The 144,179-nt window shown below is 38.2% G+C and overlaps 3 protein-coding genes across 3 annotated transcripts; 1 reads left to right on the plus strand and 2 right to left on the minus strand.

The window, feature by feature from the left end:
- Nucleotides 1-10,018: 10,018 nt before the first annotated feature.
- On the minus strand, nucleotides 10,019-88,680 carry LOC139735163 (rabphilin-3A-like). The gene is made up of 16 exons (XM_071645924.1): nucleotides 88,348-88,680; nucleotides 71,787-72,077; nucleotides 70,325-70,468; nucleotides 29,244-29,373; nucleotides 28,456-28,542; nucleotides 26,364-26,499; nucleotides 21,828-21,908; nucleotides 20,898-21,122; nucleotides 18,423-18,854; nucleotides 16,334-16,488; nucleotides 14,998-15,107; nucleotides 14,100-14,226; nucleotides 13,025-13,179; nucleotides 12,504-12,585; nucleotides 11,725-11,821; nucleotides 10,019-10,146 (listed from the first exon to the last, which is right to left on the minus strand). Exons 2-16 carry the CDS (start codon nucleotides 71,864-71,866, stop codon nucleotides 10,019-10,021), a joined length of 2,169 nt encoding a protein of 722 aa, XP_071502025.1. The 5' UTR covers nucleotides 71,867-72,077; nucleotides 88,348-88,680.
- Nucleotides 88,681-88,834: 154 nt separating this feature from the next.
- Nucleotides 88,835-106,678, plus strand: LOC139735215 (uncharacterized). Its single transcript, XM_071645973.1, has 4 exons — nucleotides 88,835-88,858; nucleotides 97,133-101,474; nucleotides 102,483-102,642; nucleotides 106,588-106,678. Exons 2-4 carry the CDS (start codon nucleotides 97,148-97,150, stop codon nucleotides 106,676-106,678), a joined length of 4,578 nt encoding a protein of 1,525 aa, XP_071502074.1. The 5' UTR covers nucleotides 88,835-88,858; nucleotides 97,133-97,147.
- A 12,833-nt stretch (nucleotides 106,679-119,511) lies between these two features.
- LOC139735216 (alpha-(1,3)-fucosyltransferase 7-like) lies at nucleotides 119,512-120,669 on the minus strand. The gene has a single exon (XM_071645974.1). The coding sequence runs from the start codon at nucleotides 120,667-120,669 to the stop codon at nucleotides 119,512-119,514; it is 1,158 nt and encodes a 385-aa protein (XP_071502075.1).
- Nucleotides 120,670-144,179: the final 23,510 nt, after the last annotated feature.

Raw genomic sequence — 144,179 nt, forward strand, 5'->3', positions numbered from 1 at the left:
CATTCTTCTGCACGTCCTCGGAGTGGTGCGCTCGGGAGCAGGTCATTGACCTCTTGGCCGAGGGATTCACGGAGGACTTCTTGGACAAGGTCCAGCCTCCAATCTTCGTCTCCACATGGTGAGTGTTCCAGACTAATGAAAACAAGTTTACTGATTCACCCAAATGCCTAATTTGGAATGTGATAGATCCTGTGTAAAGCCTTAATTGAAGATTTCAACATTTTACATGCTGACCTTCAACACAGGTTATCCATTGGAACCCAAGAAATATAAAGGAGATGATGATGCCATGAAATTATGAAAATCTGTTTTGACATGTTAAAAGTTTGGTAACCTTTCTTGAAAGGGAATTATAAAAGAAAAATTTCATGACTTTGAAACAAAAACGACTTGCAAATTTGTTCCAAATTGTATCAAAAATCTTGTCTGGTCATCATGTAGGTACGCTGGCCAGTTTGACTGTGGCACAGAATACCAGATGTCCGCAGAGCTCTTGCGCAATCCCTCCCCAGAGGGAAATTCCCTGATTGATAGCCGTCAGTCTGGAACCCTGTCCACAAAGGCTGGAGAGTGGAGGTGGAGGCGGGTGAGTGTGCTCTGTTCTACTTGCAGTGCTGCAAGTCTCATGTTCTATCCTTAATTTTTGTTCTATTGTGAAATTAATTATATGCTCTATATCAAATCTGTGTTAAAAACTCACCTTTTTAATAATTGTTGATTACATGTTTGAATAGACAAATATGTGATAGATTTTGTTTTCATTAATTTTGTACACACATAGAGACTATCTTATGGTATTATGCATTCTAAGAACTGAATATCATTATTATCATTATTATGTTATATAAACAATTAGCAAAGTGTCACCTGTAGTTTATGGTAATTACAATGAAATTTGGCAACTGACCTCTGCAGTGCTTACTAGTTGCGAGGATGTATAGAGGTCCAACTGGCCTGTGAATGGGAAAATGATACAAGCTGGAGTGGTCAGTAGTGAGGAAATATCACATAGTTAAAAGTGCATGGAGACTATGGTGGCAATATGACCTTGGCAGACAATCTCTTTCTTTATAGCTGAGAAATTAGGTAGGGTATTGCTGATGTTGCTTGGTAAATTGTATATGCAATAGTTATATACATTATATAATATATCATGTAAATATCTGTATGAATTTTTTCATGTATGTTGATACAAAGATGAATATTATGTATACTTATACATTCAAAATACACATAGGAAGAATATGATGTGTGTAAGCCTCATTTGTACCCAACGCAGATCTTCTACTGCTTTGAGGACTACCAGCCAGGGTTACGTTTCATCCGCTTCTCCGACCGGGGCAGGGGGACTGATACTGAGGGTGGGGCGGGTCACCTCGGTGCCAAGGTTACTGGAGCAGAGGTACGCTTTGTCTCCCCCAAGACAGTCTACGAGTGTTACTCTGCGAGCCATTGACTGGCTGTGTGCCACCTGCCAAAGAATGGCTCTTAAAGTTGTTGGGATGAGTATATCTATCACATGATTGTCAAGAGTATATCACATGTGAAACATCTATCCTTTTACCCATGATGATTATGGTTCACAATTTCTGGCTCCTGTCAGTTTTGCTTTTAATTACCTTGGTATGGAGGTAACTAACAATAAATTAACGTCACCAAAGTATTTGCTGGTATTTCTGCGGTTGTGGTGCTTGCATCGTGCAAGAATTGATCCTTTCTTGATGAGTACTGGTACATAATTGACATACATGTACAACATTGTACTAGAGTCGATTGGGGCTTCATCATGGAATGTACATAATGATACGATATTCAATCAAACTCAATGGCATATAACTGCTTGACTGCATATACAACTGTGTATGTGTGTGTGGGGTTGGGCTTAACTCATCCTTATGCTATTGATAAACACAGTAAGGGTCACAGGATATATTCGATCACATTCAAACTTGCCACACTCTCACAAAGTAAAGAATGCCCAGGGGGAAAGGAAAGAACAAAAATCCACTCAGAAATGTTCAGTACATACACCTGTTTGGTTCTTTTATTATAAATATTTGAGCACAAAATGCTAACAAGAGCACAGCTATTGTCTTTGTACCTAGCTTTAATCTATGTGATTCTCATATGACATTCAGAGTTAGATTTATTTTTCCATATAGATTATTTTATATATAGTGTGGATCATATTATACAGAAGACTTCTATTTTGTATCATACAAGAGATCACATCACAAAGAGAGGAACACCACCTATGAAACGGAGTGCAAGGGTGACCAACCTGTTATCAATGGGTTAAGCACACGCCGATCATCTAAAGTGGCCTCCATTTGTTTAACCCCTCTGCTATCATACACTGCTGCACGATACATGCTAATGTGATATTTGGTGCTTTCATTCACAACAAGTAACAACTACTAACTGTGCTTGATCACATGGATAATGACTAATATTATGCAGGCAAATGAAGCTGGGGTACGTCTTACAGGCACAATAGTACAATATATCGACTATGTTACTGCTTTTACTATAACAATGCTACCATCAGGGCAATTAATCATACTAACCAGATTTTCATGTGGGTAAAAACTGCTTACACGAACAGAGAAGAGTGGCAGTACTTAACAGAATTCAGCAATATAGAAGGAAACCCGGGGCACATTTACACAACGATATCTCTACTTTCCACGACAGAAAGATGCACTCGTTGGGAAATCGTCTGGACTACACACCAACTTGGAAAGCTTCTCACTTTTTCACATGGAAATACACATTCTGTATCACGATTAGGGCGAGGTCATGCGTCACAATTCTACGACTTTCTGTGACTAAAATGTATCAGATTTCCAGTGATTAAAAAAAGACCGCAGAGCATGTTGCTGCATACTAATGTATAGTCACACTCATACTCACACAAGCACACACACACACACATACACATACATACATGATGCTGTGCACCAGATTTAGAGGGTAGCATTTTGGAGCTTTCTATTGTGAAGTTTACTACTGCCCCAGACATGAAATTATCATATGTACACAGAAAGTGCAAGTATCTAATAGCTATACATCACAGGTTGGACACCCTTGTGTGGCATCAAGGCACATGAAATGAATATTTAATATGATATATATATATTTTTTTGCTTCATTTTTTCCATTTTCCTTTCACAAAGATACAAATTCAGGTGAGAATTTCCTATAGTATATTTTGCACCTATATCTAGTTATTTACATTTTTCCCACAATATGTCACCAACAGATACTGATTTGCCACAGTGTTAGCACATAGGAATGTTAATTTTCATATAAAGTGTTTTTCTTACTACATTTCAGTCACATTGAATGCAGGTATACAATGGAAACGAGCACATATTGCATCAAAGAGATACACACATAAGTATACTGCATGTTTTGTAGAATATACAATCCACTGTTAAAATTTGCAGATGGAACAAAGTACGCAACAGACCTCTTGATTTGCGGTAGATAACATTTCAATAGTGTAGCTGCCTATAAGTAATAATAAACTGGTTTATTGTAGACTCTTTATTTCAATAGGGGAGACAGATTAACATTCTAAACTTTTAATACACTAATACGCTAAAATATGCATCATAGTGGAACTGCGTTGACACTAAAACACCATTGATACAGTTTCGACCATGCATTAAAGTAGGAGAGTGAACTAGCCTAAACAGCTCTACACTAGCATTGGAAGTCGGCTTTATTATCCCACATGAATCTGTACGTGTACACATTGACAAATGCTCACCAGTCTTTAAACAAATATAATACAAGAGTGCCAGTGTATGATTTGTATCCTTCAATCACTATGACACAATTAAGATCTGTTGGAAAATCAAAACATGTTTTCTGAAGGCTTTACAGGCCACTAACAGATATTGTTTTTGTTAGCTTTCAGAGTCTATATCAGGTGTGTATATGACTTGTATTTTCATATCACTATAATACTATCACACTTTTTTTTCTGAACCACTAAAGGTATTTTGTGAACCCAGCATATTCCACCAAAAGGTATTTCCATTTTAGTTTTCAAGTAGAATACAATTATTGAGAGAATGCCTGACAAGTAATGATTATTTGTCCATCTTCAACAAGAATGCAGGAGCAAACTAGACAAGAGAGCTTCTGAACTGTGTAGTGTAGTGTAGTGTAGTGTAGTGTAGTGTAGTGTAGTGTAGTGTAGTGTAGTGTTGTGTTGTGTAGTGTAGTGTAGTGCAGTGTAGTGTAGTGTAGTGTAGTGTAGTGTAGTGTAGTGTAGTGTAGTGTTGTGTTGTGTAGTGTAGTGTAGTGTAGTGTAGTGCAGTGTAGTGTAGTGTAGTTTAATGTAGTGCAGTGAAGTGTAGTGTAGTGTAGGGTAGGGTATAACTGCAGTGCAGGTTATTGTACTGTGTGTGTGCAATCCTACCATCATCAGCAGCAGGCTTTGTAGGAACCGAAGGCAGTGTACAACAGTTTTAGTGTTCTGTATAGTTGCATATAAAGCAGAGAGCCAAAGCTTTGTGATCAAAATTTGAATTTTACATCCTTTTTCACTTGCATCAAATGTACTTATTACAGCAATTAAGTACAAGCTCCTTGATTTGAGCTCTATAATGCTATAGTCTTATCCATCAGGATAATATATATCTTCATATTGGACAACTAGAAATCCTGCAATGCCTCTCATCACAATTTAAAAAAAAAAACAGGATTTGGAAAAAACCCAGAAGTTATCATTATTACTATTATTATTATTTAATTGGAATTTCAACTTGACTTTTGCATGTGAGCTTTTAAAACTTGATTTGTTTGGAGATGGGCTTCAAATACTGAGTATGAATATTCAACTCAACCAACTTAAATCTGCACCCTTTGCTCTTCATACACGCATGACCTGTGGGAATAAATTTATGAAAGCCTATGGTTTGTTTTGTTTTAAGCAAAAGGTTGACAAGAAGAAAACCTGTAATTTTCAGTGTTTGGCATCAGTTTCGACTACAATGCATTTCTACTGTTATTTTCTTTGATGAATTGAAAAGAAACTGAAAAGAAAATGTAAAAAGTCATCGTTACATGACATAGCACTGTATCATAGGCATTATTTGCGTATTTCCCATCTTGGATTTCCACAATCAATTAATCAAGTAGAGTATTTCCCTCCTTTAATGTGATAAATGTATAATCATTCAATCAAATATAATGATTACAATTTCTGATAAAGCACACATTCTGCTAGAAATTAATATTTGCATCTTTGTGAAATACAAACACTAAGCTTAGAGCAGCTTCATTTCTTTTCTTCATTTAAGGGCAAACTGCCTTACATAATTACAAATATTTTCTGATTACCGGTATGTGCTCAAACAAATTACACATTAATTTGGCAACATCAGCATACCGATGCCAAATGGCAGCATTTTTTTTTGTTATAGAAAATTTACACTAAAATGTTACATTTGTGTCTACATGCATGGTGTTATATACATGTGAGAGAAAGAATATGGGTACCCAGTACTCTGCAGAGACTCCAACTCTCCCGTTTTCGACGGGAGATCTCCCGCCGAAAGCCCATTTTTGCACAATCTCCCGTTCTCCCGTTTGAGATTTGATTTCTCCCGCCCTGGCTCTGTGTCTCCCGGTGGAAAGGATTTCTTACTTATTTCTATCGTATGTTGAAAAAATAAGCCTTAGATAGCACCAGAGAACATCTAGAATCCTAGGAACTTCGCGCTTCGCACACATCAACTTGGAGTCTCCCGTTTGCTAGGGGTTTCGGGCGGGAGAATCTCCAGATCAGAAGGTGGTTGGGGTTGGAGTCTCTGACTCTGTAACATCTAAACTATACACATGTGCGATATAGCCTGTGCCTCAACACCTATAAAAACCTACATTTTTAAACTACTTTTCTGTGATTGAACAACAAAAAGGGTTTCACTAATATAATTATAAACTAACTGGGTGGAACATATGCCATAAGTTATCAATAACCATACACATAGTAACTAACAACCTGCTGATATGGAAAATACCATATATCAAGTGAAGCATCACAGAGTCATGGGTTGTGGTTATGAGCTTTCTTTCTCTATTTCCAGGTGTTTTGGGAAAAAAAAAAAACCCATTAACCATACCACAGTATAACCTACAGTTTCTGAAAGAATTTCACTGTAATGTTATTGGCAATTGACTGTGAACTCTCATGCTTCTAATACAGTTTAATACTACTGTAAACAGAACTTTGTGTTTATTTCCACATTGAGACAATTGTATATTCAGGTGAAGGTTTTACCTAATCTATACTTTGGAACTCTTGAGCTGTATAACTGTATTTTTTGTATATTTTCTTGAGAAAAATGAAAATAAATTGAAATTGAAATTGAAATTCCACTGTGAAGAGCGATGCTTTATGGGTAATGGCTGTTTTGATTTCAGTCAATTTCCATCCTCTGAAAGTCAAACTTGAAAGTGCCTCTCTGTTTTGACACTTAAGGTAAGTTTCAGAGTATGACTGAACACAATAAATTAATCAAGCACATGCATCCCCTTGGCTTTTATTGAATACCTAATAAGCCATGATTATTCAGTATTGTGATGTGTAAATTTCAATCCCTTCACTTCTTTCTGCTCTGAAAATCAAATGTAAAAGTTGAAATATTGAGACAACCAGTGTGTGTGTGTGTGTAATCATGTATATAGTGCTCATGTGCCTAGGTTTAAGTTCAGAAAATCCCCAAATTTAATTGAATGTCATTTATCTAAATGCACAATGTTCATGAATAGTGCTCCTATCTCCGTCTTTGTAGTAAATTGCTAGAATTTCATATACTTATTTCCACCATATACTCACTATAATAATGCAATATACATTTTTGTCCTTCCCTAAACCAATGAAGCTGCAGAATCAAATAATGCTTCCACCACCACTTTGTGGCGGAGGCACAAAAAGTACCTGTAATGAATGAATTATTTGCTTCATTAATCACTTAATCAATTAATCAATAAGTGAAAGAATAAATGAATGAATTAACAAATAGATATACATACTCTTACTTCCACATTTCAATTGTATCAAATCAAGTCCCATATCAAAATACACTCGTATGTCTATCATAATTCAATCAACAAAATTAACTGTTTCCCTCAGGTGATTTTTCACAGCATAAATTTAGCATGTTTTCAGCAAAGCATTTGTTCAATGTACCTCCATGAAAACTTATTAATGAATCAATAAATCAAATATTGATGAATCAAATAATTATGTTTTTAAATGAAATGAATGAAATATAAGAATATAAGGGTGTATATAAGAATTATTGAGATAAAAACAGGTATAAGAAATAAATCACTCATGTTATGTAATTTACTAAACAAATTGGCACCTATCATCAAAAGATGCAAACTAATCAAGACATCAATTCAATTCAACACATTTCATGAAGTGTTTAGACTATTTTTGCCTTCTCGCATACAGTGATAATGTAAGTCAGACATGCTTGCTTACATCAGATATGGAAATTGGTGTTCTACAAAAGCATTACAAATACATATGAGAGTAAACATAAGAATATCTGGAAAATCTGTGCTCTGGTATTTTTTGTGTCAAATTTCATGCCATAGAAATTGGTATACAGATGAAAATAAAATGTTGATTGATCACACTCTCCCTTAATAAACAAAAGTCTGGACATGAGGAAATGGGACAAAACTAAATTGACCAATTAAGAATTTTTTCAAATGTTAAAAATTTCTGCATGGGATGCTATGGGAAATGGCAATTTGAATTGGTTTTAACTGAACTGAATTGCTGGACTAGTTCTCTCTTCAAAATAAATAATTCATTTGATGCATTCCTATCAATGAAAAATAAATTATATATATTACACCTTAAAAATACCATAAAATGAGAAGATAAGATTCAAAGTCTGCATCATTCCTCTTCAAATATTAAACAATTAAGTATGAGAAAGCATAGATTGTTTTTCATTACCCAGATTTAAATATATATATATATATATATATATATATATATATATATATATATATAATTAATTATATATACATGATTAATTGTATAATTAATTACATATGATATATATAATATATTAATTAACTAATTATCTCTGTCTACAAGAGAACCGAGGCTGATATCAGTCTGTACTGTAATATTACAGATATCTATGAATGTTTGTATTCATAAAGAGAACTTATGACAAACAGTATGAGAGGCATGTACATTCGTACTTGGTGACTAAAACTTCCAGGGGATTTTGGCTTTGATTTAACTCCGAACTAACTTTGCTCTGAACTGCCCTGGTTAATTAATGTCTCTGGTAATATGACTTGTCAGTGCATGTTTAGCAGTTCTGCTGCTGCAATCAGTCAAACAAACCAAATTTAACCATCTGAATTAATTGTGAGAGTTTTAACAGAAGAGCTGTCCATTGAATAGGTTTGACTGCTTTCCTTCATAACTTATGCAAAATATTACTTGTATGTCATCTCCTGTTGTCAGTTTTTTCTTCCATCATTTTCATCTAGCATTTCATGACTTCACAGTTTGGCAATGTTTTATGGAATTCCTACAGCTGAAGAAAAAACAAACAAACAAACATCACAGGACTGACAACATCCTGTGGAAAGTCTTACTGGCCACAATAGCAAAATATTACTTGTATGTCATCTCCTGTTTTCAGTTTTTTCCTTCCATCATTTTCATTTAGCATTTCATGACTTCAAAGTTTGGCAATGTTTTATGAAATTCCTACAGCTGAAGAAAAAAACCACAACATATATCACAGGACTGACAACATCCTGTGGAAAGTGTTACTGGCCACAATAGCAAAATATTACTTGTATGTCATCTCCTGTTTTCAGTTTTTTTCTTCTACCATTTTCATTTAGCATTTCATGACTTCATAGTTTGGCAATGTTTTATGGAATTCCTACAGCTGAAGAAAAAAACAAAAACATATATCACTGGACTGATAACATCCCGTGAAAAGTCTTACTGGCTACAATAGATTGCTTTCCTTACTCACCCATCCTTCATTACATACAGAAATACCATTTTATGAGGCATAGCATCATTAATTGCAACCTGAACCTAAACAAGATCGATTTGATAGCTTAATGTGCTCTTTGTGACTTTACGAGCCATCTGACCAACAAATCTTGGAAAATGATACAATGAATAATCCAATAAAAACTAAAAAAGATAAAATATGTGGTTGTTGTTTTTTTAGGAGATGAAACCAAATATAGAGAACGTTGGTTGGTGCACCAAATACCGATATCTTCAGATGTAGAACTAAGTGATCACCCTTCAAGCAATGAAACAATATTGAAAAGGGAAGATAAGTATCTGACATACTCTGGTATTGTCTGCTGGGATGTGTTGAAATTCAGCTGAGAGCAACGAGACTCATGCTGACATTGCAGACCTAATGACTGAGTCTGTACTGCAGTCATCATACTCAAAATATGTAAGTTGGCGCACTCTGGGATTTCTTGGTTTAAGAGTGGGTGCAGAGATTGTCATAATGTATTTTAAGCAGATATATCTGTAGCACAATTCGAAATGGAATGTAGACATAATGTGATGCTGAATGTGTTGATTGTTAATGCTGGCTGGAAAATGCCACAAGATAGCATGTCAAAAATTTTTACTATCTGGTACAAGTTGTAGATAGCACTATCTAGCATATTTTGATGTATCTACAGACACTTTGTATCTTATAAGATGATAACATATTTGTCCTCAAGAGTTTCACTGAAATGCCTGTGATTGTTAGATTGCACTGATATTTACCTATAGCTTGCTTTGACAAGGAGGAAATATTACACCTTCACATGAATGAAGATGCTTCTGATATAAGTATCCTATTTCATAAACATGAGTGCTTGAACATTCATATAAATATTTCACATACCAGGATTTTTCTTTAGAACATTAAATAGAGTTAACTAACACTATTTCTTTTGTTTCTCTGTGAGAAAGAAAGTTTTTTCCTCTCTAATCTTCTGAGAAGATTTCATCTGAGAGAGTGTGCCACCGTTCATACTTCTTGTCGACTCCCTTGAGGGTTTCAAACCAGTGGCGGAGTCTCTCTCCTTTGCTGTTGATTCCCAGTTGCACGCCTCCTGTGGTGATTTGAATTTAAAAAAAGAGAAACTGTTTTAAAAGGTCTTGAAACATGACAGAACTCATTAAAGTGCAGGCGTATGTCATTTACTCTTTGGTAAGCAAATGCACTTTGTATTTTCTGACTAAAGTACCCAGAAATGTTTTCAGTGTTATCCTTGCAACCAGGTGACTAGTAAAATGGTTTCCAATGGCAGCAGCTGCCTATGGTGACCCAAACCAAAGGATAAGCTTATTTTGATCTAAGGCAAAATTTAATCCTTGTTGCAAGACTTTTGCGGCTAATTATCTTCAACAAGGCCCGTTTTTTCCTTTTAATAAGTAACAATACATGGCTGTGGTACATGTATATCACTTAAAATAGTAGTTTTAAGCTCAAGCCAGGTACCATGCTTGACCCAATTTTTCCTGGGTACATCAATCAGAGCCTATACAGGGTGGCCCAAAAAGAACGGAACGCCTAAGATTTTTAATTACAGCAATATTGTTGCAAATATGTCATTATTTTGCATACTATTGGAAAGACCATTCTTTTTCTAATAGAATGGCACCAAGTTCTTTAATTTTGGTTAATGTGTTATGATGTTAGGACCACTTTTGTAAACCCTTGCAATTCTCAAAATGTGATCATTTTGCACTCTCAGAGATATTGAAACCAGCGACAATTCGGCTTGTCATAGAACCAGTAGCGTTCACAGTGTCTGGAATGTGGGGCGGACGGTGTGATTGTCATTGTCCGCCTCACATTCCACACATTGTGAACGCTACTGGTTCTATGACAAGCCGAATTGTCGCTGCTTTCGGTATCTCTGACAGTGCAAAATGATCACATTTTGAAAATTGCAAGGGTTGACAAAAATGGTCCTAAAATCATAACACATCAACCAAAATTAAATAACTTGGTGTCATTGTATTGGAAAAAGAACGACTTTTTAATAGTATGCAAAGTAATGACATATTTGCAACAATATTGCTGTAATTAAAAATCTTAGGCGTTCCCATTCTTTTTGGGCCTCCCTGTATATGCACTAAACCAATGAATTGGACTAAGACTAAGATTGTAGGCAATGTACAGAAATATGCAACCTCACCATCATCAAATCAAAGCAAGTTAGTTATTGAATTTAAGCCCTTCTTTGCCAACAATTCTGAATAAACCATTGTTAGGAAAACAAATATGATAGAACAAATGTTGAGGTACAAAGGCAATTAAGGTTTATATTGGGATAGAATTTAGCAGATAATCAGTGTTGATTTTCATTTTACTCATGAACTTTTCTAAAAACAAAATCACACACTAGCTTTGTCACACAAATCAAAGCAAAATCACAAATAGATGCATTGAAACAAATCAGAACACTTTGAAGACGCACAAAATTATCCAATCAGTGTATCAACAATGTGTGACTTTAGAGGGTGAACAACAAAAATATTTCATATTTGCTGATACAAGAGTGCATGACAGCATGGAACTTGAGCTCTCAACAAAACCAAGAGTAACACAAGACTTTGGTCTGCACACTGTTAATATTTCTTATCACTGGCAGTGTGTGCAAGTATTTCATGGTCCCACTCACCGATATAATCATTTGCCTTGCCGAGGTCTTTGTCCCACACTGTGATCTCAAGGGTCTTCTTAGCCAGTTCATTGTGTTTCACTTCATAGTAAAACTCCTGTATGTTGAATATAGTTATGTACATGTATATTGTTACAGAAAGACAAGTGAGTCCTTACTATGGCACCAACAAAAAGTAATCATGAAACAATTATCTTTATGCTTGTTTTTGTTATATATGTTTGAGTGTTTTGCACAAAAGGAAAGCATTGCACTTTTGTCCTGTGCAGTGGTCGAGCAATTTAATGTGAAAAACTATATCTGATTGCAAATACCTTTAACATATAACTTGTTTCAGACTAACTATTTTTAATGTTCGACACCTGGTACAGAAGGGATATGACTATAGAGGCTCTACAGGAGTTCTGTCTTGGGACTAGGAAATATTATATGTATGTCCTATCCATTTTCCCTCTTGCACATCGTTGAACAAGTTTTTCTTTTTCCACATAAAATCATGCCATGCATGGCAAGGTTTTGAACACTGTGGCACAGCATAATGAGCAATTATCCTGGTTTCTGGCTGACAGTAGGGCCTACCATGAAGTACTATGGGGTTCTCTCTCAACCTTATCACCAGTAGGCCTATAGTTGTAGTATCTTTATGACTCATTATCACTTCAGTGCCCTTTGCCAACTTTACAATATTTCCCTGCATTTTTGCTATTCAATATGTTCTGGTGATCCCTCTTCATTTTTTTTTTCTCTGATTACTGCCCACATAACAAAAAATATCCCACCTCATTGAACTCAGGGTTCAACGTCCTCTTCTTCACCGCCGTCTTGTGCTTGGTGCGTTTTCCTGCATCAGGTTTCAGATACCTGTCAAAAAATCAAGGTGTTGATTGAAATTTCAGTTCCTACAGCTCCATCTTTCTTAGGTACAACACCTACCATAATTATGATTAAAAGCAAAGGAAAACAATATTGTTGGTTGAGAACTACAAGGGCCTTATAGCAGTTTTTTTGTTGTTGTATTGTTTATCGGTATCATGTTGTAGAGCTCGACCTTCTCTACAATATGGTGTCAATTTCAAATTATTTTCATTTTCAGTAGAATGTAAGAAATTAAAACTACAAGGGCACTACTTTACCCTATATTTGGAACCATGCCTATAAATCTACCCACTTTTGATTGAAGAAACTTTATTTCAAGAATTGATTGTTTAAAATGCTCAATTCTTAGAACGTGGTAGCGCCCTTCTGGTTCTCAGCTGATGATATGAGAATCGGAGGACTATGTTTCAGCTCTAATACTCACACTTTGACATAGGGATCTGAGTAGCCGTTAGAGTCCATGGCAGCCAGCCCCGCCCCCCGGATGATGCTGACCACCAGTGTCTGCCGGACATTGATGTACTTCAGACCGATGAGGAGTTTGCCCCTCTCACCAGCAAGCTCATCATCCTTCTCCAGCTAGAATGAAAAACAAATCAAGAAATAGTTGTGATCATCAAAAGAGGTGTGGTCTTTTGGATTTCTGTAGCGCACTTCCAATAAGAGAATGATGATGATGATGATGATGATTGTCACTAGAAATCATTTTTTCCCCTTTTTATCATAAAGTAAATCAATATACTATCATCAACATACTGCAAAACAAACTTCAGTTTTGGCAGAAGAAAATGTTCTTCTCACAAGTTTGTTGTTGTAGCAAAATTCACCCATACAGTGAGGTGTTTTTAACCCACATGGCATTTTCACACCAAAATGAAAGTTATATCATGACTAGGAAGACATTAATGTCACCGCAGTTGAGCTCTCCATCTTTGAGCAATGTCTCATGGATATATATGACTCTATAAAGACACATCAGATATTCATTGAATTGAATTAAAATTGAGTGTTTGACTTTGTTTTATGTGGCCACTAGAAAAGTGATGAATGCTTGTACGCAAACATCCATGGGACCAATGGCTTTAGGTCACTTCCGAAGGACTATTAAAAGCAATGGGGATAAAGTGTCATGGCCTAGGGGCACAACCCCTGCAGCCAGGGGATTGAACCATGGACCTTGTGACTGATAGCTTGTGGTCTTCTCAACTGAATCACAATAGGCAGTTAATGTCATGTCACAGATTGATTTAAAACAATTAAAGAAATCAGACAAGTAGATTATTGGGTGATGGATTCTTTAGCAGATCCAAAACTTATCATCAAATAATATGTAGCTCTACCACTTTCACACTTGGCCTTTGAAATTGTTTCTTTACAAATGCATGGTACATGTAGTGAATCAACACCCAATTTAATGTGTCAAACACACAGAGTGAAGTAAAGATTGGAGGATTAATAACTCATATTATGCACACACAACCTATGACCTGCGACCTTACAGGAAGTGGTTTCTCCAGGTAGACACTGAGCGACTTGGTCTGGTATGGTGTGAGCTTCCTCAGAGGCAGCCGGTATTCCCCGATGAAGTCATTGTGTCCGAACCGATCCTCGTCCAGCACCGACAATCTTGGACACCAAAGGAAGACATGATTTACAAGTTGATTCAAAATACACTTTCCACATATCAACATGGTCTGCTAATAGCTAGATTAGTCTGCATAAAGCTCTGCATTTTGAAAAAGAAGAACACTTAAAAAAAAAAAGAAATGCAGCAATCAAATTGGCAACATTAAATATTTGGTAAAAACATCATGCAAGTGTGCAGAGAGACAGTTGGGGAAACACACAATTCGATTGCAGAAAGCAAACTCCAATACACATGTGGTGTTTCAACAGAATGCATGCCACATTAAATAAACATCCAGAACTCTTGATTTTGCTTTGATTAAGTACACTCTAAACCTGCAATTCGTGGTTTGGCACAAAGTGTAGGTAACAGCCTCGTCTAACCCACAACCAATTTTTCCCAAGGATCTGTAAAATTACTAACAAAATGATGAGTAGTAGATGAGAACTCAGGACTGTCAAACATCACTAATGATTCTGTAAAAGTGCCAATAATATGAATAAGTGTCTGTGTTCAATTCCAACAAAACCTGAATTACAAAACAGCACATTTCGGAACATTTTATGTCACCATAAAAAATAGAAAAACATTCTACATCAAACTTGCACCAGGAGCTGACATGCCTGTCTTGCAGCCTATAGGTAGATAATTTAATCTATAAAACAATCATATACACCAACAGATGTCAGAGGAATGTGTGCAATTTTAAACTAAATCAATTTTGGCTAATGTCAAAACAGGAACAACAACAACAACAACACGCAGCACACCTGAGTGTCTTTCTTGAAAGGTCATCCTCCGTGACCCCATAGTAGGTCAACGTCTCGTTGAAATCTGGATTCAGAGTCTTGGCAACGGTCTTGGTACGTAGCTTCGTGGACTGCAAGAGGGGACGTCAAGAAGGAGGCATCCAAAAGAAATTATTCATAGGTCATCATCTGCTTATATGGTACTTCATAGAAATATAGCAAATGGACCCTGGTATGCAAAACAGATTACTGGTACTTGCTTGTTAATATAGTATTTATTCCTTATTTCACTGACCTGAATTTTGATCTGATAGCTGAAGGTATTGGAGCACACAGCATCATATGGTCCACAATGATACCAACATATTCCATACTGTATCCAACATTTACTCATAGCAATGGACCTAACTATGCTTGGAATGAGTTGGTCCTGTATGAGGTCAACCGCATTCTTACAAGAAAACAAATAATATGCCTAAACTGATACTAGAGGCTGGATTGGAGGTCACTTTCTAAACAAGCAGAAAAGAAAATAGTCACCTGTGCTGTGTACCTTCGTAATGATGTCATTTCTGTATCAAACATAATGAATACATCTTATCAGTACTTACACTGTACCTCATCTCATGACCTTTGACTCTAAGTGTGAGACAACTTAAACTCAAGATTATGGCAGTAAACTGTTGTCATGCATAATAAGTTTCTCCTCATACAGAGTATGAGTAAATGTAACCAGTCCAATAAAATTTGCATTTGACCACTACCCTTGGCATTTAACCATGAAGACTTCCCAGCCTACCTTTGTGTGTTCCAATACACATTCAAGTTGTCTCTCATTACGATACTTCTTATAATGGAAAGACTGACATACATTGCAACAACACCTGAAGCATAGCTGTGAGGCAGATTCACCAAATATATTATCCCCACGATCCTACTTTCAAATGGAAACAAAATGGATAATGAAGATTAGACTCCCGAGTTAAGTGAAATGATATGTTATAGATTAATGTGTGACAAATAAACACATTGAGAGCATAGAGAGAAAATAATGTGCAGAATTTTAAAAAGATTTCAAAAGAACAAACACATTCTTAATAAATATATGGTATCCTGTAGAGATAGCTCTCTCGATATACACACTCGCCTTTCTGTTTGCCTCCAAAAAAAAAATAATAATCTGTAAAAACTGAATCTATGGGAGAAGTTCCTGGTGCCTGTTTCACTATAAAGCTGCAAGATCAAACCTACGTTCAATTCAACTGATCTTGGAGACAATTCTAAATCATTCATTCAAACATTACTTCTAGTTCTGGTTCAACAACTCTCAGTCCATCCGTAAAATGATGATGATTACCTTCGTTGCTCCCGGTAACAAGTGGAGCTTGACATAAGGGTCTGAGAGGCCGTTAGAATCCATGGCCTTCAGACCACGAGCCTTAATGACGGTGCAGTGGAGTGCATTGTTAATGCCATCATAGAGGACTGAGAACTCTAGAGTGCCCAGAGAGCCTTGGTTAGTGGGTAGAAGACAGTGATAAGGTTAGTCAAGAGCATGAACTGTTATATAGTTAGCATGTATATACAGAGAGCTTTCACACTTACCAAAGACCTCGTTTGAAACCATGTATTTCTGATGCAGATTTCAATTATTACGTTTTATTAGGTGATCCAAGTATTTTAGTTATGGAATGTTCAGGTACTGAAATGGGTCTCCGCACCAACCACTAGCTGTAAATAATGTCCCATACAACAGCTGTTTCACAAACACCCATGACTTGTCAATATAATGTGTAAATCTTGCATAGAAGGATATGGTACCCATACACATCCATTAGGGTAGATGTGATTCTCAGGTCAAGTTAGCCTCCATCTCCTTAGTCGTATCTTAGAGTTTAAACCATTCAGATTGCAAGCACACATCCAGAATCAAGCAAGACACAATTGAAAATACCTCCAGACAGGGTCTGGCCAAATTCGGTTTGAGAAACATATATGAAAGAAATGTGATACAGGTTGCAGATGCAGATCAAAAAAAATATATAAAATAACATATTTGCATGAAATCTGTTTCTAACCATATTTGTACAGTGTAAATGAGTTCCCTTGGTAAGTGTGAAAACCCTGAAAGTAAACTTCTGGACCAGCAAAGTGTTTAAATTAAGTTGACACAAAAACAAACTTCACACAAGAAAAAAAAACCCACACACACTTCTAGGCAAAACTCGGAATTTTTTTAGGTCGAACATTGAAAAATCAAAGGTTATGGTGATCTGAGAAGTTAATGATCAGTTGATGCATCGCCTTATTTAAACCACCTTGACATACTGACTGTTTTATGCTCAGATTGAGTGTGTTACTCTAATTTCATGTTGATTTATGAAAACTTTTATGTAGTATTAGTTTTAAGTTTTACTCTTTCTGTTTAATAAACTGAAACTAGTTAATTGCTCTTTTTAAGTCTACCTAAGATTTGGTAATGTGGTATAATTTCACTGTGAATTTCTGCACACAACTTGTAGCTTCAACATAAAGAACAATTAGTCATTTCTATAATGACAATGGCGTACAATAAGAAGAATACATACTGATACAAATATAAAGATTACAAAGCACAGATTAGGTGATAATTTTACCGGCATGAACAAAACTTCCCTGGGAGTGATATAAAATGAATATGATGGTTAATTTATAGTTGCATTGGTGACTTTAAGCTCACAAAGTAGGAGAAATATGATGGGGCCTACATAAAAGCAATGATGACTGTTAGAATGTTATAGTGCAAGTACAATTTTTTTTTTTTCTGCTGAAATATACAAAGGAAAGCTGAAGTATTTAAAATCCAAAACTAAATTTCATAACATATCAGAGACAGAGTTTATCAGAAAAAGATGTGAAATGGAGATGATTATTCCAGTTATGGTAATATGAACCAGGATTATCAGTAACGCCTTCGCTGCTGCATAGAGATAAAAATAGTTGCATGTTACTGGTATATAAATGAAAAGATTACAACATTATTTGTTGAGTGGATGAAATGTAACGTAAACTGTGCTGAAAGTAATGGGTAAGGTGGCGTAAAAGTTACAATCTCAGAAGGGTTTGAGTATTTGATAAAGGTTTGTATAGATACATGTAAGTTCCAAGTTTAGTTGGCAATCATTAGAAAGCAATGGTGGGGAGGGGGTGGGGAGGGGGTGGGGAGAAGGAAATGTGTGTTGTTATGGGGATCACCATCACCATATGATAATGGAGAATTAATTTCATGTATTTGCAGTCATGAAGATTTGTATTTTGATGATATGATGTAGGGGGAATCATTGCCAGTGGCCTGATTGTAGCTTTCTGGGGTACACAGTCTCCCAATCATCTTGTGAAAATACACAAGAACAGACAAACAGACAAATAGACAAACAGACAGACAGGGCATCACTTGAGATACATACTGCCCTCGTCTGGACTGCTGTCCATAGCGTCACCAACATACTCCTGTGGGTCATAGCCGTTACCATCGCTGCCACTACCAACACCACTCAGCATCATTCCCCCGGAACCCCGGCCTCCGTCTCTTCCTCCGTTGGTACCAACGCCGTATCCCGCACCACTGATGGATGCATACTGCCCACCGTACTGTCCCCCGTTGTCGTTTGCGTCGGCGCTGCTGGTCACTCCTCCGTACTGGCTGAAGGCGGAATCGACGTCGTCGTCGTCGGCATCGACCACGGAGTGCCGCTGCCCAGAGGGACCGTCATGGTGGGAGCCCCCGCCGCTGCGGTTGTGCCCCGAAGAAGTGGAAGAGGAATGGTGGTGGCCAGCTGAGGAACCACCTCCATGGGCGTGGCCACCTGTTGAGCGGGTGGAGCTCGTGCGGGAGAGCTCTGGACGGGGTGATCATTGGGGTAGGGAAAGGGGATGGAATATGGCGTGGGAGGAGGAAATGGGAGCGAGAGATGATAACCATGAACCCAGATGAAGGATAATCAATGATGAGTGATGACCAACTAAGACTAGAGATTTTTTAGATGAAAGAAATATATTGTGAAATCATGACTGAATGAACAGTCACTTTGTAAAGTTTTAAGAGCAAATACAGTACTAACTCAAGTCAACACATTGGACTGAGAATATGCATTTTCTGTCATTCTTTTTGCAAAGGCCATTACTGCACCCTCTACCTAGATAGTCGTGATTGCAGCTAGCACGTATCAAATTTTGTTCTTTTTATAATCCTTCAAGGTAACTTCATTGATAGAGACGCATGATGTAGCCGATGCCATACAGATTTGAATATCTTTGTAGAAAGATTGAAAATCTGAAAACTCCAATAACTGACACCTTTCTAACAATCCACATCATATCTAGATTTTTGTGCAGAAGTTGGAGCATATATTCTCTTTCAATTGCACAATCTTTAAGTATCTTTTTTTAGGGGGGGGGGTTGTCTCCTTTTTGTATTGGCACACCATAACAACTAAAGTCTTTTTGAAAATGAATCAACTCGTGTGTGGATGGCTGAGAGCGAATCAACTTTATTTATCTCTATTCTGTGTGAAGGGACCAAACATGTCGGGAGCAGTGATCCAGAAGGCAAAGATGGTAAATCCACAGTAAAGTGATTCAACAAAGCAATGGTGAGGGGGAAAAAAGGCAGTGTTTTTCCCAATGCAAATCCAAGACTTATTTAGGTACTGACATATTATTATTTTTTTTTTGCATATCTTTATGGCAAAGGCCGTTTCTGACGACTGGTAAGCTTGCCTGAGAATTGCACGTCGTAGCAACACAATGCATGCAAACTTTGTCTCAAATAATGACATGCTTTGAGTAGGTGCAGATGGGTGAAATTGCACATTTAATACTTACTGTAAATATAGAAAAAACAATAATGTATATGAATATAAATACATCTGATTCAGTAAACCAGCTTGCTGCAAAGCCCCAAACCAGAAAAGTGCATAAATTTAGAAAAAAAAGAAAGAAAAAACAACATACAAATGGAGTGTACTGTATGTGCTGTGAGGAGAGTGTGCAAAGATGTCCGATCTGAAATAATAGCTTGCTACACGCGGTGAGTTCAGTGGCAAAAGAACACGCTGTGAAAATGATACCATTGGGTGAAAGTGTTGAGATTTGAAGCTTTACAAGAAAAAAAATCAAACAAACTCGTGAACCTTTAATTTATCAAACTTACTGTCCTTGCCAAGGGTACCTGTCAGTTGAATAGAGAGAGCAAAATGCATTACAAGTTTCCCTGTGAATTTATTATCATTCTAAATATATGTTGGAGAAAGTGCTGGTACACAAATCAAGAATATCACACAGGTTTGATAAGGAAAAAATAATTACACTGAAAAAAAAAATCATCTAAACTTTGATTTTAACTTTTTTAAAGGATTACAATATCAATGAAGACAAGAAAAGAGCTAAGCTGGTTAAAGAACCTGCATTATTCAGTCTTATCAATTTGATGTTCACTTTTGATGGAACTGCAAGTTTAAAGTTGGAGAACCACTATAAGATTAGCTACTGCAACAGCTGGAAGTATAAACTTATTATTTTGAAGAAAAAAAATTGAATGCTTGATACTGTAAACCCAACTCCTACCCCCACAAAAAATAAAGATTCATTTTAATAGGCCCCTGCCTTAGCAGACGAGGCAGAGTGTCAAATCATATAGGAATCAGTGGCGGATCCAGAGGGGGGTGCACCGGAGCGCGCCCCCTCTTTATTTTTTTTTTTGCTGAAACAAAAGAAATAAAAAGAAAAAAATGGGGGGGGGGGGTGGTGGTGGCGCTCCCCCTCTAATTTTGTAAAGGCGCCTCCCCTTTACAGAATTCCTGGATCTGCCCCTAGGAATGGTCCATTGTGGGAGATGATGCAGTTAAAGACAGACAAACATACTACACTACACTGCCCCTTACCTCCTGGAATGCTTCGCTCGCTGTCCGAGTCATCGTGCCCCAGCTCGCCGACACTGCTCTCGTTGGCGCTGGTGCTGCCGTACCAACCCCCGCTGCCGATGCTGGTGCGGCTGCCCGCCATGTGGTTGGAGGCGTAGATGGTCCCCGCATTGCCGTTCCTCGTCCTACCCGGGAGGAGATTTGCGCTACTCAGTCCACTGCTGGAAATGCTGGTGTCATCCTGATCTGCTTGACATAAATGACAGCAGTCAAAATGAAATGAAAATATACTATCTAACAGCAGATTTACGTGAATTCATTGTATACTGTGTCATGATCAAGTCCTGTCTTCAAGCGTTTTCGTATAGCTAGTCTTGATTGTAGTAAAAAAACAAAACAACTTCACTATTCTTGGACAACAAAGGAGTAATTACTCTAGCTTTTCCAGAAGGCATGGAGAAAACTATTTTTCCTACACATATCTCAATAATGAGGAAATGCATCCTTTGCTTGATAACATATCCAAATTCCTTGCTTATATATATATTCTTAGTATCATCAAATTAATCTGACATCACAAATTATTGTAGAGTTGTAAGAACAATAATATTGATAAAAATAAATCCATTTAAACTGCAGTCTCACACAAGTTGATTCCACTTGGCTTTACACAGATATATAGATGGCAGGAAATTCAATTAATTACAAATTGCACAGAAAGGTCGGCAAGGATGTCATGTGTGATTAAAGCTGAATCAAGAGGCAAGGTGCATGAGATTGGACACCATTATCATCTATTTCTGTAGATATTTCTGGAACATGATCGAAGAAGGGCGAGGTGAATTCTGTGTTCCAAATTAGAACTTTGAAGTACAGACCTTACATAATCAAGCTTCAAAACATGACATGATCTAAGAACGGAACTGGGGGAAATATTTCAATCGAACCAACCTCCATCCCTCTTGGTTCGTCGCTTGCGACCCAGGCTGACCTCGTCATCAGAACTAGAAGCGTCTGAGCTCTCACTATCGGCTGTTTGGCAAGGAGCAAGAAGAGAACAGAAAACACAAGACGGTCAAAACCATCAAAGTGCTTGTTTGTGGTGCAAAGTCCAGCTGTGAAAAGACTTGCGAGATGCCGAGGAGCCAGTAATGGAAGGATTTTATTACAGGTGGACGCATATTGTTTCGTCAAGGACAATAATGGAAAACCTCACATAATCTCCAACAGAGAATTGTCATATGCGAGTAGAATCTCAGGTTTCAATATTGACAAGCATAATATTTGTTTTACACCACAGCTGCACTCTTTAACTCTCTATGGAGCTGTAGATGGCATCAATTTGCTCCGTTGGTAGACAAGAGTCGGTTTTGCAATTCAACACACATGATGCTTGCTGTGGCTTGCACAAAAACACAAACTGTCTACTGTCTACATGTAAATTCAAAAGACGAATAATCTATCCCAAGAGTTGTCCTGATACAGAGGATTTGGCAGGCTGAAAGTACAGGAAAGAGTGAGAGTATACATGTACTAGCCTTGATAGGCAAATTTTTAAATCATTGCTTGTAGTCAGAATGATTCAGATAGGATTTTTTTAATTCTGAAGGTTTCAAATATGACCACTCACTATAAAACTGGATGCTAACTATACAACAGTTTTGCACCATACTTTGCCCTGCACCATCAGACATAGAAGAAGGAGAAGTGCATGGCAACTACAGGAGGTTTTGGGTTGAGAGAAGGGAAGTGTACAGACATAATACATGATTGAAAATATGTGTGATTTTTAGGAACGCACATATCTAATATGAATAAATAAATAAATAAACCAACCATGGCTATTTGTCAGGAACTGCCTACTTTTCTTGTGACTTTGTAATGATGGAGTATATCTTTCCTTTTAGTAGTCATTTATGTGTGAAAGATTTCCCAGATTACATAATAAAAAGAGCTCCCCAAACACTTTTGTGTGTTCCACAGTCTCTTTGATCTGTTTTTATTGAAATTTAGTGATGTGGACTAATGAAGTGCCTTCCTAGGGAGACATCTTCACTTCTTGTCATTTATGTGTGAAAGAGTTCCCAGATTACATAATAAAAAGAGCTCCCAAAACACTTCATGTGTGTTCCACAAACTCATTGATCTGTTTTTGTTGAAATTTAGTGATGTGGACTAATACTGTAAAGTGCTTTCCCAGGGAGACATCTTTACTTCTTCCATCTGGATGTGTCTTGTGTAATCAGTGATTCTCAAACATGTACATATCAGTATGTGTATATTCAGCTCATGTTTTTTTTTGACAAGACAACAAACTTCAGTTTCATAGAAGTGTTGCTTGACATAAAAGCCACACAAACTCACTGTCATGACTGATATACGTATGCCCAGATGACTTCTAGAATAGTGACCAATATGCAGTTGTGAGCTTCAACTACAGTTTGTGGAATGGAAGAGCTTTTAAAATCCTATCATTACCACTCCTGGTAACCTGGGCCATGTCTCATAAAAAGTTGCAATCGATTCCAATCAATCATAAGTCCCTAAAATCAATCAAAACTTCGCAATTGGTTTCAAATCCATGTCATAAAATATCTTTATACTGGATTGATTGCAAATCTGTTAGATGTTGCTATTGATTCTAAATCAAACACAAGAAATAAAAAAAGGGCAAATTCTAGGTTGCCATGGACATTGCGATCAACCAGTCATTCCTGATGTCAAAAAATGAATAGGGTGTCAATACATAAAAAAAATATGTGACTCTTCATCATGCACATAATTTCAAAGTCACTGGGAATTTAGCTTTGTACTACGAAGATAGCAAAGTTTGGAGTGCTTTTTGCATCAGTGTTACAAAATAAATTCAGTTCATACAGGTCGACTGATTGCAATTTGAGTTTGATCTTTGTATACAATATGAGATGGATATTTGCAATTAACCACAAGTTGAAATCAGTTTCAAATTTTATAAGATGAGGCCCACCCCACAACAAAGTGAATGGCAGTTTGAAAAGGGGGCCCGGTCTAGGGCAGGTCAATTCAGTTGTAGGGTCTCAGCACCGGAAATTTTTTGAGCAAAGCATTCATGGCATGCATTCCCTTCGAATTGGTCTCCTCTGCACAAGCAATGAGACAACTGATGTGATTTGAAAGGATACCACTGAATATAAATAACTTGAAGCTGGAGTCAGCGGGGTGGCACAAATATATTACATCTGAATAGCAGGAATGCATAAAGCTGCTCACTGATGTGGCTTAAGTTGTCAAAACCGTGGGGGAGGTGAATTGATGACATAAGACATGGGAATAACAGCTCACAAATACCACCCCTCCTCATTTTAATGGGAAAGAGGAGGAAAGTGATTACTGAACAAAATCTCAGAGGAGTTATTTTGGGCTTTTACAGGATTAGAAATGTGGGCAAATAAATTAAATACCCCTTCCAGTTGTTTGCAACTTTAATTGTTATTTTCTTCCCAAAACCTGAGTTAATGCATTCTTGGAGCTGTAATTTTTTTTTCCACTTGCTCCACACAAACATAGAGACACACACACAGACACACAGACACACACAGACACAGACACACATACACACAAACACATGCATACACACACACGTGCACAAAAAAAATGATACTGTAAAACGAGCAATGTTGGCGTGCATGTTTGCGAGAGCCAGGATTCGCGAAATTAAAATGCACGCGAAGGCTCTTGTTTATATTATATGCATTGAATGCCTGAGGAACTTCACAAAAATGTCCTGTTGTGAAAAAGACCGTCAGCTACAATTCGCAAAAATTCATGCCACTAGAATATCATGTTTTACAGTATATAGGCCTACATGATAATATTAGGTGCATAAATTTTGTAGCTATTGTAAATAGAAGCTCTGTAACATTGCCATGGCATGAAATTGCTGTATGTAATGATGTGTGCCACAGTCAAAAATGTTTGTTTACTTTATCACACTTGTTTTGCCACAGCTAGGTCTGGTCATAGTCATGGCACGTGAATACTCCGATATAAAGAAAATATTGCAATGGATCTAGCTTTAAGAAGTGATGTGTGTCTGATACTAGAACAAGGCAGCCCTTGGATTTTAAGGTGTAATTTGCATGCAGCATGGGAATGCAAATGGAAGCCATTGCTCGATGTAGCTAAAAGTATGACCTATTGATGATTTGCGAGAAAAGGAGGAATACCAAGAATTCAATGAATGAAATATCTACACACAAAAAAATCTTAATCACACCATTCTATGAAACTGGATTTGTCTTGACAGAGGACTCACATCTTAAAGAACACAAATAAAACGATCAAATTTTGCTTGCTTCGACTCCAAAAGTTTTGCCATACTTTACATGTTTTCAATTTCATATATAACAGTATTCATGAAGCCAAAAAAAAATAGTCCTATCAATCTATATCAAAGTGATTTCACCATTCCCATTAAGAAGTCAATGTATTGAGAATCCTCGGTGCTTCAATGTGTATACTTGTATGATGTCACTAGGAGTGGCACCATGTAAGGATGAGAAATGAGAAAAAGTAGACAGTTCCAACACTAAAGATCGCCCAAAGCAGGAGGTCTTTCAAAGATACTGGACAATAATGGAGAACCTTGATGCAGCTAGGCCATGAGAAGAAAATGTTTGCATGAGGTCATGAACAGGCAGTTTGTGAAATGTCCACTAATCAAGCCATCATTTGGAGTCACAGTTTTTTCTTTTTTTTTTAAATTTCATTTTTCTAAGTTAAACTGTAACAAAAGGAAACAGTTGAAATGATAGAGACAAAAAAATCAGCTTGTGTCCTTGAGCTAACTTACAATCTGATGTGTCTTCACTACCTGTAAAATAATAAAGAAGTACAGTACGGTTCAGATAAAGTGGGATATCGTTCATGATGGACAGGGAACAAATGACCAAAAGAGCTTATGTATGTACTTGGGTATGCCTGCCTCAAAATTATTCTTCTTTTTTTCTCCTCCTCCTCATCCCCCTGTGTGAAAAAGTTGAAATCTAGCAGATGTTTGCGACAGATAATAAACACATAGACTGGAACGCCAGATTGCATAGTAAATTGAATCAGCCAAAATTAAGAAGTAACATTATTATCTACACAATGCACATCACTTAAAAGTTGATAAGATGCAAATTTATTTCTTTTAATGCCAATATGTTTGAATTTAAAAGACAAATCGAAGGAGGCATGACTTGATTTATGAATAAATCTTACATAGGGTAGTAAACCTTAATCCAAAGTGCAATAATTATTCTTTATTCAAGAGAAAATCATAGCCAGGAGCAAGTTTTAAATCGCAACGTATCTCCTGATATTACTTCTGGACTATAACTTCCGATTCATGGCACTATGAGACATCACTCCACATGAAAAAAAAAAGAAGCAAACTCACAACCTGCAATCTAAATACATATTGTGGGACATCGTGTCTATGAGTTGCCATGGCGATGCCACACCTACCTCTCCTTCTCCTCATGGGTGGGACCTCTGTCCTCCGGAAGCTGCCGGGGTATCTGTGATGCATGTCGGATTTCTTCTCGGGAATGGTGTACTTTGGTAGAGACTTGAAGAACCAAGCTCCCGATCTCTTCCATAACTACAAACAGTTACAAAAACTGATTTAGTGTTCAAAGTCCAGGGCCCCACTTCATAAAAGATGTTAGGATAGCAACTCTTCCTGGAATGGCAACATCCCATAGCAACAGCCAATCAGGAAGCTAGATTCTTTTCATTACCTTGACAATTGCCATTCCAGCAAAAGTTGCTATCATATCAACTTTTTATGAAATGGGGCCTACGTGTTATCTAAAAATATGAAAACTCTCTCCCTCTGATTCAACAACTTGCCTTTGCTGAATGTTGGCTTTTTTTTCTTCCAAAAGTGATGACCACAACATTTTACCTAACCATCTGAATTAACTACTATTCCTCTGTAGTCACTGACAAAATAAAACTGGCTCCACACTAAAAAGACAAGGAATTTATATCACTGGCCTACATGTACATCCACACTGTGTCAATATACTGCACACACACATTTTTCATTCATGTTGCCAATACTGAGGCACAACGAGATGAACCAAATGGGAATAAATTTGCACACTGAAGTAACAGGAATCTTACTCATCTCCCATACGGTACTATTAATAAATATGTACAATAACAGGAACACATGAATGTAAGAAGCATTTCCTCTCCCAAGTGCCTCCATGAAAAAAAAAAGGAGGGAGAAAAATGTGAATACTCCTACTAAAGAAGAAACATATATAATCCTCTAATGTTGCATTTCTGACAGATATGCCTATTTTCAGGGACTGAAAAATGCCCTTGCCAATGAAATAAATTTATTGGTAATCAGAATTAAGGACTTTTACTTAAATTGTCATTTCAATGTAAATTCTAACCCCAAACTGAACCTGGTTAAAAATCCATCATTGACTATTCAAAATAAAAGCATGAGAGCTGTGGTTTGGTTTTGGTTTTGGTTTTGGTTTTGGTCTCTTTTTTTTCTTTTTTTTTGTGGGGTAAAAATAAACATGGTGAGGCTTCTACAATCATGCAAAAATAAAATCCCTTGCTCCTCCTGTCAGCTTCAATAGAGAGTGCCATGTGCAAGAAAAAATAAATCACTACAAAATTCACTTGAGGTGATTCAAATTGACCCCATATCTGGAATGCACAGGAGATATGAAGCATACATGTAACTTGCTCCCTACATGTCCATGCACCCAGTACTGGACCTCCGTTAGCATGCATGTTGAATCACGTGTGCAATAGTTATGCACTCATGATTTTCATACCCCACTGCTTGACTGATTTAACCCTTTAAGTATCTACCAGCATTCAGTATTCAGTATTCTATCCAAACTTGATGAGTTATAAATTTAGCAAGCTTACACATGTGTAGCAATGTGCCTCAGTCCAAAAGAAGGTCATATGGAGACATAGGAGGGATAAGGGGATTAGTTAATCTCTATTCATTGAAAAATAATTTCAAGACACCCTTGCTAAATGGCAAAGAGAGCACTAGGCATGCATGCCAGTCAGCAAACAAAATGCAGTGTACAGGATAAACAATCTATTAAAGGTGCATGGTCCCTGTGTTTTAGTCAAATGCGTACGCGGGCGCACAGCGCAAGTTTCCTCTGGAGACCTACGCTATTGACTCCTCTTTAGCGCTTACGCTTTGGCCCACTTCCCCGAGTCCGAAGAAGTCCGATCCACTGTAGTCAGTGGTCCGTTCACAGTTCGGGTCATGATTCGGCTGAGAGGAATGACAGCTTTAGCAAACTTCTTTTGTGAAGTCATAATAAGAAGCACATATGCACGCACCCTGGCATTACTACAGACTGCGCGATGCGCAGAGAAGACAACGAAGGCAACGTTACTTAGCAACACTTACGCACTTTACTCTTGATGATAGCTCAACTTCGGTGATCTTCGTATCAATGCTAACCGTGATTGGCAGTATCATCAACAGTGCCCTCTAGACTACCGGGACTATGCCCCTTTAAAATTTCCAACCACTGAGCCTCTGTTATTGTCAACCCACCTCTCTTGTTTCGCTGCATATCTTACACAGCAGAATGGGCTGCTTGAAGCTGTTGGTTGTGTCCACGCCACACTTGGAGCACACAGCCTTCAGACAATCATAACATTGTACAGAGATGAGTGAGATATTGATATACATTGTGGCAAATCTTTTGGGTAGATGAGTAGTAGGATGGACTAATACATACATGTACAAACACACACACACATACAAATAGATGTAGATAGAGAGATAGATAGATATGGGGAGATAAATATATGGAAATATATGAATAATATTAAACAGAAATGTAAATCTATTGGGCCCTCTATTTTTTGAGCTCATGAAGCAGAAAGGATATTTGCTCACCTACTTTTGTTCAAGTGTAGATTTCCTTCCATAATCTTTACCATTAATCACCATATCATATATTTTAACTCGGATTACAAACTTATGATAAAAAAGGATGTTACAAAGGATATTTGCCATATCTTGTTCTTCTCTTCTGCTTTTACTGAAGAGTTAATATCCTTCAATGAGCTTTGCCACTACAAGTGATCAGTAAAATGCACATTGCTACCATATCATTTTTTTTCTTTCAAAATGGATTACAAACTTACAAATATGATATTTTTCTGACCACAATTTTCATTACATTACATTTCTGCCCTGTATTTATAAAAGGGAGAATTAGGGATCCTACAGATAATAAAGAAAAAAGAACATATGACAAAAAAAAAAAAATTATTGAGGTACCTTATCAAATGCATTGCACATTAATGAGGGCAGGGGAAACATAGGCATCTTACCTTGTAGCAGTCATAACAGGTCATGGGCGATGCCCCTAGCAACCCAAACTCATCACCACAAAGAATGCACTGGGTGGTGCCGTTTCCAAGGGAGTTTTTCTTCATGTTGTCTAGCTTGTCCACCAGACGTCTGTCAGAGGAATTGAGGTGAAAAAAGGAAATATTTGTTTAAAGACACATTCGAAAATCAAAGGAAATTTGAAATGTTGCCTTCACATCAGAAACATTTTTACATATTCATATCATACAACACACACACATGTAGAGTATATAGTATATCGGCACTTGACACTAACTTTTTTCTGTGGTGGCCCATTTGGGCCATTAAAATCTTTAAATCTGAACTTTTGGTGCCCCCCCCCCCAAAAAAAAAAGAAAGAAGTAGTGGCCTGAAATAAACGGAAACATAACAATCCATTATCAGGCCATTAAAAGATAGCCTTCTGGGAAGTTTGGTGGTCCAACATCAAATTTTTAGTAGCCCATGAGTCATTATAAATGTATACAGAGCTTAGCATCGAAATCATGTTTAACAATACTAAATCATATCCAACATCATTGTCATGGTGTTGCACCGGTCATACTCAGATGAACAACGACTACGATAATTCACAATTCTGTTAATCTAATTGTCGAATAAGGACATCGATGCTTTCATGGGTCTGTGCAGGGCTCATCACAGTGGCCTAAGGCTGGATGTGCATAATGTAATTATCATTGCAGGGAGACTACATCACCCTCGAGGGAGATTTCAGCCCCAACCACACTGACACTTCACGCTTCATTCAATTACCAATTAATTGGGCAAACAGCGCCTTGCGAGAATTTTTTTTTTTTTTCGATTTGTGTAAAAAGAAAGAAAGGAACAGATGCATGAATATCATCTGGCATGTAATCACCAGCATGTCTGATTTTGGCACCCAGACATACTTAAAACATGCTTCCATAGACACAGAATTGTATTACACAAAGCAAGATAGCAGACATATGGGTGTGCATGTAGCGACAGATAACTCAATATTTATCATTCTGTTTTGCTCATTTTGCTCACAAATCATATCAATTGTCTTGCCAGTTTCCTAAATATCCTGTCCCCATCACATAACAGGTTAACATATGAAATTAAACAAAATGAAAATGGCTTGATTGATTCATTGAGAGTCAAATCATGCTTGAGTTTTATTTACGAATTCATACTCATTCAACAGTTCTGTTTGAAAATATCTGTCATTTTTCTCAATGTTGAAAATAATTTCAGAGCCAGAGTACAAGTATACCTCAAGAAACTGCTAGATATCATCATCATCATCATCATCACCATCATCATCATCATCATCAATATCATCATCATCATCATCATCATCAACATCATTATCATGATATCATCAATATCATTATCATAGTTATAACCGTTATAATCCTTTTCATTATTATCCCGTGAATTCTCTCCACGGAAGACTCAGATCATTGCTTCTTTTTGCTCCACCTAGTAAAAGCTAATTAAAACGTCTCCCACTTCCCTACAATTATTGCAGATATATGTCCCTGACATTTCAGTTCAGTAACAAGTCAATGCCTTTTAACAAAAAGAAAGAGAGAAAAAAAGTATATCAGATGATCACAACTACCGGTGAACTAAAGACCAGGATAATTACACTGCACACTTTCACGGTGCTGTGTGACACACATATAAACTAAGTCATGCAAACTCAATTAAAAAATAGAATTGGTAAATCAACAGACACTCTCGAGCAGCTCTTAGATGATGAAATGAGGCTGAGTCGGTGGGTGTAAGGGCCTCCCTTGCCCTCCTTATTGGCTGACACACTTATATGTAACAACAGACAGCTGTAAAATGCACACAGGGTTTATGCAAGCATTGTGTTAGTTTCCACTAAGTCCAATACAATCAACCCAACATATCAGGTCACCCATCCCACAATATCTATATCAGTGGCGGATCCAGAGGGGGGCACAACCGGCGCACGCCTCCTTTTTTGGGGGGATAAAAACAAAAGAAATAAAAAGAATAAAAACGAAACGAAACCCGGAAGTGGCACCAGAAATGTTAGTTGTGCCCCCCTTTACAGAATTCCTGGATCTGCCCTTGTATATATATATCTATAATTGGTGGGCCTTCCTTTGGTCGAGGGTTGCCTAGTGAGCAAAATTTTCACTGGCACTCTCAAGAATATATTTTTGAATATTATTGACTGCATATTTAAAAGATGATTTGCCGAAAAACACTCAGCAGTCATTATTATCTAAAGAAAAAAAAGATATCTGATTAACACTCAAATGTTTTCTCTTTCTTGTGTTTCATACACCGTATTCTATACTGTAAAACATGATATATTCGCGGCACGAAATTTTCGCAAATTGGAGCCGATGGCCTTTTTCGTGGCAAGAAATTTTCGCAAATTGCCTCTTGCGTTCAATGCATATAGTGTAGATAAGAAAGTTTGCATGCATTTTAATTTCGCAAATCTTGGCGCTCGCGAAATTCGCAAAATTAAAATGCACGCGAACATTTCTCGTTTTACAGTATCACATGCCAGCACGGCATTATCACCATATCTCTGATTTATAGCGCCATCAACGAGGCAGCACGATCATATAGATCGCTCTTAAGTTTTCGTCTCTTTTTCTGACTTTTCGTGAGTTTCATGTCGGTAGTAGTGCATTAAATGGCAAAAGAGATTCTCTAGTACAGTTCTGTCATTTGTTGGACTGTTGAGTTGACTTCTTGGTCGCTGATTTTCGAGCCATGAAGACCCGCTGTGTGCTTCCATATTGGCAGAAACAACTATCAGAACAGCAGCACGAGACACCGGGTGACTTCCCCGTGGGGTTAAGCCCAGCTTACTCCCCTGTCTGACTCTGTCAACTTGAACTCATGCTGTATACGGTCTTCCTACTCTGGACTTTTATTGTCCAGTGCCCTTTCAAACGCGAAGCAGTGACTACAGCTCTTTGTGAAGAACTGAATGGAACGATTATGTCTTATCCTTGCGACGTTCATTCAGCTGTGTCGACCGTGAGTGGACGATCTTGTCCTACTTTACGTTACACAAAAAGACAGCTCTTTGACATTAAGCGCTCCATCAGAAATACAAGACTGAATCGCATAGACGATAGTCTTTGGCGAGACTTACTGGACATCAACATCGCTAAATGCCGCACCGCTAGAGCAGGTAAAAAGCGATCAAATAAGGCACAGACTGCTAAAGTCTATAATGTTCGTCCCCTTTTATCAGCAAATATACGAGAACCGCACATCAGCGAGAGGACCAGAAGCGAAAGCAACCTCTTAAGAGTGGATACCTCTGGAAATAAGCAAAGCGCAGTCCATTACACTCGTCTTGCTTTATGGAACGCAAGATCGTTGAAAGCCAGAGGAAGAGGCACATCTGTATGTGACTTTGTGGTAAATAACGAGATTGATATCCTGGCTCTGACTGAGACTTGGCTCACCAACACAAGTCGAGATCATCATGTGTTAGCTACAATAAGAAAGACACTTCTGAATTATGACTTCCATCAGGTTCCCCGTACATCAGGTAAAGGCGGTGGCGTTGGTGTACTGCTCCACAAGGGTTTTACCGTGGCGGCCAATGATCAACGGAACTTTTCATCTTTTGAGTACAGTGACTTGCTGATTACATCACCTACTGGCAGCATCCGTCTAGTCACTCTGTATAGACCACCTACTAGCAAGAAGAACAAGTCTACCATAAGCGCTTTCTGTGAGGAGTTCTCTTCTCTCCTTGAAGTCCTTGAAACTTCAAACCATCCACTGCTCGTTTTAGGAGATTTCAACATCCACGTGGACAACTCAGCTGATCATGGCTCAATGACATTTCTGCGCCTCTTGGACACTATGGGTTTCTGCAATCACGTCTTTTTTCCAACACACGTAAACCACCATACCCTTGATCTCATAATCACCAGGAGAGGTGATTCCATTCTGACTGATGTGCTGTCTGATCAATCGTTGCCTTCTGATCACTTCGCAGTTACCTGCAATCTACATCTCTCTAGACCGCCTCACATTCAACGGAAATTCAAGTCTAGGTCGTTGAATAGCGTAAATGTTGCGGAACTTCGGACTGATATACGGTCCTCCACAGTTGTCAACGATCCCTCAGAAGATCCGGAAGTTTTAGCTGATCAATATAACAGTGACCTCCGCTCCATTCTTGATAGGCATGCGCCGGAAGTTCAGAGAACTATTACACTTCGTCCGCAAGCACCCTGGTACAACGAACACCTTAGGAAAGCCAAGCAAGAACGCAGAAGATTAGAACGACGATTCCTGAAGCCAAATTCACTACAGATCGATAAAGAGATGTACGCAAAGCAGTGCAAGGCGTACAATTCTCTGCTGTATGAGACCAAGCAGTTATATTTTCGAGACAAGATAAAAAACTCAGATGAGAAGCAACTTTTTCGACTGATTAATGACCTAACATCACCGGAAGTAGTGTCACGCATAGCTGAGCATCATTGTCCTGAGAAACTGGCACGAGATTTCAGCGAATTCTTCACAGCGAAGATCCACCGTCTTCATAACAGCATCGGTCATGAGATGTATGATGACCTCTCAATATCTCCACAGCTAACGCAACACCAGTTCTCCAGTTTTGAGGTGGTTTCAGAAGCTCAAGTCTTGTTGATGGTAAAGTCATCGTCATCAGCGTCATGCGAACTTGACCCGCTTCCAACACTCTTGATCAGACGTTGCATTCCTGACCTGACTGCAGTCATCACCAAGTTCATCAACTGCAGCTTGCAGGCAGGTACTGTTCCGTCAGCTTTGAAGAGGTCTATAGTCACCCCTAGGCTGAAAAAACCTGAACTCTCTGTAAACGATCTTGGAAACTTTAGACCTATCTCCAACATCCCTTACCTTTCTAAGATCTTGGAACGGGCCGCACTGGAGCAACTTCAGGAGTACCTAGACGAATGCAATCTACTATCTCCTACCCAGTCTGCATATCGCCGGCATTACAGTGTAGAAACCGCCCTTGTACGAGTGCAGAATGATTGCTTGCGAGCCCTGGACAATCATCAAGAGGTCGTCATAGTGCTTCTTGATTTTTCAGCAGCCTTTGACACGGTTGACCACCAGATACTCCTTGATCGAATGTCACGTGAATTCGGCATATCAGGCAGTGCGCTTGAGTGGATGAGATCATATCTCGAGGGCAGGAGCCATGTTGTCAAGGTAAAAGAGAGTGCATCACCTCGGGTTCAGGACTCCTGTGGCGTTCCGCAAGGATCGGTTCTCGGACCCCTTCTCTTCTCGCTTTATACGACACCAATCTATGACATCATCTCCACTCATGGTCTGCAATCAATGATCTATGCAGATGACGTCCAAGTGTACACGTCATTTTCACCATCGGAACGGGAATCGGCACTACAAAAGATCCACGACTGCATTGCTGACATTCGGTCCTGGTCGATGCGAAACAAACTAGTCATCAATGATGATAAGACAGAACTTCTGCATCTATCATCTAAGTTCCTCGAAAGGCCCCCAGGAGTCGAACTGACCGTAGGCGACACAGTCATTGAGGAGAAATGTGAGGTTAGGAACCTGGGAGTCTCCATTGATAACACCTTATCACGAGAATCACAGATGAACAGTACTTGCCGATCCGCCATGGCAGCTATCAGGAAGATCTCTCCAATACGCACTGTCCTAGATCGTGGCACCACCCTCAGACTTATTCATGCTTTTGTCACGTCAAGACTGGACGCATGTAATGCACTTCTCGGTAACGCACATGCAAAAACCATCACTAAGCTCCAACGGGTACAAAACATAGCAGCAAGAATCACAGAAAGGGCGACCACACACACCAGTACCAAACTTCTCCTCAGAAACCTCCACTGGCTCCCTGTCTGCAAGCGTGTAGAATACAAAATACTTCTTCTCACATACAAAGCACTCACTGGTGAAGCTCCATCCTACATTTCTGACCTCATCCACGTCTACACACCTCCTCGTGCTCTCCGGTCACAACACCAACTACTTCTTCAAGTCCCCCGCTTCAACACTCAATACTATGGCTCAAGTTCCTTTTCTGTCATGGCACCCACCCTATGGAACACCTTACCCAACTCTGTTCGCACCGCACCAACACAAGAGACTTTCAAAACTAAACTAAAGACGTATTTATTTAATCAATACTTTGATCATTTTTCTTAATCTCTTTATTGTTGTTGTAGTCAGTTGTATTGTATTACATAATATGTATTTTCTAATTGTATTGTTATTATAGAAAATTTTGTAAAGCGAATAGAGACTTCAGTGTAACATGCGCTATATAAGCAGAATGTATTATTATTCACCAAAAATCACAGTGCATGTTGTTGATAGAACATGTGCATGTCAAGCTCACAGGAAATGCCAGAATCACATAGCTCTTCAGTATAGGCTCATTCACCAATAGGGTGCAAAATTAAATCGTTCAACTATCAAATGTCAAACATCTTTACAGCATGCCTTTAAGGGCATATTATACCATTTGAAGATGAAACAAAAACCCAGCACTACTGCTTCAAAATAGTTCTAAAATGTGAGCTTGGGATAGATACAACCAATGTAAAAATTTGAACCAGTTAAATTGCTGGTAATTATAATATTGTTAAATATACAAAATGTGATCAATAGTTATAATAAAATATTCCCAGACAAAACTGTCTACAGTTATGGTTTAATGAGAAAAATAGTGAAATCTCCTCATCCAATTTCAGTCTTTGCAAAAAAAATCATATGGTAGGTTGATTTGTGATACAACTGACATATACTATATGCATCAAAAGTGATATCTTGAACATTTTTCAAATCACTGCTCCCAAAGGTAAACAGGACCTTTAAGAAAAAAGATGTGACAAAAAAGAAAAGTGGAACGCCAACAGAGTAAACATGTTTGTTCACGAGGGGTGGATAAAACATCTCTTCTTGATGTGCAGCCTAGAGTAAAGAGTTTGTTTGACGTCTGGCCATGCAAGAAGACTTAACTGGTCGTCCCCTCATATTCTGGGATCAGACTGACGTCACTTGATACCCACACAGATCTGTTCCAAATTTGGCCACGAGTTGCATGTCATCTCCTCAAAATTCTGGGATCAAACTGACGTCAGTGCATCCATGGATGAATTCAAAATTTCCGAGTTTGGCTACAAATTTGCATATATATATATATCATCGTGCGATTTGCGTAAATATTGCCTACAGGTGCAAACAGCTATATCCTGTTTTTGACGGAGTGAAAATGTTTACCTATTCACATCTTTCATGGAGCACTTTCAGTCATGGATGAATGTGAATTTTATGGAATACAAAACATTTGTCCAATCTTGAAAGAGAGTGCAAAGTGTTTGTAATATCTTCAACAGGTCTAAGAAATATGACATCCATATTCCATGGAACACTTTTCTGCACATTAGCATCTACTGGTCAATTTTCTGACATGATCTGTTTTTACATTTGGTTGTGTGAGTGAGGGTGTGTGTGTTATGGAGTATGTGCATGTGTGTGTGTGTGTGTGTGTGCAAGCACATGTTTGTGTTTGTTTGTTTCTTTGTTTGTTTGTTTGTTTGGTTTTTTTTTTTGGGGGGGGGGGGTTAGAGGGATAAGTACAGTAGAGCTTCAAATGTCACAAGATCTTAACTTGACAGTAATGGCTGTTACCCCACCCCTTCACCCTTTTAATTCTGTAGGTTTCTTTCTTTTTTTTCAAGAGGAGCTGTGAAGAGTCCATTAAAAACATATCACATGGTCAGCTGGAACAAGAACAAATCTGCCCCTTAACACACAATGTGTTTCTGCATTGGTTCTACTGTGATATTTGGTTTTTTTTTTAATGTAATGAAAATAAAAACGAATAAAATTACAAGGAAAATCATGGCGAGTTAGCAAAACTCAAACTACAGACAAAAGGGCTCAAGGAAAGGCAGTGCATTATGGTTAGCAGGCATTGTATCATGCAGATGTACTGCACTATATCCATCATGGCTGCTGTATAAAGTCTGGAGTCTGGATTTTGTAGCATCAGCCAATCTCAAAGTCTTGTACGGTGTACGATATTTTGCAACGTCGGCCAAGAAAGCGAGGAGAGGACTACGTGATGTGGTTGATCATGAGGATTATTTCTCCAGGCTGCCTGTAATTTCAGAGCTGTCATGAGTGACTCCTCAGACAAATCTACCACATCAGGCCACACCTCCCACTCCACAGCACTCCTCCTCCCCTCCCCAAAGATATGACATTATGGACTTGGAGGGTTGCCATGGTAACCAATCATGTGGGATTAAGACCAAGTGAAGCATGATGAGAGAGACAAAAGCTATTAAAAATAAAAGGTCACATCAATCGAGTGATGGGAAGCTTACTGGGGTTATATCAATATACAACAATAAAGTCTATGTGTCCCTTTTCAGGGCATAGATATGATTGTGCCATAGCAAGAATATCCTGTGAAGATGGCACCATTATTTTCAATTACAGAAATAGTGGAAAAAGAATGAAAAAATAATGCACAATTTTGCAACATCCAGAGAAGGACTGAAGACAGAGTTAGGGCAATAAAACTGTTTCCCATGAAGACACAATCATCCTTATTGAAAGTCAGACTGCCATAAAAACACAATGATCTCAATTCTACATCAAAATGATTTAAATTGGATTCGAAGAAATGATCAAGATCTACTACACTATGAACAAAAGGAGGTCAAAAGATGGAAAAAAGCACAAAAAAGTTTGAACATGGTCATTTACTCTAGCTTGAATACTTTGCAGTAACACAGGAATATTGAAAATAAGTTGTTATTATTTTAAACCAATTTATAACATGTATGGACATTTGTCATACTTAACTCTGAGAGTTACGAAATAATACAACCTGTAATATCTTTTGAAGGTGTGAACTCAGTCACTATAGCCATTTACTCCCAATGAAATGCTTTGCAATAATGAAGCGATAAAAAAATAAGTTGCAACTATTTAAAACCAATATATAACATTGTATGGACATTTGCCAAACTTATAGGGATAGTACAGCAGGGTGGTCCACGAGGGGTTTTAGCATGTCGCTGCAACATGCTAAAATTCTTGTGCAACATCCTAAAAAGCCAGCAACATGCTATGCAACATCCTCAAGAATTTGCAACAAGCTCAAAGTAAAAGTATTCAAAAATGTGCAAAACATGTGCATAACATAAGAAACATCAAACTACCAGGTACTTCAGATATTTGTGTGCAAAACATGAGAGAGAACAATGAATGTAAGCAGCACAAATAGAGATAAGCAGCAAAATATTGCGTACTATGTACTCTTCGTGTGCGCTCCGCGCATATTCAATTTCTGCAATATTCTCAGATTCTGAGCTTGCAACATGCTAAAATTTCAAGTTGTGGACCACCCTGGTACAGTATTGGTGGAGATGAGAATTGGGCTTTTAACTTTTTGCGAGATACCAAGAAAACACTTATGAAATAGTACAGAGCATACCATTTTAAGAGGAATTCAAAGTTTATTTGTTGAAAATCGGGTTGGGAATGACTGAAACATACAAAAAACAAAGTAAAACAAAGCAATCGTAATAAAAGTGTGGGTCCCACACTTTATTAGAATCGCTCTGTTTCAACATCTCAGCCATTTCAAAACCAATTTTTATCAATTAAACATTGAATTCCTCACAGAATCACATGCTCTGTCATATTTCATAAGAGGTTTCTTATTATCTCACCAAAAAATGTCAGAAACCTGAAATTAGGTCTCAACCAAAACTATACAATCCCTCTAACTCTTGAGAGTTACAAAATGATATAACCTGTGACATCTTCTGAAGATGCAAACTGAGTCATCTCCTCTTTTTATCACTTGCCAGCAGGTATGTTTAAAGGAATGATATAGTTTTGGTTGAGACAGGACTTCAGGCTTCCAACCTTTTTTGCAAGATTATGACAAATCTCAATATGAAAGAGCACACAATTCTAAGAGGAATTCAAATTCATTTTACATAAATTGGTTCTGAAATGGCTGAAATATCCGAAAAGCAAAGAGGTCCATTTATTTGGACCACTTTCTTATACTTTGTTTTTGGATATCTCGGCCATTTCAAAAGCAATTTTCATAAAATAAATCTTGAGTTCCTTTTTTCGGGCCACCAAAATTTCAAATTCACAGATTTAAACAAGAGAAAAAAGTTAGTGTCGAGCCCTGTTGCGCACTTGGCTCTCCACAATTTGAACCCATTGAATGGACAGTGTATGCTCTATAATATTTCATAATTGGTTTGTAATTATGTTTCAAAAAGTTAAAGTCTGAATCTCCATCTCAATCAAAACTATAGGGCCTATACCATCCTTTTAAAGAAGTACAGGGGAAGGAAGCCAGGAGGACAGAGATCACACAAGAAAACATAGATGTTGCTGGGAGGTTCAAGAAATTGAAAAATCACACAAGAAAAAAAAAAGTGGAAATGTCAAAAGGAGAAAAAGAGTGAATCTAACAAAGACACAAAGATTCAAAGAGGACAGTGTATTGGAAGAAAGAGAGCAGGGAGAAATATGTAGAGAAAACCCCTACTTGAATTGTCTGTAAGAATTAAGATGATAAGAAATATAAAAGCAGTATTTAGAAATATATACATGTATAAACCATGAGAGAAATTTGAGAGAATTGTCAAGGGGGAGAGAAAAAAGAAAGACAGATTGCTTGAAGCGTGATATTTTGAATAATGCAGAGAAAGAAATTGAGAAATGGTCAGGAGAGAAGAAAAGATAACAAAAGCAGAAAAAGACAGATGGAATATATAAGAAGGAAGGATACAATAAGGATGGATAGGTAAGGATAAGAAGGAGAATGATAGAGAGAGGGAGTTAGAGAGTGTATCCTTTATAGTTGAAAGCCACAAAGCAGATGAGCCCCAGACACTCAAAAATGAAACCAGATAATACAGGAATCACCTTAATGCGTCTCGGTCTGAGGAGAGACATTTAATCAATTCATGTGATAGGGATTCAAAGGATGCTATAGTGTACAAAGTCTTGAGTCCTAGATGTGTTCAGCTGTACCCATTTCTTCCATCACTCTATCAATCCCAGAGTGCCTGGGTAATATTCCTGATTTTTGTTCTCTTTCTCTCTTTCTTCATCACTACTATGAAAACCTGGATGGGAACATTGCCTGGATCAACTTGCAAGACATTTTGCACTTTGTCTAAGCAGAATACGACCGTGTCTTTGAGCAATATATTCGAAAATACATGCACTATCGGCTGCTCACAGTGTGTAGTGCTCATAGACCACACACTGCCTAGATAAAAGTGCAAAATGTCTTGCAATTTGATCCAAGCGATGATGATTTCTTCAAATGTCTCTAATTCCTCACCCTTTTTTTGATACAGATTATAACCATCCAATGTACAGTTAAGTGTTGACTAATTGCCACATAACCAATGGCTGTTCTAAGGTTTGTGAGATCAGGGCCCCGTTGCAAGAAACTTTGCGTTTAAACGCAACTTGCAACTGATTGTCACTGGCCAATCAAAATCATTGTTGCATGCATGTCTTCTTAATAGGGCAGACCCTGAGCCAATCAGAATGATTGTTTCAAAATAAGCAATTATTTGCAATTGATTGCAACTTTCTTGCAACGGGGCCCAGGTCGAAAGGAACTTGATATCTTCCATCATTTGGCTAGAGAGTTGAAAACATTGTATTTCATAACAAGCCAGGGGAACTGAAATTAAACATATTAAATGCAACTTCATGGAAGAGTGCCACAATAATGTAATGTTACCTTTGTTGTTTGCTTGTTTGATTACCTATAAGAAGATTAATGAAGTTTGAAACTGGATGCAATCGTAGCTGAATAGGCAATCCACCAGCTCAAGGAAATATTGAAGTAGCATCAAGTATTATCATCATCATCACAATCATACATGTTGTATTTATGACACAGTTCTGGCCTGGCAAACTTGCCATCATCAACAGGAAAATATGACCAGTGCAACAATCAAACTTAATCAACGTCATTATTTTCATCTACCGTACCAGTGACGTCCAGCAGATTCGGCTAAGTGCAATGTTATTGTCTTCGAAGCTTCATTACAGATATTTGCATACTGTATTGTTTTAAATTTATTTAGTATTAAAAGAAAAAAAAAGATATGCTCAAGGCTTCCATTGTGGCTTGAAGCCTCCATTTAAAAATGCATGAAATTACTATGACTCATATTTCAGATTTGCAGTACTTTTCCCCCATCCATGGAAAGGGAATGAGAAAAGTTTATGCATTGCCTTGAAATGAAAAGCAATATTCTGCTCCTTAGGCTGACAGATGACTTACTTTTGTTGTTGTTGTTGCTGTTGTTGTTTATGTATATATATATATATATATATATATATATATATATATATATATATATATATGTGTGTGTGTGTGTGTGTGTGTGTCTGTTAGGGTGTGTGTGTTTTATTTATGACAGACCATACTGAGGGCTGGTGAATCTGTTCCCTGTGTACGTGCACACACACCACAAACACACACACACACACACACACACACACACACATCATACACAAACATATCATTATATTCGTATGTATATTAAGCCCTCAGATGTCTCACCAGGGAGGACATCTTAAGTCCTCCAAGCAGCAAAGGAGGGGAGGGAGAGGTGAAGCATTAAGCTAAATGCTCTCCAGGGGCCCGTTGCATAAAACTTACCATTGAATTTCAATGGTAACTACCGTCAAAATTAGGCGTCACAGCCAATCAGCATCAAGGATTATAAAATTTACCGCTAATTTGAAGACTTACCGCTAGAAAGGAGCGGTAAGTCCAGCGGTAAGGGTTTTATGCAACAAGGCCCAGGAATGACATCTTTTTCTCTGCATCCTCAGGGGGAGGGGAGGAGGGGGGCAGGTGAGGGATGAGATTGCATCTTCTGGGCAAGGAGGAGGAGGAGGAAGAGAAGGAGGAGGAAGAGGAGGAGGAGGAGGAGGAGGAGGAGGAGGAGGAAAAGGATGAAAACAAGGGCTTTGAGATGATGTTTCATTTATCTCCCTGGCAGCACTTTAAAGATTACCCTGTCATCTCAGTGCTGGCTGACAGGAGCAAAGGAAAAGGCTGGGTTGAAATACACTGAGTTCAAGAGCTGTGTGGGTGATAAAATGTAATGATGGTTTTATAATGAAAAGCACTCTATTATCATAAGCCATCACTCTAGTGTACTCTTCTCAGTTATGCAGGGATGCATTCTGAGATAAGCTACTGTTGTATGGCATGCACGTTCGTGGAATCCGTATCACTTTGCTTCTCGCATTGTTACATTCAGGATCTGATTTTCTTGGCTGTGAGCAAAGGAAGGTCCCATGATCCTGTCCCACAAGACTGTATTACCATGACTGCATAATCAAATGCTCTGCTCCAGCGCATACATCGATATCACAACAGATAACACGTTAACAAAGACGCGGTTCCACTTGTTTTTCCCTAACGTAGGCAAAACTAAGCTTTACCTAACCTGATTCTGTCCATTAGCATCTAAATAGCCCGCTATAGAAAGACAGCACAAGGGGGGCTGTTCACTTTCTTTAAATGTCACTCCAAATATCAAAGTTACATTGTTCTGAAGAGACGAAGGGAATGACCTTTAAAGTGGGAGGGGAGAAGGAGGGGGAAACTCAGATGGTTGGCTGGCAAACAGGTAAAAACAGGGCCATGATATGGAGCTGAGATTTATCGGAGGGTCCTTGCCCATGCAACAACTAACATCTTCCATAACTTTTTCTGCAGCATAAAAGATGGAAATATAATGACACAGGCATACATGGCAATGTACACAGTAATCAACAAAGTAGGAAAATAAATGCCATTTTGAAGACAAATATCAAAGCATAAATCCAAGACAGGGGAAAAACAACAACAACACTACTACTGTGTCAACTGCTGGGAATTCATGATCATAATGTATTATAGAAGAGTTAACTGATCATCGTACTAGACAACAAGCCCTTAGAGATAGGAAAAGAACTCATTTGCAAATGTGTTTTTTTTTAATGTTTTTTGTTAATTTTTGCTGAATTCCATAATGAGCATATTTGCAATCTCAATATTTTGCAGTCTGAATATCACCTGGTCTGAACTTCTATCCGCTCTCCATTCTCTTTAACAAACACTGATTATTTGGGGCTGACAGTCAAATACGCTTGCATTCATGTAGGTCCTGTCATACTGTTCCTTGTACAACCCAACCTCAATTTCGACCAGCAATCATTAAAATCAGTGTGTACATTATGTATGCATATTTTTTGTTTGTTTGTAAATTATTGACAAAGTACAATGACTTGTGCTATTACTCTTGATGTAATGATACATGAGAAGCATAAAATAAATTGAAATTTCAAATTTGAAACTTGAGCTCTTAGTAACAATAATGTACAAAACTATGGGTCAGCTTGAGGATAATAGAAGAAATTAACTGGAAAATTAGCATCGTCAGAGGTAGTCATACAGCCTAAGTCATTCATTGTATGATTAAGCAGTGGTCCAAAGAAGATGAGGAACATTTTAATTCATGACCAGCCTATTTTCTCTAGTCTTGGAAAAAACAACAACAACAAAACACAGACTGCAGTGTACAGGCAAGAGGAAGACACAAAACTGAGATTCTGCTGCAACATGTTTTTATTTACACTTTACATGAAGAAACATCAATCAGAACCACGCCTCATTTCCTGTAAGAATCATTTACCACTCCAAAAGAGTCTGCTCACATTGGTCAATGCTGCTGGGATAGTAAAAAGACAAAAAAAAAACCCAACAACAAACAAAATTTCACTGTACTTCAATCTAGCTACCAGCATGAACAGGTCAAATTGCATCCTGCCTCCACAGGACAATAGTAAAGCGTGATATATGTGGAAATGAAAATGTGATACCCATCGGCCAGCAAAGATTTGACAAGTCTGGTTTAGAGTCATTATGCATTTGGCTTTGAAAGAAATGTGAGAACTCATGTAGATCAGGTTACAAGGTAGGAAATCTTTTAGTGTGGGATGATACCCACATCATATTTGCCTTTGTTGGAGAAGTATGAGGCTTAATGATAAAGACAACACTAATGATCATTCAGCTCAGAAAATCTTTGTGAAGCCTTTGTACTCAGTTTTAGGTTCAAAATTTGGTGTGCTTTTTTGTCACAGTTTTTTTTTCTCATTTTTTGTTTTTTATTTTGTTTTTGCTGTCTGTAATTTGTGCAGCAAACATCAAAGCGGATACATTGTAGCTGTTTACTGGGACATTTTGTGCGTGCATAGCGAGGACGAGTTCACAAAAAATGGGCATCATTTTCAAAGAAATCACAAATATATGCCAGTCCCTCTCACTGTAGATTTGCTGACAAGTTCTGCAGTATTTATAGTCTGATATTGTGAACTATGCGAAAGTAAGGCTGGAGAATTAGCCTTTTAAAGAATCCTTGGATGCAAATTCTGTAAAAACCAGAAATGTTTATTCACATTTTTTCACAAAATTCACGAGAGCCAAGGTTTGCGAAATTAAAATGCATGCGAAAGTTCGCGTTTACACTATAGACATTGAATGCCAGTGGCAATTTGCGAAAATTTCACGCCGCAAAAAAGGCCGTCGACTCCACCTCAGGAAAATTTCACGCTGCGAAAAAGGTTGTTGGCTCCAATTTGAAAAAAAAATTCATGCTACCAACATTTCTTGCTTTACAGTAAAGCTTTCTTTAGACAGAGGAAAACTTAGCATATTGATTCTTCATCTCTCTCTTTCCAACAACAGGGACTACACCATATAAACAGATCACATGAAAAAGAACAAGAGAGTGATGATGAGAGAGAGAGATCGAGAAGAAGAGGAAGAAGAAGGAGAACAATTTCTGTCAAAATGTTGGTACTAGACTCAGCTGACTTGAGTGATATTGCTTGTTTTGCTGGCAAGAAGGTTCATCTACCCCATGATGGATGCTTTGCTTGTCTTCTCCCGACACATCAGAATGCCACGAGGTTGGAGAGGCAGACAGTACTTTTTTTTCCGAGTCAACGTCCAAGTTATTCCTCTCCCAGATAATTGCATCTCACTTTATATTACCCTTGATTTATGGACAGGAGAGCCCATCCAATAAAGTAGTTGGTTGTATGTTACATGGACATTGATGAAGGAGTAGGACGGCTCATGTTTATACTATACTAACAGGCTTTTAATTAGTTGTTGATACCTTTGACTGAGATACAATTATAATGATAATGACAGTAATAATATGAAGCATTTATATAGCATCCATGTCAAAAAGTTTGTAAGTACTTTAAATATAGAATATAACACCGATGAACATCGACAACTAACAAAAGAAACAAATATATAAATCAACTGTGAGTACATATAATCCATGAACTACATAATCATTGGTATTGTTCTTCAAATAAGTGACTCTCGAGTTCTTTTTGAAAACAGTGATGGAGGTAGAGCATTGCACATGAGTATAGGGAAAAATATCATTAGTTTAAATTCCATATTTCCCTGTGTTTTTATCCATCACCATCTCAACTGAATTTTATACTCCATTATTTTTTTTTCTTTTGACAAACTGCACATGCCTCAGAGTGTTGATGAATCTCAGAATAGGCACCAATAGTGTTGGGTACACTGTGGGCATCTCTTCCCTCAGTGCTTGATAGAAAGGCTCACTGTAAGCCCAGGGAGGTGGAAAGGAGATGCCATGGATCATGAAATATGCCTCGGCCCATGTGTGCTGGGGATAAGATGACCTTCAGTGTTGCATAACCTTCACTTGAAATACTTTGCAACCGCCTGCAACTGTCTGCCTTCCAAACTTGCATGCACCCTCTCTTAGCAGCTGACAAAATAAGGGGGAAGTCTTTTCTTTTCAATATTTTTGGTAATTGAATATAGTAAGATGCACTCTGCCTTCCTTTATCAACATGAACGAACAATGATAAAATAAAACAAAATGATGACAATAAACCAACTATACCTATACCTGCAGAGAAAAACAAAAGGAGGTTCTTTGAATTTACTAATTAAAAACTCTAATGTTCCTTACAGCTAGAGCAGTGAGTGTGTTTAGCCAGCATAATATGCATATTATGCAGACCCAATTAGCATTGTCTGTGTTTGCCCATTAGAGGCCTTTTAGGGAGCATGAAAGAACAGTGTCAACATCATGATTGAATGAGTCAACATATTGCCATGAGTAAAGTTCTTCCCTTCCTCTTTTATATCCCTATCAGTGACACACACGACATTACCTTAATCCTAATGGAGAAACTTTCATTTCTGCTCAATGGTGACCAGAATGTGTTTATTCAACAGATAGTGTTGTCTTTATTCCAGGCTTTATTTTTGGAGATGTAACTTCTACTAGCACTTCACAAGCATTTTAGTAAGATAAATTATTTCACATATTGACAAAACTAGAAAGTAACATCAGTATTGAGAGATAAACACTTAAGACTATGTAGTGAGATCAACACATTGATTACTATTTCAAAATAATTGATGCAGACTAATTACAGTTATATCTGATGCTTTATCAATTGATACTGAAATCTAGCACACTCCCAACTCATCCTAGCACGACATAAAACATAAGAAAAACAAAAATCACAAATTTAATGATCATCATGATTACCAACTTATTGTCAATAAAATTTCACAAATTTAGAAAAATACTAAAACACAATTAACCTTGCATTTTAAGCAAGACTTTAATAGAACACATGCACCATTTGCTTAGTTGTGAAAGTTTTTTGTTGTTGAAAGTAGTCACTGTAAATGCTTCGAATCAATTGAATTCAACTTGAATGTTAATACACTCCATGATGTCAATGCATGTTTTCTTGATCCTTGTGCATAGCACTAAATACAAGTTTACTCACGTTGCAACATGTGAGCAAATTTAAGTTACACGGAAATTCATCAAGACATTACAAAAATTCCTACCACTGCTTGAAGACATGTGAATCCTCACCCCAGATTCTTATCACCAAACAATTGTCTTTTTCTTAGAAATGGTAATCAGATTGCACCATCAATGCCTGGTCTAGCCAGGGAAAGTTGATTAAAAGTTAAAGGGACATTCCAGACGATTTTCATAATTTCACATCATGTAGTACATACACTTTAAATCGACAACTCCATGTATAGATTTGTGGAATTTATTGTGATTCTTGAGCAGAGAAACAATACTTTGAAAAACCTTAAACAAATTATACTGAACAAGGATGATGACATAGGAGGTTCACATATTACAGAAATGTAGCAGTGTCATTTCATTACAATACTGCTTGCTTGCGAGTTCACCTGTGTATAATCTATGCAAGCCTTCTTCTTTTATTCTGCTTCCACGAGCCCCTACTCATGCATTCTTATGGTGACTCTGCCATGTCATCATCCTTGTTCACTGCAATTTGTTCTAAATTTTGAAAATATTCTTATTCTTCATCCCAATTATCACAAATTCTGAAACTCTGTCCTCATTATAACTAATTTATAGTTGTTCAAAAAATCTGAAAATCATCCGGAGGTCTCCTTTAAGAATCCTCTGATTGTGGATGAAAAGTAAGGTGCACTAATGAATGACCATCATGAATGAACTGTGAAGCATTGCATTGTTTGTGGGTTTCTTTTGATTGATCTAATATGGCCTCTACTAAAGGAGGTACTTAACTGCTCATACAAGCAAGACACCACTGGACTGAGACAGCTTTGATTAAATCCCATTCAAAGCACTTGGTAATGAGGATAGAGTACCTTATTTGCAGGCATAATCCTCGCTGCCTGTAAAGCCAGAGACCTAAAAATTTGGGGACTGTGGTATTCATATGGATGAGCCATGAGGCATCAATAGCTTCTCCTAAAGGTACAATTGTAAATGGCCACTTGGTTTGATCCCACTTTGTCTTTATGCCGGCTTGGGCCCATTCAAAATAGTCTAATCCTGTGTAGATCAAACATGTTTATCTGCATTGGTGTTACACGATCTAAGAATCAGACTAACTGATATTAGACCAATCGACTACAAATCCTTTTAAATATGTGTGTGTGTTGGGCGTGCAGTCACAACCTACAAAAACACACATTCGCCAAAAGCAAAACAGAGTACTCACACCAAAACACACATAATTTTCTCATCATAATACAAAGAAAGACATGAATCATATGACAAATACTTGTACATGCCTTAAACACATACAACTAGATATTCAACCCCAAACAGTGGCAGATCCAGGAGGGGTGCACTGGGTGCATGCCCCTCTTATTTTTTTCTTAAAACAAAAGAGATAAACGGAAAAAGATAATGGAGGGGCGCGTGCACCCCCCTTTAATTCTGTAAAGCCCCCCCCCCCACCCCCTTTTTGGAATTCCCGATCCGCCCCTGCCAAAGATACACTGCTGATACAGAAAGAGAAAGAATAGCAGACACATAAGTAGACAAACTCTTACTGACACTTGCTATACCCATATCCTGAAACATACAGACAGAACAAGCTGCTGGGTGTGCATTTTGTGACTCTCACAATAGATTGAGGCATTGTAGGATAAAAGAGTACCAGAACACAAAAGGCAATTACACATGTCTGCATCCTTGATGAATGTAGCAAGAGGAGGATGAGTTTCTATGGCAACTGCATTGGAAGAGACGACCATCACCCTATAGATTTAGAAATTTAGAGGTGCATGAAAAGTGTATTATATTCTTTAAGTCTGCCTTTGATTTCTTGACTAATTCAAACAGAGCATTATGTGTTACCAGGTCCAATCTATCAGGTATCTGTAAGATAGAATAGATCTCATTACAAAAAAAAAAAAAAAAAATCCTTGTAGGAGTCTGAAGAGAGACTGGAGGTCTACTATGGCCATGCATGACTGATAACACATTAAGTAAACACATCACATTAACTATACATGCACAGTCAGAGATTGGTATCTATATAAAACATTAGACTCCCCTAGCTCACAGATTTTGGAAGGTAATGAAAGCATTCGAAAGACATTTAAAGGAATGATCAATGATTTTGTCTTTTTATGGCCTTTCCAGATCTATGCACTTGTACCTTACTTAGATGTGATTATAAACTCAGACATTTGACTTTAAAGGAGGGATTAAAATCAATGGAATACAAAGAGAAGAGGACTTGAAAAGACCTTTGACTTAGGTGATTATTTGACTTATGCGAGGTCGACTTAAGTAATGTTGACTGCATACAATGTCTGACCTTGCAAACTGAGCTGGCCATGTAAAAGCATTCACATCAAGAGTGGATTGGGGTTTTTAAACATAGCTTCAATACCCAAGGAATGAGACTACAGGCCACATAGATGTCTCGTCATTTTTAATCAGATTTAAAACCATTTACATCGCAAAAGAGGCAGTGAAGTGATATGTATCTAAATGTCTCTGTGCAGTGAGGGAATCAGCGTGGTATTTAATGCAGAAAGGGCTGAAAAGGACAAACAAAGATTGAAGGGAGGAGTATGGAAAAAGACAGAGATAGGAATCGACAGGAAATGGAGTGATGGTTGGGTTAATGGGAGAATTTTTTAATTGTCACTCCGAAATTTTACCTGTACACTACGAAGTATAATCTGAGGTTTCATGGCAAATGGGGCATACTTTGTGACATGACTTAGCTCCAGACAGTGGACAAATATTAGAAAATCTGTAACCTTCTATGTCATTCAATCATCAACTATAAAAGAAAATTACTATTTTATTCTACTCACCCTGGATACAGTTTTGTAGAAGGCATACCATAATTCTTGCATGCTCTCTACTAGTTTTCTCCTATCCCAAACACACAAATACACAATACTTTGGTGACATCTCAAATGGATGAAGATAACTCTTGGTCTTCCATTAAACTAACTGCTTTTGCTGACACATTCTCCAATGAACTGATGACGACTAACTTCACATCTTGGAAAGATCAGCCTAATCATGAAAATTCAAATCAAAATAACAAATTTTTAATATGCATGCACCAAAGGGAGCTGCAATAACTCAATGGAAAATGGAACAGCCACACCTTGCCATGGTGTGACCTTTTCCTCGATTCCCCATAGAGAGAAGAGAGTTAGAGAAAGAGAGGGAGAGAGAGGGAGAGAGAGAGTATGAGGATTAAGCAGTCTTAACTCTTCTGTATGACTGCTACTGAGAGACCAAAACAAACCCATTATTGCTGTCCCTAGAAAATGATTATGATATGAATTGTGATGAAAAAAGGTACTATGAACTGATGCAGTACTGCAGATATTCCCACATCAAAATCAGCGAGATGAAATCAAGCAAAATTGAAAATTGAAGACGTACTGTACATAATAGGATGAGATTGTAAACACAACCTTTCTGTCAGTATGTTTATACAGGGGGAATGGAGAACTTGAGAAAAGCCTGTGAAGCCTTGTACAGTAAATCCCCTTGAGCATAGAAAAAAGAAAGGCAGGCAAGGAACTGTGGCAAGATTGTATGAAATGGGCCAACAAGGTGCCTCTCATCGACATTAACTTATAAAATCACCAAGAAACTTTTGCAAAGTGCCACTGGCATTCAGTGTATTGTCTCTAGACAAAACCTTTTATGTGCATTTTACTTTCACAAATCTTGGCTCCTCATGCAATTTATGAAAGTTTCGTGCACACAAAAATGTCTGGTTTTACAGAATACATTTTTTGCAAACAAGGAGATTTGTGCCTATTCAGAGAAAAGCAAAAGAATGCAGACAGGTTAAAGGGATGGCACAGTATTGGTAGAGATGAGAATTGGGCTTTTAACTTTTTGCGAGATACCAAGAAAGCACTTATGATATAGTACAGAGCATACCATTTTAAGAGGAATTCAAAGTTTATTTGATGAAAATCGGGTTTGGAATGACTGAATCATCCAAAAACAAAGGAAAACAAAGTGATCGTAATAAAGTGTGGGTCCCACACTTTATTAGAATCGCTCTTTTTTGGATATCTCAGCCATTTCAAAACCAATTTTCATCAAATAAACATTAAATTCCTCATAGAATTACATGCTCTTTCATATTTCATAAGAGGTTTCTCATTATCTCACCAAAAAATGTTAGAAACCCGAAATTAGGTCTCAACCAAAACTGTACGCTCCCTTTAATCCCTTGGTGCTTTTAGGAGGAAAATGTTCAATGAATCACACATTGCTAAATAAATTTTGCAAAAGAGAACTGGAGAATGGCCATGCCAGTTATTCATTACCAAAGAAAAAGGAGTACCACCCTTCATTTATCCATCAATGCAATAAGACATATATACATTATTTTACGTCATTTTATCAAACTGCAGGCTTTCATCAATGTGTGATATCTTGTTTACTCCTTTATGGTCTCTTTAACTTTTTTTTTTTCAATTGTCATTACATAAAGCTTACTTGACTTGTACACCTACACATCTTTTATGACGTATATGGCATCAAGAGGAAGATTAATGTGGTACATTCCAAACAAAGTGAGAAACACAGGCCAGACAAAAAACAAGTAAAGTTTGTCCACAAACGCTCAGATGAATTGCCATCTTGTCTTCATCATAGAAATGAAAACATTCTAAGTATAGGTTCTCATATTTTCATCAATGTGAAAAGACATTTTGTAGTCATAAATAAAACCTACAAATATCTTACATTTCCTATAAAAAGAAGACACTGATATCTCCTCCTCAATAAGATTATTAAAGAAGCATTATTTGCAGCTAAAATGAGCAAAGCCAGCCTATGCAAACCCCTTCCTTCCCCCACCCCAACCCCTTCCCATTACAGTATCAAGCATGCAATCAATTCCTGCACGAGGACAAATTGAAGTACAAAACGAGTCTCTTGACACTGGGCGGATAGATTGTTGATAATTGGAGAAACCTTACCTTGAGCTATCTCTCTGGCTGGCTCCTCTCTTTTTTTTCTCTCTCTGTCCTCTCTACCTCTCTTAGTATCTTTCTATTCTCTGTCTCGGTCTCTCTCTATTGATCTATCTCTATTTCCGTACAACCCCTTTTCGCTCTTTCCCCTTCATTTTCTTTTATATAAATCTCCAAACTTAAACAACTCTTTCACTTCTTGCACTTAAAATGGTTTGGGATGAACTGTTATCATGCAGTTAGAAAGTAATATATATATGTATGTATATATATATATATATATATATATATATATATATATATATATATGTATGTAAACATAAATGTATGCAGAGAGAGGGAGAGACTATAGCAATAAATTCCATGCTGCTGGCTTATCATTTCTTCTAACATACCTCATGGACTTTCTCAAGTGCTTTAGGCTCCACCGACCCATTAATGTTAATGAATATTGAATTCCTGCCGTCATCTTCTCGAAGGAGGAAACCATTTCCCCTCTCTTTAAGTCTAAGTGATTGATTCATTGCATACACCTTCCATGGCATATGCCTACACTAAAAATCAATATTATATAATTCAATTTACAAAACAGAGGGGCATACTTATATAAAAACAACAACAACAAAATGGTTTTGAATATATAAAGATATGTTTCAATCTATTAAATATGAAAAAAATATGTGAATGCTTTTCATTTATGTTTTATTACTTCTTATACTTATTCATTTATGTAAAGAACCAAGAATATCATGAAGTTAATACTGAATCTTCGGCTGGAAACCTCTTGTATCCCCCCCCCCCCAAAAAAAAAAAAATGACACAGACTTGCAAAAGTGTAGAATAATAATGTACCCAATGGAACAAATCCCTTTGTTATGCATAGGAATCACATTCATAAACCTGCACTTCTTAGAAATATACAGACATCATCTGGGGGAGTCTTTAAAACATTTTGCACGGATTCAGATTGTTTGTATTCAGCTCTCAATCAAGGCAGAAAATATCAAACTAGAGCCAGACAGGTGCTTGAATGAATGATTTGACATGGAGACGCAAACATCTCATTTGCATTGGGACTAGAAATCTTGGTGACACTGCAGGTCTGTTCAACAAGAGGATCCAGCAGACCAAACATACACAAAACTCTTCTTTGTAGTGGGACTAGAAATATCGGTGAGAAGTCAGGTCTGGTCAAAAAGAAGATCCACATAGACCTCACATTGTGCATGAAGAGTACCAGATGGGATGGAAACGCTATGCACAACCCCCCCCAAAAAAAAACAAACAAACAAACAAACAAACAAACAAACAAACAAATCACACACACATTATTCTAAGCACAATGCAATGCTTTATTCCTTGTGCAAACATTATACATACAAATAATAACTGATCTTGCCCTTCACTCTACCACTCATCTCTCTCTATTCCATTCTCTCTCTCTCTCTCTCTCCATCTGATTCTGATTTTCCTCACCTGACAACAAACTAAAAAAGTAGGGTACACAATATGCAGCTTTTGAAGCACGGCATGCATTCTAAGCACATCATGCAAAGTACGCTAAATTCCTACTTCATGAAATTCATTCATAAATGATTTTCAAATGATATGAAACATAAGAACCTATGTCTACATCATATCACCATTGTGTATTGGTCAGGCCAAAAAAAAAAAAAAGGTTGTATTGGTGTAACATGAGATTTTCAAATAGGGTCGGTCGGGCGGATTTTTTTTTTTTTTTTTTGCTACCTGCATTTTACATGTAAAACTCGTGCTCAGTAAACAGTTACAACTGCTGCACCGTATGTGCTGTGTTCATCTATTCTACAAATCATTTATGAGGCCGATATTACTTGAATTATACCCCTTCACAGAATTTAAAGATGTTGAAATCCCTATCCTGAATGTTTTCACTTCATATTTCACTATTTTGACTCAGATAAGATAGATGCAAATTGACCCATATGTACGATCTTTTCACCGCACACGGCAATCTCTATTACAGTCCCACATATACAGATTCGTGTAAGTTCTCCACACAAGAAATCTATGGCAAAACTGTGCACAATACATTGCAGTCTGAATGCTAAGTATACACTGTATAAATCTTGATAGAGTACGCGTCCGTGTTGGAAACAGATGACGTACTGATCAAGCGAGGCTATGCGAGGCCCTAGCGAGATCTCTCCGGAGCTCCCTCGTACATCTGATATCCCCAGAGCCGTTTCCACTTCTGGGTTTTTTGCGATCGTAATCGCAGTCAACAAGATACTTGATATCGATATAAAAAAAAATAATAAAAAAACATAGGGTCGGCGGAATTTTTAGGGTCAGGCGGGTTACGCCAATACAACAATTTCTTTTTTTTTTGGCCTCATTAATCTGGGAAAAGAAACCCCAGAAAGCATGTTGTGCATAGCCTCACAGAGAAAAATAACATGATTTGTGCCTCTATGCATTATTGGCAACATGAATGCTCTGCAAAAATGGCTTAATGTTGTAATAGGAAAATTTGATCATTGAAGCTTTACTTGCAAGTTTGCCATATATTGAGCAACTGTTAGACCACATAAATACACAACAAGGACATGACGCTGAGAAAACCACAAATACAACCTGATAAAGTCTGATAACAAAATCAATTCATGAAGAAAGAAAAAAAAAGAGTAGAAAGGTTGGTGCATTAATATGCCATTTAAAGCTTAGGATTGCTATTTCTGTTTTCATGAACATAATCCATGCATAATTGTGTGACTAGTATGTGAAGAATAATACTTAGAAAAAAGGCTAAAGTACCATCAAGAATGTGTAAAATATTATTGATTTGTGAGCCTGAGAAAAAAACAACAAGAAGGTAATAGTTGCAATGGGCAAAGATGCTGTAAAAAGGGGACATGTATCTTCCCCAAAGACCGTGGGAAAGTCACCTGTGATGTGTCAAGGCAATTTCTTCATTTTGTAGTAGCATTAGACAAGAAATGACGGTGCCTTTGGAAAGTACTGACTGATGACCAAACCAACTTGTTTTAGGGGGTGGGGAGGGACTATATTTTCTGGCATGAAAGTACTAATAATTTTGCTATCATAATACATGGCTCTCAACCAGAGATGAGAATAGATGTCATCAAACCTGGAAAATTCTGTGAGGAAGCTATGTGTAATTGTCAGTGTGCAGACATCCCTGTAATAAGATCTAGGAGCACACCTTTTAGTTCAGAATCAAAAGGGGGTTACTATCAAATTCATGAAAGAGCTATGAACCAAGTACACTTTTGCTCCCACACACTCACCATATCCATAGCACTGTACATTGCATGCTGCTTGCTAGTATGTAGAATAAACTATGTATGATACAGTACTCTCCGCGTAATCGGGTATCGCTTAAACGGGTACTCCGTTTAATTGGGTTCCAATGCACAGTAAAATTACCTGATAATCGGGTTGCCTCTCCGCATAGATGGGTAAATGATTTTCTTCTAAATCTAATTTCTACCAACATTTTATCGCAGATATAACACTTTAAGAAATCATACATGTCAAATTTTCCACGGCTAATCGCATTCTCTGTTTAATTTGCAAACAAGACCGATCATTTTGGGAGTGATTAAAAATAAAAACACATGTACATGTACCGACTTGCGACACGAAAACGAACATTACGCATGTAGCTGGCACTCACAATTGCATAGACAGACAGGAGTTGAACACACTTGCGCTCCTCCCTTGCTCCACAACAACATTCACAATACAAGAAGTTTGCAACGAAAATCAGGCCATGCACCAGCTCCATAATTTTGCTTTTCTCCAGTCATTTCTCAAAAAGTAACTCAACGTTCTACGTGATTAGTGCACGCAAAGAGACGTGTTCATTTCGGAAAACGCCTGCGTGTTAGTGAGGAGTCTATAGTCAAACGACAAAGTTTTCTGAAGACATATTTGTCCATAAAAAGAGTGTAAATTATTGCTCGTGACTGAGCAAGTGTAAGGTATGTATAATGTGCTGTGCAAGCATGCGTGTTAAGCATACAGTGTAGGTATTTGGTGCAGTGTACAATGCATGTAAATACACATTGTGTGTGTCAATTGTGAATGAGACGTGTTCTTCTGTTAATCGGGTACTCCGCTTAATCGGGTAAGAAATGCTCTGCCCGAGCCTACTCGATTATGCGGAGAGTACTGTACATGTGATCACCATGCATTATATGAAAAATCATTGCAGACATTGTATGTATATTGTGCATTTACTGATACACATATCCACCTGCTGGAAACAAGACTACACTGTATAATGCATTTTTTTTTCTGACTGTGATGTAATCTACAGAAGATGTGAAAATGTTCCCTAAGTCTCTTCTCTTCTACTTGCTCTCCCATTTATTGTCTGGCATGGCCTCCCATTTATTGTCTGACCTGGTAAGTTCATGCATAATGAAATGGGTCTGTCTTTATCACATAAAAACCAATCTGCCTAGCCATCTGAGCTTAAAGTAATTTATAATATATTTCTTTCAAAAGATTGCATTTACTTCTGAACAAGCCATGATTATTGCACGATATCTTCAGCACAAATAAATTGATGCACCATCAAACGAGATACCACAGCAGGATATTAGTACAGCATTGTGTTATGATACTATATGGCTAGAAAAACATACCTTACACTGTGAGAGCTACAACTGTACATATACATGTAACAAGGAATGTAACTACCCTTTATACAACATGAGATGTACCTTTAATTACACTAAAGATATGTTACTTCACTTAATGAAGAACAAATTGGTAAGATAATTCACATATCATATTGAAAATGTTTATACCTAAAATATGTCTTTTATCAAAAATGCACATTTTCATATTTTGAATAAGAAAAGCACATAATTGGTATCATAAAATGATACCTATTTGACATTGTCATGACTGCTATGTTCAACATACTCATTTGTACTGTCAGGAAGCATTTGCATAGAAGAAGCTTTGCATTCTAAGAAAAATAGAGATATTTAGAATGCAAAACTTTCTAAATGTATAAAAATGCACAGGTATTCTTATACTAAATAAACAAAGGCAGCCATTTTTTTCTCTTTTCTCTCATCTATTCATCTACAAGGCCAGACCAACAGTGCCACACTGTAGGTCTGTCCTTGTAGATGAGTTGTGGGATACCATATTAACCTTTCCAAAAAATTAAGCAATGGTGTCTGATGTGACCAATGATAGAAAAAAAATTTGTAAAATAGTAGGAATAGGGATAATAATGAAACAATGATTGTAAGAAAAATTATCAGGGTAATATCATCTCAATGTAAGTATATCATCATTGTGATAAAACATGAAAATTATTATGATAGTCATTATCGTAGAAATTATAATTATAAGAATGAGTGAGTACTATTTCCACACTCGGTGCTCTAGATTTCCAGATTTAGCTGGATGACAGTGGCAACAGTGGGTCCTATGAGGCCTCAGCAACAGTCATTAGGGATCAATCAGGGGTAATCAATGTACCAATTTGTGAGCCAAGCTTGGGGCACAGACCACTAGATGGGGAGTGAGAAACAGAAATCACTACCGCACACAAGCATGAGAACACGAGAAAGCCGTAAGTGGTGGTGGTAGTGTGTGTGTGTGTGTGTGTGTGTGTGTGAGCAAGTCTGCAAGCATTCACTTTTGTATTACATGTGTGTGTGTGTGTGTGTGTGTGTGTGTGTGCTAGCACTTGCGGATTTCTTCACGCATGAATACTCCCAGGAATACACACCTGCTAGTCATGGGGGAATCAATGTACCAATTTGTGAGCCAAGCTTGGGGCACAAAATTGGGAGTGAGAAAGAGAAATCACTACCGCAGACTAGCAAGTGAATGTGAACACAAAAAACTGAAGTTGTGGTGGTTTCTGTCTGTGTGTGAGCAAGGAGGTTCGAGAGATGGAGTTACAACTGACTATAATTATTCAATCAACTGTCAGTTTTCTATGGATGGACAAAAGAATTCCACAGGTGCATTTGTGCCTTTGATGTTCGATGCTTGAAGCCGCTATCTTTCTGAGCAATCTGAAGATTCATTTTTAACGCTAACATAATATCGGGTATATGCTGCTCATTTATATATCAAATGCAATGAAATTTCACCTAATGATAAAGCATATAAAACAAAAGTCAATTCTGTTCGAAAATATGTGCAAAAGTGTAAATCTGAGCTGTATTTTGTCAAAGTGTTTGAAATTTTACCCTCATGGAAAGCTGGTTTTATCACTTTTCTCCTTATTTCCGCCAAATGAAACTAATGTGGTATCATCTTCAAGTATAGTTTTTTATAAATTAATATGTCAGATTAGCATACAGACACGTACAGTCGAGTAATTTTGATATCTATTTCAGCAATATTTAAGCAATTTCTATTCGCGCACCCCCGTGCCTTTACCATTGTCTACCGTCCATCGTTTGTAAGTAGGGACAGCAAAAAGTAATCACCTTTACAAAGACATATCTTCCTTGGAAAGTGGCTGGTGATTATGCAATGAGACACGAGTTAATTGTCTTCGCATCTGAGCGGCAGATCCAGTTTGACACATACTTCAAATATTTTTGAGTGGCGGCTGTGAGCATGGGATCAAAGTGAATAAAACTGTTGTGACTCCATTTCTCGAACCTCCTTGGTGTGCGCAAGTCTGCAAGCATTCACTTGTGTGTGTGTGCATGTGTGTGTGTGTGTGTGCTAGTATATGTGGTTTTCTTCAAGAATGAATGCTCCCAGGAAAACACACCTGGTAGTCATGGCAATCAATCAGGAGGGATCAATGTAAAAAAATTGTGAGCCAAACTTGGGGTACAAAATTGGGAATGAGAAACAGAAATCATTACCACAGACTAGCAAGTAAGCATGAGACAGCATTTTAAAGTGGTGTGTGTGTGCATGCATGTTTGTATGTGTGTTTGTGTGTGTGTGTTTGTGTGTGCATGTGTGTGCATGTGTGTGCATGCCTGTGTTTGTCTTATTAACATTTTTGGATTTCTTCATGCATGAACACTCCCAGGAATACACACCTGCTGGTCATGGGGATCAATCAGGGGGAATCAATGTACACTGTACCAATTGGTGACCAAGTAGGAGGTACAAGATGGTGGAGAAGAGAACATACATGTAAATTTCCTACGGCCCAGTACAGTGTAGCAAGTGAACATGAGAAAGTCTGATGTGTCAGTATATGTGTGCGTGTGCACATGTATTTATTTGTTTAAGTGTTCGTTTGTGTGTGTACTTCCGTTTGTAGAATTTTTCACACGTGAATGCTTCCAGGAATACACACCTGCTAGCCATGGAGACCAATCAGGGGTAATCAATGTACCGATTTGTGAGCCAAGCTGGGGGTACATGCGCAATGGGGGAGAATAGAAATGTCTGTGGCCTAAATGAACATGAGAAAGTCTTAAATGTTAGCCTGTGTTCCTATGTATGTTTATGCACTTGCAAAATCCTCCACAAATAAATCCTTCCTGGAAGCCACACCTGCTAATCATGGACACAAACCTTAATGGATGCCATTGATGGTTTAATGGGTGCCCTTGATGACTTAATGGGCGAAATAGACCTCAGGATACACATTAAGGATTCTAAAAAAAAGAAAAAAAAAACTGAGATGGGTCTTTATTTGAATGGGTAAAGGAAGATGCAGAGTTTGAATGTATAAGTGTCTTGAAAATGTTTACTTGTATCTGTCGTTATTCGAGTTCAAAGAGAAAGAGCTCTGCAATAGATGGTAATGACAGAAACCATTATCATCACCACCATCATAACAATACAGTCATCTTGTTATCATCATCATTTGGTAATTTTTCTCCAGTTTTCAAAAAAAAAAAGAAGAAGAAGAAGAAAAAGAAAATCCAAGCTGGCAACAGGAAACAGAAATGACCTTTTACAGGCCCACTGAACAACAAGCAACTGTTCGAATCTAGTAGATATGGCTGCTGGTTACATCACACAACTGCAACCTTCATTAACCCCTCTGCATCTCCCACATTAGGAAACAGATGGAATGAGAGAGAGAGAAGAAAAATCACACAAAAGGTCGGTTCTCTGCAAGAGTAATTTCATACCTATCACCAAACATCTGCTCTAAAGGTCAGTGAAGCACTTCCATATTATCTAAAATACCAGCCGAACTGGTTGCATGAACAAGAAAAGTGCACATTCATAAGCTACATTTTATTTCAAAGTAGAGTACAATATTTGATGCAAGCGAGCTCCATTTATGATGAATTTCTGGTGGATGAATAATACAAGGACTGAAAAGAGCCCAAATTTGTTTCTATTTGAGTGGATATTCACATAGTTTCTGCCAATTTGATGGATGTCATATGTAAATATGTTTGCCCTTTTCTTTCAAATTAACGTTTTGTTTGAATGCCAAATGTTAAAGGTTTTCTTTTACGTCTCTATGTTTGTCTGTCTGTCTGTTTATTTGTGTTAACCAGACTTGAAAGAGCATTGTCACATTGTTTGCTACACAGTGTCATCACAAGGAGTTATCATCAGAAGAAAAAATGATTTAAATATAGATGACTTTCCACAATGACATACTGTAATGTAAAACTGAAGTGACAGTGATCTGAAATTTCATACCAAGGGTAATGTCTAGGACCCATGATCTATGAATCCGCTTTCTCCTGGGAACCTCCTCAATAATTAGAATCTGACTCCCAGGGTGAATTCAGGACACGATCAAGCCATTTTGAGGTTTGGCTGTTTTCTTCAAACATGTGCATTTTATTGTCAGGCTCATGTATCAGCCTATATTCCTGATACTGAGAAAAAGAAAAAAAATGTTGTAAGGTATGAGTTTTCTTCAATTTGTCTCCCTGGGAGACAAATTGAACAAAACTCAGATGAAGATAATTAAAGAAAACTCATACCCCATATCTTTACCCCTGTGCTATTCTAATAATCTCTTGCTTTCAAGAAAAATGTTATTGTTCCTTTAGATGTGATAGCACACCACACATTCCTTGAGTGACGTCCACCTCTTAACCCGTTGAGGACGAGTCCCGAGTATACTTGGGCAAGTGTCTATGGGAAATGCGTGTTGTAGCAAAATCAAACAATCCTCAACGGGTTAAAGGGGATGGCTAGTAACTGATCAATGGGAATGAGTGGAAATGCTGGGGGATTATTGTTCCAATTCTTGTGGGATTCATTTAAGAGTACATAATATGTCTATTGTTGTGTGAACATTATTTGCTTCAGAACGGTCTCATATTCAAGTAATGTGCAGTTTAATGCCCCATCACTGTACAGGCATGCTAGCCTGGAAACATTAAACTGCACATTACTTGAATATGAGACCATTCTGAAGCAAATAATTTTCACACAACAATAGATATATAATGTACTCTTAAATGAATCCCACAAGAATTGGAACAATCATCCCCAAGCATTCCCATTGATTCTCACTGATCAGTTACTAGCCATCCCCTTTAACTCTTCATGTGCCATGGTGGAAACCCCCTTTGTGCCACATTATTCTGAGACACTAACGGTTTCATGCCTTGAGAAAGCATTCTGTTTTTCAAGTCTATGTAACTTCTTTTGATTTCTGTTGAGCTGGGGCAAATAATGATTAAGTTGTAGAGAAAATGTAAAGCTTTGCTTTGATGTATTATTGTATGACAAATCTATCATTGTTTTTCTTTCAAAATGACCAGTAATCACATAACTGCAAAGGCTTGACTTTTGCACACAAAACAATGACAGACACTTAGAAATTACTCTCAAATCCAGTAGAAAACACCTGTTGATAGTCAATCACTACAAGAGATGCAAGCTATATGTGAGAGGAACGGAAGCTTGAGAAACGATTTCATTGTACCGCCGCAGTTGGTGGTTTATCGATTGAATTAGGCGGATTAGTGCGTTTGAGCAGAATATGTGATGTTGGCACGCCGTCGACTGAGTCGAATGTGCGAACGTGGCACATAAAGAGTGAAGGGAATTCTAAACCTTTTTCTATCAAGTTTCTAAAAATCTTCATAGACTTCATGTGAGGCCCAACGATTTCTCTGGATAAATTTAAATTGATAAAACTAGAACTAGAACTATGACTGAAATATTTATGTTTCCTACATTCACAGGTAAACAAATCAAAGCTTCCATTGAAATACATACTACCATGCATGTATACCATATGTAAAAAAAAAAAATACAACAGGACCCTCCGCAATGATAAATGTTATAATAGTGAATCAATCCAAATACAATTTCAGGATATGAAACTATAACTTATTGCTCACATCTTACAGAAAACCCCATTCGATTTGCTTCAGTGGTCAGGGAGAAATGAGGATCATTGTAAAGCATGTCAGGAATCCCTTCCCTCCGAGTTCTGTCCATTGTGTTCACACATTATGCATTTCCAAGAGCATCCAAGTGCTAAACTTGGAAGAATCAGACCCATGACATGCACTACAATTATCCACATTTCTCTGTGACCACTTAACCAAATTGAATGGGGTTTTCTGCAGAATATAGCTAAGATGTTATATTTTAAGACCCTGAAGTAGCATTTAGACAGTTTAATCATATTGGAAGTTATCAATGTGAAAATCTGATTGTATTTTTTTTTTTTTTTTTTTTTGGGGGGGGGGGGAACATACTGTATAATCTGTTTCACCAGCAGTTGGAATCTGTGTCTAGTGTTCGCAACCCACAAATGAGATGAACCTGTCACTAAATTGCCACAGTCTCAAGATATACATGTGATTATACTTCTACAACTGATATGAGTGGGTGATAAGGATGTGTGTTGCATCAGAAACTCTATATGTTGCATCCCTTGCAGCAGTATAATAAAGATCAAGAATTTAATCTATCCATTCTGAGAGTGCTCTCCCATATTCAGAACTCTAAGTGTACTCTCCATGGGTTTTAATGATCAAGTTGCTAGTGAGAAACAACTTCACAATTATAGGTAATCAACAAATGCCTTGAAAATGAACCCCACTAGTTGTTGAAGATGGTATACTATCAGGCTCAGCACATGCTCGACAAACTCTATCCTAATTGTTAGCACACTCATACCATTTGCAATGATCTCACTGAATGTGAATCAGGGAAGGAATCATATTCATATTTAATATTTCATTATACTTACATAAAACTTGGATCCTACTCTTTGTACTTTAAAGTCTTTGTAAATATCTTTTTTTTCCATCTAGCATTTTAAAAAGTTACTAAATGAAATTGATTAGTACAAACTGTTATTGACACACCAACATATTGTGTGATTTAAAAAAACAAGATACATTGAATAGCACAAGCCATAGAAAAAAATCTTCAATTTTCATTATAACTTTAGAACATCTAAACATCTAACTCATAACCCTTTGATTGTAATCTTTTTAAAATGGTCTATACAATGTCAGTTGAAAACCAGGTTATTGATGCTGTAGTGAGCCGATGGGCTAAAGCCCTTTTATTTCAAAGTTTATGACAGCAATAGGGCTTGTACAAAATAAAATATTTTTGTCTTTTGAATTTGTTTCATATGAAGACCAGAATATTGCGACTATATTTTATCAAAACAAAACAATGATGAGGCTTCCCTACTTGATTAGAGGTGTTACTTTCCTGGCATAAATAGCTAAATGTTCAAACTTAGATACCAATCCCTAATTTTAACAAGAAGCAATAATGAGGCTATCCAAATCATGGCAAGATAACATGCAATCTACCATTACCTCAGCTTGATTATCATGCACAGAACCGAAATGGATCACTAGACCAGTGTACTACAGTGTCAGATATCTGACGACTGCTCCCAAACATATGGCTGACACAAATTTGGCATTGTTAATATAGCTGAAGTCATATTTCTGTGGTCTCATTAAAATGATTACTGAACACCTGACTGAAAATGGGCATGACACTATCATCTGCTGTTCTGTACTGGAAGCATTAATGAGAACTTTCAGGATGACATGGGAAACAATCTTCAGGGTCATATTTCTTCTTTTTCTTTGCTAATACTTACAGAGTCTTTTATCTAAAGAATAGCACATTCTCTCCTCCCATTCATTTCTATCCTTTTAAATAGGTCTCATGACTTTGCATCATACACATAATTTCCTTTCTTAGCTCTCTTTACCACTTCATACTTTCTATATAATATCTTTTCTCCATCTGTTGTCTATGTCCTTAAATGTCTTTACTGTGTGCCTGGAATCCTTTAAGCTGAAGCCTTGTAGAGGGCCAAGGATATGACACATGCAAACACAAGACCACAGCCTAAAAGGCATATCAGATGATGGCCTTAACTTTCTAGAGCCCACCCCCCCCCCCCCCCCCGCCTTTATCATGAATTTAATAGCTCGTTCTGACCCCAGAGAAGTAAAGCAAGATCATCATCATTTCGTCAGGAGAATATCAAGATGAAGATGATTTCAGGGCCCCTCATCTTTCCCGCCAAGGTGAATCTACTCCAGTGCAGTGATTGAGTTAGCGATAAGTCTGTAATATCCTGTCGTGCCTTACGAGGAGGCGGTAGAGGAAGAGGGATTTCTCATCTAAAGGATGAGCACGACTCCGTCTCCCGCATCCAATTTCTCCCACAGAGATAATCCCAAGGGACTTGGGATAAGGCTCACATCTCAAAAAGCTCATCCTCCAAGTGTACAGAGGCTTTTGAGAGCACGTTTACCCACATGCCACCGTGAAGATACTCTACGATAATAAGCCATATGGCAATATGTGCACTCTTATGAAAGCCCTTATCTGACTGCATGCATTTGATAAAGTTACAGGCAAGATGCATTTCTACATGGGAAGAAGAGAGGGGAAACCCGAGTAGAATCGAGATGTACATGGGCGCGGCATGCTCCATAATAGGTGCAAAACAAGAGAAGAGAATCCTGCTGGAGATTGCCGTTTCTCTTATCACATTCATGTTATCTTCCCTGCATTGGTAACACTTCAGCCTAGGACATTCACTGATATCGAGGCATTTGCTTTCGGGCCACTGCTAGCATGTTTGAATTATGCAACAGCCATACATGCAATTGCTATATGGCTGAGATTTGTGCAAATTTACACCCATTGCATTTCTGTAAATCGAGGGCATTCCGCTCCTCTCTCCACTCCTGAAAACTAAACATGCCTCAACATCTCAAACTTTGCTTCAAAGAAGGTCTAAGATGTAGGCTGTACTCCACACCTTGTGCTGTGCACAGCGGCAGGGGCAGTTGAAATCAAAGAAATCTTCTCAGAAAACTTTTTCTGGGACAAAGCCTGGAATACTTGCAGGAGAAGAATTTAAATGAGAGAAATAAAAATTCTGCATTCTACATTATAAACACTGTCATATCTTGAGGGAAGACACTTTTAACTGCAAGAATTACAGCACGAAGTTTATGTGGAGAACATTTGCCCAGCTGCAGAAAATTATCTTTACAAGACCAATCTCTAAATCATAATTGAAGAAAAATACAAAAATACAAAATACAAGGAAATCCAACAATAATGTTAACACAACCCCTAAAGGCACTTAAATTACAATTCTTTATATTTCTCTCAACCTGTTGAAGATGGACTGATTTTCCTTTGAGTTGCATTTCCCATCTACCCCAGCCCAAGAATACTTGAGGCTAGTCTTCAACATGTTAACTGTTAATTGCATTTTCAGTAGCAATGATGCCAAACTTATGAAATTTCACATAAATCTAACATCATGATCATGTCAATCATTGCCAACATGCTCTATAATTAACAAAGTGTTGTTTCAAACAGTAAGTGCCCCTACTTCTCTTTTACAGACCCCCTGAAGTGGCCCACAAAATTGCCAATATGGCTCTTGAGTTCAAAATTAGCTACCAAAATATCCTAATCTTCACCTTGATAGGCTATTCTCTAAAAAAAAAAATGAATAAAATGCCCTTTACCATAAGGCCCCTGGTCATTAGGAAGTGTTATTTGTCATTGTAAGGACAAATATAAACAGCCTTATGGACAAGAATTGGAGCTGTCAGTACACCGTCATAAGAACTGACGTCATTGCAACTCAATGTATCGTAAGACGTTGCTCTAAAAAAAAAAAAATCAACACACACATTCTCTGGTTGAGATACCTATCTCGACACAGTGTATTTATAGACCAGTCCTCATCCTGTTGAATGGTAAAATGGACACCAGGGGGCATGTCAACTCGAAATGAGTACATTTTCTTTTTTAGGATACGCTAAATGGAAACACGGATATTGTTTTTGAGTGATCATTCCGTGCTTCACTATCACATCCTGTTATCAAGGGATGCAAACATGTTCTTGTTGTTGTTGTTATACTGTACATATTCACTTCTGGCAGAGTATTTTCAAGTCACATCTAAACCATACAAATAGTATTTTTGAATTAAAGATTTCATGTTAAAAGGAGGGGCCACCACTCCATCATTTTCTTTTAAGAAGTAATTCTGTTATCATTGTCGATATTTTATGAACATCATCATTATTATCAGGTATATCACCATAACTACTCTTCCAATGTATGTGGTAACATCAAAGAGGTACTAGGCGAGCTTGCCTAGTACCTCCTTGGTAACACTGCATCACAAACCAACGTGACTGTTCATCACTCTAATCCCTTCTGCACGAAGTATTTCTATACCTGCACACACCATGGAAAACACAATGTACTACTGTAGTCTTGAGCTAAGGCTGTTTACTTATTTTACCTATTCTAACTTGAATATGTTTCATGTGATGAGTACAATCTCTGAAAAATTCATCATAATAACCTACAGTACATTGTATTTGGAAAGCTGCTGCATATATTCATGGTTTCTTGGCTTTTGATCAGAGGAATAGATTAACTTGGAGTGATCAGACAGCTTTTGGATAAGTAAGTCAGTTCACCAACATATTCAAATTCATGGGTATATTTCCCAAAAAGGATCGACCTCATCACCAGCTTTTCCATCCATCCATCCATCCATACATAGTCAGAGTATTTCGATACTTGCAGTGCAGTTTGCATGTATTGGTTGTTGCTATGCCAGACAGGCAACAGAAATTCCTCTTAGTTACAAAAAGGGTGTGCATCAGGTCTGGTGAGCAAACTGGTTTATTCAATTCAGCCTCAAAGGCCCCTCACAGTGTGCAAGTACAGTACAGAGGGAAAAAAGTTTAGTTAGCCAGACTAGCATTGCCCCACCCCATTTTTTTCCCTCTTCCCTTCTGTGCTGTCAGGTGTGTGCTGCTTATTACCGCACCTGCCCAGCAGAGAGGTGAAAACTCCTCTCTATCTCTTCCGTCTCCTCTTATTGCACACAAGATTGAGCCATCATTTCATTATGCACTGGGCAATCAAATATTCCGACAAAGTCGTTCAAGAGAGAGAGAGAGAGAGAGGGGGAACACAGATAATCAATAGGACGATTACCAGAATATTAGAGGATAATTTTTCCTCAGATTACCCGACATGAAATTATTCTGTTCGTTTGCTTGCATAAATTAGTTTTTGCTCTGTCAGGCAAGCCTAGAAAGAGCTTTTTCACCTGTCAGGAACAACCTTGGATATCAAACTTTGCATGAGATTTGAATAAGTTAATATGTTAGCGAACCAGTTCATTCACTGTGTACAGAACATACATATTCCTGTTTCAACAGAAGTCATACCAAGTATAATTGATTCTATGTCTAATTTGCATTTGCACTGTATGTTCATTTATATATCTTGTCCTGGGCAATACAGTGCTGTAACAGAGACTCCAACTCTCCCGTTTTCGACGGGAGATCTCCCGCCGAAAACCCATTTTTGCAAAATCTCCCGTTCTCCCGCTTGTGATTTAATTTCTCCCACCCTGGCTCTGTGTCTCCCGTTCGAAAGGATTTCTTACTTATTGCTATTGTATGTTGAAAAAATAAGCCTTAGATAGCACCAGAGAGCATCTAGAACCCTAGGAACTTGGCACTTCGCACACATCAACTTGGAGTCTCCCGTTTGCTAGGGGTTTCAGGCAGGAGAATCTCAAGATCAGAAGGTGCTTTGGGTTGGAGTCTCTGCTGTAATAATATTGATATCTCTCTTGTGTTGTCACGTCTTTCGATGTTATCCTTGGCTATTTGATATACTTCAATAAAGTGATGATGTACACACACCCTTGAGATTCGCATGTACAAAATTTCTCTCCGGAGGCAGATTTGAGATGAGTGTCCTCAGTGTGAACGCACCTTGACAGCAGTGCATGGCTGGGAAGTGAGAGAGCTCAAAAAGTATGATCTTAGAAGGCACTGATTGAAAGCAAAAGCACACACTTGCAACCACTCTAATGCCTTTATCAACTCATACGCTGACTTCATGAATAAACCTGCACCCCTTGAAAATTCTTCCTATCGTCCACAGCTTTGCAATCTCTTCGGAAGATGTGGAGGGACGGGGAGGGAATACAGGATACCGGCTGATGGATGGTTGTAATCTCTCGACTGTGATGCGGACACCACTTTGGCAAAACAAGGAGATAGGGAAAGAGGGGTAATGAAGTCTGCACACTCAGTTATGTATGGAAAGAGAATCCTTTCGATTCACCTGGACCATGCCCATGCTATCACGTAAGAACCAAAAGAAGGCCAGTGTTCTGTATAAAATGAATAACATCGTAGGCTTTTGCTCTCAAATTTATACCGTTTGAGTGAAAACTAGGTTGTGGCATTCTTTGTGACTGCCACTAAACTACCCTTTGAATGAATTAAAATTCTGTATGTTATTTTTGTTTTAAAATGTTCATGCCGGTAGACACAATGTGAAGGCATGGATTGTGGAATGACAAGAAACAAGTTTCAATTCTGTTGAACAGGATTAGAACTGTATTTCACTCATCTGTAAATTTTACGACTCCATTATAATTTGCATGTCCCTAAATATCTAGTTAAATTAATCTTTGTCCGTCCATCAAGCTATTCACCTTTTTCATCTGAGCTATCTATCAAGCTCCCTATCTATCTATTACCTCTTTTCCTCATCAGGCCATCCATCTATAATTACTTCTGGTCTTCAGACTACCTTTATCTTGCTCTTAAATGTCAGAGTAACCTGAATTTCTAAAGGTCCCTTCATCCTCTCTCCCTTGAAAGATTATGATATCCCAAGTTCCATGAAATATCACATATCGAGCACCCCAGCTGGCATGAGGCTCGCAAACCCCCGCAAAATGGGTCTTGTGCGCCAGTTGATTTGAACTCAAACTTTCTGTGCCATGGTGGAGATGAATAATGGAAGGAGGTTGCACCTAGATGTTAAGCTGCTCATCATCCCATGCAAATGAGCGTTTCCATGGGAACGGACACCAGATGCAGATGGATGCTCCTCCTGAAATGGGGTCGACAGAGTGTGCCTTTCTCCTACACCAGCTCAATCAAGATCTCTTAGAAAGACTTCTCTTCTGTTCTTAAAGGCACCAGCAACCTGTACAGTTTGCAACCCTCTTTCTAAAGCCCTTTAAATTTCCAGCAATTTCATATGTTCTTGTCTACAGATATGCATTGAATGCCAATGGCAATTCATGAAAATTTCATGCCACGAAAAGGGCCGTTGGCTCAAATTCACAAAAATTTCATGACACAAATATTCTAGTGTTACAGTATTTGCCTTCACAACACCTCACACTGATTCTTGAATTTAGTACGGAAATGGCAACCACCTTTTTTTGTGAAAGGCGAATGGGTGGCACAGAAAAATCAGTTATATGCAAAAAAAAATGATCAGCTGCAGTTGTTGACAGTAAAATGAGTGACTACGCACTTATAACTTTTTCAGTGCACGTGGCAAAGGTATGTTCATTGTGATGTCAGATGTGTGCAATGGTGCAAATACTACTAGTATGGCCCGAATTCATGAAGGTGGTACAATTGAAACCATGGTTTCAATTGTACCACCTTCGTGAATTCGGGCCTATGAGTTTATAATGAGCTTATCAAACATGGGAGTCAACGTAAATAGGTGACATCAGCTTTTGCTCAAACAAAATTTCACGGCTCAACAGCGACAGCATGCAATGGTACCTTTAGTTGAGTGATGAGCAATCAACCAATCATATAGCTAGAATCCTTTTCAGTGTTGTATAATATACTAGTAAGATTTTAAGACTGCATTGTGACCTACCCTATCCTCTCTTGTTCCGAGACTTCCAGCTTCTCAGCTTTCTCGATGACCTTGAGGATGGTGTCCTGCTCATCGCGGTTCAGGCCCTCGCTCTTCTGGAACTTCTTGGAAGAGTTGGTGTGAAACGACCAGCCTGTCCCAAGTCTGACAGATGAATTAAATGAAGGTGATATTCAATGACGAATAGATATGGGCCATGATGCAAGAATAGGGCCCCTATGGCATAAAATACTGAAAATGAGTTTTCATCGCCACATTGTAGAATGAACTCTGGCATATGCGAACCGTTTTCTGAAATTCAACTCCTAAATGTCCCAATTATGACATTTATAAAACCATGTTTTCTCCAAATCCTGCCACTTTTCGATGCGTCAAGGCATGAGTGTGCAGCTACCTAGCTGACCTTTTTTTGCAAGTATTGTTTGTCAAACATCTATGTCGTTCTCTAATGTTTGTGTGTGACAGCACTAAGGGCCCTTTTCTCGCATTACGGCCCATATACAAAGCATAATAAAACACTTAGTATGCTGTACATCCAATAAAATATTCTATCCAACAAATAATTCATACCAATATAAAAAAAAATCATCATAAGGAGATGTACTGTAGATCGAAAATTTTTCAGAGGCATGACATTTCCTGATCGGGAATGCGAACATTGTACTAATTGAATGCATTCATCACATAGGCATATGCACATGCAAATACAATATTGTAGTAGACCAAGCATCTGTGTGTAACTGCTGCCTGACCATGTTGCATGTATGCACGTCCGTCTCATACTTAGTAGGCCTACTCATATAACCAGAGGGGATACTATGGTGGGTTTGTTGAATTCACGACCCCCACCCCAAGAAAAAAAAATATACAGCATCTACTGTATTTGATCAAAGGAGTCAGTCATCCAATCACCTTCCTCTTTCTCCCACCCTAGCAAACTGCCCCCCGCCCCAATAAAAAGAGTAGAAGATTCATGGTAGTCGATATGTTTATCTTAAAAGTTTTCCAAGAAAACATCATTCAGATTAACTGGCGTGTGTACAATTCACATATCCATATTTCCATATTTTACCACCACATGAATGCCTGCAAACACACAAACGTAAAAATTTAGTTTTTAATTTTTTTTTTCGTTGCTATTGATCAGTATTTTTTTTTTTCGTTGCTATTGATCAGTATTTTTTTTTTTCGTTGCTATTGATCAGTATTTTTTTTTTTTTGCACTCAAATGGGTAGGATGAATTTTGTGTGTGTTTAATTCCACAGAATCAAAATATGAAATAGTATTACAGACAATGACCAAAATATTCACATGATTTTTAATTTCACACTAGTTTCATGTCATGTGAAATGCGTGAAAATTTCCACATCATCAAAATTTCCACTTTTACGGTAATAGCACAATATATATTACAGAAATACATATCTATGGCTTACAAAAAGTCATCCATGGGGTACTCACTTTGCCCTAAGCGCAAGTTGTCTGTCGTTGGGGCAGGTCCACCGGTCCACCGAATTGCCCCCTCCAAACTCACCCATCATGAAGAGGAACTAAATTATGTCACGCTGAGAAGGCCGGGATCTCTGGACGGAATCCTTTAGCTTGCTCCAATAGTGCAAGGACCAACGGCAGCAAAGGACCAAGGGCCAGTGAGGGTGGGGTACCCGGGCCCTGGAGTCAAGGTGATACAGTGAGGGGTGTTCCTTTGTTGGGGCCCCACTCAGTCCTCAGAAAGGGCACTCCTTCAAACATCTGCAGAAATGCAAGGAAAACAATGTCATACACGCAATTCATCAGATACTAATGAGAACAACAACAAAAAGTAGCTCATGAAAAAAAATTCATCGGAAACTTACTGATGAAAACCTCCTCAAGAAGCCTGCTCCTTTGCTAATAAATCTCAGGAGAAATTATGAAATCATGTCAAACCTGAAGAGTAGTGAGGTAAAACAATATCTACATCATAACAGGATGTGAGAATATATGTCACTAGTCATCCCTCAGCAAGCAAAACTGGGTTCATACAGCCCCCTGGGAATAAGCGAAGCATGGCTGTTCATGGGTTTCTGCACTTTAGATGCAAAGAGCCAAGACAGGGCCACTGGATGCTGTATTTTACATTGAAAAAATGCATCTTGTGCCATCAAATAACCCATTAGAGCCTTGCTGTCTGAAGCAAATATATGTATACAGTCCCTCAAAAAAAAAGATGCTCAAAGGCATCAACTTTAAAGCTGGTGGTGGGGTCTTTCTATCATTGTTGTATCTTTGAATTTGCTAGTTTATCTATTTCTAGTCTTTTGAAAGCCTTACTTATCATGGGGAAAATTAATTCCTCCACTGATAACATATCTTAGTTTTTTGACTCTACTGAAGTAAAAGTCTGTGAGAATAAATCATGAGGAATAACCTGAAATAGCAGATTCAACCTGTGAGAATTTCTTCAAAACAGAAGAAGATAATTTTGCTTCCAAGAAAAAAATATGAAAACTACCAGTCCACTATCTGATGTCACTATGGTTACGATGTGTGTATGAGCCAATGTGCTTTGGAATGGTATGAATGTGTGTAAGCAGCTGTAAGTGTGCGTGCACACTGGGTATTAAAAAGAGAACAGAACACAAGGGTTGGTATGTGTTTATGCAACATGAATCACATAGTATAGGGTGTGATTAGGTGTCTGCATCTAGATTTCACTAAAATGTGACCAATCATTGCACACCTCAGCACAAATATGAGAAGGGTATTTTATCTCAATCATTACAAATGTAGTTTTGCTTAAACACACTGTACTGCGACTAAACACACTCCACTTGTAAATTATATGTTTGCCAGCAGACAGATAAAAAGGATACATGCCTTGGTTGGTAGGAAACCAGCATGCTCTCTGTACATCAGGTGAGCACAGTTGCGCACACACACACACATACACACACAGACATATTATATACACACAGGTAATTTGCCAGGGGCAGGACTGTCAATATTTGCTATCTTCTTCGACTTTCCGAATACAAGCAGCAAACTCTGTGGAAAATGAACATGTGGCAGTTTTCCCCTCCTCAAGCAGGGGGTCACTGCACTTTGGAACAAATTGTCATGTGAACAAATCAAAAGTCATGTGATACCCCCTGGCTAGAAAAATGATAATCACGAATCATAAATTCCTCTCTAGTACAATGACCATCTGTTCTGTTCAATAGCACTAGCTAACATGATACTACAAAGAGTGTAACCAGCTTTAATGAATTAATATATCATGATACATATGATAACATCTGCTGTAATATGCGTGCATAGGTAAACATGAACAGCTGATATACAACTCAATTCTCAATATTTCATGGGAACAAAATCAATGTTTCATAAGATTCTCACTTTGTGGAATCCTCATTTCTCTGTATAGCCAATAATGCAACATAATTTATGCACTGCTTATTGTTATCTGATTTAAGAAATACTGGTACTGCAAACACAGAAAAATAGAAATGTTATAATTCCTGTTTATCATACAAGGATGTGTATGAAATACAAAACAAATCACCAAAGATTTTGATAACATATTCTATAAGATCCATATGTTGCCTGGCTGACTGACTGAAACAGTGTTTTGCAAATATGCCTTCTGGAACAAATTGTCTTATTTTCACCTTCATTTTTTAATTCTGATTTAATATTTCCTTTTGCGCAAGCCATAATACTGATGTTAGGTCTACTACTCGTATCTTTAAGGAAAGTCTCAGGCAAGCTATCTCATTGGAAAAAAAATGGTGTAAATATATGCATTACATTGGATCATGATAGTGTATTTGTAGTCTATTGTATCTTAATGGGATATTACTGTTGTTGTTGCTTTTGTCAGTACTGTTATGATTTTACGTAATGTATGCCGCCATCAGCATGAAATGAATTCTACAGAATGTGAACACTATGTACCTATTTTGTCCCACTGTGCACTGCAGAGCAGGAGGCTTGTCGATAAAGTTTGATTGCATTCCCTGTGCCCGACTATATACCCGCCATGGAGAGTAGATCAAATGCGTACATGTATCAAACATTACTGTAGTATGCCTCTGGCAAATAGGAAAAAAAAAGAGAGATTGAGGGACATGAATAATGTGGTCTCTTGTCACTTTCAGTCGCCTCCTACCAAGAACAGATTCAACGGTACAATCAGGAGGGCAGGCCTGTGATGCGTTACCGCGAATATATTGGATAGCCAACATTCACATCTTAAATCAAAATCAAGATGGGTTCCAAAGAATTATCACGGAGATACTTGCATATTTCATGCACTTGAATGTGTAGTGAAATTTCTTAAATCACGGAAAATTTGTTGTTGTTGTTGTTGTAGTAAGAACATGTAGAAATAATTGCAGTTTTTAGGAAGTCTTCTGAGCCTCTATCTCCATGACTACCATTACAAAAAACGTGAACTCCACATATGAAATATCAGCCATTCACAAGCATCAGCAGTAAGCAGACTGCAAGTTTTTTTTGTTTTTTTTTTTGTTTTGATACATCGGTTACAGAAGTTAGCCGGTAAATTCTATCCATCTACAAGAAATCTTGTCTGCTTACGGATAGACAGGCTTTGTCCAATTAAAGTTGATGAAACGAGATGTGCAGAACTTGCAGACGTCACAGCTACCTGTGGTCTGGCTACAACTTTATCTGCATAACATGCATTCCATGTTCTGGGAATGCTTCAGCTGTAATATGTGATCCAGACTGCCGCTACTAAGTATCGGGGGTTGATTTATGGGATCTCATCTGGCAATGGCTCCACGCGTATCATCTGCCACCGACAGATCTAATTTTCCATTATCTCAATTTACGGACACCGCACTCAGGCCCAATCCATTACCAACAGCGCTGATTTCCGGTGTTCACCCATATACACTGGGGGCTTTAATTTGTCCATCTTAATGCCTGCTTTAACATTTTTACAGTATTTTCTCTTGAGTGTTATGGCAAAGGAGATAATGGTTTTCATCCTATCCAGAAGATTGACACATATCCACGGACTGATTTTTCCCCCTTGCAAATTTGATATGCAGCATGTAATTCTAAGACAAAGAGGTGCATACTTGATATATGGAGTAGCAGAAATGTACTGTGACTGCTTTCATACTAAAGCAAAAGAGTTCTGTAGTTTTGGAGAAGAAAAAAAATGTACATTGTATTCATATAGGAAAAATGTGATGTTGGATAAATTCTTACTCTGCTAACATAACATGATTTATACATGAAGCCTGATATATCTATAGGCCTTACACGAATTTGAATCAGAATATTACATCACATACACAGAAAAAGTGGAGTATATATACTTGGACGAATGACATCTTTTCTTTACGAAACAAACAAACAGTAATTGAAATCAGCTTCATTTTTTGTTGAATGATTTGAGAAGGCTAAGAAATTGTGCTGACCAGTTTTGAGGAAAAAAAGTACAGATTACATGGGCTTGAAAGTCTGAATTTATTGGTATGTAATCATGTTTACTACATTATTGTACCATGTCCTGCACAGAGAGAGTGATAAGAAAAGCTGTGCATCAACATTAAGAGCACATCATTGTTGGGATTAAAATTAGATACCTTCAACTCTCTCCCTACATTTTTTTTTAGAGATTACCCATATAACTATGTAGCAGGGAGAAACCTCTGCGTGCCATTATTTTCCTCTTCTTTTCCTAGCTATCCTTTTCAAGATAGCCTGTTTACTGATTGCACATTAGATAAACAGATGGTACGGTATCTACACGAGTTGTTTATCAGTACAGACACAATGTACACTTCGGGCCATGCAGAACAATGTGAAAAGCAACACTGGCTCTAATTGCCCTTGGCCAATCATCGCATGCAGTGGACATGTCATGGTCAAGTACACACGGTGTTTGCAAGTGTGTGTGAGTGTGTGTGTGTGTGTGTGTAATGTGACAGATGGGTCTTTTCATTGAAAGTCATTCAAATTTAATTGATTTTAGCCAAAGCCTACTCACCTAAACCATGGCTTATGGAATATGAGTATGCCCTGTATAAATTCCACAGGGAACTACTCTTTCACAAAGGATACAGATTAACTTGGTGCATAGGCCTAAAGATCTCCTTTGGTGAAGAATACACAGCAATTTCAACATCTAAGGTACCATATATATGAATTATGATTCTGCCAGCTTCCACTCCACAAATTGATAATAAAAGACTGTATGTATTTGAGAAGACATTAAGTTAATTTTTGCAGACAGGTGCATAATTGCATAATCAATTAAGAATGACCCAATGTGCAATATTTAGTAAATGGAGCACAGCAGCAGCCAATTTAATCTTACCCACAAATTGAGAGAAGACCCTACTCTAGCCTAGACAGGTGTTTCAAGTAATTAACCCTTTTAGAATCACCAGGCTTGAATCCTTGTGACTTTACAAGTGTATGTAATTATGTTGTCACTGAGACTGAAAGAGTTTACAAAACTGTACTTCCTGCAATTGCTGTATAAAGACAAACTCTGATGCACAACATCTATGCAAATTATCCTTGCCATATGCATTACCCACATGACAATTGATGTACACTACAATCACAGCACCCTATACACTGCATGCGGAGCCCACTCAAAAAATTATAGACTTGCAAGGAGATTTTAAGCAAGCCACCTGCATATAAATTGCCACATTTGTGTGACTCCTATTAATTACAATGTAAATGACAAGTCTATTGGATGACACATGATGATGATAATATGATGATATTATGATGAAGTAGAACAAACAGAAGAAGAAGATGAAGATGAAGAAAAAGAAGCAAAAGAAAAAGAAGGAGGAGGAGGAGGAGGAGGAGGAGGAGGAGGAGGAGAGAAGAAGAAGAAGAAGAAGAAGAAGAAGAAGAAGAAGAAGAAGAACAACAACAACAACAACAACAGCAAGAAAGAGAAGAAGGAAGGTTTTGGACACTTAGGGCACCACAGGTTTTATGCCACTGGTATTGTAATTGCAGCCGAGAGAAACTCATTGAATATTCACGAGGCCTGGTGGAACGCCATGTTTGACTCCTTCGCTTCATTCATACCAGAAGGCCTGCCCCACGTGACCTAACACCCATCGCTAATTTGCCCCAATCGATAATACAAACCTTGCCACTTTATGTAATCTCAATCACATAATTGGGAGGCAGGCTTCGATCAATAAAAGCTGCATACAATGTACATTGTGTCATGAACAATTTTCTTGTCTTTACATGCTATGCAATAAATACATGTTCATGGAACCATGCATTGCTGTAATGTCCCGAAGTGCAAATATTTTATCATTATGATTTACTAAGTCGATAAAAATAAACAAACAAACAAATAAACATATGAAATAGAACAATACATATAAATGACATAATTAGCAGAACACAGAAAAAGCTTGTTATTTTTCTGTTACATGAAATGTGTGTATTAAACTTCAATAAAATGAATATTTTGAAAGGTATCTCTTTTCTTGACAAATGGAAAACATGGGTGTATGATGCAACACTCGGTACCTGCAAAAGCTCTTCATGGAAATCATATCGGATTGGACATAGAAAGTCATGTTACCATAACGACAGAAATTTGAGTCTATATCTAGGAGGTTGTCATGGCTACTAATGGCTTTCTGTAACAATTATTGGCCTTCCTTACCCATCAAAAACATTTTGCAAGAGTGCAGCAGTTATTTCAGTTCAATAAAAGTATGAGAATACAAAACATTGAGAGGCGCTCTTCAATAAACATCTAGATAGAGAATACAAATGTGCCTTTGTATGTCATGCCATAGAAAGCCTCGCAGAAACTATTCACAAGAATACAGGATGTGGAATTGGATATTATTAATTCTTCTCAACACACACACAGAAATGGAAAAAAAAAAGATTTAAAGTATTAAAGCAATACGTGCATCTCTTGCATAAAGTCATGCATAGAAATACACAGGGGTGGCATAATTGATATTATCCTGATCTAATTCTGATGAGATATTGATAAAGTTATAGAGAATTTTCACACAGCAAAAACATAGGTGTTGGGGAAAAAAAGTGACTCAATCAAGTAGTATTTGTGCTACCTATAAGAAAAGACAAGCTTCCTCACTGAGCTGACACAGAATAAATCTTGACATTCAACCACAATTGAAAGTCATCTTCATCAGATTACATTTTTTGCCTTTGTTTCATTAAGCCTAGAGATGGCGCAAAGGGGCAGAAATTCATGGAAGGGTGACTCTGCATGGTCTAATGACCAATGCAGAATCGCAGCACTCTCGATGTTAATCTCATCGAAAAGCGAGGTAACAGGAGCTAAAAACCGCAGCATGCTGGTATATGTGAGTCCCGAGCTTTCAACCAGCTGTGTTATACACTTTCCTGATTTCACCTTGCCCATAGAGTGGCATGAAATCTCGTCAAAGTGTAAAGCGATATCGTCCCAATCCTCCTCATCTCGGCAAAGGACTGGTTCCACACGCATGCACACAGTGTACAACAAGATTTAGCAATTGCCTTCCTACAGCAAACCACTGGCGATTTCTGTTACACACCAACGATATTATAGGGCTGTGACTATTTAATATGCATCATAATATTCCCCATTCTGTATTATTTCTTTTAATCATCAGTACACAGGCTTAGACACTTTTTGAAGTCCGTGGAGTTAAGGCTTTTCAGCTTTTCAATGAACAATACAATGGCTTTATAATATGATGAAGATGCAAATCATTACCTCCACACTCTTATAAAGCACCTGCATAATGTGACTAATTCCTTTGAACACATCTGCACATAATCACAGCAGTCAACTGACAGTCATTTTCACTTCACACATTTCAAGCCAAAGTACACTCTGCAGGCATGACAACACATACTCTAAAAGTGGAAATTTTAGTGGAGTGGAAATTTTCATGCACTTCACGCAGCCAGAAATCAACATGAAATCAACATGAAAATGAAAACAAATGTTTTCGCACATCCTACGTTCCACTTTAATACATGTCTTGATTCTGCCGAATTAAAAACACGTGAAATTCAATTTACCCAGCAGAGTGCAAAAAAATTACCTGTATGAAAATAACCACTTTTACAGTTATCATGGGGGTGGGGTAAACCATTGACCCTTGGACACACCACCACAAACACACACACACACACACAAACACTAACAACATCCTGCATTTCCTAAAATGCACTGATGCAATACACTCATAAAGTACATAAACTTTCAGGTTGGTTTTTCATTTTTCCTTTAAAATTTCTCAGACACCACACATACCAACAAGTGGGCACACATCATCAACCAAAACAATGTACTTCACTGCTTTTACATAATGACTATCTGATTACACCATATAATCTGTGTAATCTGGTATGCATGGCTGGATTTTTACATGTACCACAGTGTATTTTATCGTATATTTTTTGTTTCAAAAATTGTAGTCAGTTCTAAAGATTTACTAAGACATAAAAGGGTTGTAGAACTGCAAGCTTTTCAATGAAAAACATGATTTTTTTAATGATATTCTTAATGCCTTACCAAAAGGGAAAATTGTGAGTTGCTGACATCATCACTGCTCATTTGCATACATACTTGTGGTTTTAACTACCAGTATTACTGTGAAACTTCACTATCCATAACTCCCTTATGCCCAGTTCAATAACAATTTTCAGGAAACTACATGCTCCCATTCTGGTCATTCCATTCTTATTTTACTGTACTCATTAAAGGCAATTTGAAGAAGGTGTGGAATTCCACTTTGTGATGAAGCACTGCATGAAATTACTGAAAATAGTATGGTTTCTCTCTTGATCAAAAATATTTTCAGCCGAGAAAAAAAAATTAATCCCTGTGAAAACAGTCAAGCTACACCCTCACAAATATGCAATTATTTTTGCTTTCTTTGGCATTACTGCAGACTTAAAGTCATACATCAGCCAACCAGATTGGCATTTTCAAATGAATTCCTACTCTGCAGTAGGCCCTATTCATTACTCATAATCAGAATGGAAGATACAATGTGATTATATACAAATTAACAGAATATAGGATACTACTACCACTTTTGTGAGTGCATGGGAATACAAAAAGGGATTGAATTCCTTGTATCAAGTTTATACCCAGATTCATACACAAATTATCAAGCACGAAACAGCAAACTGTGACACAGGAATATCACGAACATACATAAATTATGAACAAAGCACCCTATGAATAGCCTGATTTCTTCTAAAGATATGAACACATATTTTTTTTTTTTGCTATACCAATATTCAAAACTATTGGGGACAGCTGACACAATGAATTCATTTCAGAAGGTAAACTATTCCATGTTTATCACGACCTTAAAAGTATAAATACATTCTGGTTATAAAAGGATGCATAAACTGGAAAGTGGCTCTATTTTTGGCAGTCAGAAATTGAGACTGCCTTTAAAGAAAAACTATTATGCAAATCACACGCTGAAACTGCAATATCTACATTGAACCTCATTTGGGGAAAAGGAAATTGTCTAATTTGGGGAGGAAATGCCTGTAAGCTATTGATTTATCATATTTTGCGCATGTTTGCACAGAACTTACCTACAGAATTTTCTTTAAAAAGTTTTAGTGTGACACCAGATTGAAAATAAAGGAAACCTCAGTGACTCCCTTTCACTGTCAAGTTTTTGGTACAGGGTAGCTCTATCACAGCTCCAGGTAATTTAGACTGCAGAGTATGAGACTCTGAGCAAGCTTTCACTGAGTATTACAAAGAAATATCAAGTTTTGTCTGTTAACTCTCATATAATGTAAGGTGTGTGCCATCATACCCAACCTTACACTCCAAAAAAGTGATAAGAATTATTGGTGAAGTATGAGAAATGATGAAGTACCGGCACATTATCATGTGAGCACACATGCTTACATCTACTGTACATATTGGACTTACCAAACAGATTCAATTTCACCCAAGCAACGAAATCTATCGGCTGCTGATGGTCAGTCTCTTACATCAGTTGCTAGTGCCAAGGGAGAAAGTGCTATCCTCCAGACCCTCTTGTCAAAAACAGTCACACACACCAGAAAAGGAGAACGGTGATACCCTACGAAAAATGTAGATCAGACAGTAGCCGCACTGCCTTGAAATGAGAACGGAGGCGAACTCGATGTTCAATGCCGAGGTGACAGAGCTAAAACAAGCGTGCATCCACAGCGGCCTACAGCCAGCTAAAGGGTGTATCTGGGCATGCTCCGCAGATCGAGCTGGTCATGTACATGTAAGCGCGGCGCGGGGAGAGCGAGCAGCAGATGATGAGAAAGGGAGAAAGGGAGAGAGCGAGAGCGGCGCACACACGAGCTGACGAGGATAGGGTAATCATATGCGCAGGTTTAATTGCTTCTGGCTGCAGCATGAGTGAGCATGTAGCCGCTCTCATGAGGGAAGAAGAAAAAAAATTGACATAGTGTGTGTGAAAGGTACAGTAGGCAAAGAGAAAGTGTATTTATTATGCAAAAAAAAAAAAAGACACAAGGTCTATTGCTCTCTTTCCCTCCCTCTCTATCTATCTACATATCTATCTGTCTGTCTGTCTATTTTTATCTCTATCTCTATGTATACCAATGTCCATTTGTCCATCTATCTATCTATCCCTCTATGCACTCACTTCTCTCTTTCTCTCCCTCTCTCTTATGTAATATCTTATACATCACATCTATTTTGACATTAATTGTCTATTCATCTATTACCTCTCAGGCCTCTCCTCCCCCTTTCTAACTTCTTTCATTCTCTCACTATGATTTCTAGAATGTTTTGTGCTCATGTTTTACCTTTGTTGTTTTTCCATCCCTCTCTCTCACTGTTTGTATTCATGTCTATAAATCTATGACTCTTCTTCTCTTTATTTCTGATTTTTTTCTTTTTCTAGATCTTGTACAATATGTTTGACATTTTGTAAATTTATATAATTACTATGAAGGGAAGGCCTTAGAAGCAGTTTTTTTTCATCAGAATAATCAGGATAATGCTTCTGAAAATATTTCAGGGTGCACAATTTCATCTTTCACATCTATCTTTTTTGTCTGTTTTGAATTCATTTCTAAATGTAGTCAGACTTGACACTTATTCAGTGTATTTCTCTCATTCCGAAGTGATTACATTTCTCCACAAAAATCACAACAGCAAGTGAGAGAGTCATTTTGTATATAGTGATATCTTCAAGGTCATAAGCTCGGCTCTAAAAGCTATTGACAAATAAACTTACTTTCTGAAATACAAAACACAACAAAGCAAAAAAAAAAAATGCATAGGGATAAATTAGGAGAACATATTGCCTTTCCTTTCTCTTTCTCAAGGCTCCAGTATCAGGTGTTATCTTCTTCTGCTTGTTTTCCTAAGAAAATATACTTACCAAGACTTTTACCCTTCTGCAGTAATTTTCCCTTCTTAAAAGTGAGTGAATGTCTACTTTTTCTCAAAATGACACCATTTTACACAGCAGTATTAGAAATCATACAATTATACAGCAGCACAATCAAAATAATTCTCTTGAAAATAATGCTGCCAGTTTTTAAAAAAGAATTGGTGACGACAATCATGACTTCATGACTTTTGTGAAGAACGGTTCTTAGTTTGTATGTATACACCACAAGCGTAAGGCTCAATATGACTGCTTATTGTGCATGAAGTGACATAAAAAGGTGTCCAAATAAAATGCACATAGCTATGAAAACAGGCTTTTATGCACAGTCATCACTCCTTTCTTATTCTCAATATGATTCTCTGAAATTCTTTTCTCTAAGGGTGCGTTTATAAGATTTTGCGGGCCTAGAATCACTGTTTTGAAACACTGATTTGAAACACTGTTTCAAATCACACTTTCGTCAGGAGAGCGTTTATAAGATTTTTTCTCCGAGCATGTTGGGGCTCTCGCTCAGACTGTGCCATTGCGCAACTCACTCTGCGCAGTTTTTCCTCGGCAAAAGGTCAAACAGGGTGCGCGCAAGGCATTGTGACGTCATTATAAACAGTGTTTGCGATCGCCGTTGCGTTTATTAGATTTTTGAAACACTGATTCTACAGAAACACTGTTTTGAAACGCACTATTTTGTGCGATTTGAATCAGTGTTTCAAAACACTGTTTCAAATCACGGCTAGCGTTTATAAGATTTTTTTCGAGCTAGAATCACTGTTTGGCAAGAAACAGTGTTTCAAAACACTGTTTCTGGCCAAAAGAAAAATCTTATAAACGCACCCTCAGACTCATGACTATATGGTTGTAGCCATGACAGTACATTAAAGTACCAATCCAGTTGTACTGCTCAGTTTTCTTGTTTGAATGACAATCTATGAGGTGTACAAAGTCCACTGTATCCAGTAAATCCAATGACAGAACGTGCAGAGTCTGAGAATGCTGAGAGCAATTAAAATCCCAAAGGACCAAACATGGAATGCATAATGAAGGAATCAAAAGCTCATTGGAGATTCTCTGGACGATTACACAGTGTGTACAGTATCAAGGGCTGCAAGATTTGGGACGGGGATGTAAAAGCTCTAACAACAACTGCAACTGGCTGACAGAATGCAGTATGGGAAGTACATTTAAAGGTGAGGAGCAAATAAGATAAAGAGCACAATATGCTTAATTCAGGTAATTAAACATAAATGCCGTTATAAATATTAAACAGCCCATGTAGGATATCCGTGACAGTAGCAAGGTCTTAATACGTGAATAGAATCTCTATGATGTGTTTGACCTTGAAAGAGTGCAGATAATTCGTAAACAAGTGTAGGATGTTCTTGAGTCTTGGAGTATGAATCTCTGTTCCAGAAATATATCCACATCTACACAAGATGTCCTGCAGGGAAAATGGAACCTACTAAATGTGATTTGGTGTTTATGTGCATTTCATCTTCCAGCTGTGCATTTTTCTTACTCTGGCAAATTATTCATATGGAGACAGGCAAAGGAAGTATCAACACTGTTAATACAGAATCAGTGATTTGCAAGTGGGTGTGATCATTTGCGTCATTTGACACCTCCTGGGAAATTTCAGTAAACATAAAAAAGCAAAGCGCATACTACATTGTGTCTTAGCAATGAAAAAAAAGTATTTTTTTCACACCTGAGCAATAATAAACTTAGCTAAATATTCAATATCTCTGTCGTTTTATAATGAGATGTTTTGGATAGAATATAAGATGCATAATCACAGGAAGAATCATAACCTCACCAACATTGAAGCATATACTTACATATTTCACAAGGAAAGGCAGTTTGTGTTTAGAAAAAAAAAAATCATTCTTGATTCAAGGTCTATCATTTTTTCTTTCTGCTGTATATGAATATTTCATATTTCATAAATTCTTTATTATACAGAAGTACTTGTAACTAGTTCTGATCTGTATTCAAACTGATAAATACTTCCCAAGTGACCTCTGCCTTTAATAGTGAAACTGTAAAAGTACAGAATGGAATGCTCTTGTCACATTACTTTTGCCTACTTTATATGACCTTCCACTATCTACCATAATCACAGAGTGTAATGGTTTCACAATCAGTCTCATCTTGATTAACTATAAAGTACACCTATTTCAAGTGCACCTATTTGAGTCTATCTCCAAACCATATCACATAAACAACTGTGTAAACATGATGCAATGCAACTTCTGCTGTGGAAGTACAAGGTAATATAAAGAAAAAAAGCACATGCTCGTTATAAGTGGAGACATGCATGGCATGGGGGAAGTTATTGATCCCTCGAGTTCATGCAAATCTTCTCTAAATATTACGTGCGTGCACAGCCTAGATCGTCTACTGACAGCATGTGAGCCAGCTAGGTATTCCCGTGACCTTTCGAGGGGGGAAATGTCAATAAAGACTCACAAACCCTTCCCTTGTTGACAAAAGGAGGCATGGCATAATTGGAAAGTGAATCTAATGAGATTAATGATGCCAATGATGCCTGATATGATTATAAACTAAACACATTGCTCCCTAATTTAATGCTTTAATAGGTAAACTGACATCGTCTCGCTACTACATTTCAGATGCAGTAAAAATCAGGGCCAGGAAAGGTTTCTGATCAAGCATCAGTTAAGCAGTCATATCAGAACCAAATGAGATTGTCTATAAATATGTAGGTTATGTCACATTTAAAAATAATGCTAAAAACTTACAACTTACCAATCTTTTTTTTTAATTGGTTAACAAAAGTATACAGGTATCAAAACAAGGAATTCATAATGATCTATAGATGATATTGTGAGGAAGATTTCATGACAGCCATAAAGCTATAATGGATTCAGTAATTACTTTGTCTTTTTAAACTTATTAATGACTACATGATAATGCCTCTGTTTTCCATAAAAATGTATGTACAATACATCACATGTAAAATGAAGCTCAATAATTCTTGATCACTAATACAATAATTTCTTAGCCATTCTCATAAATCACTATTTCACAGCATACCTCAATGAAAAGAAGCCCTAATTACTTACAATTAGCACTGAATATAAAAAATGCAATTTTTAATCATTATCATATACTGTGTAAATCATATCATATTGCAATAACTCTGGAGTACTGATCACCATATCAAAAAGTATGTATTGTCAATGTGCAGTTATCTCTAGTGTATATTGGATATTTCTTCATTGACAACCCTTTGGTCTCGGTTATCTAGCTGTTGCCAGCAGCAAATTGCCTCATTAACACATAACAACATGTTTTATGTGAAATTAGGACACTTTACAAGATTACAAAAGCAACTGAGGAAATAAAAGTATAACTTTCCCACAACTACTTGGCTGCAGATACAATTATAGTTGATTTCACCAGGAATGCGACATTGTCTACTCCCACCAAGTTTACCTCTTTATATGGTCTATCTGGTCACTGCATGGCATCTTAACCAACTAATCTCCCCTATTTTCCTTTTATTTTGAAACATGAGTAATATTCTTCATGGAATTATATACATGTCCCAATATCAATATACAGGGGATGCCAACATTTTAACATGTTAAATTACATATTTGTTACCTATTGACCGTTATGTGCCCAAGCCATGGTCCAGGCACACAATGAAATATCATGTTGTCATCAAATATTAAACCAAGTCTTAATGATTTAAGCCTAGACATGTTTTGAATATTTACTCTTATAATACATTCTACTTCCTATACGCACAAACACAACTTGTGTGGAAATATAAAAAGTAAAATAGAATTTCCCAAAAACATAATTTAGGAGATGGATCGTATCACTAGATGCTTTTTTTTTTTTGCTCTGAATTCTGTACTCAGCTCAGGATGAAATTTTGGCCAAAAAGTAACACTAGTTATTCAACAAAGTCCTGAAAATTATAAATTTTGCAAAAATTATGTAAATTATTCACTCTGATTTTTTTTCTGAAATAGACTTCAAGTTAGCCCCTCTTGTAAATGTTGTCTTCTAGCATGGTGGAAAATTGCATTATAAAATATTTCCATACATGATTTTCGCAACAGAATAATCAATGATTCATCGTACACAATTGTACCAAGCAGACAACAAAGAGAAAATAAAAAAATGAGGCTAAAATTTCATATTGTACGGTAAAAGTTCTAACATGACGATCATTTCAAACCATTTACGCGATAAAATCTTGGAACAATTCAACATCTTCCTCTAAATCTGAGGTGAAATTTGAATTTCTTAGCATTTCTTCATTTTTGTGTCACATTTTTGGCAATTTCAGCCCATACAATGCTCTGTAAGGCTACTCTACGATGTCCCAGGCTTATTGAATGCCATTATTATATCGCAGAGATATTATTAGCATAATTATTATATCGCAGAGATGTCCAGAGTAACCATGCTGTCTGGTAGGCCTAGTTATTATGTGTATATGATTTATACTTGAAGAATGACATGTACACAGAGATTAAGGTTTTTTCTTTAAATATTCATGCAAAGGAGAAATTTCTGGACCGACGAAACAGAGTTTCATAAAAAAGAATTACTGAAATGTTAGGAAGTAATCCTACACACGGCATCATGTTACAGGGCCTACCTGAATCCCAATTGCTGCCATGGTTCTGTGAAATATACAATATCAATATCTGGTAGAAACCATTGTTTCAACTCATGCATTACTTCCAAAAATGGAGGAACAGAAACAGGAATAATTCATTACTATTAATGAACCATTTTTTCATTCCTTATATCTCCCATATAGGCCTATTCTTTTAAAGGGATGGTTCATTTTCGGTTGGGACGGGACTTCAGGTTTCCAGCTTATTTTGAAGATAATTTTTAGAGAGAATGAAAATCCTTAATTATAAGATATGATAGAGGATATAATTCTAAGAGGAATTTCTAGTTTATTTGATGAAAACTGCTTTTAGAAAAGCCGAGATATCCAAAACAAAGCAATCCTTGGAAAAGGTGGGACCTGTCTTTTACTAGAATCGTGATTAAATTTTATTTATTTTTGGATATCTCAGCCACTTCAAAACCAATTTTCACAAAGGGAACTTTGAATTCCTCTTAAATTGTATGCTCTTTAACATTTTATAAAATGGTTTCTAGGAATCTTGCAAAAAGATAAAGGCTGAATCCTCGATCACCTTAACCAAAATATAGCCTACCATCCCTCAGATAAGAGAGAGGAGATGGAAGGGGAGAGAGAGGGAGATGAAAATTGTTAAGGTTTATTTTATTTATCTTCCTAAAGGCTCTCTTTACATCTCTCCTTCATTTCTCAGACATTATAATGCATGTAAAAAAGTGCCATACAACTTCTTATTGTGATAACAGTAACATCCCCCCCCCCCAAAAAAAATGCTATGATTCAATGTCATTTTTTCCATATTTGGTCACTGACTCATCAATTGACAGTACATTTGTACTGCTCGCTTAAAGTATTGCACGACGGCAAAACAGGGCTTAGAAAGAATGAAAATATTTCACGTTAGAACTGAACCTACATGGTAAGCACCAAATTATACATTACTTCGAGCTGAGCGGGAGTTAAAACTTACCAAATTGTCAAGTGCTGCTTGATCGTGACCACCTGCCTCGTACTAGAGGCGAGCTCCAATGCCTTTCGATGCAGGCAAGAATGACACCTTGGCTGCCGACACATTTAAGTTTCCAGATGGGGAGATCAACGCAGTTTTTCTCTCTCGTTCATCATACTGGTGAACGATAAATGGGAGCTGAATGAGCACGGGTAGATGGACGAGTAGAGTTGGGGCAGTTCAAGTGGCATACATACGATTGATTGACCTGCTGGCGTGCTTGTCGAAAATCCACCGAGGAGATCTCAATGCTGTCTGCTACATCTCTATTGCTGTTTGTGCATGTGGAGCGTACCCGTCACGGTACCCTTGCTATGCTAGCCCCCAGCCGCCGCGCCTCGGCTCGGCCGGCTATCTTCGAAGCTTCGAAAAGCAAGTACAAGTGGAGACGCACGCGCATCATTTCTGTACCCCGCCCGTGTTGTAATAATACACACCTTCCCGCAAGGACCTCGCTGCACGTCGTACAGAAGTAAGTTAGAACGGCATGCATTAAAACTAAGATACAAAGTTTTCAGGAAGAAAAGATGACCTGTGTTTTGAATGACCAATTTGTGTCCAATCTGCACTGAGAATTTCAGAGTTGATGGATCTTCCTACAATGCTACATTGCCTACAATATTAGTAATCTTCTTTCGTTAGTTCTGCATATTCGGTACAGTCCGACTAATAGCAAATTATGTCGGTATGCAATGATGCAGTCAAACGCAAATGTATGCCGCCTTTTAATTTATTTCTCAAGCGTATTTTACGCGTAATGACTTGTAATTCAAGCCCGGGTTGTTCCCTTGTACAGTTTGGGCAGGTCGTAGTTATTCTAGATCTTGACTCTAGATATAGAATAGACTGTGGGGCCTACATGTCATTGACAGACATTGTATTTGCGAACCTTTTTGTTTGTTTGTTTGTTTTTGTTTTTTGCGGGTGCCTTCACCTTCAGTCACCACGTTACCCACCCAGATTGGCAAATCCATGATGATAGTAGTAGGTGTGAGAAAGAAGCTTTGTTCGTAGAGGTCTATGTATTTCCTAATGATACTAATCAACACTAAACCTTAACCCTAAAACACAGCCTATCTCACCCTCTCGTTCACACCAAGTTTCGATAAAAAATGCAGAATATAGTATAAATTTTAATTTAGATTCTAGATATATTTTTATTCTTGTCCTGTCTTGCCGAAGATGCCCACAATCAATTAGGTTGATTATAATGGCACTGGGGATGCAGACCAAGCCGGATCTGTCCTGTGTTGACCTTCGAAGCTGCTATTTACACTCTGTATAAATTCTTCACTTTTCTTTTTTTTTTCTTCTCTTATTTAATTCAAGATTGTCTTGTTCTACAACTAGTCTAGTCCACATCGGTCACTGACCTAATTTACCTATGGATACCTAAGGACGATCTTGAGCATAGGCTTTAGCCTCTATCTATATTCAGATCCAGCTTTGGTCCTTCATGAAGTATGCTGGGTCATGGCTCGGTGGAGTGGCGTTAAACTTAAACTTGATGCGTTTGTCGTTCCAAACCTGATCTATAAAGAATTTCAAAGCTATAGACACCTGATGCATCTATGAAGGTTTTTGCTATACCCATAAACTATTCCAGGCTTTCCTAATACGTATAAAGAACGAGTTTCTTCTTGTAGTGGTACATGTATGTGATCTAAAAATGCACAATTTTTTACCAGATCCTCTTACATGTGCACTTTGTTATCAGACCTAACAAAAAAGTCAGGCACTACCTTTTCATCATGATTTCTCTCCCTTGGCCTTGGTTTTGTGAACTTCCCTTCTTTACTTTCCTTTCTCCATGATTTTCCAACCTTCAACTTCTCCCCCCTCCCTCCTTTCTGTTTCATCTTTCTCCTCCCAACAATTTCTAAACCTTTTTACCTGATTTCTCTATTCTTCCTCCTGACTCTTTCTGTCCCCCCTTTTCCCCATATCCACTCGTGCAACTTCCACTTCCAGCTCACTGCTGCCCCCACTTGTCACTATTTGGCTTCCTCACATTCTCCCTATGTTGCTTCCCTCCTCAAATCTCCTCTTTCCAAATTCCAGGCTCTTCTTCCGCCATGCAATGTTCCCTGCTAGGACGACATACACATGGTGTTACTGCAAACCTTTCTCCCTTTGATAAAAATAATTTGATTTCTAGAGCTTAATTTCATGTCAAAATACCAGCACATACGAGATTCTCAATGCAAACCTTTACAGCCCAAAGGCTTTGCGTCAGCGTTGGTCGCAGTTCAAAAACACCCTGGTATCTTTAAATATTTTGGTATCACACTGCATGCATTCAAAATTTATGATTTTGTAAAGTTTCAGTGCCACCATTGCTGGATGAGAAGACTAGGCCTACTACAGTTTGCGATGAGGACGATATAAAGAAAATATGAAATTCCCCCCAAATGTCATTTTTGTGATGAAATGTACACATCCATATGTTAATACTGACAATGTTAAGGGTAATATTATTTCCCCTACCTTCTGAAGGAAGCAAGTCAAGTGCTCTTTTATTATGCTAGGATTAGAAAAGTGAAAAACATGTTGAATGTTGAGGAAGAAAGATTTGCGGTGACACCATGTGTATGTAGTCCTTAATCGGATCGCTGTTTGGCAGAAGAGCCTAGAAAGAGGAGAAACGAAGAGGGAAGTGACATATGGGGGTTGTGAGGAGGGCAGAAAGTGAAGAGTGGGAGACAGTAATGGGCTAGAGGTTGAAGTTGCACTAGTGGAGACGGTAGAGAAAGGAACACAGAGAGTGGTAAGGAAGAATAGTGTGAGAATCAAGTAGGATGTTCGGACATCGTTAGAGGGGGAAAGATGAAATAGAAGGGAAGAGGAAGAGGAAGAGGAAGGAGTTGAATGTTGGAGAATCATGGAGATAGGGGAGAGCAGTAAAGATTCATGAAACCAAGAGAAGAAAAACGAAGTCGGCGAACTGTGTGGCTATGGAATGCAGGATACTGGACTCCACATCAACAACATCTGGCTCCCTCTCATCAACAAACCATCGAACACCAACAATGACAACAACAACAACACATTCTCTCCACAGCACATTCCCCCCTCTACTTCTTCCTCTCATATCTCTTCCCCCACCTCTTCACAACAGCGCCCACGACGTCAACCGCACCTCCGACTCACGACCACTCCTATCGCTGGTTCGAGAAGACGTCCTCACCGACACAAGTCATCCACACCACCGGCGTCCACCCCAACCACTAACCCAGAGTCCAATCTCCGGCCACGACCTACTAACAGCCAAGTTAGCTCTCACAGATATACTCCGCCATCAACACACTCCGAGAACAATAGAACGCATCAACGACCGCAACACTCAACCAACAGCCGACGCTCAGCTCGCCTGCGAGCCCGCCTCAACCGACCACTTCCATCTAGGTCCGCATTCTCCATATATAGCCCGCCTCTTCTCAGATCACGCTTCACTTCTGACGAAGGACAGTCAACCTGCCCGAAACGTCAAGTTCCTCGGTTCTCCTAGTTATTCTTATAACTAGATTTCTTGCGCTACTTTCACTAGCACCTTCACTCAGTGTTTCATTTCTCTTTCCTCTCTCTCTCTCTCTCTTATACTTTTGTCTGTTTCTACACTACTTATCTTTTCTTTTCTTTTCTGTTCTCTTCTCTTCTTTCTTCTTTTTTGTTTTATTTCTTCCTTCCATACAACCCAACGGTCCTTTTCAGGACCAATAGTATTAATTTACACATTTCTCCACAGGTTATTTCTCTTGTCTTCTCTCCTCAGGTCTACACTTTAACCTCATTTTGATTTCTTATTTTTGCTTTTCTCCCACAGGAACCTTTTCAGGACTTAACTGTCATCAATTTTCCTTTCCAATTTTTTTTTTTCCTTCTCAGCAGCATTTCATTTTAGGATCCATACTAGCTCCCTCTGATTTACGTCTTGAATTTCAATTTGTTCTTTTCTACTTCTTTTCTTTGTCCCCCCCCCCCCGCCTCTCTCTCTCTCTCCCTCTCCCTCCTATCAACATATTCTCATCTCTCCTCTACTTACCCTTCCTTCGAGGGATTATTCGTCCTTTCTCCATTGATTCCGCATTCCATAGCCACACAGTTCGCCGACTTCGTTTTTCTTCTCTTGGTTTCATGAATCTTTACTGCTCTCCCCTATCTCCATGATTCTCCAACATTCAACTCCTTCCTCTTCCTCTTCCCTTCTATTTCATCTTTCCCCCTCTAACGATGTCCGAACATCCTACTTGATTCTCACACTATTCTTCCTTACCACTCTCTGTGTTCCTTTCTCTACCGTCTCCACTAGTGCAACTTCAACCTCTAGCCCATTACTGTCTCCCACTCTTCACTTTCTGCCCTCCTCACAACCCCCATATGTCGCTTCCCTCTTCGTTTCTCCTCTTTCTAGGCTCTTCTGCCAAACAGCGATCCGATTAAGGACTACATACACATGGTGTCACCGCAAATCTTTCTTCCTCATTTACTTCACCATGCAAACCTTCAAACAACACATATGTTGAATGTTCTTCTTTATATTGTTCCTCATACAAACTGTAGTAGTCTTCTCATCTGGCAATGGTTGCACAAAAGCTTTAAAAATTCATAACTTTTGATGGATTGTCCAATTTTACTCAAATTTTTGCCATGATTTATTCTGCATTTACTCAATCCACAGTTATGTTTGGGTGAACTGGTCTTTTAAACGACCAAAGTGCTATTAATGACATACCACCATAAATAGTAGAACCAGCTAAAATTTGAGAAGAAATGATGACAGGAGAGTCATCCCCCTCCATTGTATGACTTTGCATACATGCAATTTCTTGCAGAAAACATTGATTGATTGGAATAATTCATCGATAGACATTAAAAACCAAATATCTGCCTAGATATTTCAGATACTGTAAAAGTGGATATTTTTATGCCTCCGCCACGAAGTGGTGCCGGAGGCATTATGTTTTCGGGTTGTCCGTCCGTCCGTCCGTCCGTCCGTACGTCCGTACGTCCGTACGTCCGTACGTCCGTACGTCTGTGCGTACGTCCGTCCGCTTTCGTTTACGCGATAACTTGAGTAATAATTACTGGAATTTTACCAAAGTTGGTCCAAGTATGAAGTATGATGGGGCAATTATTTGATAAGATTTTGGGTGAAATCGGCTAAAGGTCAAAGGTCAAAGGTCAAGGTCAAATCATGAAATTGTATCCGTTTACGCGATAACTCAAGACTGGATGGAGCAAATTTCACCAAACTTTGTTGGAAGATGATGTATGATGGGACAATTACTTGATAAGTTTTTCAGTGAAATCGGACAGAGGTCAAAGGTCAAAGATCAAGGTCAAATCCTAAAATTTATCTGTTTACGTGATAACTCAAAACTGGATGAAGCAGCTTTCACCAAACTTGGTCCAAGGATGATGTATGATGGAACAATTAGTTGAGTAGATTTTAGTGACATTGGCAAAAGGTCAAAGGTCAAAAGGTCAAGGTCAAATGCTACAAATGTTGCAATTTCCCCCCATATCTATGCAACGCCCGAAGGTATTTTCTTGAAACTTGGTGTGAACATGTACTACTGCGTAAAGATTCTCCAGAGAGAGTTTCATGTCATAAGGTCAAAGGTCAAAAGGTCAAAGGTTAGGTGAAAATGTTGCAATATCACTTTTCTCGCAAATGGTTCAATGTATCTTCGTGGAACTTGGTACGTACGCACGTACTGTCTGGCAGGGATTATCTAGGGAATTTAGGGGTCATGGGTCAATAGTCAGGGGTCAAAGGTCAAGGTCAAGTTCTCAAAATTTTACTATTTCCCTCATATACTAGTATATGCAATGCTTGCATTATCAGTTTCAAAACTTAATACATGCATTACCTAATGGAGATTCTCCGGGAAATTTCCAGCCAAAAGGTCAAAGGTTAAGGGTCAAAGGCCAGGTTTCAATGCCCCCCCCCCAAAAAAAAAAAAAAAGATATCTATTTTGTACCGTCATCACACTCTTTCGTCATACCTTGGAAATTATTAAATGCATAAACTTCCCCAAAAGTCCCCAAATATGTGTACCTGCACTCTTAGAAGATTATAGCAAACCCAGTTCAAGACATTTCTGACAAACCTGTCATTTCAATATTTTGCCAGTTATGTGAAACTGTCATGGATCACACATTGTGAAGACATTGTACTGTACGCCTATTGGGAGAATCATGCAATATGGCGGAGGCATCAGTCGCCATAGCGACATTTCTAGTTTCATTATATGACTAATTTCTTGTGCTTGGTTGGGCTACAAGAGTTTCTTTCAAGAAGAGCTAAATTCCGCACAATCAAGACATCAACAACTGGAACATATATGGCAAGCAATAATATTTGTGTGCTTGTATTTTTCGCACTGGTTTCTGGTTGCCAAATTCTCGAAAACGTCAACACCGCAAAAATTTCCACTTTTACAGTGGCACTTATTAGTAAGCGTGTGCAAACATGTCGCACAGAAGCAGTACTGCCTCTGGATGACAATGCTGCACTGCGGTGTCCAGATGTAATTCTATATAGTAAATCCTGAGTGGTTGATGAGTCGAGTCCGGATGGCAGCTAGCTAACACCAATGATATGTTTCTGCATGTTACAGTGCACATGTCTAGACAGACCCTTAAATTTTCCCACATTGTCGGTACGTCACTTTATGAAATATGTTTTTAACAATGCCATGAATTTTAAGTTCATATTTTGATGTTCTTGAAAAGCAGAATGGTAATAATGCCAATTATACAGGTAAAGCTGTCCTTTTTGTACTTATACATACAGTGTAAGTTACACAGTGTATGTCCACAATTCTACCAGACTCAATTTGTTTGCTGAAGTAAACGCTTCCTTTCCGTTTTTTATTAAATCATAGTGATTGTTTGTTTTCATCTAAAATTATACAATTTATGACACATTCAACACATCAGGAGTAAAGTGTAACATTGTAAGGTGCTTTCCTTCCAGATAATCCCCCAGTAAAAAAAAACAACAACAACACACCTTTCTAACATATCAGTAAATACAGTAGAATGAGGCCATTTACTTTGTCTATTCTCATCAATATTTCTTTTAGATAATGATTTCAAGAAGTTTTGATTCCTCTGGTGTGTCAGTCTTTAAGACCAAGAAAAGTTGATTGCCAGTAATGCTTCAGTGCATCCGACTGTAGTTCATATTTTGCAACAAAAGGGCTTTGCTTTGACAGATCATATCATATTTATGGTGATTATGCATGGCAAAGCTTATATTTCCTTTAGCATAACATTTCCCTTTGATTTTTAGCTCACCTGAGCCAAAGGCTCAAGTGAGCTATTGCGATCGCCCTTCGTCCGGCGTCCGTCGTGCGTCGTGCGTCGTGCGTCGTGCGTCGTGCGTCGTCCGTCGTCCGTCGTGCGTCGTCCGTCGTCCGTCGTGCGTCGTGCGTAAACTTTTTACATTTTCATCTTCTTCTTGAAAACCCCATGACCGATTTTCATCAAACTTGGCAGGTAGCATCCCTAGGGGGTTAGGAACTCAATTTGTTAAAATGGGCACCATGCCCCACCCAGGGGGCCCCCAGGGGGGCCCAAACCCCCCAAAATTAAGGAATCTGTAAAAATCTTCTTCTCTAGAACCAGAAGTGATAGAGCGAAGTTAATACTATGAGTTAGTACATTGATGACTGTAGTTTCAAGTTTGTTCATGGCAGAATCAGGGGTGCCCCCCTTGGGACCCAGGGGAGGGGGGTGGGGAAGGGTTCTAATGGGGCCTAAATTGTACATTTTCATCTTCTTCTTGAGAACTCCATGACCCATTTTCACCAAACTTGGCAGGTAGCATCCCTAGGGGGTTAGGAACTCCATTTGTTAAAATGGGCACCATGACCCACCCAGGGGGCCCCCAGGGGGCCCAAACCCCCCAAAATTAAGGAATCCGCAAAAACCTTCTTCTCTAGAACCAGAAGTGATAGAGCTAGGTTAATACTATGAGTTAGCACATTGATGACTGTAGTTTCAAGTTTGTTCATGGCAGAATCAGGGGTGCCCCCCTTGGGACCCAGGGGGGGGGGGGTGGGGGTGAGGAGGGGTCCTAATGGGGCCTAAATTGTACATTTTTATCTTCTTCTTGAGAACCCCATGACCCATTTTCACCAAACTTGGCAGGTAGCATTCCTAGGGGGTTAGGATCTCAATTTGTTAAAATGGGCACCATGCCCCGCCCAGGGGGCCCCCAGGGGGCCCAAACCCCCCAAATGAAGGAATCTTTAAAAATCTTCTCTAGAATCAGAAGTTATAGAGCTGAGATAATACTATGAGTGAGTACATTAATGACTGTAGTTTCAAGTTTGTTCATAGGAGATCCAGGGGTGCCCGTCTTGGGGGTAGGGGGGAGGGGGGTGGTTGGAAGGGTCCAAATGGGGGCCTGAATTGTACATTTTCATCTTCTTCCTGAAAACCTCATGATGGATTTTTGTCAAACTTGGCAGGTAGCATCCCTAGGTGGTCAGGATCTCAATTTATCAAACTGGGCACCATGCCCCACCCAGAGGGCCCCAGGGGGCCCCAATTCCCCCAAATTAAGGAATCTTGAAAAAATTGGGCCCTTATTGTACATTTTCATCTTCCACTTGAGAATGCCTCGTCAAATTTTGGTAGAGCTGTGAATAATTTAGATTAGTGACTGCGTGAAAGGTGAACGTGCGATACTCAGGTGAGCGCTAGACCCGCGGGTCTCTTGTTGTATTATAGGATGGGACAATCACCATGAAGACAAAACGTCAACCCCTCATCTGCATGATGTCCCCTCTGTCCCAGACAAAATCCCAGAAGAAAATTGTGAGACGTCAGCCCATCGAGGGAAAGCGGCGGAAGAAATTATTCTCTCAGCCTAGGTCACCTGTGACAGATTTAGCACATGAGTCCAGCAGGGTATTGCAGTCTGAGCAACCATTGCAACAGCAGCAGACGGTATCAGTGAAGAAGAAAAGGAAAACGAAAAATCCTATCAACAGTGAGAATGAAGGTCACAGCGATTCCCTGCCAAAGGGCAGAGTGAAAAAGGTTTCAAAGGTGAAGTCTAAGAAACCGTCAAAAAAGATGCCTTCAAGGAAGAGACAGAAATCGTTTGGAGAGGAGTCACCTGTGACATCGCCCATAAGATTGTCAGCTTCAGCCACCCTTTGCCATTCTACCAAACGCAAAAGGCAGAAGATGTCCATAGCGGCAAAAGATAAAAGGAAACTATCACCAGCTATGGACAGTGGCTGTGTTAGGAAACACCAAGGCAAGAATCTTCCTGGTAATGGTACAGATCGCAGAGGAGAAGCATGGGAGAGCAACGAGGAGAGATTTGTCAACAGGTTCATGAAGTCAAAGAGGCTGGAACAGCTGCTGAACGGCGGCAGTAGGAATGGTTCCAGAAAGACATCGGACACATCGGGAGACAGTCAAGACCTCCATTCTGTGAAATGCAATGGAACTGGAGCCAAACACAAAAACAGATCTCCAAAACCACGGCTTCAGCAAACTGTGCAGCAGGCAAGCAACCCACATTCTGGAGAGGTTGACAAAAGCAGTGACTGTGAAAGGGAGGCATCATCTCATACCTCTCAGCCTATCACGACAAGAGATCAGAATGAAGAGGAGAATAATTCTTACCAATATGATGGTATTGTGGAAGAGACACAAAAGGTGGACTCCTTGGAAAGCGTTCATGCAGTGGAAGGGGACGGACTTGCAAAAAGCCAGAATTCTTGCCAATATGACAGCTCTTGTCAGACTCCTGACAAAGAGTCAGAGTCACCTTCAAAGGATGGACTGCCTGCATCGTCCCAGACACAAAGGTTTCCAAATGCCATCTCACAGAGAAGTCCCCAGCCTGCGACTGAGAGAACGGCCGATGAGAAAACTGCTGATCCTTATTCCTCGTCTCAGTCCCTATTCTCAGATCTTGAATCTGGGAATGAAGCAGATGCACAGGATGTCATCAGAAACAAAGTGAATGACTATCTCTGCTCTTCGGGAGACTTTGCTTCTGACACTGATGATATCACTGCTGATGATTCAGCTTCACAAATATCTCAAACCAATTCAAAATACACAGGCAACAGTGATGTATGTCCTGATCAAGAGCATGCCTTTCAAGAAAGTCATCAGAAAAGTGAAATATCCCTGGAGGGTGGAGATAAACAGACAATCAGAGGAGCCACCAGTACTAGTGAAAATATGTATGAAATGCAAACCAGATCATGTCCAATCTCTGCCCAGGAAATGGTTAATGTAGCTTTTGGTCCTTTCAAGGTTGAAGAATCACTGAATGGAGAGAGTAGCCAAACAGTGGGTGAAGACAAGCAAAATGAACAAAGTAGCATTACGGAAGATGATGAAGCAAGTGATTTGTCTTCTTTTCTTTTTACTGGAAGTCCAAGAGAACGAGAAACAGGTGCTGCAGTGAGGTTTGATGATCAGACTCCCACTATTAGAGAGACTGAACAGATCCAAAACGGTGAAACAGGACCATCATTAACTCCCAATGTGTCTGGAGTGGAGAGCTCTTTCACTGCTATGGAAAGTTCTTGTGCATCATGTCATCTAACACCGGGACAAAGAAAGACAGAAGGGACAGAGAGTGAGGACTCTGATTGTAGGGAATGTGAGGAAATTGAAGCCGGGCAAAGCCATCTGGACCCAATAGATGAAGCTGCGGCTGTGCACCTGGAGAGTTTGGATATGGCAGAAGAAAAATGGGTTTGTTTTGAAGATGGAAAGCATGGAAATGATCAGCGGTGCTCTCTGAACCAGAACCAGAAGGATGGACAGGAGATATGTAAAGACACATCAGGTTTCCTAAACTGTGAAACTTCTCCAGCAGTGCAAGAAAGGTCATCTAGTAAGGGGCAGAGTTCTGATCAAGACCATGGCAGTGTTTGCAGGAGAGTGAGTAAGGACAGATTTTTGTTTGAGTGTTATTGCCATGAGGACTTTGCATTCCAGATTGTGGAAGCCTTGCAGTCATGCCCAAAGGTAGATCATAGCTCTCTTCTCACAAAGTGCGATCAGAGTGTTGTCCAAATCAGGGGAAAGTTCAATGGAAATGGGGGGCAGTGTGAGGTAGGTACACCATTCCAAACTGTGACCATCAAAACCGAAGAGGACAGCGACAGGGAACAAATTCCTGTTTGTGACAGTGGGAGTGATACGCTGTGGGGAAGCAAAGATAGAGAAACTCATGTTGGTATTAGCAGTGGTGTGTATGGCAAAGAGACAGAACAATGTATATCACAGGACAGCAAGGATGGATGGATAGCTATCCCACCTGATGAGGGTCATTGTCCAAATGATACCAATTCAAGCGAAAGTGATGAGGGAGCATCTAGCCAGTCTCCAGAGGGTGCGAGGCGTGTGCCTCTGCTTGTTCCTGATGGTAGGGGTGCTGGAGGCGACACCATGACACTCTTCATCTCTGAGTCTGACCTCAGCATCATCAATCAACAGTTAGATAAAGTGGACATGTTCATGTATGGGCTGAACAAAGTGGACAGCTTCAGTTCAGGTATGCTCGCTCCCACTGCAAAGAGGAAAAACACTGAGCCTTGCATATCAAATGATTTGCATCATCTTAAGGAAGGGGGGAAAAAGCTGAAGAAGAAAGAGAGATCTGCGAGAAAGATAAAGAAGGGAAAGAAGAAAGGGGCAGATGTAATCAGTGGAACTTCAAGACGAAGACTTACAGATGATCAGACCAGCTTCTCCACAGGAAGTTCTGTGGTGCACCCAGAAGAATGGGATCCTAATCAAACAATAACTGAAAGCGACATTGAGCATAATATGGTGGAGATTGATGTGAACAAAAAGAAGAAGAAAAGGAAATCAAAGAAAGACCCTTCAGATGCCTGTAATACCTGTTTGAAGGTGAAGAAAAGGAAGAAGGTATCAACCGAATCCACAAAAAAGAAGATCAAACTCAAGATGCAGAAAAGCACATCTTTGGGAGACACTTCATGCAAAGTGAGCAAGAATAAATCTAAAGAAAGGAAGCAGAAAGAGCCAACTCAAACTCTATCAAACAAAAGTAGGACAGACTCCAGTACTTTGTTGAAGAAAAAGAAAAAGCGAACAAAATCTGGAGACAGCAAAAAAATTCTTCCAAAAAGATTTTCCGCAGATAGAGCTGGATGTGCAATAAGAAGTAACAATGAAGCAACGTATTGTGAAAGTATTAGTAATAGTGATGTCCAGAAGTCACCAAACTCTTCAAAAAGCAAGACAAAACAGAAGAAGGAGAAGACCAAAGACTCAAAGAGTATATGTCCTGTCTTGTCAGACAGTAATAAAGACAAGAAAACCAAGACTGTTATCAGAACCATGGCTACAGAAAAAATCAAATCAAAGAAAAGGAAGATCACAGCTGAGTGCAAGGACTCGCAGGTTGCAGATAGATGTAGCAATGAAAGTGGGGAAAGTGTGCTCAAAGAGCCAAAATCTGGTGTTGAGGGGAAATTTGGCAGAAATGAAGACTGTGGTAAAGGAGACCAACTGATTATTTCTGATACTCTGTTCAAAAGGAGAAGCAGCAATACAGTATCCAATGATGGGAGGAAATCTTCTGGAAATGTTGGCATTGACATGATGTCTGATGATGTTGAGCAATCCGAGGGGGATGGTACAGCAGAAATAAATGGAGAGAGGATTGGACAAAAGGCTGGTCTCTCATGCATGCAGCAGACTGGGAAGGTGGGGAAGGATTCAAAAGAGAGTGAAGAATGTGGGAAAAAAAGCAAGAAGAGACTGAAGAAAGACAGTTATGTGGATCCTATCATGGGAGACTTGAGTGAGTGGGTGGAGAGATGGCTTCCTTCACCAGTGAGCTGCAAGGGTAGTCTGGGCGGGAAGTGCAAAAAGGCAAAAGATCGTAGGGCGCACAGGAAAATGGGTGAGGCAGGTGGCTCGAAGGGGAATACTCCAGATGTTAGTGCCAATGCCAGCCAGCACACTGCAGTGCCGCGTGAGAGTGTAGACAAGAAAAAGAAGAAAGAGAAGAAGTTGGAAGTGCGTCGTGGATCTCTACGAGGAACAGAGAGAAAGAGCAATGGTTAGTCAGATTTGTTTAGTGAAGCAATATGGTTTGCTTTTTATTGTCTTTGTGTGGTATTTATAACAAAAATACATTGAGTTCAGTTTAGATGCCTGATTAGATAGGTGAAATTAAATGCAAATGTATAGAATACAAATTTCATTGTGCAGTGACTTAATGTGCGTGCACGCAAAATTCACTGTTCTCGCTCATGTTGACTTCGTGTACATAATTGCAAAATATTATGCAATATGATAGAGTATAAACTATTACAATTTGTAGTGTGCTCGTAACAATGGTTCCCTCCCTTTGTAAGATATTTGTGTTTAAAAACTACATGACCATGTACCATGGCAAATGTTGGTGATGTCAAATTGGCCAATCAAAATTCATATCATAAATACACTCTTCACCATATTCTTTTGATAGAAATTATCATATCTAGCAAGCAAAATAGATGCGTTGCTTGAAAAAAATCTACTTCTAAAATAAGTGTCATGCTGACTGCACTGCCGATTATCATTGCTCAGAAATATTGTTGTGTTCGCAGATGTGTCATCATTTGTAGTCAGAAATGTGCTTCAGGCAATGCTGCACACTGGCACTGATCTTACGGTCCAGGACCAATAAATATCGATTTCAGACCAGTAATTTGTTACTTATTTTTTGTGTGTATAATCACTAACAATGTCAGGAGCTCTGTTACATCACAGCGCAGTAGAATATATTTACATAGTAGCTGCGCTATACAAATTTGTCTAATTATTATTATTAGTAGTAGTAGTAGTAACTTTTTTCAGGAATGGACTGATAGAAAATGGAAAAACTGGGTACCTCCTGGTCTGACAAACATGTTGGATCAGTAGAAAAAATGGGTTAGTGTGCAGCCCTGCTTTAGGTTTGTGACATGCCAGGAAGAACATTAGAGCAACTGATTTAATGCAGATGAAATGACAGACTGACATGAACAGAATTGGGATATAAATTTGTATCTGTTTTTCATTTGTTCATTTTCCTTCTAAAAAGAGAGAAAATGGCAAGAGCTGAGTCATGACCGGGAGAAGGTAGCAGCCGAAAAGATGTCTTCGCCCAAGTCCACCAGTAATGCAGTGACGTGCCACACATTCAAGTCAGTCATTGATAATCATCTGAAGCAGCTGAAAAGAGGGAGCAACGGGCAGAAAGGGTGAGTTTTCTGATTCTTATTGATACCTTAGCAGTGTCGAGTAAGTAATATCATGTCTTGCTGCTTCGTGAGCATATTCACAGCAGCTGGTATTTATCTCTCTAGCTTGCTTGCACTGCTCAGATTTAGCCCCCATAAAAATCACCCTTGGCTACCTGTTATTGTGTTAATGTGTGCATTGTTACCTGATTTACTTCATTGCCCAAAAAGTTTGAATCATATTGACGGTCACTGTGAGCCTAACAACATAACAATGTGGTAACTCCTGAATGAAGACTACCGCATTGATCATTCAGATTTTTTTTTTGTTTTTAAACAAGATACTACTTATGAAATGGAAGCGAACAAAAATAGATACCCACAGGTTCCATATTTAATGTTTTTCTTAAAGTCACTTATTGTTAGAATACAAAAATCAATGGAAAACTGAAATTTCTAAGAATTGTTTGATGTTGATTACGTGACTGTGATGAATAGGAATAAATGGGGAGTCAGTTCTGTAAACACAATTTGTTACATGTCAACAGTGCTCCTTCAGGAAATTAGGCACACCTAGTTTTTAAGCAGGGCAACTCCTCAACTAAATGCCTTTGTTGTGCACAAAATACATTTACCACCAGAACCATCTAATAAATGGCAACAAGGAAAAGTTATACAACTTTGAAGGTCACTCTTCTTATATTGGTCAAGGTTTGGTAAACACGGTAGAAATGTTTGCACTATTTGAGTAAATATGCAATTTGACTGCTAGTGTTGATGATATCCATTGTTATCACATTTCATTGTGTGTAGTGTCTGTATCTGAGCACCATAAAATAGAATATTTTCTGCATTTAAAAGTAATGCCGGCATGGAAATAATGATAAATCAGAGAGGGTTCCATATCCTTAGAGGATTTCCCATGTCCATGTGTGAAAGATTACAAGAGGTGCATGCGTGTATTTTGCCAGTTGATTGGAGATTCAGTGCTTATGTTCTTAGATATTAAAGTGAATCTAGTTGTTCTACAGTGATCCTGATATTTGTGTGGGGAGCAATTTTTTTCTCAAACTCTGCTCACAGACCTTTTTAAAGATGGACTTCAGACTAAATCACTCAAAGATGGCATGTGTTTCACACTAAAACTAGGTTTTTCCCTTAACCCATTGAGGACGAGCTGATTTTGCTATAACATGTATTTCCCATTGACACCTGACTGAGATTACTCGGGACTAGTCTTCAACGGGTTAAAATGAAGAAAAGTATGACAAGCCTCCAAAGGATGTTCAGTTGTATGAATTTATTTATGTGTCTGTGTTGTAGATTCTTTCACTTTATCCTATATCCCTATTATTCAACAAAAGCAGTACAGTTTCCTCCTGCCTCTCTTCATGACTTACTTCATGCCAGTCACTTCAAACCTGATTTAATTTCTTTGCTAAATTTGTCTGTATTATATCTATTTAGTTCAGCTTATCTCGCATTAGTGTTATACACATTTTTTTTTTCACATATTATATATTTTTATATATTTTATAATGAGACAGGTGGGTCCCACCTTTTATTAGGACCACTTTGTTTACCTCCTTTTTTTTATATCTCAGCCATTGTAATACAGATTTTCATCAAATTAACTTTGAATTGCTCTAGAAATTGTATGACCTTAAATAATTCATACAAGTGGTTCCTAATTATGTCACAAATAGTCAAAACCTCATTCCTCATCTCAGCTAGAACTATATCATTCTTTTAAGCGTGCCAGGTGAATGACTCTGTTGCTACAAAATGTGTGACCCCCTCTAAAAATAACTCACGAGGTACGCTTTCTCCACAGAGCGCTTGAACGCTTCAAATCTGGCACAGCGTGGTGCGGTACACTTTGGTTCACTTTTGAGCACTTGAATGCTCTCTTACACTTCTTTTGTGGGTGTTTAGGTGATGGGAGAATTTTAAGATAAAGCTTGTGATTAATAATGAGTTTCATTCTGTGTGGCTGAGGTAGTCTGCATTTTCACCACAAACTGTAGTAGTCTACATCCAGCGATGGCAGCACTGAAACTTAAAAAAAATAAAAAACTTTTCAATGAATTGTCTAATCACCCTCAAACTCTGCTGATGTGTTCTATCAATACTGCTGCATCCACTCTATCCACATGTATGGTTAGGTTTCATTCCCCATTTAAGTCATCCAGCACAGGATCAGAGACTATGCATGAACCAAGTGCAAACTGACACAAAATTTGCACACGATTTACACAGAATTTGGTATCTTAAAACAACTTTAGCTTTTGATGAACATAGGTTTGGTGTTAGACTGATGTGAAGTGGCCAAGGTGTTAACACTAGCGTGTATTTATCTTTGAGCCTTTGTCATTTGTTTCTGAAGAAAGACCTTTCAGAATGGTGTGAGAGGAAAGTTCGTCCGTGAGTCATGTAGGGAAGTAAGTGCAGGCCCACATCTACAATCAGCTGTGTTTACACTTTGTCTTAACATCATGAGCAGAACATGAAGTCAAATCTCTTCAACAAGAAACTCTCGCCTGGTCAGTTCTTCTCTTGTTGTCATAAAGTATCAGATCACTGTTGCTTGTGTTGACAAACGCTAAAAGAGTAAGAGCAGTGCTTGAAATACCCACCGGCCATCATGCCGCCATGCCCCTCCCACTGGCCAAAATGCCCCTTCCAATATCAAATCGTTCACAGCCACAACACTTGATTACTCACTTGTGCCCTTTTCAGTGGATTTGTGCCCCCTCAAAAAAGTTGTCTTGACCAAAATTTGATGAAATTCGAGGCCTGTAAGAGGAATTTGGCAGAATTGTGCATATTTTTGTTGGCATATATGTTATCAGTTTGAAAGCAAAGGTATCTCGACTTATGCGAGACGGACAAAATATGATTTCCTCAGTGGGGATTATTAAATCATGTCAACATAGGTAGATTTGTTGACTTTTAGATTTTGAGGTACACAAAGAATTTAATGTACAGTAACAAAGAAGAAAAGACAGGACCTCATGACTCTTAGGCAAGGTTTATTTGAACAAGGTTTCACTTTCCATGGAAGGTTTTGCTGCTTATACTGTATGTGTGTCAAAGAAAGTGCAGCTTGTGATTCCTAGTTTGTAGAGTTATGTAAATGAAATTATCAGATATTGGGATGCATTCTTTCTGTAATACTGATACCCCAGGAGGCAGCAAAGTTTTAAATGTAGTGTAACCTTTAGTTCCAAAAGAAAAAGCAACAACAACAACACCAACCATCAACTCTGAACATTTTGTCCCAAGTGTTATAGACCAGGTCTGAAAGAAGCTACTTAATCCTCCTTTGTACAGGAGAAAAGCTGTATCCATAGACTCTGGAAAAAAAAAAACCAAACAAACAAACAAACAAAAACAAAAACAAAAACTCTAACAAGACATCTTTCCAGATTTGATCCTCGTGAATCAACTGTGACAATAGTAGAACTTTTTAGTTAACATGGGGTATTTTCTCTACTTTATGAACTACATCTTCAATAATGAGCACTGAACCTTATGGGAAAGGGTATCATTGAACATGTGAATGTATGTATGTGTGCACAGCTATGTTTGTATGAATTAAGAATATCAAGCACCCAGTGGTTAGGGAGATACTGTGAGGATATCTCTTTTAAGTCCAGTATACTGAAAAACGAAAAACATTTGCAGTATGAAGCTTTCGCAACTTGCCAACCATGAAAAATTATGAGTATACCATCATAATTATGTACTGAAATGTGTAGACAGAAACTTTTGTGTTCCTTTTACTTTTATGAATCATTGCTCCTTGCGAAAGTCACAAAAGTTTTATGCATGAGAAAAATTCTGGTTTTACAGTAGTCACAGAGTATCACTGTGTATGATATGACTCCTGTAACTTCACAAGCAGTGTACGTTGTGACTGACTGACTTAGGCTTTGACTGATTTGCTTTCGTTTTAACTCACAGGTCACTCCTCCTTGATGATGACATGGACTCGGACTCCAGCTCGGATTCATTCATCGACTTCATCTCCTTCCCCGATGTCTTCCCTGCCTAGGAGAGTGAGGGGCCCCTCTTTTAGAGAGCCCTGCCATCCAAAGCTAGAAAGTATCAGGCTTCTTTAACCAGACACTAAAGAATAGAATGGGTTTGTTTTTTCCATTCATTCCCCCGCTTTTTCACTCTTTCTTTTTTTTTTCTTTTTTTTTGAGACAGTTGAGTCTCCATTTCTGCAAAGTTCCAGCTGACTGAAATCAGATTGTCGCACATCTGAGGAGCAATGTGTGATCACATACTTGTCTCTGTTTTAAAGACAATGGAGGGTCAACTCCTACAAAGTTACATTCCAGCACAAAGAGTGGAGACATAGTGACTATTGGACTCCACTAGGAAGCTGTCCTTTTCTTCTCCTCTCAAGACACGATTGGGATCCGCCTCTTGGAAAGTGCCACCGTACAAAGTCTAGCTCTGGCGCTTTAAAATAATACTGAGAACTGGTCTATGGGGCTGTTCTCTTCTCTTCCCAGATCACCTCCTTATCTATTGCTGTTATTCTATGCATTGCATCCGCTGCCTGACTATTGGTTTACCCTAGTGCCTATCCACTTTATTTGCAATCCATCCATGTCTATGCAGAGATGTTTACTGAACTTTTTGCGATATATTTTCCTTTTTTTAAAATCAAAAATACATCAGTTATCATAGAAAATGCTGTTTTTCCTATTTGTCTATTGCAGGAACATTAAGGTACTGCCTTTCCACCAAAAATATGCCTTTTTTAGCCCTCAGAATGCTGCAATGCTGTTAACAAGGTTATCACCCCAGCCAGTGTGATATTACTGCAAAAAAGAAGAAAAAGAAAAAGAAAAAGGAAGATTAAAGACATTTTTAACCATTTGCAGAAGACACAAAAACCCAGATTTAGTGCTTCAAAATAGTTCTGAAATGTGAGTTAGGGATAGAAACGACCAATGTAAAAATTTAATCAGTATAAGTGATGTTTAATTATTGTTAAATATGCAAAATGGGACCAGTAGTTATAAAAACGTTTCCAGACTAAACCGTCCACAGTTATGGTTTACGTTAAAAAAATAGTGATATCTCCTTATATTTCAGGCGTTATTGCAAAATGTTTACATGGTAGGATGTTTTGTGATGCAACTGACCTACACATATGCATCAAATGTAATATCTTGAACATTTTTTGTACATCACTGCTCCCAATGGTAAACATTACCTTTAATGTGTTCTGCTTAATTTTATTCTGTACAACTCTGTGTCAACCTACTCTTCAATTTAGAAGAAAAAAAAAATAATGTAATGTTCTGTCCATTTTTTTTTAAATGCTATCCTGCTATATGTTTTTAATGCAGGATACATTCTTCTTCTTGTTTTTCCACTCCCAAGATTGGGCATGGGTATGCAGACACTGGTGATGTGCAAATGTAAATTTGACATTTGTACAACCTGGTTTGTTTTCATACTTCAGTGCAAAGAAAACTTGATATGAAAATGTACTCACTTTTTTTTTTGTAGAACAAGGTCAAACTGCAAAAGAGGATTATAAGGTGCTTGTTCCCACAGACCATTAATGACAGATTCTCCTTTCACTAATACATGATTCTTTTTTTTTTCTTCTAGCCGTCTTCGTCGTCCTTCACTGTTGGGTTTACTCCTTTCGTACACATGTAGTAAATTGTCAACGTTGTAATTTGTAGGAGAATGAAACCCAATGGCATATATATATGTGGATTGAGGAAATGCAGCAATATTAGTAGAACATGTGAGTGAAATCTGAGGAAAATTGGACAATTCATTTAAAAGTTATTGATTATTAAACTTTCAGTGCCGCCATCATTGGATGAATAAACTTCAACATTTGATCAAATTTACACATAGACATTGATGTAAAAAAAGTTATGAAGAAAATTGCACATTTCTAGCATAGTGATAGAACACTTGACTGACCTCTTTCAGAAAGCGGGGTAATGATATTACCCATATTAGTTCTTCACATGTGTAAATATCAAAAAAGAAGAAGAAGAAGAAAATACATGTATATTGAATTCCCTTTATACATGTACAGTTTGTTTACAGCATTGAAACTTTAATGATTTATGAATTTTCATCAGATCTTTTAATTTTAATCAAATTTCGCTGATGTGTGTTCTTATATTGCTGCGTTGGCTCACTCCACACGTTTAATTTAGTTTCATTCCCCTGCAACATAAAGATACTGCCAATGACATCATGTTTATATGATACAGAGGGGCAATTCCGCGGTTAGTAACGTTACATTTAAAGAAATTTAGATATTTATTTTTACTACTAAATCACCATTTATTCATTTCAAGTCAAAATCATCGTAAACCATGTTCGTCCTTCCCAGGTCTATGATATAGAAAAGAATGAGTACAACCCAATAAATATTAGAATTGCTATGGCAACTAAAAGGGCTGGTTAGTAACGTTACGAAAAAAGGACATGACAAAAAAATCAATGTCTTGTAACAAAAAGTGTGCAAAATTTAAAGTTACTTCAAACAAAATATTGCATTAATTTCAATTATTGCATCATGACAAATGTTCACGCAAATATTTTTAGCAGTTCGACCGATAATTTATTAGCTAGACCCCCAAATGCATAGTTAGTAACGTTACGGTTAGTAACGTTACATTTGTCCGGAGTAATTCCGCTGGTCATTTCACCCTTTTGTAAATGACAAAATGTCACATGACTTCTGGAGCATTTAAGTATATTCATCTTTTACCTTTTAGCAAAAATTTCGGGAAAAAATTTCAAAGCAACCCACTGTAATTGGCATTTAAGTGAATTTCAGCATCCCCAGTCCCACATGTACATTTTAAATGATGGTTTTAGATCTCGCAAAATCAATAAATATGAAAAATAAAATCTACTGAATTTGAAAGACCTTAATGATTGGTGAACATCCATGGCATTAGTTGATACCTAAATTAAAGAGTAAGATAAAGAGGCACATTTCTTTTATCCATGTCATGTCCACCTAACTGCGGAATTGCCCAGAGCGTAATTTTGCCTGTGCCCATAGGAAGGCTTGCCATGTGATTTAACATAAATGTACTAGTCGGGGTACGTAAAGGTTTTCAGCCTGATTGCTATCTATATCTGGTGGTGTAATTCTTTTTTCTTTTTTTTTGTGTTGTATAAAATGCACTTTTCTCAAAGCTACATGCATATACATGTACTTGTTTGCAGGCAGCATGATCTACAGACAAAGCTTTGGCATTTTTTTTACCACTTCTGTTGCTAATCATTATGACAAAGTAGGAGTAAAAAAATCATTTGTGTGTAGGTGTTTCTTTTGCTTGTTTTTCTTTTAGCTTGAGTGTTAAGATTTTTCTTCATCAGAAACATTATTATTATTTTTTTTTACTATACAATGTATGCTGTAATATGATTTATAGAAATGTTTCTGATGCAGAGCTGTCTTATCACTCCAGCTAAAAAAAAAAGGATTAAAAAGGAAATTCTTACTCATACTTTGCAACACTAAGTATAAAATACCATAGTTTACCAGCCTCATGATCCATTGTATTGTTATGGACCAAGAGGCAAGCTTATTCTGATACTTTCTTCGTGACTGCATAGATTTAAAAGAGGATTTGCAAGTATAAAATACCATCACTGCATTACGACTGTAAGAGGTTCTTGCATTGACAGATATATAGATTGTTGTGGTTGTAGTTGTTGTTCACAAGGAGTTGCAGGCTATTCAATTATTTAAGTTGCTCCTCTCCATTTGAATTGATGGACATTTGTATGAGTACTTGAAACCCACTGAGCGTGCTATTTGTTGCTGGCTGTGACTAATCCTCTGGCAAACTCTTTTGTTAGGCAAGAGTAGCTTTTGTTACCGAGGTGTACATAGAATCTTAAAGATGTACAGAGACTGCATGGTCTGCTGCAATAAACTTGTGGGAATTTCGTTCAATTTGATTGTCTGTGACAGTGTGAAGAGTAATTTTTGCTGCAAAGGAATGCAAAGAATCTTAAAGATGTACACAGACTGCATGGTCTGCCCCAATAACTTGTGGGAATTTCCTCAGTTCAATTGTATGAAGTGTCTGTCACAACAATGAAGGCATTTTAATATGAACACAATTACAGTACTCTATCTATAATAAAGAGGAAAAATAGTTTTGACTCCTGCTCAATGCAAACCTCAGTCAGTGGCCTTTTAACAACTCCAACCACTTTAAAGTAAGAGATCTGTCGCCAGCTGACTTTGCGCACCTCACTGAGTCCATACAGGTGTCTCGAAAATGACGATTGTATAATCAGGCATCATCACTGACAAAGGAACCGTTTCCCTATTCTAAATTCTGGTCTTATTTAGCTGATGCGCCTTTTCAGGCGGAAACGTCTTTGAATAAACTCCAGTGATGAGAAGCAGACAACCCTGCTTAATAGTGCGACATACGTATCCAATTCATTTACTGTCTCTTTTTACTCTGGAAAAATGTGCAGAAAAGATGGAAAATGAGATGACAAATCATAGTCAATTAGCTAAAAAAAAAAAACTTCTTCTTTAAAAGCATCTGCATTTTGGTAATGAAGATATCTGAGATGTGATATACTGATACATACCACAACAGAACATCAATTTTTCTTGATTTGAGACAGTCATTATCTTCTGTGTATTTGGTTTATAGGGTTTTCAAAGTTGTGTTGTATTTCGCTCTGTCTTGCGGGTAGTGGAGATCATCAAAGATCAAAGCAGGGAAGAATGTCTACAATGTTTTTGTGACACTTTTGACATAGACAGAGGCATGCATTAACAAATTGATGAATGTCCATGCGTAGCAAGTCCATGGACAGACTACTGTATACGCTGTTATTTTTCGCGTGCAGATATTTTCACGAATGATGAGGTCATAGACATCTTCGCGAGATGTTGTTTTCACGAATCGACGCTGACCTTTACGTTAGAACTCTATTAACAAAGCACATGTACCAGTAGACATTTTTTCTCATGTTGTTAAATTCGCGATCCAACTGTGATATGCAAAATTCGATTGCAAAATTCGTGAAAATTAAACCCTCGCAAAAATAGCAGCTTATACAGTAATTGATCCAAAGTTCCTGCCCCTAAATCAGGAGCAGACAGATTTGAAGTTGATGTCGAGGGACAGACAGTGTCCGTTGTCTGATGGATTTGTCAAATTTGCTTGTTTATTTTCTCTATTTGTGTTTTGTTTAAATTTGTTGCCATGTTTTTGCTGTATGGATAAGGAGGAGAGATATAATGAAATAAAACAATTTATATGCATATATCTAAATATATACATATGTATATTGTACATTATTGTACCATGTTTTCTTTGTACCAAGAGGGTCACTTGTCAATCCTCAGTATCAAGTGAATTTACTGTACTACAGTTAATGTCATCCGAGTTTGAATGAAGAGCAATAGTGTACATAAACTCTTTTGTTATTGAACAAATAGCATGATTATTATGTAAAAGAAAAAGAAAACAGTGATGAACATTCTCAAAACCAAACAAAAGAAGGAGTGATCACTAACTGTATGCAGAGAAAATGAGTCATTGCATTTCCACCAAAATACTGTTTTTTTTTTTTCATTGTGTGCATAAGTCATATTGTTAAGGAAATAGATAGTTGTGCATATACACTATGAACGAGTAACGATAAAGGAACAACTACTTGTACATACTTTAGTTTGCTGGCAAGCTCCACGAATCTGTCTTTTGCAAGAAAATGGGAGGCATATAGCTCCTCTTTCACTATACAACCAATCAGTATGTGCATTGGACTGTATAAGGCCTACACAATTGTAACAAGTTTGTGTTGTTTTTTTTTTTTTTGGGGGGGGGGGTGTAAAGAAAGATTCAGTTTAGGAAAGACCCTGATTGTCAGCTGAGCGTACACTTATTTTTTTTTTTTAATGCAAAAGTGGCTTTCAGCCAATCAAGGAGGAAAAAATAAGAGGAAAAAGTCTGAATTGAGGGGCCAAACGAGGGGCAAAATGTTTTATTTATGCGTACAACCGTCACGTGTTGTAGTCACTGTACGACGTATTCTGTCAGGGGTAAAAATCTGTAAAATCAGTTCCAGGATCAAGAACAACAACAACAATAAATGCCATTTTACTCATTGTGGATTCGCCCTCTCCTCCAAATAATGAGAAAAGGCGTACAACTGGTACTTTTAACTCGAAGTGAGGGGCACATACATTAAATTTGCTCATTTCACCTCATCACCTCATATTCAGTATCGAAGTACTGTATACATGCCTCCATCTAAAAGGAATAGGAAAATGAATCTTGTATCAATGTACATTTCAAGAATTCTCAAAGCCAATGCTTTCAAGAATTCAGTGTTGCTTCCTTATAGGTTTGTGAATTGCAGATAATAACTGAAGATTTGAACTATCTCTTGCAATTTTGCCAGCCCATTTCCGGCATGATAGGCCAGTGCGTGTAATTTGTGTGTGTGTGTCTATGTAGGTGTGTGTGTATGTGTAGGTGTGTGTGTGTGTGTTTCATCACACTAAATCTTGGGGGGGGGGGGGCAGTTCTCATCAGCTACATATACATGTATATATATATATATATATATATATATATATATATACATATAATATTAATCAAAATATGAAAGTTCTGCGTCGGTGTGTAGTAAATAGATATCAAGTGTAAAGACAGTCGTATAAACACCGCAGGAGCCAAAAAAATTTTTGGCTGCTGCGGTGTTTATACGACTGTCTTTACATTATATATATATATATATATATACATATATATATATATATATATATATATATATATATATATATATATTCGTTAAAGGGGTATTATAGTCTTGGTTGAGACCTAACTTTATGTTTTTAACATTTTTTGTCGCGAAAGAGCATGTCATAACAAGAGGAATTTAATGTTTATTTGAAGAAAATTGGTTTTGAAATGGCTGAGATATCTAAAACAGAGCGATCCTAAAAACAGATGGGACCCATCTTTTATTACGATTGCTATGTTTTACTTTGTTTTTGGATATCTCAGCCATTTCAAAACCGATTTTCATCAAATACATTTTGAATACCTCTTAGAGTGGCGATCTGTATTATTTTATAAATGGTTTCTTGGTATACCTCACAAAAAATTAAAAGCCCAATCCTCATTTCCAACAATACTAATAATACCTCTCCTTTAAATTGACACTAGATTCTGGCGTTGCTGATGAATTCTCTAACTTGAAACACATTTCTACCCCCTTTCCTATGATACAACAATAGTGATTAAAATATGTTAAGTGTATCAAGTGTAAATACACTGTAATTTTCTTTTCCTACAGTCCAGTCAAAGACAGATACATGATGTGTAGTTATTAGGTATGACCAGTATATCCCAAACATAACGAAGTCCTCGGGACTGGCAATTTTCTTTTATTATACACATGTATCGGAGTTTCGTTATAACCGAACAAAAGGACGAACGATAAAAATGAATAGAGTGGATAATGTTGCGGCCTGAATTTTTACTTCGTTCATTTGTCGTTGTAACCTGAATTTCGTTATGACTACATGCGCGTGTTCGTTCTAACGGGAGTGCTCCGTACGCGAATGTAGTATTGTTTCCTTTATCCATGCCGTCTGCTCAAGAATCAAGCAAGCTGGATCATCATTCGTATATACATGTAAATTATGCTTTCTGCGAAATCAGAACGGTATGCAGATGGAACTGTTATTTCTATCTTCTATTTCCCATTTTTCGTACATGAATCGGTAAACACAATGCAAGACCTATACATCGTGCAAATACATAGAACCCTCCTAACATTGCCTAATCAAGAAAGAGCTTTCACTGCCCCCCCTTTTTTTTTGGGGGGGGGGGAATCTCAAGGAACGTGCCATTTTCTTAATTGTAATCCAATCTTTAATCTTTAAGTAGATAGGCTGTTTCAGTTATATCACATATGACATTGCTGTCCTGAAAACAGAAAAGCGATGTATGTACTCAAAGCAAATTGCCGATTAACATCAAGTACAATTTATCGAACAATTAAAAGTGTTAATATATGTATATGTATGTATATATATATATATATATATATATATATATATATAACATACATATAGATAGATAGATATATATAGATATAGATATAGATTATGTATAAAAGGATCGGTGCAATAGTCAGGGGGAAGTTACATAAAGGAAATATCAACATAAAATGAACGCAGAGATACGAAATATATTCCACCCTGTCAAGCTCTTAAATCTATTCTCTATACCGATTGCCATTAAATGATACTACATCATAATTTACTGTCAACATGCAAGGAAAAGGAAAAACAAACAATTCCCTCCCAAATCGGCTGAAAAAAACCCAACAGAAATTGCCAATTCTCTATTACATTTTCACTTGGCAGCCAAGGGAGGTTAAGCCTACTCCCCCCCCCCCCCCCTCCCCCATTGTAGATTCGCCACTTCTTTCATCTGAGTAGATATCGAATCACTCAATTTACTTTAATCCTTATTAGTTTCAACCAGACCTCATCAAAGCGCAGTTTGTGTGACAACGGCTGTTATTCTGAAAGAAATTCATTAGTGTTGATATCTATCATCTCAATAGACTGAAATAATGTGTTGCGTAATTGGTGTAGGTTCAACAATTCCGACTCTTCAGCATTCAGGAGATTTACTGTTTGAATCTACTTTAATCAAGACATAAGTTTAGTTCCGCTCTGCGGAAACTACGAAACGTATCAGTCATATCCCCGTTGTTTGAATCGATTTCTATACATGTATTTCGATAAAGGGGAGAGACAGAGAGGGAACACTTATCCAGCCGTGACTCGAGGCCATTGTACGAACAGCATAATGAGTAAAGGTTTCATGATCTTTACCTGCTTATCAACTGTGTGTGTTTGAAGGCAAAAATTCATCGCAAGGTAATCGTGTAACTTTTGATCTGGCAACTTTCAAGACACAGTCTAGGATTCAGTAGACTTTTGTTGGGTTTCATATTTCAATATCGCTCTGTTCGGGCAAATCGTATAAGATCATGGCCGACGCCACGTTTTCAAAAATGGGAACACTCTTCAGGGTTTCATGAGCTGACAAGCAAAGAAAGGAAAAGCAAAACCAAGTTCAGCGCAACTTCTGGTGCCACTTCCGGGTTTCTTCAGCTGACAGTTGTTCTTGTTGTTTGTTTGCTTGCTTGGGTTTTTGTTTGTTTGTTTGTTTGTTTTAACCGGGAAAACAAAGGCTTTACTGCGCTCAAAGGCTTCATTCTATTCCTTTAGTGCCAATTCCGGGGGGAAATGGGGGGGGGGGGGAGGGGTAAAGTGATGACATACTTATGTATTCCTATGTAGGCCTACGGGTGCAAAAAAAGTGCCCCCTCCCTAACCCGGTTCCGCCAGCCCTGAAGATGAAGCAATGAACCCTACACTGTATGTTGGTGTCAAAGCAATAGCCTCGAAGAGCCCCACCCAGAATGGGAATACAAAATATTCTGACGATGTAGTCCAATACTAGTATTCTTTTTAAATGTCTCACATTATGTCTCATATTATCCTGGGTCACCGAAGTCAGCAACTTCAGACAGTATAGCCTATATAGTGGTAAAAAGAAGTAGGTACTGTGTACTGGGTACTTGTACAATTTTCTTCATGTCTTTTCAGTGATTTAAGTTTTATATACTCCTCAACCCTGAAAACTACGAACTCGCTGCACCAAAAAAAAAAAATGTCTTTGTCAATATGAATGTCTTTCATCCTGAAAATGATTGTACGTGTAATGTAAATTATTGTTTTTGTGTTTGGTATATTCTTCGCGCATGGCTGCTAACATTCACACATAAAAATAAAAGACATTCCAGGAAATTTTCAGAAAGATAATACTAGTACAGCAGTACATGCGTGCTATGGGTATCGCCAATTGGCAGAAATCATTCTCAAAGCACAGATTTTTTTTTTCTCTATTCATTCATTTTGTCAAGACACGAAGAGATATCTTATTTTTCAGGTAATTCTCCTTCATGCAGAATCGCAGAGAAACGTGGCTGCTGGAGTATCAATGCTTGTTTCCGATTTTCTCCAGAATTCTAGCGCAGCTGAAAGTTAGTCTGAAAAGGAGAAGCATAATTTACTCAGCACTGAAAGCAACGAAAATTTGATCAAAATCGGACGAAAAATGACATTTTGAAATTTCGCAAATTTTTCAGGTAACCGCTCTTGAACAGTCAACGTGAATATGCAAATGATGTATAAAGTAATGGTGTTATCCCCTCGCAACTTGTCATAATGATATAGGTTGTACATTGTGAAATTTCCAGTTTGTCATTCAAACACACCTAGTCTCAAGTCCTGACACACTGCACAATATGTAACTGATCATTATTCTAAAGTTATTCGACTATGGAAATAACAGCATGTTTTACACTTTTATAGCAAAAACATTGAATTTTCATCATCTTTTTTTTTCATACGATCAATAGAAAGTTGTGAGGTAATGACACCATCAGCTTGGACAGTCCATACATCTGCAGCAGCTGGCAACGTTATTAGGATTTGTGAAATCTTCCTGCACTGTTATTATATGACCCCTTCGGTCGAGTAAAAATACAAACTTTTACATGTGCTGGAGTTTACCAATAAGTGTTCTAGTTCCTATACCATAGTACCAGGTACTGTACCAAAAAAAAAAAAAAAAAAAAAAAATACACACACACACAACGTCACCCTCGGCAATGATATATTGTAAAATCAAAGTGAATCAATCCAAATAAAGTTGCAGGGCATGAAACTATAACCAATAACATATTGCCCACATCTTACAGAAAACCCTATTCGATTTGCTCCTAGTGGTCAAAGAGAAATGGGTAATTTTGTAGGGCATGTCGGGAATCTCTTCCCTCCAAGTTCTGTCTATTGTGTTTACACATTGATATGCAATTCCAACAGCATCCAAGTGCTAAACTTGGAAGAATCAGACTCATGACATGCTTTACAACAATCCACATTTCTCTGTGAAACTGACCGCTTAATCAGATTGAATGGGATTTTCTTCAAAATAGAGCTAAGTTGTTATGTTTTAAGACCCTGAAGTAGCATTTGGACAGTTTTATCATATCTGGTGTTATCAATGCGAAAATCCGATTTTTTATTTATTTATTATTATTATTTATTTATTTATTTATTTTTTTTTTTTGGGGGGGACATACTGTATAGTCTTCGTTCTTAATACTGTGAGTCATTCGTCACTGTAAATTGTGTGTTATGGACCCCGACTGTCCAAAAAGTAATCAAATTCTACTCCACTAAAAAACGAACAAACAAAACAATCAAATATTATCTGCTATATACTGTATGATATCCGCGGTCTCCTATAGACGGTGATTAAGATTGCATATATTATAGTATGGTATTCTTAAATGTATGCTTTCCCAAGATCATTCAAACATGAAGTTACAGAAATTGTGTAACAGTCGATTACACTCAAATGTTATACGGTTGTAGGGATGAGAATGCGAGACGAGTTTCCCAGTAATTAATGATTAGTTTATTATCCAGCATACTTCAATATGTATTATTTCACCATGGACATGACGTCACATGACTTACACTAAGACAATATAATTTCACATCTTGGTAACCATCTTGCAGCCATTTGGAAAACCAGAAATATCAATCGAAGCCTCTTTGGTATAATCATATTATATGATATATCTCTTTAATATCGACCTCTTTAGTATACGTGTGACAATATCCTTTGAGACATCATTCACATATCTTATGTTTAGATTGACACTGTGACAATTGTGAATACAATAAACTTTTCATAATCAATTCCAAAACTCACTTTAGAGCATTTTTTTCTTGAAATAATTCATCAAGAAATATACAAAAGCTTCAGCTAATTGGTATCAATCTAAGTATGGAACATCGGAAAGCTTAACAGGTTACTGTGTGAATGACAACGTGATATTAGCTGTTATTTTCCTATAGAGTCATCGTTTCGATAAAAAACACATATTCATCAGAATATAATTACAGAATGTAGTTAGAATATTGGTTAAAAAGCATTATTATACGCACTGATGCTCAGGTAAGGAAGATTTTATAAAATTACCAATATGCGGTTATGATCTAAATATTCATAAGATGCTTTCAAGGTACATGTATATATTGCAAGATACAACATAAACAAAGATAGTGGTCTTGGCCTAAAGGGGTATGAAACCCAAATATAAATCTGCATTGAATAAATGGAACAATAAAAGTCATTCAGTAGACAGGACTTAAGTACAAGTTTGACGAAGATTGGACAATCCGTCGAAAAATTATACGGGGCAGCCATCTCTGGAGAAAAAGACTGCTGCAATTCCTTGACATCACGTATGGAGATATTTAAAGAAACTATCAAAAAGAATCCCACAAAATATTGTTTTAAATGACAAGTACACATTCTATTGACTTGCTTCCACAAACTTTATTCCCCCTATTTTCTAAAAGAGGTGTATCAAGTGCTCAAAATTCTGCTATAAGAGTTAAACATTTTTTAATGTTCTTCATATCGTTGTCACATAATGTTGTAGTTTTTAATCAAGCAATGGCGGCACCAGAACTTTGAAGAATAAAAAAAAAACACACATTTTTAAAAGATTGCCCGATTTTGCTCAAACTTTCACTGATAATATTCTACTTAGTTGTTGCAAATACTCAATCCATATTGGGGTTAATTCTGCTCTGATAAAGTAAATGTTCCATTCATGCCTAAAACCAAGACGGGGAAATCCGTGCCAATTTGAGTGCTTGTTTGTTTTTTCAAGCGCTCGTTTAGAGTAATGTCATTGTTCATAGTCTTTTTTTTAACATCATAGTCATCACCCGGCTGAACATGATCCAAAGAGCCACTCAGTCCAAACAGGCATTTCTGGTCTTTTATACAATCCAACACTCGCCCTCATTTCGTCAATGTGCATCCGTTCGAATATTTGGCACATGTTTTCCGGCGCTAGCAAAACCTCCTCTTCAACAGTGACGACCGAACCCAGTTTCTTCCACTCGAAATATCGGTTGTACATATTGTCATTTTTATTCAAGAGATCGATGTGGTATGCAAGCGCTTGTACTGAGGGAAAATCATCTATGTGTATAAACGAGTCTGGCGGGGCGACGCGCTCGTAGTCAATGCGAGGCGGTCCGCTCACGATGGGGACGACCCCAATCGACAAGCTGTAAAAGAAATCTTGCGTTATGAAATCACGACAGCGACTATTTTCCAACGATAAGTAGAATTTGTAAGTCTTCAACTTGGCTTCGCATGATGATCCTGTCGGACATGATTCTTTGTCGCCGCAATCTCCAAAAGTATCGACAGAGATGATCGACTGCAGCTGCTTCACAAAGTCTGTTCGCTTCCACGACGTGGACCGGCAGTCCGTCTCGATCCAGACCACCAAACCACTTCTATTATCAGCCCAGTTTCGGCTATCACTCTCCATGACTTCGGGTTTAGTCTCGTCGTAGATCCCGTACTCCGCAGAGAAGTCCGATCCTTTCCGAAATGACATTATGTAATCGTACGAAGTGTCGCGATATTCCTCCGGCGGAATGATACGCATCTCCGTTCGCGCGGGGTTGTCACGCCCGTAAAATATCCATTTCTGACCTCGAGGGCGCGCGCGGTGCATGTCTTTCCACGACCAAATCGTTTTCGGGTGAAGGAGCACGGCATCGCTCACTCTCGTGGTCGATATGTTGTTGTTGGCGACGATCATGGAGTCACATGGCACGCTTGCACATCGGACTACATGTGGTTTCGATGAATAGTCGCCGATGCGTTTATCCGTCCATATCTGAAGCTGCCTTGTGCACTTCGCGTTGGAGTGTTGCCCAGGCGACAGAACGCTCCTGGTAAGAGCCAGAAGTCCCTTGTTTTGGTTTTGTTCCTCTTCAGCTGGCTTGTTTGTGAGCCATAGAACGATGCAGCCTATGGTCGATAAACAGATGATTGACAAAGGAATGGCATTCCTCGACATCATAATAACCATTTTCAGAGAGCCTCCTTTGGCGAAATATTTCTCAGGACGCGAACAAAGATTTAGTCGCTTGCCGTATCCATGTATCGCCAACTGCCAGAAACAAAGAAAAAAGAATTGAGACATTTGAAATACACACCACACTAAAATGATTATAATAGCACTTAATAGAGAGAACTTCTCTTCAGGGCTATCGATACAATTTGCACTGATGGCATTCGGCACGTTTGCAATTGCCTGATATTCATCATGATGAGCGGCACAGGTTGGCCTTGAAAACCGTAAACACTGTTTTCCACTTCAAGCTATCAGAATGTTATCATAATCATCTCATAGACAGTGATCAAGTACACTTCGTCTGTTAGTATAGCTGTGTAGCCTTTCATTATCTTCCAACGCCTCATGCAAGTCATAAGGTAACAAGTCACACCATGAAGTAACAAGAGACACATACATCCCACTGTATTGCCCCCTGTAACAAATAATTAATCAATTATTTAAAGACCAACATGAACAATGAAGGCATGTTTCTTGTCTAAAAGTTGTCAATTTCTTCACTGAAAATGCGAAATTTTCGCCCCTAACGGGCGAAAATTATAATACATGAAAAATATACATTATTACATCTACACACTAATATTATCAACTTATGAGTAAATTTAGTGTATTTTGTACATGGTAGCCTCGCGTCCTCGAAACATACCCCTAGTAAACCTTACATTTTTCCTTTTCTTCTCTGCTTTCTAGCAGTATAAGAATATTTCTTTTATTGCTCGAACAATGCGTTCACGTTTAAGCTTTTAATGAATACATTTCAGACGAATGGCAAAGTGAAAGTGGCTCCCTCGCTCTGCCCGTACTTATAGTAAAATGAATAGTTTTCATAAGTTATGATCATAGTCCTTCGCAGTGATTTCTGTTATTACGTTTAAGTCCCTAGAAATTGAATTTAAAATGCTCTATAAAGCGACTTGTATACTCTGTTTTTACATAAAGTCCCTATATACCGTTGGAGGGGGTATCCCCCTCCAAAACCCTCCCTCGCTGAGGATCTCACACCGACACAATATGTACGCCCGTATGTTCTAATCAATCCTTCGCACTGATTTTTTCCCCTATGTTTCATTCCCTAGAAATTTGCTTTTAAATGCTCTATAAACGCGACTTTAAACTCTGGTTTTTTTTAAAGTCCCTACCGTAGGAGGGGGTATCCCCCTCCCACACCCTCCCCCGCTCGGTCTCTTCGCTACCTCGCCGAAGATCTCACACCGTCACAATTGGTCATTTCGTCGACAAAATGACCGTTTCGTTAACGAAATTATCATTTCGTGGACGAAATGTTCATTTAGTTACAAAATGTTGTCATTTCGTTACAAAATAACGAAATGACTGAATTCGTAATGAAATATTCCATGCGACACTTGGCGCTCCATGGTTTTTGTCCATGGTTTAAACCATGGTTTCATTTGTACCACCTTCGTGAATTCGGGCTATAGTGTATAGGGCCTACCCCCCGTATGTTATGATCGTAGTCCCTCCAACTGATTTTTTCAATTTGTTAATTCCCAAGAAATTTGCCTTTAAATGCTCTATAAACGCGACTTTTGTACTCTGTTTTACAAAAGGTCCCTACCGTGCAATTGTGTGTGTGTGTGTGTGGGGGGGGGGGGGGGTATCACCCTTCCACACCCCCCCCCCACCGCTCCACTTCGCTCCCTCGCTGAGGATCTCACATCGTCACATGTGCCCCCTTCCAGATTCCCCCCAAAAAACAAACAAACAAACAAACAAACAAAAAAACAAAAACAAAAACAAAAACAAAAACAAAAACAAAAACAAAACAGAAGTGTTCCGGCACGCTTGCCTACAGAACATTCCAAAAATGGAAAAAAAAAAATCGGATGGGTATGGAAGATAATTTAGTATGGCATTTTGTAATTTCACATTACTTCCGAGAACATTTCTTGGCCAGTTCTTATATATTCAGATGAGCGAGTTGATGATGTCATGCCCACACATTTTTTTTCCCGTATACAGTATATCTTTACACTGTCCAAGTGCCAATCAGACGAAGTGGTCATAGACAAAGTGGATATTAGACGACTTTGAAATCATAGACGAACAGATTAATGATTAGACAATGTGGTATATAGACCAAATATATAATGACAGTAGACCAAAATGGGTATTAGACGAAATGGGCATAGCCCATCTGGTAAGTAGACGAACTGGTCATTTGGCTTAGTGGTAATTGGACTACTCATAGTAAATGGTTTATTATAGACGAACTGGTTGCAGACGAAACATGATTAGACCATAATGATGTATTGACGGGGTGGGAATAATAGACCAAGGGTTAGTGATGGATCACCTTTCCAAATACGTTACTAGGCTAGCAGCGAAGTCGGTGATGGGGTTGCAGCACAGGAGAATTAGCAATGTGGAAACCTTATAAACGCGTTTGTTTGTTTGTTTGTTCGTGTATTTGTTTTCTTCTCCTGGTCTTTAAACTTATTATCATGAGTCGTTTGACTATATCGCCTCAGTCGCAGAGAACGGATGAGGAATGATGAAGAATTCTAGTGAAAGAGAGAGAGACAAAAGGATAAAAGGGCCAAGGAATGCATGGGGAAGGTATTTTTCTGGGGGTATAGAATGAGAAATTGTATTGTGAGAGTTCAGAGTATAGCTCTGTTGGTCTTTTTGGGAGAAGAGAGTGACAGAATACAATACCCTCCGTGCAAGGAGTGGTCACTCGCAGATTTTTGACGCGCTGTGGACCTCGTACGGGGATGGCTAGTACCTGATCAGTGGGAATCAGGGGGAATGCTGAGGGATGATTGTTCCAATCCTTGTGGGATTTATTTAAGAGTACATTACATATCTATTGTTGTGTGAAAATTATTTGCTTCAGAATGGTCTCATATTCAAGTAATGTGCAGTTTAATGTTTCCAGGTTAGCATACCTGTACAGTGACAGGGGGGGGGGGGCGTTAACGATCGCCCCAACACTTTACAGGCATGCTAACCAGGTAACATTGAACTGCACATTACTTGAATATGAGACCATTCTGAAGGAAATAATTTTCACACAACAATAGATATATAATGTACTCTCAAAGGATTGGAACAATCATCCCCCAGCATTCCCACTGATTCCCACTGATCAGTTACTAGCCATCCCCTCTGAAGGCAATCCCAGTCTCCCTCCGATCTGCCTATTATGCTCTTAATTTACCCCTCCCCTATAGTTGAGGTACTGCTTTAACTTACAGATGTAATGCTAAGTTTAGAACATTGAATCTTTTAAATGTCAAGATTTGTAGTCTGCCGTTACTGAATGTGATATTAACGGTGTGCGTATTATGTACGGTGTATTCAGCAACACTCACGCGATTACAATCACATCTCTCAGAATTATCCAATTATGACAGAAATACACTCTCTTTAACTGGCTGCTGTGAGCTTTTGAAACTAACGCTATAATGATGAAACACAGATTGCCAAGTGGCATTGAGAGGGAGACCTATATACGCATTTAGTGCATTTTTAACCTCCAAAAAACCCACATGTTTGAGAGGAAACTATGGTAATACACAAAGTCGCAAATAATAGTCTTGATCAGGAGCAGGACATTTTTGTTCGTAGAACTCATGAACCGGTGCCTGTGGTAATTAGGTTCTTCTGATGGACAGATTTCTCTCTTTTTAGACAATGAGAAAATTGAATCCTGTTTGCGTTTTGCTCACTACATATTATCTTAAAACTCACTCGAACTGAACTGACCTGTTGTTTTTTTTATCAAAAAGAAAGAGAAAATGCAGAAGCACTATATCACACCAGGGAGGTGAGAGGAAACCTCCCTGATCACACGCATACATCATTTTAGTCTAGCTTCTGGACTCTTTTTACTCGTAGCCGTGATTGTACGCGACAAGCCGTATGAGGGCGTGACACCCGAGGATAGCGATACGCCGAGAACTGCGATACCCGAGAGCGCGCAGTCTCTCGATTATCGCAATAAGAAAATTTGCGCCCTCTCTTGGTCGCACCAAGGAAAAGGGGACGGAGCCCAGACTAACATCATTTAGGCCTAGTTGCAGACCCGCCCTGTATCGCTGTCTGCCCCCCCCCCCCCCAACCCCTCGCATCGCTCGCAGGTCTCGTTTTGTGTGGATGTCGGCAAACCCTGCCTTCAAAGGACAATAATTATGTAACATTACCCCGAGAGCAACTGAAACACATAATTGGTCCAGCGAGTGGGAAGCCTCGGAAATGTGAAGCCCTCCCAACAACAACAGAAACACACACAAAGAAAAAAGACAAATATATTTGTACATTATTTAAAGAGGGTCTAATTAAGATGTAAATACACTGTTCTTGGCAAAGACTCACACTGTTACGTACTCCTACATGTATAATACGACGCATATATACATAACTTTCTTATTCAATGGGTCATACAGTGTATACGAAAAACGACCCTTATAGGCCTATAATACTGTATACCGAAAGCGCGTAACTGCGATGCTGGCGAACACTTTGCGAAAACAGAATGGTCCAGAAGTGACTTATCAAACTTTACAAGCACAAACTCCAACCCTCTCGCTTCGAGGCCACTTCCCCATTTTCACTCTCCCGCTTCAGTTTGCGTGTCTCCCAATGTATGGCTGTTTCTTATCATCATCATCATCATCATCATCATCATCATCATCATCATCATCTGTACGGGAGATGCAGATGTCTCGAAAAAACTAAACTTTAACATTGTGTACAGCGTGCGTGGATGTCAGACAAATCGAAATGCTTATTTGCCCAAAATTTGTCGAGACCATTTTTGAAGATATTCAAACTTGAAGCAGTAACCAATTGTTCTGGCAAACTATTCCAAGCATTGATAGTACGCAGGGTGGTCCATGAGGGGTTTTAGCATGTCGCTGCAACATGCTAAAATTCTTGTGCAACATCCTAAAAAGCCAGCAACATGCTATGCAACATCCTCAAGAATTTGCAACAAGCTCAAAGTAAAAGTATTCAAAAATGTGCAAAACATGTGCATGACATAAGAAACATCAAACTACCAGGTACTTTAGATATTTGTGTGCAAAACATGAGAGAGAACATTGAATGTAAGCGGCACAAAGAGAGATAAGCAGCAAAATATTGCGTACTACGTACTCATCGTGTGCGCTCCGCGCATATTCAATTTCTGCAATATTCTCAGATTCTGAGCTTGCAACATGCTAAAATTTCAAGTTGTGGACCACCCTGGTACGTTTGCTGAAAAAAAAATCTGCTTCTAAGATTAAGTCTGCAAAGAGTGCTGAAGAGTTTCATAGAGTGACCACGGGTATGCTGATATACGGCTCTCTTGAAAAAAATGTTCAGGATTTGATCTATCCATGCCATGGAGAATCTTATAAACTTGGATCATGTCACCCCTCTCTCGACGATAGCGGAGGGAAAACGAGATGTCAGTAGTATGATCATGTACCCGGCGACACCCCAAATCCTGCCGTTAACACGGGAGTCTATGGCAGGATTCAGGATCGTGACGTCATCAGTCCTGCGTTTAACACGCGAGTCTATGGCAGGATCATGACGTCATCAAGATGGCGATTGCGCAATGCCATCATCGATGGTGCAATAAAGTTTTTTGTTCGATATTGTTTATAGAGGTTCGAATCGCGGAACATGACGGATAAGCCTCATAGACAACAATGGGAGGAGGAAATGTTGAGGATCAGTCGTGGAAATTAATCAATACAAGAACAATATAGAGAGAAAAAGCAAAAATATGTAGCAGACTCATAGAACTCTACATAATCGGTAAGCCCCCCTTCTGAATTGTCTATGCAGTGGATGGTTGCCGATATTTTCATCGACAAGAGCAGTGTGATTAGGTGCATTGTTGCCATTTTGTGCTACCTTCGTGTTAGTTGGTTGCAGATATACATATTATTATGTCTGTATATTGCCCGTGTTAGGTTCGTCAACTGAATGAGTTACGGGGAATGTCTCTCTTTTCCAATATAAACATGTGGGTGGTTTTAGTCTTGGAAATATGGGTTTATTGCTTTATCTTAGGGCTCTATATAGAATTACATGTTGCTTCTTGGGAGTCTTGGTCGGTAATGTGATCTCTGTTGCTTCGTTGCTATTATGACGTTATATCGTTTTAGTTTTTGCCAAATAAATGAATGAGGGAATTTTTCTGCTTTCTTCCGTTTATTGCAAGTTATTTTTTTTTTGTTTATTGGCCGTATGATAATTTGACGCGATAGTAAAACCACTTCCATATTGACAGCCAAAACTCCCACAGATACCAAACGATGCGTCATTCAACGAAAATATTGGTCCTATATAGTGTGGGCTGTTTATTTCTCTGATAAGATTCCTATTGTCGCATGATGCGTTTGCTTAAAGCAATTATACGCTCTTAATTTGAAAATAGTAAAACGGGCTAGTTAATCCCCATCCCCCGTTGTTGTTTTTCACGTGCTAAGATTTAGCTCTCATTGACATGCTCTTTCATATTTTATGAGAGGTTTCTCATTATGTCACTTAGGAATGTTACAAACCTGAACCCCCACCTCAACCAGTACTGTACAGTCCCTTTAGACTCTGTTGAGGCACGCACGTCTACACAAGCAGCCACCGATTCTCTGTGATTGTCTACAACTTGAGCGTTACGTAGGACTATACTCTGTTGGTATTATATCTCGCATATTATAGTTACCTAAATCAAGATTGTTATTGATAGTAACCGCTATATACTCATATTCCCAGCTGTACCTGCTGCTATGTCTTTAGATTGATCCGATTACACAGTTTGAATTTATGTTCAAGTGCACAGGTCGTGCTGCGTCTGATGTCCATGGTTTCATGGGAGAAAGATCATTCTATGAGGGATTCACAACTTCTGTGAAAAAGGATTTTGCGAATGGTGTTGGTGAACATTGACACCTACACATCAGCTAACTACTTATCACGTATTAAAGCCTACTTCTTAAACATTTCCTCTGAAGATAATCTTCTACAGCGGTAGATCAAGTTCTGCGTTAAATAGTGTGGTTCTATGGCGTGTTTTCTTTTTGTCATACGCGAGCGTGTGTCCCTGTTGTACACTGTAAACATGGTATTGTTTTCGATGTATATTGCCCCGTGACAAAGATTTTCCCCACAAAGACAGCTAAACGCGACAGAAACAACGATGAAAGGGGATGTCATTAGCTCCATCAGTCCTAACAGGGCGATCAGAAAACGTCACAATACAGTTGAGTAGTTTTTATACCTCTCAAACGTTGATATTACTTCCTAACTGTGTAAAAATCATGCTCGTTTGACGTAACAACCGACCCCCATCATTAATGTTGAGTCGTGTTTTTGAGGTGCAGAAGGCAACATGCGTGATTTCGAATAGACATTTCCTCGTGAAAAACGAATTAAATCTCAGGTTTTGTCTTCTTAGACAACAGTTACATAATTGCTTTGTTCTTTTCTATCATAATTAAGTTCATGTTATGTCCATTAAGAAATATATGTATATATATATATATATATATATATATATATATAATATGTACGATATCAACCTCCGTCCACAGAGACTTATCTGCGATTCCAGTAATGTATGAATATATACTAGTAGTACATTGAATATATAGTATATTTATGTAACTGTATGACGCAAGAAAAAAAAAAATGATAATGTATTGGAATTTCGCATGACATCATTAAAAAGTGTCACGATATTGATGTTCAGAAAACAAGAAACCAACGACAGAAGAAGCGTTGAGTTACCCAGATTAATCACGTTCATGTTGGAAGTGATATTATCGTTGTAACGCCAGTGTGTCGTTAGTACAAGATGGCGACCTGATTTTGTTCACTAATATACGTAGATTCAACGCATGGAGCGAGAAAATCTTGTCAGTCACACTCAGGTTATCACGCTAATTTCATGGTTTGCGTATACGAGATATGATTGTATGAACTATCTGTACATACACATGTATGCATGGTATTCACGATACCAATCCTCGTTTCTCCCAACTACACACACTCTGCGATAGCCGCTGTTTTACCGACATTCTGTCACGTTTAGTGTACTCTGGAACTCTCCCACATCTATTTGTCGCGTTCACTTTCTACTTCGACTTTCTTCAACGCTTTACCGTTACAGTTCAAGCACACACACAAACACACCCCACCATGACAGCAGCATGATCACGTGGACGACACCCCCGAAATGACGAAATTCACACAAAGTTTATTTGTTTGTTTCTCTGTTTGTACTTTATTCAACTTTCAGGCATTGACATAAAATGCGACAAATATATTTGTATAATAACCATAAATATTGGAAGAAAACAGGTTAGAGCTTACAACTCGTTCGGAAATGTGGTGCACGTATATGTATACTAGGCTTGATTTTCAATCAGTCAGGGAGGTGGTTGCTTGTACCTCCTTGGTCGGACTTTGATAGAAATAACTCATTGGATATGTTTGGTTATATCGTTAGTAACCTTCACATATCCTCAGTGAATCAGATATGATCACAATGTCATGTATAACGATTTTATAATCACATATGCAACATAAATTCTCAGTCTTGACAGAAGTCGTTATAGACTGTATTGATTTACTTTGCTTTATATAATTTTCCTGCAGGATTTTGACACCTGCAATAAGCAAAGATTGTATAATGAATGGCATACCGTAAGGTGTCATTCTTCACATATTTATTTACATGTATGTACATTAAAAAAATGAAAATCATGCAATGATTATATGATAAGTAATTCACGGATGAAATCATGAGGAAAATGAATGGATATCGCGCGCTTACTTCATCTTAAATAACTCCCACTGTCAACTTATTTCCTTTGTTCACAGAAAGTAGTACTAAGAAGATGGACAGTGGTTGAGGATAACTTGGTCACGTTGATCATTTATTAATCCCATGTATGATATGTATTAGGCACGACACACTTAACTCCACGCAGTTTGTTTCGTGAAAGTTATAACTATCTTTCCGACACACTTAGATATCCAGGTAGGTCGTGGAAACATTATCTTCGAGCACCTTTTGTTTCGGGTAGAAATAGGAGAAGGCATTTCTGGCCTGGGAGTAGGTGGAGATGCCATTGTCAACGACACGAAAACCGGTATTCACACCACCAGATGCTCTTCTAGATCTCAGAACCTCCAGGTACACATCTTTGGTAATAACATTCTGTTTCTTACTGACTCCCTTGCAGCTGAATTTATCAGTTGCACCGAAGCAGTAGTAGGTCTTACTACAAAGTGCCACGATTCCATCACCCTCCCACTCGACTTTGAATAACCCAGGAGTACGCTTGTCATGCCTGGTTACTTCTGGTGTGTCGTTTCTCGGGAACCAATTGCATTTGTCAGCTTCATATTCCTGTCGCATGTGTGGTTTGACAATGTCGTCTATGGAGTCGCCAGAAATAGCCATATAAGCTGAATCGGTATCCATCTCACACAGCTGGAAGTCCGATGTGTCAATGTATTTTAGAAGAAAGTCATAGTAGAATTGGAGCATGCGTAGTTTTGCCAACTGGTACACAGCGTGGCCAATTTGCACGGGAAGATCTAGTTTTATTTTCTGTTTTGCTAAGTCGACTTCGTAACAGTCTTCCCCTATCGGATTCAAGTCTCGATAAAGAATGTTGTTAATGTACCTCTCAGCTTTGTTTTCATCGCAGATTTTGACGTTTCGATGCTTCAGTTTGTTTGTAATTGTCTTGCCATACGATGAGTTTCCGATCAATTTCATCGTATCCGCGATGATTTTCTTTGAAGGATCTAGGTCTCCAGCTCGCCGTGCGTCAGATACTTTCTCACCAAAATCTCTAAAACACGCCTTGGGTTCAAACTCGACAAACTGATAGATTTTCGTAACCACCAAACCATGACTGAGATACCATCGCAGCAGAGGGGTGTACAACAGTATGCTTTCACCAAACATACTCCCGATTAGACTGCGACGAGGAGTATTCATGATTCCGTGCTCGTCAGCGTACGATTGCATGAGGTCTCCAATGTCCTCTCTGCAAATATTGACATTCTTGAAGATAGGACACATCTCTGAAAAGTACTGCTTGAGCTTTTCAGGGACATGGATATCGCACTGTACAAAGCCAAAGAGTGTTCCGTTAGTAATGGCGGTTAACATTTGATCTTGAGTCATTCCACGACGGAACTTGGGAGAGGGGAAGTTTTCGGAGAGGAACGCACTGAGTTCAGGATCAATTTTGCGCCTATCTCGATACTCACACTCCCAGATGGAGACGCATTCATAACCTAGACTTTCGATATATCTCCGTTTTTCTTCAGTTTTCTTTAACAAATCTTTCATTGATTTCCCCAATTTCTGGTTTTGTGTTTGACCCTTTGTCAGATGACAGGGATGACCGTGAAAGTAACATCCGTTAAATTCGAAGACTTGTTTAGTTTCGGAGCAGAATCCATCTACTGGCAATTGGAGGGGGCCAAGTCTCTTCTCTGTGTTGTTCCCGGCATGGCGTATGTGAATGCCTCGGCGATGCGCTTCGTACTGCAACCACTCTTGGGCAATGGGATGTTTGGATTCTGGCTTAAAATTGTTCTCCAGTCTTCGTCTACAATATTGTCCCGTCGGCATATGTTGCATTATCGCCCAAAGATAAAGAGCATTGGCATCGAAACCAATCACTTTTTGACAAAACTTACCTCCACGAATTTGGGTTACACCACGTTCGTGGTAACGGTGAAATATGATGGAGGGTCCTCCAACTAGATTATCTCGAAAGGTATAGTAGAGGTCTTTGTCTTTGTCAGAAATGAGACTGAAATGGGCATCTGGGCTACACTTCATAAGATATTTCATGGTAAGACCAGGAACCGAAATGCCATCTTTAAATAAGTCGATTGTCAGACCTCGATAGAAGGCACGCATTTTCTCGATCGCTTCGATAAAAGGTGTAACATCTAAATTATTATACCATATAAGGTAGTCCTTGAGACACGTCATGTTATTGTTCTTCCAAACACTCTGGCAGTGCAAGTACTGTTCGTAGGAAAACTGTTTACCGTTAAGATTATCTTGGAAGGCCTCTATTGGTGGTAGCTGACGTTCTTCTAGTTTGTCGAGTGAATCAACCCAACCGTGAGGAAAGTAACCCTTACTCTCCTCACAGTCATAGGCTTTGAGAAATGCGGCGTACGAGAAGCCCGGAGCGAGAAAATTTGTAATATCAAGAAATTGGAGATTGTCAGTCTTAAGAGCCATGTGGTTATGATTCCTTTTGATGACATAATTGACCGGGTCTTTTTGCAAGAGAGCGGGGTAGAGATACTGTTTAATCGCGTTGATATCGTATCTACCGGAATTGAAGCCAACCACGGGTAGTTCGGACAAATAGTTTTCAAATTTCTCTTTCAGTTTGTTGAGATGTGTAGGTTTTTTAGCTTTTTGGTCACCCGTCTCACTCTCAAGTTGTTTTGTTAGTTTCGTCGTCTTTTCTTCCAACATCTCGATGATGTCTGCGTAATTAGACTTCAGTTGAGATAGTGAGCTTTGACTTACTTCTAATAGATACGTGACCATATCATCGATCAATTTTTGTGGATCTCCGTCAGACACAAGACAAAAAGGCTCTTCATATCCGGGCACGTTTGAATTTACACTGACGCTCATGGGGATATGCCTGCTAGTGTATTGGAGTTTACCAGTCGGTATGTCTGGTTTGCTCTCCACTCTTTCAAGATAACATTCCATATCGAATGTCGCGAAGAAAGGGAAAAATCTCCTACTTTCATCGGTGACGATTCCCTCATCCGCCAATTCCTCCCAGATGGTTGGAGGATTGTGAAACGTAGACATACCTTTGGGAAAGACGAACGAAGTTCCCGAAGCATTGCAAGTTGTTTCGTGGCGGAGCAAACTTTTCCTTGTTTTCCACAGTTTGCTACATTTTCGACACTGGTAACTCTGACAGTAGCGCTCAATATCTGCAATATAACTGAAATGGTTGCCATAGAGATTTACAAACATGGTATTGTCATATTTGTCCATACTACGTCGAACAAGCGTCGCCGTGACCTGATCTGTTTCTCTATCATCCTCATCACATTCTTCAGTGGAATGTACAGGGTGTAATTCATAAACAACGACATTGACCTGAAATAATTCCTCGATTTTGTGGAGCTCGCTCAACTTGACCCCCTTAAATTCCTGCACTGCAGTATCTGGACAATACCGGACGAACAATGCCTTGCTCATCTTCTCTAGTGACTTACCATCACACCCTTTTGCCAGTGCGATACATCTAAAAAGACACAAGTTATCGTCGTAGGAATGCCCACTATGTTGATTTTTTGACAGTGAAACGATGGCTTGGTTTTGACTTATATACGAGGGGAGATCTACACTCTTTCCAATCGGATGATCTGTAAGGCGCGAGATGTAAAACGTTACATTGGTGATATGCTGAACCACCCATTTAGAATCTGGGCGAAGGGAACGCGCATATTCCAATGCATCTTCACCCAAGAAAACATCCGTGAATTTCCGAAACGAGGTTGTATCTCTAACGAGGAAAGGTTCGTCAAACAATTTTGTGTTTCTACTGGCATAATAATGCCTACATTCGTTCGTTTCATTATTGAATAAAACAAATCCATAGGATGCGTTGATTTTGAAGGCTGTAGATTGAAGGTTGAACACTGCCACGGCTTTCTCTCTCAGCACGTCATTGTTTAGAGCAGGCAGATGAAAATTGTACCAGCGGTAGACTCTTCCAACGGACTGTCTGTCTTTGATGTGGCACCAGTGCTCCTTGTAGATTCTTCCAAGACATCCGTCTGGATCGATATGTTGGGGAAGTTCGCAGGGTCCAACACTCCCTAAGCAATTCCCTAATCAATAAGATATACCAAAAACAAATAATAATGAAATTAATAATACGAATATTATCATCATACAATTATATTAGATCTCTCAAATATCTGTACATGTATATCAAACAATTGAAAATAAATAATCAAAATGCTCCCTCAAAACATGTTTCCAGAGATAAAAAGTGGCATAATAATTGACACTCAATAATATTAATAGGCTAAACAAAATCATTGCATACTCTGTGTATACTATATGCAAAACAAAACTGCAGTAAAGTAACGAAGTTAACTTAAACATACTTATTATACTCCTACTTGAAAAATACATATGGAAAGGGACAATAACATATCGTCCTCTTGTTATAAATCATATTTTTACATATTTTTTTATATATTTTTATATATTTTTTTTAATGCATGTACTTTTTTTTGTCGATGGTTTTCTTGGTAATCTCTGGGTCTGGGGTCCAAGGTCAAGGATTTGAGACCGGGTTGAAATATGAAGGTTTCGTCTGTTTGTACAGGCCCTGAACAGTGTTTCCATTATATTCATTCAGTATCCATTTTGATACCCAATTTCAACTACTAATTATATATATATATATATATATATATATACATATTACCATATATATATCTATCTATATATTACAATGTCATATATGTATTTTAATCGTAAAATGAACAATTTCAGCTATTGAGCTGCATGTTCCTTTTGTTGTCAATAAACCTATATTGAATTGAATTGAATTCATCATTATATTATCATAATTATATTATTACAATTATTACATATTGTTCTCTTGTTATGTTATTGTCTTGTTATATCGATATAACAAGAGAATAATATGCGCATGGCAATGCACATAAAACCAATGTAGATTCGCACGATGTATACGTACATACAGACCACTCTTAAAATCCCTAAATGGCGCTGATATACATTTCTACTTTTTAATTTTACGGAAAGGGTATCATACTTAGTGCAGTATGAGGACATTATCAGGGTGAAAAATTACGAAATTGTTCGTCTCATGACATTATCAAGAGTACTGTATCATCTGTCATTATCATTTTCAGAATTACCACTGATATTCTTTTATTCATTCACTGTCACCTTACATATAGCACAATCACGCAATCGATTCGGTTTCTGAAAGTACATGATTATATCATTGCTTAAATCACCCTATTATTTTTCTTTTCCTTCATAACTAACATGAATGATAACACATTTCCAGTACTTACCCTTTTTAAGGGGGTCGTCTCTCTTGACACATTTTGTCGATGTTGATATGTTTACCCGATGATGTTTGATGTGTCTCATAAAGGGCTTCTTCCGGTCGAACACTTGTCCGCAAATGTGACAACAGTATGTATCCGAAGAACGATGCATCCTCTTGATGTGTTCGTTTAAATGCTTTTTCGTCACGAATCTTGCCGTACAATGGGAGCAGTCGAATCTTTGTTCATCCTCTCCTCGAGTAGTTATGGCATGCATCTTCTTCTCGTGATGTCTCAGATTATCCATCCGAGTGAAAGTGGTCCCACATGTGTTGCACACGTACAATATCCGTTGACCGTGGAACGTACGTTTATGACGTAACATATTTGATTTTGTGGTGAATACAGCTTCACAAACATCACAATCAAACGTTGTGTCCAGCTCCATTGGCTCCATACTTTCCATGGTAACAGAAGAAATCCAAGATGTACTGTTACCGCTGATAATCTTTCTACAGGGAGCTAGGGGAATGTACAGTATAGAGCGTCGGTCAAATGAAGAACCACTGAAGAAGACTTCGTTGTATCGATGTTCACGGGACGACGGTTGATCAGCAAATGAGCTCCGATCAAGTTCTACCTCGTATTTAAATCCACCGCCGGTAACTATGAACGAAATTTCACTGTTTTCATAGTCTCCATGGCAACAACAAACATCCAAGACAAACTGTCGCCAAGCAATACGCTTTCTACGAGAAGGGTGATGTGCCGTAGACGATTCGCCAAGTGCCACTGAAGGAGAGTTCGTTTTGTCGATGTTCACGGGATGACGGTTGATCAGCAAATGAACTTCGATCAAGTTCTACCTCGTATTTAAATCCACCGCCGTTAACTATGAACGAAATTTCATTGTTTTCATAGTCTCCATGGCAACAACAAACATCCAAGACAAACTGTCGCCACGCAATAGTACTCTCTAAAAAAGAAAGAGTGAATTTTCACTCGATTTTCACTCCCCTTGGTAGTGACGTCAAGGATCACTAGAAGTGGAGTGAATTTCGAGTGAACAGAAATTTCACTCCAAAAGAGAGTGAAAAAAGACGGAAATGTTTTTGGTGGGATGTTCACTCCTTTCTCACTCTAAATTCACTCCTGACGTATTTCACTCTTTTGTCAGTCGTTTTTCACTCCTTTCTCACTCTCAATTCACTCCTATTTATTTCACTCTTCTTTAACTCCGGCGGTTTTTCACTCCTTTTTCAATCTTTTTTCAATCCTTTTTCAATCTTTTTTCAATCCCAAACGGAATTACACTCTACATGAGCACACATCTCTATCACAGCACTCAGTGCACTAGTTATTCAACCCTGGAAGAAAAAGTGACAATGGTGATGAATTTGGGAATAATCTAGGTGGTCTGGAGCCATTTCTGGAATAATGAATACTAATCAAACTAATACAAACAAAAACAGCAAGCAACGTTCATAATATAGATATTTGTTAATATTAATGCATGTATTTTGAAGCCAACGATCCACCACTGGTAGCCCAGTGCATTGCCAACTTTGTGTTCCAGTTTTGAAAGTCATTTATACCCGAGCTGGATCAATACATGAAACTGAATAAATATAAGCTAGTAATCCAATTGGCTGTTGTTTCATTCTTTCTTATTAATTTATTCTTTCTTTAAGTAGCATTGAGGGGGATATAAGAAGATAATGTACTAAATGCTACGCATGATATGTTTTTTTTTTTTAATGAGCTGATTCTCTATATTAAATAAATGTGTGATGTCCACTGGATCACCTGAAATAAAACAAAAAGGAATATACCTCTTTAAATATCTAAACTTCAACTACATAGCAGTAGACCATTACAAACAGTCTTCATGTGCTGAGTATCTGGTTTTCCATGAATTATGTGGCCAATAATAATTATACATATTTTTATCATTTAAGAACAACTGTCACCATAATCATCACAAGGTCCTTGTAAATATGCCATTCTAGCTGTCATTCCCAAAGCTCTACAAATGAAGAGTTTGTTCGCAAAAATTGATAAGTCCATATGTGCCAAATGGAGATATTTGCGATTAAAGGTCAAGAAAAATACAGAGAATAATAAGAAAATGTTTGCTTCTTTTGATCATAACTTCAAAAATGTACCTTTATATGTAGTGACCAATATATAATTCAAAAGGCATTATTTTGTACTTTATGACAGAGACGGTGCTTCAAAATCTTCAAAAATGGACATATCGGTTTTTGCGAACAAACTCTTCAAATATTAGCATCACACATTTCCCCGAAAATATGCCAAATTTATAAAGTTTGTGCAAAAGTGAAAAATTTACAAGTACCCTTCCTGAACATGTTTATTTTTCGACTACAAGTGAATATAATTATTGCATGTTCAATGATAAGCTACAAAAGACTTGCAAAGTATAGTCACCATTATCTATATCATAATACAAAAACAATTACACATGTACCAGGAATTGTGATTGCTTTGAAAAATTGACAAAAATACAGAAATTTTCAATACTGCATGGTTAATCAAGTTTGGATCCTCTGTCATGTAACACAGTGATGCTCTACAAGTACATTGCACAAATACCTAAACATACTCGATCACAGAAGCATGGTCTTGACTTTAAGTAGGCTTTAGGTGGGGTATTTATGTAGATGATAGAGCCAGAGGGGGGCCTCCCTGAAACCCCCCAGACCTCGGCCATCAACCGTGTGATCATTACAAAATCCACACACAAATTGCCTGTGACATAATCTATAACACGGTAATGTTGATTTTCAACAACAAAAAAAGTCACTTGGCTAAATTATGCTAATTTGAGCATGAAATCAGACCATTTGCCATAACTAAAGTTCCAAAAAGGCACATTTTTTGTTTTTTGTGTAAATATTCTTTCTAGCGTCCATAGCAAATGAAAGAGAAAAAAACTGTGCCATCAAAAAATTCTGAAGTATCTATTTTTTTTTCTATTTACTCATGTATTTCTTTGTTTCTTACTTTTTGTTTTTCATTGCCTTTTCAATGAAATTTGTCAGCGACACGTCCAGCATGAAAATATTTATGTTATTGATTACAATCAATAACCCCCCAAGATAATCATGCCTTCATGAAATTTGGCATGGAATGTCAAAGGGGAGGAGGGCTCGCAGCCCCCCCCCCCCCCCCCCCCCCCCCCCAACCGGGCCTACTATTTATGGAAAAAGAATTGCAATCAATACAGTTGACACAACATGTATCATATCATTGATCTTCTTCACCTAAATAAGGCATCATTGTACAATATTGAACACTTGGAATCCTTCCGAGTTTTGCCAGATGTAGCAACAACTAATGCATGCAAACTGAATTTCTTATAGAGTGATTTCATGCTTGTGACATCATGTCGGCCACCATAATGGAGGCTTCCATAGCAAAGGCGATCAATATTCATTCATGCATGCCTCTCTAACAAAGGTGTTCTTTTGCCTTAGGTTTCCCTGAAGTAAACATTGCTGCAGCTTTTGTATGCAGTCCTTGATTTCTAGTCAGTTTAGGCAATTGACTTCATTAGGCTGCGTTCACATAGAAGTACAGTGTATACGGTATACGGTATTTGCTATTCGCTATTCGCTATTCGGGCACCCAGTACACCATCACCCTCACCGTCAACTTGCCATCCCATGCAGTGAGGATTTCTTCCTCCTACATCCCAGCAAATCTTATTAACAATGTCTAAACTGCATCAGAATGTCAGTCTACATGCTTATTTTTGCTAAAGGGCAAATCCAGACCAAAATTGTCATTATTTCATAAACGTGAGACGGTATACGCTGCAGGAAAATCGAAAAAGCTCGATTCCCACTTTGCTACACTATTCTATGCTATTCGGTACATTCAAATAGTGCCCTCTTATGTAAACCGGTGTTAGGAAATCCTATCGTTCGATTCAAGCTATTTGCGTGCCCTCGAAAACGAGCCCCGAATACCCAAATAGTATACTTCTATGTGAACGCAGCCTTACGGTGGGCAATTGTGACATCGCTGCTAACACTCTATAACAAAATATGATTGTCAGTTGCAGGTTATCTTAATAATTTGTTATGAGGTCAAGGGAAGAATTATCCATAAGTTTGACTTGGCACATTAGTGAACTAATCTATTTGGCTCCATTTTCTCTAATGCCGTGGATTTATCAATGATGGGCTGCAGATGTTTCGTGGAAAAAGAAGTTGAACCAATTGAGCTTCTACCCACAAGTTTTTCAAAGTACAGTACATCAATTACCTAAAGGTGAAAATGTACAAAATAACTCTGGGTCCCGTAACCCTAGGGATCAATGATTCCCATCAATTTTGTTTTATTTTTTTAAAGATTTTTCCCTCTACTCCAAAGAAGATGGATGCAATAAATTTGAGCACATGCATATTGTACTGCATCACTGTTAATCAAAGGGGTGACAAATGTATGTGTTAACTTAATCACAACATGGAGACATGATCTTCATCCCAAGAGCATGGATGACCATTGGAAGATTCTACTATTTAGCAGCTATTTGTAGCATTCCCCCCCCCCCCAAAAAAAAAAAAAAAAGAAATGAGGGAAAGAAAAACAATGCATACGAGTGTCTGTCAACAGTTTTCTCTCTTGAATATTAGACCATAAAAAGGTTTTATTAAAGAATTGCCTGGAGAGAAGGGGGTGCTTAATCATGAGCGCAGCCAGATTCGTATCATGCGGAATGCCAAGCTGTGTGGCCAAACATTCTTTCATATGCTTGGAACACCTTACAGATGAATGTATTGATTAACATGTGGCCATAAAGAGGAGATTTTTTCTTGACTATATAAGTCAAAACTATTTTCAGTTACTAGTATATACAACAATCAACAATTTAAAGCATTAACAATCACACATTCTATGCAACAAACTCTTTTCATCGGCGAGCCCTGGTCTACTTTTAATGTTGAAGTGCTGCAGTACATCCTGGTAACAGCTTCATGCTAAACTACCGCTGAGCCTGATGAGGCTGACTCTTCGACAAGAATGTAAGTTCCAACGTCAGAGGAGCATATACTGTATCTCAAAAGAGGAAAAAGCAAGGGTATTTAGACCTATACACCGATGGTAGCTGTCTCTTCCCATTCGGCTTCTAATCTAACGATGGAATGGTGCTCGGTCAGGGGCTTGGTGGGAGCTGCAACTACTCTCTCTCTCTCTGCCTGAGGTGATGAGTGGTGTCATAGCTCCTCAAGGTCTTCAAACGATACTCAATGAATCCATGATCCTTGCCATACAGGTATACTCCTGAAATATAAGAATGCATTGTAAGTCAAAGCTTTTTCTTGAGTCTCAACAAATTTGACTTTAACACAGAGTTGACTATAACTGATGAAGATCTGATAGCAGTAGAAATACATGTAGTGGCATTCTTATGGAAGAAAACGAGAATAGGTTTATTATAAATGAACGGCGCAACTGGCATGTTGGAACTTAAGTTACATTACGTTACGTTGAAGTTAACGTTTATCGAACCTAAGTCATGGAATCAGGCCAATCTGCACACAACTTTATTAGACATCTATGAGAAGGTACATCAAAGATTATAAAAAGTCCCCACATTGCCTGTATATTTGCACCATGAGTTAATTAAGAAATAGATGCAATTTCCCTGTAAAGGCCATTTTTTTTTTTTTTTTTTTTTTTTGGGGGGGGGGGGGGGGGGGAGGGGTCATGCCCATAACCTGAAAAACTTTGGGTCCTTGCCCCCTAACTAAACAAGGATGATCAACTCCTTGTTTGGTTGCTTAATTCTGTCCACTAGCTCTTGAGAAAAGTTGAAAATGTTGAAGTTTTTGCAAGCTAGAATAAGATACCATGTTACAAGGTATGTCACTTAAGCTTTCTGCTAAAGAGGGCTAAAAAAAGTTGTAGATCACATAAACTTACGAGTATAAACTTACATGTCCTTTTGCACCTTGTGTGGTGTCTCACAAAGTGGGGTACTGCATCGCAACAGCCTTGGCTACAACATCCTTTGCTCACTACTTGGTATCTGAATTTAAAAAGAAAGCAAGAAGAATGTTAATCATATTCTAGGACGCAAATATATAACATCAAAAATTTGGCCCTCATTTTAATCTTTTAAGGGGCTGAACTATTTTTTTTTCTTGGCATTAATTTCTATTGCTATTCAGTACCACTGTTTCAAGTACATTTATTGCTATTGAGCCAGATATCAGTTAATACATATATGAAAATTTCATGCAGATAGGTTAAGTGTGAATGTGCACAGTTAGTAGAAAAATTTATACAAGATGTGATTATCCATTGAACTTCATGGCACATCAACTCCCACTTTTTTATTAATCACTGCGATGATTAAATCATAAGTATTAGGACTATTATCAAATCAATATACATGTGGCCCGATGGGGCTACCAAGAAAATAAGTCAGCGTGGAGTCTTGTAAACTGCATACACTCTGTTTACATGTCTCATACAAGTATACCAGTCTTTATTTTTAAATCTGTAACCATCACTTCATTAACAATGTTATACTTACCGGTCCCTTCTACTTTCTTTCTTCTTCTTTTTTTTGTTTTGTTTTGTTTGTTTGTTTTTTTTTGGGGGGGGGGGCAAATTTTAGTCTGCTTTTCTCTATACTTGAGAAAAAAAAAATGAACAGGCAAATTACATGGTTATATATTGGATGGAAATGTAGTACAAGACATGACAATGGGAAACTGGTATTCCAGACCAATTTTCAATAATTATGATGATATAATATATGAATAATAATAATATTTTAAATAATTGAACTTACGCTGTACAGTTTTCTGCTTCCATTTGCAACAACAAATATGCTGCAATGATCTGGGTGTGCAGATGTCTCCTCAGAACAGTCAGAACTCCTTCCCTCAGCTTTTGAAGTATCTCTTCCCCCTTGAAGTGATGTGTGTGTTGAATTCCTGGGCAAATAAGTAAAATTTAATGGTTTTATGAATAATACAAATGGCATGAGGATAATAGGTTCCTCCAGTTTACATTATAAACTTGAAGAGCAAAATCATTTAACATACATATTTGACATAAGCTCTACTTATACAACTCAAGACTGACCATAACATGGTTTTCACTTCTGTCGATACGGCAAGTACACGGTACCGTACACATTTTTCTTAAATACAAGTACTAACCTGTCAAGACATTCATTTTCAGAGGGAAGGACAGCTCCAAAACTGCTCCATGAAGTATCCTGAAAATCATTTCTTCAAACAAAATAAAACCAACCAAGCATTCAGTCTCTTAATGTAGCCTCTTATGTAATTACTAAGACTCTAGAATGTAAAATAAATATAAATCAATTTCAAACTAGTCTCCCTTCATTAATCATAGTGGAAAACAACAGAATAGCTTACAGCAGGGTTAATGCAATGGAAGTCCATATCTCGGAGTCTCCTTCGCTGATGTTGGCCCGGTGTTTCCAGCATTCGTCAACCCTGAATTCAATGGCTAGTCGTTGACCACATCTGGTACTTTGCAATCTGGTGATCTGCACCCTCTTTGTGTGACAGAGACTGTACAGCTATCAATATCTGTCTTTGTTCTCCAAATGATGACCCCTACACTGAGTTCCTTTAAATCACCATCACTCCCAAAGAGCTGTCATGTCTACGTCTTTATCTGGAGGAAAGTATGAAAATACAAGGTTCAGAAATGGATTTAGAACTCATTTCCACAAGACAATACTTATGCAGTTGTTTTGTCCACACAAATACTATAAGTGAGCACCAATACAAAAGCTAGTAGGCCTAATTACTTTTTTAGCTACATCAGCATATTTAATGTTAGAATTAAAGACCCAAAGATGATCTCTGCCAAATTTCAATACCGGTACCTAAGGTCACCTGTAACTTTCATAAATAAACAATGTTGAAAATAGTACCAGTCATCGTCTGCTACAAGGGGGATCGATCTCCATGATGTGTGAGCACGCTGATCTTCAGCTAGAAGTGTGATGTCACAGTGGACCAACACTTAACACAAACAGTACACGCATCATACTTCGCATCATACTTCTTACCTAGTAGACATCTACATTGTACAGTAGTAGATGATCACGACACATGACGTGCAAGCTAGTGTACGTGGTATTCTCCCAGCTGTTTGGATGCTCGTATGTAGCGGCAAATAAAAGTCCTTTTTACTACATACGGTACAGTGTAAATAATGAACAATAATCATAAATCACCAAATTTCGCCATTCTTTATTACCGTACTGGTCGAGATCACCATCTCATCTGGCAACACAGACCAGTGTCAGTGATTCGGCTAGCGCTGTCAACTCAACAATAGCAATGTAGAGTACGTGTCTGGCGCTAGGCGCCTTCTTGCTTTAATTAGCACAGCTTAGTAACAGTTAAAGTTCGAAGCACAGCTTAGTAACAGTTAAAGTTCGATCTCTACACTCGACCACAGTAATCTCTGTGTGATGATTAACACAGCCCAGTCACTGAGCGGCTGTACATTAAGACGTACCTACGTACAGCGACTGGGCTGTGTATAGTTATGTGTGATGATATTATGCTTACGAATGTCAATTCAATGGCTAACGACCAACGTTTCATTCATCACTCATTTTTTTTTTGAATAGTTCAAGCCCTAGATCCCAACGTGTACAATTAAACTAAAGTCTAAAGACTCAACGTATTATTAGATCCCAACACCTAGTGTGTACCAGTTGAGTTTCGGCCTCGGATTCTAGCTGTTCGTAAGGTGTTCTATGGTATGACCAGCCCCATTTAGCTAACTGTGCCACGGGCGGCCCGGGGTTATTCGTATAGAACCCTAAAGGTAACTTACTTATGATCGTTTACTGAGAGGTATAACGTTAGACTAGCCCGTAATGCTGAAAAAACTCAACAAGTTATAATTAGATCGATCTGGTTTGCTTACCTTCAAAAATGTGAATAATATCTCCGCCCCACTCAATTTGAAGACAGACATTTTCTCACGTCCATCACGACATCCAGGCTCAGATTCTCACGATTGCACTTACACGCACGTAAATCTGTGATCCTATGCATAATGCACGCACAGCTAGCCCATAGCACACAGCACGCAATTTGCACACAGTCCACGCACAGGCGACGCGTCGCTGTTCAGGTAAACCTGCCCGCGCCCAAGCCAGGGGAAATTGCGGCTGGTGATTGGCTTAGAGTAAACACATGACAGGGGAATTTTCAATTTCTATTGGCCTAGCCAAATGCGTTTAATTGTGTATTCACTCGGAATTCACTCGGCGTAATTTTCACTCGGAATTCACTCGGCGAATGGTTTTCACACAAATTTCACTCGTTACAAGAGTG

This window comes from Diadema antillarum, unplaced genomic scaffold, assembly GCF_040938485.1.
Source record: "Diadema antillarum isolate AM-2024a unplaced genomic scaffold, OU_Dant_1.0 seq00000565_RagTag, whole genome shotgun sequence".
Lineage (NCBI taxonomy): Eukaryota > Metazoa > Echinodermata > Echinoidea > Diadematoida > Diadematidae > Diadema > Diadema antillarum.

What these genes read in the sequence shown, in the direction of transcription:
- LOC139735163 (XM_071645924.1), bottom strand. Translation starts at nt 71,866, where the DNA reads ATGATGGGTGAGTTTGGAGGGGGCAATTCGGTGGACCGGTGGACCTGC. An exon ending in ACCCATGAGGAGAAGGAGAG is followed by an intron (nt 21,909 to 26,363) that starts GTAGGTGTGGCA and finishes CTTGCCAAACAG; the next exon opens with CCGATAGTGAGAGCTCAGAC. An exon ending in ACGAACCAAGAGGGATGGAG is followed by an intron (nt 21,123 to 21,827) that starts GTTGGTTCGATT and finishes TATGTCAAGCAG; the next exon opens with ATCAGGATGACACCAGCATT.
- LOC139735215 (XM_071645973.1), top strand. Translation starts at nt 97,148, where the DNA reads ATGAAGACAAAACGTCAACCCCTCATCTGCATGATGTCCCCTCTGTCC. An exon ending in AACAGAGAGAAAGAGCAATG is followed by an intron (nt 101,475 to 102,482) that starts GTTAGTCAGATT and finishes CCTTCTAAAAAG; the next exon opens with AGAGAAAATGGCAAGAGCTG. An exon ending in GGGAGCAACGGGCAGAAAGG is followed by an intron (nt 102,643 to 106,587) that starts GTGAGTTTTCTG and finishes TTTAACTCACAG; the next exon opens with GTCACTCCTCCTTGATGATG.
- LOC139735216 (XM_071645974.1), bottom strand. Translation starts at nt 120,669, where the DNA reads ATGTCGAGGAATGCCATTCCTTTGTCAATCATCTGTTTATCGACCATA.